This window comes from Scyliorhinus canicula, chromosome 2 (assembly GCF_902713615.1).
Source record: "Scyliorhinus canicula chromosome 2, sScyCan1.1, whole genome shotgun sequence".
Classification (NCBI taxonomy): domain Eukaryota; kingdom Metazoa; phylum Chordata; class Chondrichthyes; order Carcharhiniformes; family Scyliorhinidae; genus Scyliorhinus; species Scyliorhinus canicula.
Genome location: NC_052147.1, coordinates 56,742,856 through 56,887,034, shown reverse-complemented (window position 1 = coordinate 56,887,034; position 144,179 = coordinate 56,742,856). Strand labels below are relative to the sequence as shown.

Below are 144,179 nucleotides of genomic sequence, written 5' to 3'. Positions count from 1 at the left end.
TCTGCGATCCGGGGAAGGGGGTACGCATCAAGGTGCATGTACCAGTTTATGGTTTGGCTGTAATCTACAACCATCCAGTTCTTTTCCCCGGTCCTGACGACCACCACCTGAGCTCTCCAGGGGCTATTGCTGGCCTCGATGATCCCCTCCCGCAAGAGTCGCTGGACCTCGGACCTGATAAAAGTCCTGTCCTGAATGCTATACCGTCTGCTTCTGGTAGCGACTGGCTTACAGTTGGCGGTGAGATTTGCGAAGAGCGGGGGAGGGTCGAATTTTAGTGTTGCGAGGCTACATACGGTGAGTGGGGGGAGGGGCCCGCCGAATTTCAGAGTTAGGCTCTTGAGGTTAAACTGGAAATCCAGTCCCAACAGGAGAGGAGCGCAGAGGTCGATGAGTAAATATAACTTAAAATTGGCGTACTCGGCACCCTGTATTGCTAGGGTTGTGGTAGTGCACCCCCGGATCCGCACCGAGTGCGACCCAGAAGTGAGGGAGATGGTTTGGTGCGCCGGGAAGATTGGGAGCGAGCAGCATCTTACCATGTCTGGATGAATAAAGCTCTCCATGCTCCCGGAGTCGAACAGGCAAGGTGTTTCATGTCTATTTACCCGGACGGTCATCATGGATCTCCGGAGGTGTTTGGGTCGTGACTGGTCCAGGGTGACTGCGCTGAGTTGCGGGTAACCGGCGTGGTCGTAGGTGCTGGGGTGGTCCCAAGATGGCTGCCCCGTCAGTCTCACATGCCGGGCGGCGTTGCAGATGGCGGCCCCCATCGGTCGCACGTGTCGGGCGGCGAGGAAGATGGCGGCCTCCACGAGTCGCATGTGGCGGGCCGCGTGGGCGAGGGTAGCCAAGATTGCGGCCCCTGTGAGTTCCACCCGCTGTGCGGGCTTGGAGATGGCTGCCCCCATGGACAGCACGAGGCTGATGACGTATCCGGGGACGGAGCCGGCAGGCAAGCTGCTGCACTGCGGGATCTGCGGGCCTGTGAGTCCGAGGATCAGGCCTGCGATTTTGAGGGTTTGGACCTGGCCAGGCAAACCTTAGCAAAATGTCCTTTTTTCCCGCAGTCGCTGCAGTTCGCGTTCCGGGCCAGGCAGCGCAACCTGGGGTGCTGATGCTGGCCACAGAAATAGCAGGGTAGCCCCCTGTGTTGGGCGGGCAGCCACACGGCACAGGCCTGGGGTACTCTTTGATTGGGGGTCCACTAGGGGGTCGCGTGATCAGACAGGAACACGTTGAAACTTTGGAACTCTACTTCTAGGGAGGAGGCTGGCTTTACCGTCTCTTCCAGGTCTAGGGCACCCTTCTCGAGTAGGCGCCGTCTCACGTAGTCGGACCAGACTCCAGCACAGACTGCGAGGTCCATATGTTAAGCAGCCATAACGGCCTGGTAGTTGCAACTTCGTGCAAGGACTTTGAGGTCCCGTAGGTACTCCTCCAGCGATTCCTCGGGGCGTTGGCGGCGAGTAGTGAGGAGATGCCACGCGTACACCTCATTCACGGGTCTTACGTATAGGCGCTTCAGCATCGCGAGGGCGTCTGCGTAGGTGGATGCTCCCTCGAGTTGTACAGATTCAATGGCTCACCCGGGCGTGGAGGGGGCTCAGCTTCTGATCATCGGAGACGGAAGGCGAGGAGGAGGCGGCGAGGTAGGCCTCGAAACAGCGGAGCCAGTGCGAAAAAAATCCATTTGGCCTCCGCGGCTTGTGGGTCGAGTTCCAGTTGGTCAGGTTTGAGGACAGATTCCATAGTGGTGTTGTAGTCGATTAAATTGATGCGACCATCAAGTCACGCGAAACAGAGTGCAGATGTAAACTGTGGCTTTAATCGACTAGAACAGTGCCTGCCTGCGACTGCTCTGCTACTGAGAGCCGCCTACAGAGTTACTGCTCTTTATACCTCCCTTCAAGGGGAGGAGCCAGGGGCGGAGCCTACAAAGGCACCAATATGATACATCACAGGTAATACCTTACAATGGTCCATAGGTGGAGCCCTCATGGGCAACAGCGTGGTACAGTTACATACATGGTGAATGGCTACTGCAATACATTCACCACACCACACACCATCCCACACCACCCCTCCGCCCCATCCCACCTCCCCCACACCACCCCACCTTCCCCACACCACCCCAACACCATTCCACCTCCCCACACCATCCCATCTCCCCCACACCACCTCCCTCACACCAAGTGGCCTCCCCCACACCACCCCACCTCCCCCACACCACCCCGTCTCCCCCACCCCACGTCCCCCACACCACCCCACACCATACCATCTCCTCCACACCAACTGGCCTCCCCCACTCCACCCCGTCTCCCCCACACCACCCCAACACCACTCCACCTCCCCCACGCCACCTCACCTACCCCACGCCACCTCGCCTCCCCCACACCACCGCACCACACCCACACCACCTCCCTGTGGCGCATGTAATTCACACTGTATTGTATTGTATAGTATTGTGTCCTTGTGGGCTCTGCCCATAGGGGGAGATGAGGAGCTTGTACAGGGCTCCACCCTTGGCTCCGCCCATGGCCCCTCCCACTACCAGAAGTATAAAGTGCTGCAGCCGTGTGAGCCTTCCCTCAGTTCTTCTGGTCGCAGGCAGGCTCAGTTGTAAGACTATTAAAACCACAGTTTACTTCCAATCGTGTTCCGAGTGAATTGATGGTCACATCACTCCCCACATCAGCCCACCTCCACCACCCCACCTCCCCCACATCACCCCACCACTCCCACCCCCCCACATCCCCCTCACCATCCCACCTGCCCCACACCAGCCCACCTCCCCCACGCCACCCAGCCTCCCCCACCCCCAACACCTCCCCCACATCAGCCCCCTCCCCACCCCGCCTCCACCACACCAGCCTACCTCCCCCACGCCACCCAGCCTCCCGCACCCCACCCCCGCCTCCCCACACCACCCAGCCTCCCCCACCCCCTCCCCCTCACCACCCCGCCTCCCCCACGCCACCCAGCCTCCCCCACCCCACCTCCCCCCACCTCTCCCTCACCGCCCCGCCATTCAAACACCACCCCACCATTCCCGCACCATCCCATCTCCCCCACATTACCCCATCACCCACACCCCACTTCCCCCTCACCATCCCACCTCCCCCACGCCACCCTTGTCATCAGTTGTTCCTCCTGGCAGACGTGGAGCATCACAGGAGCCCCGGCGAATACTGGGATGGGCCCGATAATAATGTACCAATAGTGTTGACTGTATGTGCGGCATAGAACATATTCACGCCGCTGCCGAGGCACCGGAGCATGGCATTCCGTCGGGTGCCCGGTGTCGCCCTCGATCTTCGGCCGAAGCGCAATTCTCCGCCCGACTGAGCCTCTCGATTCTGGAACTGCTGGATGGAGAATCCCGCCCAAGATACAGGGGGTATGGCTCCCAAAATAGTAAAGGAGGTAGGGAGGAGTTTCCAGAGGGACTGCTCATGGTTTTCAAAATCTTTGGAACAGGAATTGTGCATAACAATGTCAAACAGCATATACACCAGAACATTGTAAATCAGTTGTTGTAGCCCAGTAGCTGATAAGCTTTTAGAGTCTGTGCTATAAGGGATTCATTGGTGAACACTGAAAAAAGCATGGGCAATTCAGAATCCAACATCCACAGTCTTTTGCTTATTATGTTTATGGATTTGTAAAGGTTTGCCTGTGATTGATGTATTTAATTAATAGAATTGAAGGAAATCATAGCATATGTGTAAAGAGAATGCAGTGGAGATTACATCTACAATATATTAAAAATCTTCAGTTGAGGGCCGGCACGGTGGGGCAGTGGGTTAGCACAGCTGCCTCACGGCGCCGAGGTCCCAGGTTCGATCCCGGCTCTGGGTCACTGTCCGTGTGGAGTTTGCAAATTCTCCCCGTGTTTGCGTGGGTTTCGCCTACTCAACCCAAAGATGTATAGGGTAGGTGGATTGGCCACGCTAAATTGCCCCTTAATTGAAAAAAATGTATTGGGTACACTAAATTTATTTTTTAAATATCTTCAGTTGGGGGCACGCCTGCATTTTGTGTCTACATGCAAAATGGCAGCTGTCCATGTAAACATGCCACAGTGTAATTACAGCCTCCTGCCAGTAGAGGCGCCAAAGCACAACCACCACAAGGATGCCACGATGACATGAACAATTCCCATTATAAATGTGGAACTAGAATTTTTTTTAAACATTTGTTCATGGGATATGGGCATCGCTGGCTGGGCCAGCATTTACTGCACGTCCTGGAGGGAAGTTAAGAGTCAACCACCTTGCTGTGGGTCCGAAGTCACATGTAGGCCAGACCAGGTAAAGACGGCATATTTCCTTCCCTAAAGTGCGTTTGTGAACCAGATGTGATTTTACAACAATGGCTTTATGGTCATCATTTAAAAAAAAAATTTAGAGTACCCAATTCATTTTTTCCAATTAAGGGACAATTTAGCGTGGCCAATCCACCTAACCTGCACATCTGTGGGTTGTGGGGGCGAAACCCATGCAAACACGGGGAGAATGTGCAAACTCTACATGGACGGTGACCCAGAGCCAGGATCAAACCTGGGGCCTCAGCACCGTGAGGCAGCAGTGCTAACCACTGCACCACCGTGCTGCCCCACGGTCATCATCAGACATCTAATTCCAGACTTTTATTGAATTCAAATTTCACCATCTGCTTTCTCCTGGATTTTCTGGACAGTGACAATACCACTATACCACTGCCTCCCCTAAATTTAAAGTATTGTTAAAAGTGGTGACTTATTTCCAACTGGACAGATTATTCATCATCCTCAAACACTCCTAAACTGAATGTTAGAGCCACGTCTGAAATCCACAGAATGAATAAACATATAGGACGGGATTCTCCGACCGGGTCTGCCCGGCGACCGGAGAATCCCGCCCAAGGTCAATGGACTTTTCCATTGTCTGCGTCTCGCCTGTGGAATTCTTGTGGTAGGCGGGGCGGAAGAATCCAGCCTATAGATTTTCAGAGGGGGTAACAGTGGCAACAACTCTGGGGATGGTTTAGCACACTGGGCTAAATCACTGGCTTTTAAAGCAGACCAAGGCAGGCCAGCAGCACGGTTCAATTCCCGTACCAGCCTTCCCGAACAGGAGCTGGAATGTGGCAATTAGGAGCTTTTCACAGTAACTTCATTGAAGCCTACTCGTGACAATAAGCGATTTTCATTTCATTTTCAACTTGCATTTATATGGTGCTTTTACTGTGGTAAATCATCCAAAACAGTTTCACTGGAGCATAATCAAACAAAATCCGACACCAGGCCACGTAAAGACATATTAGAACCAGTGTTGTAGAGGTAGGTTTGAAAGAGTGTTTTAAATGGGACAGAAGTAGAGAGGCAGAGAGTTTTAGTGTGGGAATTCAAGAACTGAGCATCCAGGCAGCTGATTGGCTTACCAACGGTGCGATGACGGAATTCAGGCCACAAATCTCAGAAAATGGTGGAGCTTGAGAAGGTTAAAAACAGAGGGAAGAATAAGGACATGCAGGGATTTGAAAACAAAGTTGGGAATCTTAAATTTGAGGCATTGCCAGATGTAGGTCAGTGAGCACAGGGTTAATGGTGAATGGGAACTTGCTGTGAATTATATGACAAGAGTAGCAGAGTTTCAGATGACCTCAGGTTTACAGAGGTTATCCTAATGACGGATGTGAGAATCAGGCCAAGAAGTATTAGAATAGTGAAATTGGATCCAGAATTGGCTGAGTGGCAGAAAGCAGAGGGTGATGGTCGAGGGGTGTTTTTCTGACTGGAAGCCTTTGTCCAGTGGGGTCATAGAACATAGAACATAGAACAGTACAGCACAGAACAGGCCCTTCGGCCCTCGATGTTGTGCCGAGCCATGATCACCCTACTCAAACCCACGTATCCACCCTATACCCGTAACCCAACAACCCCCCACTTAACCTTACTTTTTAGGACACTACGGGCAATTTAGCATGGCCAATCCACCTAACCCGCACATCTTTGGACTGTGGGAGGAAACCGGAGCACCCGGAGGAAACCCACGCAGACACGGGGAGGACGTGCAGACTCCACACAGACAGTGACCCAGCCGGGAATCAAACCTGGGACCCTGGAGCTGTGAAGCATTTATGCTAACCACCATGCTACCGTGCTGCCCGTTATGCAGTCCTGCAGGAATCTGTCTTGGGGACCTTGCTGTTTGTGGTTTATATAAATGATTCACTATTTTGGTAAATAGTGAGGAGATGATGGGATAATGTAGACGATCTGGTCAGATGGACTGATCAGCGCCAAATGGAATTCAATCTGGAAAAGTGTGATGTGATGCACTTGGGCAGGACAAACAAGGCAAGGGAATACATGATAAATGGCAGGATCATGGGAAGCACCGAGGATCAGAGGGACCTTGGTGTGCATGTACACTGGATTCTTAAGGTATAAGGGCAGGGAGATACGGTGGTTAAGAAGGCATATGGTATACTTGCCTTTATTAGCTGAGGCATAGAGTTTAAGAGCAGGGAGGTTTTGCTGGAACTGTATTAAACATTAGTTTGGTGACAGCTAGAGTATTGTGTGCAGTTCTGGAATCCACGATATTGGAGGGATGTGTTACCACTGGAAAGGGTGCAGAGGAGATTTACCAGGATGTTGCCTGGGCTGGAGAGTTTTAGTTATGAAGAGAGATTAAATAGATTGGGGTTGTTTTCCTTGGAGCAGAGGAGGCTGGGGTGGGGTTGGGGAGGGGGAGGGGGCGGTACACAAGATTGAGTTCTGTAAACTAATGAGGGACATAGATAGAGTAGGCAGGAAGACATTTTTCACCTTGGTGAAGGGATCAATGACGAGGGAGCATAGATTTAAAGTAAGATGCAGGAGGTTTAGGGGGGATGTGAGGGGAAACATTTTCACCCCGAGGATGGTGAGAGACTGGAACTCACTGCCTGAAAGGGTGGTGGAGGCAGAGGCCCTCATAATGTGGAAGAAGTATTTAAATGTGCTCTTGTCATGCCAAGGCATATAAGGCTATGGGCCAAGTGCTAGAAAATGGGATTGGAATACTTAGGTGGCTGTTTTTGACTGGTACAGATGCGATAGGTCAAAGGGCCTCTTCTGTGCTGTAGACATCCATGACTCTATGAAATCCGGAGGTAACAAAAGCTGAAGGGCTGAGGCAGAGATGGATAATGTTACAGAGATGGAAGATGGCAGCCTTGGCGATGGAAGACGAAATTTGAGTAGGAAGTGATGTGTTGGGTAAGCTGGGTCTGCGAGGACTGCGTTTACTGCAGGAGTGAGAGAGACAGGCTTCCAACACTTGAAGAAATGCAACTCGATTTTATTGAACACTTAACTATAATACATGCTTTAACTGTGGGTTGACACTATGCTGACTTGACTGGAGACCTGAGGCTAACCTGACCAGACTATCTTACTACCACATGGTGTTTGTTCTAGTTGCTGCTCACGAGCTCTGACTGTCTCAGAGGCTGGATCCCAAGAGAGCGGGAAAACTGGTGCCCTCTGGCTTTATAGTGGTCATGTCCTGTCTGGTGATTGGCTGCTGTGTTCTGTGTGTTCACTGGTCATCCTGTGTGTCAATCACTGCCTGTCTGCACTCCATCATATACCTGTGTGTATATTATGACAGGAAGCTCAAGTCAGGGTGAAATATGAGATCAAGTCTGGTTCAGACTCGGACAGTGATCAGTGTTATTAACATGAACAATGACTTTTTCGCTTTCTGATATTTAATTGGAAGAAACTTCATCCAATATTGGATGCTGGGCAAACATCAGGACAAATCAAAGATGCTAGACAGATTGAGGAAGGAGGAGTAAAGGTGGATGTTATGTTCTTCTGCACTGGCCGATAGGAATGATGCACTACAGAACATCTAGTCCTTGACTAGATAAATTAATTCATTATAAAACAAATGCGTGGCAAAGATAACTGTAATAAATATATTACAAACTACTGACACTAACTATCTTGAGCTACTGCAAAATATGTCTATCCACCAATACGACTCACTCCCAACTCCCCGAGGCACAGAGTCACATGGTGGGCTTATATTGACATCTACTGGTCGGAGGTCATGTACATGGGTCACTGTCTGTGCGGAGTCTGCACGCTCTCCCCGTGTCTGCATGGGTTTCCTCCGAGTGCTCCGGTTTCCTCCCACAGTCCAAAGATGTGCAGGTTAGGTGGATTGGCTATGCTAAATTGCCCTTCATGTGGGGTTACTGAGTTACAGGGATAGGGTGGAGGTGTAGGGCTTAAGTGGGGTGCTCTTTCCAAGGGCCGGTGCAGACTCAATGGGCCGAATGGCCTCCTTCTGCACTGTAAATTCTATGAAATTATCATATACAAGATTGCTTATGCATATCATCACAGTGGAATTAAGTGTCACTGGTATGCAGGACAGATTTAAGGTTTGGACAAGAGATCCAGATGGGATGTGAGGAAGAACGTTTTTACGCAGCAAGTAGTAACGATCTGAGACAGGTTGCTTACAAGGTTGATGGGAGAGGAAACAATCAATTATTACAAAAGAAAACTTGCAGGGTTAATAGAGTTGAGAATGGGCCTGACCGGATGGCTCTATGGAGACCCAGCACGGACTCATGAGTAGAATGGCCTCCTTCAATGCTGCAATGACGCTTTAATTTTGAGTAAATCTTAACATTTTGGATTTCAGATGATTGTCAGTCAGAGGCAGCAGGCAGGTGAGAGACAGGAAAGGGCCAAAGATAAGCATTTGGGTGGTTCCACAGGTAACTAGCAGCAGCAAAAAGAGAAGCCATTTGGGAGCGATTTCAAACAGATAGAAATTTACAGGCAGCCCTGTTTATTGTTAAGATAGTTTATGATTTATGTTGGCTGAATCAAAGGACCTACACCTGGTTTGACAAATTTTGACACCTAATGTGCTTGAAAAAATGTGCAGTAAGACATTGAAATGTTCAGTTATGAAAGGAAATATTCACTCCCGCTCTCTCTCGCGGGGAGAGTCCAGACGATCAAAATGAACGTACTGCCCAGGTTCCTCTTCCTGTTTAGATCCATTCCGATCTACATCCCCAAGGCCTTTTTCAAAGCGCTGGACAAACTTATCGTGGCGTTCGTATGGGGGGGGTAAAAATGCTAGGATCCCAAAGAAGGTCCTACAAAAAACAAAATCCAGGGGGGGCTAGCCCTCCCGAATCTACAATTCTACCACTGGGCGGCAACAGCCGAGCGAGTAAAGGGATGGATCCAGGAGCCAGAAGCAGAGTGGGTGCGTGCGGAGGAGGCCTCCTGCATGGGGACCTCCCTCCGGGCCCTCGCCACGGCACCACTCCCATCTCCACCCAAAAAACACTCCAGCAGCCCAGTGGTGACAGCCACCCTCCAATCCTGGAACCAACTGCGGCAGCAATTTGGCCTGACCAAAATGTCGGACAAGGCTCCCATCTGCAACAACCATAGGTTCACACCAGCACTGACTGACGCCACCTTCAAAAGGTGGAGGCAGGACGGGGGGACACTGACAGTCAGGGACCTATACACGGACGACAGGATCGCAACACTGGACGAAATGACAGAGAAATTTCAGCTAGCTGGGGGGAACGAGCTACAGTACCTGCAGGTCAAAAACTTCCTACGAAAGGAGACAAAGACGTACCCACAACCGCCACGACAGACACTACTGGAAGACCTACTGGACGCAAGTATCCTAGAGAAAGGGAACTGTAGCGACATGTATGACCGACTGGTAGAAAGGGACGACACCGTACTGGACGCAACAAGAAGGAAATGGGAGGACGACCTGGGGATGGAAAGAGGGTGGGGACTCTGGAGCGAAGCACTCCATAGGGTCAACTCCACCTCCACGTGCGCAAGGCTCAGCCTGACGCAACTAAAAGTGGTACATAGAGCCCACTTAACGAGAAACCGTATGAGTAGGTTCTTCCCGGAGGTGGAGGACAGATGTGAACGGTGCCAAAGATGCCCGGCCAACCACGCCCACATGTTCTGGTCTTGCCCCAGACTTGTGGAGTACTGGACAGCCTTCTTCGAGGCTATGTCAAAAGTGGTGGGGGTGAAGGTGGAGCCATGCCCGATTGTGGCAGTCTTCGGGGTTTCAGACCAGCCAGATCTATTCCTGGGGAGGAGGGCGGACGCCCTTGCTTTTGCCTCCCTGATCGCCCGCCGTAGAATCCTGTTTGGCTGGCGGTCAGCAGCACCGCCCAGAGCTGCAGACTGGCTGTCCGACCTCTCGGAATCTCTCCAAATGGAGAAAATCAAATTCGCCATCCGAGGGTCGGACGACGGCTTCCACAGAACGTGGGAGCCATTCATGCAACTGTTCCGGGACCTGTTTGTGGCCAACGAACAAGAGGAAGAATAGTCGGGCGGCCAAGAATCAGGGGGAAATGGACGGGAATCGGGGGAAGGTTGCCGGGGGGGGGGGGGGGGCTACGGGTCCATTATGGGGGTCTGATGGCTAGCTAAGGCCCAAAACCAAACTGTCAATAAATGCCAATAAACACGTGCCTCGGCCATATTGGGGAATGTAAAATATGTATGCCGGCTAAAGGGGGGAAGCCACAGTTTTATTACGAAGATGCTTACCTGTAAATATATATGTTAATTTTTGCGTGTTCTTTTTCTTTTCTCTCTCTCTCTAACAATTTGTAATTTGTTCAATATAAAACATGAAAACTGAATAAAAAACATTTATAAAAAAAAATGAAAGGAAATATTAAAGGAAATAAGACTGCATGCTTAGAAATACAACTGTCAGACATGAGGCCTGTGCAAATAATGTAAATGGATGCTTTTGGATTTGTAGGATTTAGTTAGTGCTGTGCACTTGGGATTTATTCTAGGACCTCTGTTCTTTTCTATTTAAATGGATTACTTTGCCACAGAAGCCAGCGGAACTCTATTGGAGCTTGTTACTATAGCAAATAGAGGAACATGGCAAACTATGAGGAAGAATGTAAATGGCTGCAGATAGGCATGGACTGGTTAGCAGGTTGGCGAATAGATGCAGTCAATGTGGAGAAGTGTTAAATACATTGTGGGTTATATAGATCTTCAAGGTTGTGTGCTGCTTGAAAAGGATATCAAAAAGAAAATTAAGGGCAGGTTAATAGGGTGGTGAAAAAGGCATATGGGACACTCGCTTTTATCAATCAGATTCCAAAAGCAGGGAGGTCATGTTGGAGTTGTATAGAACACAGGTGAGGCCACAGCTGGCAGCGCTGTGTGCAATTCTGGTCGTCACATTATAGGACCGATGTGATTGCGCTGGAGGGGGTGCAGAGGCATTTCATCAGGATGTTGCCTGGGATGGAACATTTAAGTTATGAAGATAGGTTGGTTAAGCTTGGGCTGTTTTCTCTGGAGCAGAGAAGACTGAGGGGTGACCTGATTGAGGTGTACAATATTATGTGGGGCATGGACAGGGTAGATAGGGAACAACAGTTGCCCCCAAGGTCAGTTACGAGGGGACGCAAGTTCAAAGTGAGGGGTGGGAGGTCAGGGGGATTTGAGGAAAACTTTTTTTTGCCTGGCGCAGTGACGGTCTGGAATGGACTACCTGGGAGGGTGGTAGAGGCGGGATGCCTCACATCATTTAGAAGTACCTAGATGAGTAGATGGCACGTGAAGTGCTGGCAAGTGGGGTTAGGTGGTCAAGGCTTTTCATGCGTCGGTGCAGACTCGATGGGCGGGAAGGGCCTCTTCTGCACTGTAGTATTCTGTGTGAAAATGCTGCTGAATTTCTGCTGCACATTGGTTAGGCCGCAGTGGATGGCACTTTTGAAAAAGGCATATGGGAAACTCGCTTTTATCAATCGGGGCATAGATTACAAAAGCAGGAAGGCATGATGGAGCTGTATAGGACTTTGGTGAGGCCACAGGTGGCAGCGCTGTGTGCAATTCTGGTCGCCGCATTGTAGGAAGAATGTAATTGCACTGGACAGGGTGCAGAGAAGATTCATTAGAATAAAAAGGGTATAGTTGAAGAAATTGGCTGTATTATTTGTAAAACAAAAGGAACTAATTGTTATGAGAAGACACATCCACATTTCATTGCTGCGCTGATAAGCACTGTATCAGTTGCCAGCCACATGCAGTGTTGCCAACTATGATCAAACATGTTGCTGGAGTTTCATCACATGACCCCCCCCCCCCCCCCCCCCCCCCCCCCCCCCACCCCCCCCCCCCCCCCCCCCCCCCCCCCCGCATGCTCCAGCCAATAGATGTACTGCCTTCCCACACCAACTGGAAGGTAAAAATACACATTCTCCAATTGGATAATGCTGGTTTGTCAGTCTTTCCCCCTCCCATTTGCAATATTTTAAAAATCTGGTATAAAAAATGTCCAAAGGAAATGACAAAAAAAATCTTTTTAATATAACAATGATTTTTCTCCAGGGTTGTATAAAGCAGTGTCCTGGAGATTAATCTTCAATTCCCGGAGACGCCACGCCAATCCTGGCAACCCTAACTACATGGAGAGCTGTAGGAAACACACTTGATGAACTTACAGCATTTTGAGTCTGAAGTATGATCATTTCTTTTTAGAGTGCCCAATTAATTTTTTCCAATTAAGGGGCAATTTAGCGTGGCCAATCCACCTACCGTGCACATCTTTTGGGTTGTTGGGGCGAAACCCACGCAACCACGGGAAGAATGTGCAAACGCCACACAGACAGTGACCCAGAGCCGGGCTCGAACCTGGGACCTTGGCGCCGTGAGGCAGCAGGGCCAAGGCACTGTACCACCGTGCTGCCCGTGATCATTTCTAACTTATGGCAACCAGAAGGCATAGCAATGTGAAAAAAAGGATTTTACTTCAGTGGAACAGAGAAGTGTGACCCAACGGAAGGTTAAAAAAAACAATGGAAGATGTTGCAAGGTTAAGTGGCGAAAGCTTGTTCCCGCTGTTTGCCAAATCTGCAACAAGGGAAATAATTACTGGATTATTAGAACAAGGGGGAAGTTAGAAAGAAATGTTTTCTTATGATTATTGGAATACGTAATGCCTTTTGGCAGTTGTACCTTCAACTGCCCCAGGTCCCACAATCTGGAATTCCTTGCCTTGGCAATTCCTTCCCCTTTGTCCTTCGTAAAATTCACCTGCTTATAATGTCGTCATCCCTTCAAGTAAAATCTTTGGACTGTTGTCCATTTGTTTCTGATTACATTGCTCAATGTTTGAAGAACTTCCCTATGTTAGAGGTATTTAGATCATTCTTTTTCCAATTAAGGGGCAATTTCGTGTGGCCAACCCACCTACCCTGCACATCTTTTTGAGTTTATAGGGGTGTGACCCACGCAGAAACGGGGAGAATGTGCAAACTCCACACGGACAGTGACCTGGGGCTGGGATCGAACCCAGGCCCTCAGCGCCGTGAGGCAGCAGTGCTAACCACTGTGCCACCGTGCCACCCTTTGGTTCTTAGATAAGTGCAAGTTTTGTTCAGTCGGATTAAGAGACAATGCAATAAATTTTGATTTTAGCTCAGTTCAAATTAAGCTGACAAACAGCAGATGCTTGTCTCTCGATGACGCCTGTTCATGATCAGCATTTCCAGATTAACATTAGTTAACACAGATAACGATCTGGGTCTTTTGCCATCCATTCGTCAGCAGAAATACGATTGAGCATTTTGCTAACTGCATTGGTTCAATCCTTTTTGTCAAAGATCCAGCTAATTGTAGGGTTCAGTCCAGTGCACAGAAATTGCTGCAAAGGAAGTTGTTTAAAATTATATTTATTCCATCAGCAAGGACCACGGCATGATTCATGACGAAGTCAAGTGGATTATTATACAGATGTCTTCATGACTAGTACACCATAATCAACAATTTCCTTTGTCATATTCTGTTTACATGATGCACATGGCCGGATTCATTAAAACCATTTTGAAAGGTTATTTTAGTCATAAAAGTCACTGATACTGTGGTCCAGAATTATTTCAGATACTGCTTGCTGGTGCTAAAAGCTAGTATATGAGTGTATTATTTTACAATAGACCTGGCAAGATATTATTGCATATACAAAAGGTATATTCCATGTTTCTCACATGTAAAATATCAGTTCATTTGTTCATTGTCTCTCCCAATATCTGCCATGACTATCCGACCTGCATTCCCTCTCCATCCAGTCCTATTGACGCTTTAGTTGCTGCTCTGGACTTAAGTTCCTTCCTCTTTTTCTCTTGGGTGTTCATGGACCCTCCCCGCCAGGCTATACTTTCCACTACCCGACCTGTCTAAACTCTCACAGTAGTAGATGTGGAAGCTTTGGAAAAGGTGCAAAGGAGATTTACCAGGATGTTTCCTGGAATGGAGAGTACGTCTTACGAGGAAAGGTTGAGGGTGCTAGGCCTTTTCTCATTAGAACGGAGAAGGATGAGGGGAGACTTTATAGAGGTTTATAAGATGATCAGGGGAGTAGATAAGAGTAGACAGTCAGAGATACTTTTTCCCCGGGTAGAATAAACCATTACAAGGGAACATCAATTTAAGGTGAATGGTGAAGATATAGGGGGGATGTCAGAGGTAGGTTTTTTACCCAGAGAGCAGTGGGGGCATGGAATGCACTGCCTGCAGAAATAGTTGTGTCGGATACATTAGGGACCTTCAAGCAGCTATTGGATAGGTACATGGATTACGGTAGAATGCAGGGGTGTAGATCAATTTGTTCTTAATCTAGGACAAAAGTTCGGCACAACATCGTGGGCCGAAGGGCCTGTTCTGTGCTGTACTTTCTATGTTCTATGATCTGACCCTAAACCCCAAATCTCACCTTGGTCTTTCCCACTACTCCTTTGGCACCTTCACTTCTTTCAAAAATTTAGTTCCACCTGTCTCGTGTCTCCTTTATAATCCTCACTGTCACTGATGCACGCCTCAAGTCGATCCCAGAATTTCTCACTCTCCCTCTTTTCCTCCCGCAACCTCTCTATCTCCGCTCCCTTTGCCCCAACGCATCTGAATTCATTGACCTCCTGCCCCTGTTAAACTTGCCCCTCCCATGTAATCTCTCTTACCCATATTTGCACCATTTCGTCTTGACATTGCCCCCTGCATTTATTCAACATTGTGAACACAATAAATGTCACAAAGCATTTCACAGAAGTATTATGAAACAAAATTTGACATTGAGCCACATAAAAGGATATGAGGGCAGGTGACCAAAAGCTTCGTCAAGGAGATGGATTTAAAGGAGAATCTTAAAAGAGGGCAACAAGGTAGAGAGGTGGTAAAGTGTCGGGGAGGAAAGTTCCAAGCATAGGGCATATGCAGCTGAGGCACAGCCTTCAACTGCAGAGTGATTAAAACAAGGGATGTGCAAATGGGGGAGGAGCACAGATCTCAAAGGATTTTAGGACTGTGAGGAAATAGAGAGCGGCAATGCCAAGGAGGGATTTGAAAGCTAGGATGAGAATTTTAAAAATTAAGAGATGTCGGACTGGGAACCAACTTAAGACTGAAGGGTGAAGAGAGGTTGGTGCTAGTTAGAATATGGTTAGCAGGTATTTGGATGAGCAGACATTTATGGTCGGTGAAAGATTGGACACTGGCCAGTAGAGTACAGGATTGAACAAGTACAGAGGGATCAAAACATGGATGAGCGGTGTCATGATATTCAAACATGCAACCAATGAACACTCAGAATAGGACACAACCAATGGGCAGTCAGGACACTCAGAGGTGGCATCACCACAAGGGGGCATGACATAAACACTATAAAAGGGATGAGGCACTCACACCCTGCCTCTTTCCACAGACAGACTTCTAGAGAGTTAGACAGGGTTGATCAGCAGCATCACATCCCAACACGTGTCTTAGAGCAAGCTGGTACAGTTAGACTGAGTTACTACAGTTAGATTAGCAGAGATTCGAACTCATTTGAGAACTGTGTCAATAGTTCAATAAACACGTTGAACTCATTTCAGAGTCTGGAGCATCCTTTAGTTAAGACTGCATCAAGTAGCAGCCTGTGTTATCCGTAGTAGCATAACGCAACATGATACCAGGAGTGACTGTTCAATCTATTTAGTTCAACTCAGCAAGATCCGTGACAACCAGCTACTGAATACAGGCACAATGGACAAGATTCAGGCTCCTCATCAGCTCAGGACCACCGGAAATCTTAGTGCCAACTGGCGATCATTCAAGCAGAAATTTCAACTATACGTGGAAGCATCCGACCTCAATGGCGCGACCGATATTCGGAAGTTAGCTCTTCTACTCACCACTGCGGGTGACCATGCGATAGAGATCTTCAACTCCTTTCACTTTTCCAAAGGGCAGGATAAAACAAAGTACCAAACCATCCTCGACAAATTCGACAGCCACTGCGAGGTGGACACCAACGAAATCTTCAAGCGCTGCATCACCAAGCAGAGGATGCAAGGTAAAGACGAATCCTTCAACTCCTACCTAACTAATCTTAGACTGCTAGCGCAATCCTGCAATTTTGGTGATATCACTGACTCCATGATCAGAGACCAAATCGTTTTTGGAGTCCACTCTGATCCTCTGCGAGAGCAATTGTTGAAAATCAAGCACATGACCCTGCCAGTCGTGACTGAAATGGGTACTGTGCATGAGCGCTTTAAAAATTGGTATTCACAGTACAAAACGGCAGAAAATGAAAAACAAGCCTCCCACGAGGTGTAGAGTGTTCAGGACATCTCCAGGATGCAGCGCCTCCACATTGACGAAAGCAGCCATTTTGCGTGCTCTTCCCGGGGCCCGACGCACGCGCAATGCGATCAGGAACACGAAGCAACCGAAAACTGCACTGCGCAGGTGCAGATGTCCGAAAACCGCACCGCGCATGCGCAACGATGCACTGAGCGTCATGACGCCGATGTCATGACATATGTGAACTGCGGCACTCCCATTTTTAAAAAAACTGCCCTGCAAGAGGCAAACGCTGTTTAAACTGTGGGAAACCAAACCACTATGCAGCCCTGTGCAGATCTGCACCACCAGTCAGGAGCCAGCGCTCCCAATTCCGACAGTGGCGCATCAGAAATGTGCAACACCGAATGCATGACTGTGATCCAGGCAGTGCGATGGATCCAGATTATGAATACCTGGACAACACTTAGCGAGTGGGCATTATTACGAAGTGCGAATACGCCACACGGACACATCGCAAGTCCAATCAATCCTGGCCGTGGATTCCGAGTAGGAATGGCATGCAGTGATGAAGGTCAACCACTGCCCCATCTATTTCAAACTGGAAACAGGTGCCTCTGCCAACCTGATTTCACAGGCGGACTTCAAGAGAATCAAGAAGCCCCCCACAATCCTTCCAACTGTCTGCAAACTCGTGGACTACAATGGAAACGCTATCAAGGCACTGGGGTCCTGCCATCTACAGGTGTCCAGCCGACACACACAAGCAATCTTACGCTTCAAGATTATTAAACCAGACAGGGCGTCCCTGCTAGGTGCGCACGCCTGCAGGCAACTGAACCTCATTCAAAGGGTCTACACCACGACGCCGTCCCAATCGGATCTTCAGGCCAGCATTGATGACATCCTAACCCAGTACCCAGATGTATTGACGAGTCCCTGCTCCACTGAGTGAGCGCCTGAAGGCAGAGCTCACAAGTCTACAACAAAAAGGCATCATCTCCAAGGTCATTGAACCAACCGACCACGTCAGCTCGATGGTGTGCATAAAGAAGTCTCCGGGGGACCTACACATCTGCATTGACCCCAAGGATCTAAACGAAAACATTATGTGAGAATATTACCCCATCCCGAAGAGGGAAGAAATCGTGAGTGAGATGGCACACGCGCGCTTCTTCACAAAATTGGATGCATCCCAAGGATTTTGACAAATCCAACTTGTAGAATCCAGCAGAAGGCTCTGTACCTTCAACACGCCTTTTGGCAGATTCTGCTACAACCGAATGCCATTTGGCACCATCGCGGCATCAGAGGTTTTCCATCGCATCATGGAACAGATGATGGAGGGAATAGAAGGGGTTTGTGTCTACGTTGACGATATCATAATCTGGTCCACAACCCCAGAGGAACATGTGTCGCGACTCAAGAAAGTATTCCGACGCATACATGAACATGGCCTCAAGCTAAACAGGTCCAAGTGCTGTTTCGGGATATCCACGCTTAAGTTCCTGGACAATCAGATTTCGCAACACGGTGTGTGCCCGGACACAGACAAAATTAAAGCCATCGAAGCAATGAAAGTCCCCGAGGACAAGAAGGAGGTACTGCGCTTCCTGGGAATGGTCAATTTCCTTGGCAAGTTCATCCCAAATTTGGCCACACACACAACGGCCCTACACAACCTGGAGAAAAAAATCAATCGCCTTTGAGTGGAAGGCGGAGCACCGAACAGAGTGGCTGGAGCTGAAAGCCAAGCTCACCACTGTACCCATCCTTGCAATCTTTGACCCAGACCCAGAGACCAAGATATCCACAGATACGAGTCAGGATGGCATTGGGGCGGTGTTGCTTCAAAGAGACGACATGTCATCCTGGGCACCAGTAGCATAGGCGTCACTGGCAATGACACACACTGAAACCAGATATGTGCAGATTGAGAAGGAGTGTTTAGGTCTTCTCACCGGCATCCTCAAATTCCATGATTATGTCTATGGCTTGCCAACATTTACTGTTGAGACAGATCATAGGCCTCTGGCCCACATCATCCAAAAGGACCAGAACGACATGCGCCTTGTTTGCAGAGAATTCTGCTCAAACTCCGGAGGTATGATTTCAATTTGGTGTACACACCTGGCAAGGAGCTCATCATTCCCGATGTATTGTCCCGCTACGTCAACTCACCCAGTGAACCACTGGAGGTCATCCAGCACATTGAATTGCAGGTACAACTGTGTGCGAGCACGCTCCCAGCAACAGATGAGAAGATCGTTCTCATCCGAGAAGAGACGGCCAACAATCTCCTGTTGCAGCGAGTCATCCACAACCTCAGCAATGGCTGGCAGAAAGGGCAATGCCTTCAATTCTACAACGTCAAGGACGACCTGACGGTGATTGACGGCATCCTGCTCAAGCTGGACAGGATAGTCATCCCGCTACATCTCCAGAGCATGGTGCTGTGGCAGATTCATGAGTGACACCTGGGCGTAGAAAAGTGCAGACACAGGGCACGGCAAGCTGTCTACTGGCCCGGCATCAACCAGGACATCACAGACATGGTCCTGAACTGCAAAACCTGTCAGAGGTTTCAACCAGCGCAGAGCAAGGAAATGCTCCAACCACATGACCTGGAGACCTCTCCGTGGTCCAAGGTTGGCATTGACCTATTCCACGCGAATGGTTGCGACTATATCTTAATCATCGATTACTTTTCGAACTATCCTGAGGTGCTGAAGCTGCCAGACCTCACTTCACGGACCGTCATCAAAGCGTGTAAAGAGACATTGTCACGGCATGGCATCCCAAATACCGTCATGAGCGACAATGGCCCATGCATCCACAGTTGAGAATGTTCCACGTTTGCCAAGAGCTACAATTTCAGGCATGTCACCTCCAGTCCGCACTATCCGCAGTCCAATGGCAAAGTCGAAAAAGGGATGCACATCATTAAGCAGCTCATCCGCAAGACCTCGGACTCCGCTTCCGACATACACCTTGCACTACTTGTGGACCGGGCGACTCCCTTGTCCACTGGCATGTCGCCAGCTCAACTGCTGATGAACAGGGACCTGCGGACGATGCTTCCAGCCATACACCTGCCCAACCTTGATCATCTCCCGGTGCTGCAGAAGATGCAGCAGCTTCGCGACAGCCAGAAGCAGGGCCATGACGCACATGCCACCAATCTGGACGTGCTATCCCCGACAGACACGGTCAGGATCATGATACTGGATGGTGGGTGGTCTACTCCGGCTGTCGTTGTTCGACAGGCCGCGCCCAGATCCTCTGTCATACGTATGGCTGATGGCTCCATTGTGCGAAGGAATTGAACGGCATTGCGAAAATTTGCTTGCCCACAACCACTTTCCCCTCCATTGCCACAAGTCGAATTGCCACCTCCAGACACCTCGAACCACGAGGCCACCAGTCGTGCCTCCCACTCGCCTGTCAAGACACCGTCATGCCCTCCGCCACCTCTCTGGCAGTCGATGAGGATCAGACGCAAGCCTCAGAGACTGGACTTATGAGTATTTGTTTTGTTTGTTCTGTTCTGTATTTCTCAGTCAGTCACATTAAACAGACACATTCACATGTATATACATCTACAAAAAAAAGGGGAGATGTCATGATATGCAAACATGGAATCAATGAACACTCAGAATAGGACACAACCAATGGGCAGTCAGGACACTCAGAGGTAGCATCACCATAAGGGGGATGACATGAACACTATAAAAGGGATGAGGCACGCACAACCTGCCTCCTTCCACAGACAGACATCTAGAGAGTTAGACAGGGTTGATCAGCAGCATCACACTCCAGCACGTGGCTTAGAGCAAGCTGGTACAGTTAGACTGAGTTACTACAGTTAGATTAGCAGAGAGTCGAACTCATTTGAGAACTGTGTTAATAGTTCAATAAACACGTTGAACTCATTTCAGAGTCTGGAGCATCCTTTAGTTAAGACTGCATCAAGTAGCAGCCTGTGTTATCTGAAGCAGCATAACACAACAGGCTGCAGTAGGGGCAGAGTCAGATGATGTTGCAAAGGTGGAAGTAGGCTATCTTGGAGCAGGCGTGTGGTTGGAAGTTCATCTCGGGGTCAAATAAACATTGTGAACTGTCTGGTTCAGCCACAGACGGTTGCCATGGAGGGGAATGAAATCACTGGCTATGAAATGGAGTTTGTGATGGTGTCGTCTAAATATTTAGCTGAGGGAAATTTCTGTCCATCTAGAATTGCATGTCGGACAGGCAGCATGGCTAATCAGAGACAGAAGTGGTGGTGAGGTACAACAGTGTTATCAACAGTGTACATGTTCCCAATGTTTTTTCACCAAAGGGGGGACTCCAGATGTAATGTTGTGATGGCGGGAAGCGAAGCTATTTCTCTGAGAAGATCATTCTCTGGCTACAATCAGATGGATAAGAATGGAACCAGACCAAAGCAGTCCCATCCAACTGGATGACAGAGGAGAGGGGTTGGTGGAGAATGATGTGAGCAACTATGTCAGAGGATGAGGAGATGGTTAACCAGAGCCACGGTCATTTGTAACTTTGATAAGGGCAGATTCAGTGCTGTGGCACTGAAACCTAATTGGGGAAATTTAAATATGATCTAACACGGCGCCGGCTGGAGCAGGGGGGACGATTCCGGCGGCAGCCTAGCCCCCTAGAAAGGTGAGAATTCCTCACCTTGGCGGGTCGTTGACGCCGGTTTTCCCACCAGCGTGGGGACATAGCCCCATTTTCAGAGAATCCCGCCCGTGGTGTTTGATTGATAACTGGGACAGTTCCTTCATAAAATGCTTTTGGTGCAGCCACATCTATAGTATTCTTTCCAGATTTGATCTTCTCACAGGCAGCAGCGTATTGAGGGGAGTATTGCTGCATCAGTGCAAGGTGAGACCGCACTGGGAATACTGTGTACAGCTTTAGTCTCCTTGTGTGAGGAGGGATGTACTTGCATTGGAGGCAGCTCAGAGGAGGTTCACTAGATTAATTCCAGAGATGAAAGGTAAAGTTGTTCTCGGGAAAATTGTGGCGCATTGTTAAATTAAAAAATAAACAAAGGGTGGGATTTTCCAGCCCCGCCCTTCAGCCTGTCAGAAGTCAATGGACTTTTCAACGGTTTGCTGTATTTCCCAGCCCTCCAGACACCCGCCCCCGGTGACGCAGGATTTGCGGAGGTCTACGACAGCAAAACTGCAGCCATGCCTGGACCAATTCAACGACCGTTAAGGGGCCGGCACCAGTTGGAACACAATCAATTCCATGAGAAACGGTGCGGGATTCGCTGGGCTTGGGATGGACACACAGGAGGCTGACAAGCTGCAGCTGCATATACTCACTTCACTCCCCTTGCACACCATCCCAGCCAACAAGATGGCAGCGAGGAGTGCACCACCCCATTTCACGGACGCCGAACTTGAGACCCTGCACGTCGCCATAGAGGGGAGGAGTGTGACCCTGTCCCCCAAGCTGTGAAGGAAGTTGCCAGCCACCGCCGTTCGCCGGGCCTGGATGCAGGTGACAGAGGTGGTTAACGCCATGGGCAACAACGTCCGGACCGGTCAGCAGTGCAGGAAAAAACTGCACGACCTCCTCAGAGCGGCAAGGGTGAGTAGGCACCAATCCCCTTCCCACCACATGCCAGCACCCACACTGGCTCCCATAGCTGGGCGCTCTGGCCACTGAAGCTACCCACCCCCAGGGCTGCATGTGTCGGACTGTGTGTCCTGTTCCCACACACACACACACCCCCCCCCCCCCCGCTCCCCAGGAGAAGGTCGCCCATGCCCACCGGGAGCAGAAGAAGACTGGAAGGGGACCGCCAGTCCTGTGGCCCCTCACCGCAGCAGAGCAGATGGCACTGGACGTAGTCGGCGGGCTGTCGCCAATGTGGCGGTCAGCATCGGGTGAGTGATGGGACGGATCCTTCTGTTGTCTCCCAACCCCAGCCACAGCCAGAACCCCAGGTGCCGACCAGCGACAAAGGCGATACCGACACGGGCGAGGCCATCGACCCAAACCCCAGGACACCCCGGAGCTCGGGTCTGGGATGACAGACTTCCTGTCACAGCTGTCTCCAACACGCTACACTATCCCAGAGACACTCACCTCGGTTGGGCATATTAGTTAAAAGGCTCCTGGGGCAGTATCTGGAGCGCACCACACACATGTCATGGTACAGCAGGTGGAGGTAGGTGTGGTGATATGCCTATGGGCTATTTCATAGTTGGAAGGTGTGCGACGTCAGGTGGTGGTACAGACACCCATACGGTCTCTAGACCATGGTCATGTGACCCGTGACTCCAATATAAGGGGAGACACATCTGGCCATCTTAAGAAGATTCTTTTAAAAAACATTTTATTAAGGCAATTGATGGAACCATCAATTCAGCGAACACGTGTAGTTGGATCTGAACAGAGGCTTTAATACACTTACAATAGAGCCAGCCTATTCGTCGTTGAACTTCAGGTGAACTGGCAGGCTTGCTCTAAGGCACTGATCTTTATACATCGGTCCCGGGGGAGGAGTCCTGGGCGGAGCCAAGGGAGGAGCCCAATACAAACTCTCGCGTACTCCCGGAGCGACTCCCCCTGGTGGTCGGATAGTGCAACTGCACTTACAACGGGTAGATAACGAACATATATACATGGAGTGATATTGGCAACTATATATAGTGTGAATCACATTCACCACAGCAATAATAAATTTTTAACAATTTCAAGAGAAAAAAATCAACAAAATAAATAACACCCACCCAGGTTCAATTCCCGCCTCGGGTGAATGTCTGTGTGGTGTTTGCACTTTCTCCCTGTGTCTGAGTGGGTTTCCTCCGGGTGCTCTGGTTACCTCCCACAGTCCAAAAATGTGCAGGTTAGGTAGATTGGTTATGCTAAATTGCCGCTTAGTGTCCAAAAGGTTCGGCGGGTTACTGGGTTACTGAGATAGGGTGGAGGCGTGAGCTTAAGTAGGGTACTCTTTCCAAGGGCCAGTGCAGACTCGATGGGCTGAATAGCCTCCTTCTGCACTGTAAATTCTGTGCTTCTATGAACTCAAAAGAATGAGATCTGTACAAAGGAAATGGACACTTTTTTAATCATAGAATTTACAGTGCAGAAGGAGGCCATTCGGCCCATCGAGATAGCACCGGCTCTTGGAATGAGCACCCTACCCGAGGTCAACACCTCCTCCCTATCCCCATAACCCAGTAACCCCACCCAACACTATGGGCAATTTTGGACACTAAGGGCAATTTATCATGGCCAATCCACCTAACCTGCACGTCTTTGGACTGTGGGAGGAAACCGGAGGACCCGGAGGAAACCCACGCACACACGGGGAGGATGGGCAGACTCCGCACAGACAGTGACCCAAGCCGGGAATCGAACCTGGGACCCTGGAGCTGTGAAGCATTTGTGCTATCCACAATGCTACCGTGCTGCCCCAATGCTACCGTGCTGCCCCGTCACTTGTCAGGCACAGCATATATAAGACCAAAAGACATAGGAGCAGAATTAGGCTCATTGAGTCTGCTCTGCCATTCAATCATGGCTGATATTTTTGTCATCCCCATTCTCCTGCCTTCTCCCCATAACCCTTGATCCCCTTATTAATCAAGAACCTATCTATTTCTGTCTTAAAGACACTCGGTGATTTGGCCTCCACAGCCTTCTGCGGCAAAGAGATCCACAGATTCACCACCCTCTGGCTGAAGAAATTCCTCCTCATCTCTGTTTTAAAGGATCATCCCTTTAGTCTGAGATAGATGGTTCTAGTTTTTCCCACAAGTAGAGATATCCTCTCCACATCCACTCTATCCAGGCCTCACAAGATCCTGTATGTTTCAATAAGATCCCCCCCCTCATCCTTCTAAACTCCAACGAGTACAGATCCAGAGCCCTCAACTGTTCCACATACGACAAGTTCTTCATTCCAGGGATCATTCTTGTGAACCTCCTCTGGACCCTTACCAAGGCAAGCACATCCTTCCTTAGATACGGGGCCCAAAACTGTTTACAAAACTCCAAATGGGGTCTGACCAGAGCCATCTACAGCCTCAGAAGTACATCCCTGGTCTTGTATTCTAGCCCTCTTGACATGAATGCTAACATTGCATTTGCCTTTCTAACTGCCAACTGAACCTGCACGTTAACCTTTTTAAAAATAAATTTAGAGTACCCAATTATTTTTTCCAATTAAGGGGCAATATAGCGTGGCCAATCCACCTACCCTGCACATCTTTTGGGTTGTGGGGGCGAAACCCACGCAGACACGGGGAGAATGTGCAAACTCCACACGGACAGTGACCCAGGGCCGGGATTCGAACCCGGGTCCTCAGCGCCGTAGGCAACAATGCTAACCATTGTGCCACCATGCTGCCCCATCCCTGCACGTTAACCTGAAGAGAATCGTGAACAAGGACTCCCAAGTCCCTTTGTGCTTCTGATTTCCTAAGCATTTCCCCATTTAGAAAATAGTCTGTGCCTCCATTCCTCCTTCCAAAAGGCATCACCTCACAGGTTTCCACATTGTATTTCATCTGCCACTTCTTTGCCCACTCTCCTAGCCTGTCCACATCCTTCTTCAGTCCCCTGCTTCCTCAATACTACCTGGCCCTCTACAGATCTTTGTATCATCTGCAAACTTAGCAACAATGCCTTCAGTTCCTTCTTCCAGATCATTGATGTATATTGTGAAAAGTTGTGGTCCTAGCACAGACCTCTGAGACACACCACTAGTCACCGGCTGCCATCCTGAAAAAGACTCATTTATCCCCACTTCAGGCCTTCTGTCAGTCAGCCAATCCTCTATCCCCATGCCAGGCTCATACCTTTAACACCATGGGCTCTTAACTTATTTAACAGTCTCCTATGCGACACCTTGTCATACGCCTCCTGGAAATCTAAATAAATCAGGTCCACTGGTTCTCCTTTGTCTAACTTCCTTGTTACCTCCTCAAAGAACTCTAACAGGTTTGTCAGACATGGCCTCCCTTTGACAAAGCCTTGCTGACTCAGTCCTATTTTATCATGCACGTCTAAGTACTCCTTGATCTCATCTTTAATAATGAACTCTAAAATCTTAGCAAAGACCGAAGTCAAGCTAACCGGACTATAATTTCTCATCTTCTGCCACCCTCCCTTCTTAAACAACGGTGTTACACTAGCCACTTTCCAGTCCTCTGGGACCCTTCCTGCATTCAGTGATTCCTAAAAGATCAATACCAATGCTTCCATATTCTCCTCAGTTATCTCTTGTAGAACCCTGGGGTGTAGTCCATCCGGTCCAGGTGATTTATCCACCTTCAAATCTTTCAGTTTCTCTAGAACCTTCTCCTTAATGATCGCCACTGCACTCACCTCTGATTTTCCTGGAGCTCTGACATCTCACTAGTGTCTTCCACCGTGAAGACTGATGCAAAGTAACTATTCAGTTCCTCTGCCATTTCTTTGTTTCCTATTATTACTGCTCCAGCCACATTTTCCAGTGGTCCAATGTCTATTTTTGCCTCTCTCTTACCTTTTATATATTTTTTAAAACTCTTCCTATCTTCTTGTATATTATTAGCTAGCTTGCACTCATATTTCATCTTCTCTCCCCTTATTGCTTTTTTAGTTGTCCTCTGCTCGCTTTTAAAGGCTTCCCAATCCTCTGGCTTCCCACCAATCCTCACCACTTTGTATGCTTTTTCTTTGGCTTTTATGATGTCCTTGACTGTCCTCATCAGCCATAGATGCCTTGTCCTCCCCTTAGCATGTTTCCTCCACCTTCAGAAGAATTTCTGTTGTGCCTCCCGAATAACCCCCAAAAACTGCTGCCATTGCTGTTCCACTGCCTTCCCTGCTGGGCTCCCTATCCAATCAACTCTGGCCAGCTCCTCCCTCATGTCTTTGTAGTTATCCTTATTTAATTGTAATACCGTTACATCTGATTCTAGCTTTTCCCTCTCAAACTGCAGTGTAAATTCTATCATATTGTGGCCACTGCTCCCTAAGGGATCCTTCACCTTAACTTCCCTAATCAAGACTGCCTCATTACACATCACCAAATCCAGAATTGTCTGTTCCCTAGTAGGCTGTCAAAAGCTGCTCCAAAAAAACATCTTAAATATTCAACAAATTCCTTTTCTTGGGATCCACTCCCAACCTGATTTTCCCAGTCTGCTTGCATATTGAAATCCCCCATAATTATTGTGATATTGCCTTTTTTATATGCCTTTTCTATCTCCTGATTTATTTTCTGCACCACACCCTGACTACTGCTAGAGGGCCTGTACATAACTCTCATCGGGGTCTCTTTAATCTCTTTATCTTTGTGATTCCTCAACTGTACCCACATAGATTCAATACCTTCTGATTTTCATAGAATTTACAGTGCAGAAGGAGGCCATTCAGCCCATCGAGTCTGCGTCGGCTCTTGGAAAGAGCACCCTACCCAAGCCCATACCTCATTGGAAATGGAGATGGGGAGGTCAAGGAAGGGACGTGCCAGAGATGGACCACGTGAAGGTGAGAGAGTGGTGGAAATTGGAAGGAAAAAGCAATGAAATTTTCCAGGTCAAGACGAGAGTATGAAGTGGCACCGATACAGTCATCAATATAACAGAAGAGAGTTGCAGGAGAGGGCCTGAGTAAGACTGGAACTAGGAGTGTTCCACATAACCCTAAAATAAAACAGGCAACAAAAAAAAAACTGGGACCTATGCAGGTCCCCATTATTTCCAGGAATGAAACAAGTTAAAGGAGAAATTGCTGATCCTATATTGCTCCTTGCTATCGACTTAACTTCATTCCTTACTAATAAAGCACCCCCCCCCCCCCCTTTGCCCATCTGCCTGTCCTTTCGATAGGACACATATCCTTGGATATTTAGATCCCAGCCCTGGTCCCCTTGCAGCCATGTCTCTGTGATGCCTACAACAACGTACCAGCCAATTTCAATGTGCGCAACCAGCTCATTTACCTTGTTCCGTATATGGCGCGCATTTAGGTACAACACCCTCAGTCCTGCATTAACCACCTCCCTTCTCACACTTGTCACCCTTTTTGCGCTGCCTGAGGGTGATGTTGTTCTCTTATTTTTGTTCTCTATTTCCCCTTCAGTTATTACCCCTTATAAGCTAACGCTCTGGTTCCCAGAAATCCGAAACCCTTGTGGTGAACCACTTGGTACACCTGTATTAGGGGATGTAACGTAGGACCTGTACTACAGGTTCACCGGTAGCCCCTGCTGGCTGGATCCGCCCATTAGGCGTGTCCTCCACTGATCTGCCATTTCGCCAGCTGCAGTAGGAGGCCACGCATCTGACTGCAATAAAGCCACAGTTGTACCCAATCTGAGTCTTTATGCAATTGACCGTGCATCAATTTATTGCAGTCAGATTTTCAACAAGATGGATGTCAGAATCAAACCAATTCGCCTGCAGCTGGATCCGCACTCACCCGATGCCAGAAAGGACTTTAATCACTGGCTAGCTTGTTTCGAGGCTTACATCAACGCAGCAACCCCCACACTGATGGAGGCTCGGTCTTGTATTCCAGGTTGAGCTCAAGTGTGTTCCCGTTGATCCAGGACACCCCGAATTACGCGGAAGTCATGGCACTCCTAAAAGAGAACTACACGCAGAAAGCGAGCACGCTCTTCGCCAGGCACGTACTCGCCACTTGCTCTCAACTCTCTGGTGAGTCCATCGAAGACTTCTGGCGGGCCCTAATCCTACTCGTCCGGGATTCCATCTCCTCCCCCTCAGTCCACGTGCGGCCCATGGGCGCTGCCATCTTGTGACTGTCAGGCCATTACGGCCACCGAACATTCTAATCTCATGCGCGATTATTGGGTCGGTCCCCATCCGACAACGACTGCTGGAAGGGAAAAACTTTAACGCTCTCCATGACGGTCGCATCCCGTAATGTTCAGGCTTAACCCCTCGCCGTGCGGCCCACCCCTCCTATCGCTCCTGGACTCTGCAAATGACCCCCCCAGCTGGGGTCCTGCCTAGCCAATATGCCTGCGCTGCACGCTAATCCGCGCACCCCGGGGATCCCCGCTGCTACTTCTGCGGCCAACAGAAGCACCCCCGCCAACGCTGCCCGGCCCGCACTGCCACTTGCAGGTCTTGTAGCAAAAAGGGCCACTTTGCAGCAGTGTGCCAGGCCCGCGCAGTCGCCGCTATCGCACCCTCCCCCCTGCCAAACACACAATGGGCACCGCCATCTTCTCCTCCCTGGGCCACGTGCGGCCAGTGTGCGCCACCATCTCCTCCCCCTCAGTCCACGTGCGGCCCATGGGCGCTGCCATCTTGTCCAGCGCCACCAACGTGCAGTCCATGGGCGCCGCCATCTTGTCCAGCGCCACCAACGGGCGTCCCATGGGCGCCGCCATCTTGTCCTGGCTCCGCAATGTGCGCCCCATGGGCGCCGCCATTTTGTTCCCCACAGGACCTCCGGATGCCGCCATCTTGTCTTCCCCACGGGGCAGGAACACCAACGACATCCCACGACCTGGGCCGCCGACGCTCTCCATCCGAAACCTCTGACGACCACCCGCAGCTCGCCTCGATGACAGTGGACCAGTCTCGTCCACACAACCTGGCCACTACTTCGACAACAGTGAAAATCAACGACCATGTGACCTCTTGCCTGCTGGACTCCGGGAGCACCGAAAGTTTCATACACCCGGATACGGTAAGGCACTGCTCCCTCCCGGTTCACCCCGCCAATCAAAGGATCTCCCTGGCCTCCGGATCCCATTCTGTCCCGATCCGAGGATTCTGTACGGTCACTCTCACAGTCCAGGGCATAGAATCTAGCGGTTTCCGTCTCTACGTCCTCCCCAACCTCTGCGATGCACTATTGCTGGGCCTGGATTTTCAGTGCAATCTCCAGAGCCTCACCCTCAAATTCGGCGGGCCCCTACCTCCACTCACCGTTTGCGGCCTCGCGACCCTCAAGGTTGACCCCCCCCCCCTCCCTCTTTGCCAATCTAACTTCGGATTGCAAACCCATTGCCACCAGGAGCAGACGGTACAGCGCCCAGGACAAGGCCTTCATCAGGTCCGAGGTCCAGCGGCTGCTTCGGGAGGGTATCATCGAGGCCAGCAACAGCAACAGCCCCTGGAGAGCCCAAGTGGTAGTAGTTAAAACTGGGGAGAAACACAGAATGGTCGTGTACTACAGCCAGACCATCAATCGGTACACGCAGCTCGACGCGTACCTCCTCCCATGCATATCTGATATGGTCAATCAGATTGCACAGTACCGGGTCTTCTCAACAATTGACCTGAAATCCGCCTACCACCAGCTCTCCATCCGTAAATCGGACTGTCCATACACTGCCTTTGAGGCGGACTGTCGTCTCTATCACTTCCTTAGGGTTCCCTTCGGCGTTACTAACAGGGTCTTGGTCTTCCAAAGGGAGATGGACCAAATGGTCGACTGGTACGGTTTGCGGGCCACGTTTCCGTACTTAGATAACGTCACCATCTGTGGCCATGATCAGCAGGACCACGATGCCAACCTCGCTAAATTCCTCTGCACCGCCACTCTTCTCAACCGTACGTATAATAAAGAGAAGTGTGTGTTCAGCATGACCCGCTTAGCCATCCTCGGCTATGTAGTCCAAAACGGACTTCTGGGGCCCGATCCCAACCACATGCGCCCCGTCATGGAGCTCCCCCTCCCCCACTGCCTCAACGCCCTCAAACACTGCCTGGGGTTCTTTTAGTACTACGCCCAGTGGGTCCCAAACTATGCAGACAAGGCCCGCCCACTCATACAGTCCACTCAATTTCCCCTCGTGGCCAAGGCACAACATGTCTTCGCCCGTATCAGAGCAGATGCACGCAGTAGACGAGACACTGCCCTTTCAAGTAGAAAGCGACGCTTCAGATGTCGCCCTTGCTGCCACTCTAAATCAGGCAGACAGACCCGTGGCATTCTTTTCCCGCACCCTTCATGCCTCTGAAATTCGGCACTCATCCGTCGAAAAAGAGGCCGAAGCCATCGTTGAAGCTGTGCGGCATTGGAGGCATTACCTGGCCGGCAGGAAATTCACTCTCCTCACCGACCAACGCTCGGTAGCCTTCATGTTCAATAACACACAGCTGGGCAAGATCAAAAACGATAAAATCTTGCGGTGGAGTATCGAGCTCTTCACCTATAATTACGAGATTTTGTATCGCCCCGGCAAGCTCAATGAGCCCCCCGACGCCCTCTCCCGAGGTACATGTGCCGGCGCACAAGTAGACCAACTCCGGGCCCTGCACGATAGCCTTTGTCACTCGGGGGTCACACGACTGTACCACCTCGTCAAGGCTCGCAACCTGCCCTACTCCGTCGAGGAAGTATGGGCAGTCACCAGAGACTGCCAGGTCTGTGCGGAGTGCAAGCCGCACTTCTACCGGCCGGACGGTGCGTGCCTGGTGAAGGCTTCCCGTCCCTTTGAACGCCTCAGCGTGGATTTCAAAGGGCCCCTCCCCTCCACCGACCTCAACACGTATATTCTCAGTGTGGTCGATGAGTACTCCAGATTCCCCTTCGCCATTCCATGCGCCGATATGACGTCTGCCACCGTTATCAAGGCCCTCAACACAATCTTCACCCTGTTCGGTTTCCCCACCTACATCCACAGTGACAGGGGATCCTCATTCATGAGTGATGAGCTGCGTCAGTTCCTGCTCAGCAGGGGTATCGCCTCCAGCAGGACGACCAGCTACAACCCCCCGGGAGAACGGGCAGGTAGAGGGAGAACGGGACGGTTTGGAGGGCCGTCCAGCTGGCACTACGGTCCAGGAACCTCCCAGCCTCTCACTGGCACGAGGTCCTCCCTGATGCACTACACTCCATCCGGTCACTACTGTGCACCGCTACAAATAACACACCCCATGAAAGTCTTTTTACCTTCCCCAGGAAGTCCACATCCGGGGTGTCTATCTCGAATTGGCTGGCAGCTCCAGGACCGGTCCTGCTCAGTAGGCATGTCCGACCCCACACGGCGGACCCCTTGGTGGACAGGGTACACTTGCTCCACGCCAACCCCCAGTATGCCTACGTGGAGTTCCCCGACGGCCGCCAAGATACTGTCTCCCTCAGGGACCTGGCACCGTCAGGTTCCAGCCACACACACTTCCCCACCCATGCGCCATCCTCACCTCCCCCGGCGCTCCCAACATTAACCCCACCAGGTCCATCCCTCCTTCCGCTGCCCATGCAAGAGGACGAAGAAGATTTTGGCACGCTCCCGGGGTCATCTGACTGCAGGCCAGCACCAGCACCGCCAGCATCAACATCGGTGACACCAGCACTGCCAGCACCGGCATCGCCGCCGCCATTACATCGCTCCCAGCGAGTCATCAAAGCACCGGATCGACTGAACCTCTGACGGGCACCGGACTGTCAAAGTGGACATTTTATTTTCCTTCCCCATTCATTTTCTAAGACACTGTACATAATTCTCAACACTGTATATAATTTCACACCACCCCCGCCGGACTCATTTTTAACAGGGGGTGAATGTGGTGAACCACTGTACACCTGTATTGGGGCCTCACGGTAGCATGGTGGTTAGCATCAATGCTTCACAGCTCCAGGGTCCCAGGTTCGATTCCCGGCTGGGTCACTGTCTGTGTGGAGTCTGCACGTCCTCCCCGTGTGTGTGTGGGTTTCCTCCGGGTGCTCCCGTTTCCTCCCACAGTCCAAAGATGTGCGGGTTAGGTGGATTGGCCATGCTAAATTGCCCGTAGTGTAAGGTTAATGGGGGGATTGTTGGGTTACGGGTATACGGGTTACGTGGGTTTAAGTAGCGTGATCATTGCTCGGCACAACAACGAGGGCCGAAGGGCCTGTTCTGTGCTGTACTGTTCTATGTTCTTTCGGGGATGTAAGGTGGGACCTGTACTACAGGTTCACCGGTAGCCCCTGCCGGCTGGCTCCGCTCACTAAGAGCTGTATAAAGATGCGTGTCCTCCACTGATCTGCCATTATGCCAGCTGCAGTTGGAGGCCACGCATCTGACTGCAATAAAGCCAGTTGTACCCAACCTGAGTCTTTGTGCAATTGATCGTTCATTAACCCTCTCTCCCTCCGACACCATTGATTTAGCTGCACTATCCTATTTCTGGACTCACCAGGCTCTGCCAGGCGCCTCCCTGCTCTGCCAGCCCTCTCCCCCCCCCCCCCCCCTCCCCATATCAGCCAGCCTCCTCCCTCTGCCCCGCCAGGCCACTCCCCCTGCCCGACTCCTCCCCCTGCCCCATGAGACCACGCCCCCTGCCCTGCCTGACGCCATCCCCTGCCCCACCAGGCGACGTCCTTTGCTCTGCCAGGCTCCTCCCCCTGCTCTGACGCCATCACGCCGCAGCGTGCTCCCTCGGTGCCACGTCACTGGTGGACGGTTAAACTCCTCCCGTGCGCCTCGAATCCGGAAACTAAAGCGGCAAAAAGACGGAGAGCTTCCCTCTGAGGTGAGTGGCTGCATGCCGGCTCTGTGCTCAATCTGATAGCCTCCTCGGCCCAATCCCGCTCTCCTGGCCGCCATTCTGCCCCAGTCACCGGTCTGAGCCCTGGGCGGGACCGGAGCCTCCTGTCAGCGCCCGGGAGGCAACAGGACCGCCGATTAATGGCCCGACTGTGGCCAGCGGGCAGTGCCCGGTCTCACTGAGTGACCAGCAGGCAGTGTCCGGTCTCACTGAGTGACCAGCAGGCAGTGTCCGGTCTCACTGAGTGACCAGCAGGCAGTGCCCGGTCTCACTGAGTGACCAGCAGGCAGTGCCCGGTCTCACTGAGTGACCAGCAGGCAGTGTCCGGTCTCACTGAGTGACCAGCGGGCAGTGCCCGGTCTCACTGAGTGACCAGCGGGCAGTGTCCGGTCTCACTGAGTGACCAGCAGGCAGTGCCCGGTCTCACTGAGTGACCAGCAGGCAGTGCCCGGTCTCACTGAGAGACCAGCGGGCAGTGCCCGGTCTCACTGAGAGACCAGCGGGCAGTGCCCGGTCTCACTGAGTGACCAGCAGGCAGTGCCCGGTCTCACTGAGTGACCAGCAGGCAGTGCCCGGTCTCACTGAGAGACCAGCAGGCAGTGCCCGGTCTCTGAGAGACCAGCAGGCAGTGCCCGGTCTCACTGAGAGACCAGCAGGCAGTGCCCGGTCTCACTGAGAGACCAGCGGACAGTGCCTGGTCTCACTGAGAGACCAGCAGGCAGTGTCCGGTCTGGCTGAGTGAGCAGCAGGCAGTGTCCGGTCTGGCTGAGTGACCAGCAGGCAGTGTCCGGTCTGGCTGAGTGACCAGCAGGCAGTGTCCGGTCTGGCTGAGCGCCAGTGACCAGCAGGCAGTGTCCGGTCTGGCTGAGCGCCAGTGACCAGCAGGCAGTGTCCGGTCTGGCTGAGCGCCAGTGACCAGCAGGCAGTGTCCGGTCTGGCTGGGTGACCAGCAGGCAGTGTCCGGTCTGGCTGAGTGACCGGTCTGGCTGAGTGACCAGCAGGCAGTGTCCGGTCTGGCTGAGTGACCAGCAGGCAGTGTCCGGTCTGGCTGAGTGACCAGCAGGCAGTGTCCGGTCTGGCTGAGTGACCAGCCGGCAGTGTCCGGTCTGGCTGAGCGCCAGTGACCAGCAGGCAGTGTCCGGGCTGGCTGAGTGCCAGTGACCAGCAGGCAGTGTCTGGTCTGAGTGCGTGACCAGCAGGCAGTACCTGGTCTGAGTGCTTGACCAACAGGCAGTGCCCGGTCTGAGTGTGACAAGCAGGCAGTGCCCGGTCTGGCTGAGTATGACCAGCAGGCAGTGCCCGGTCTGGCTGAGTGTGACCACCAGGCAGTGCCCGGTCAGGCTGAGTGTGACCACCAGGCAGTGCCCGGTCAGGCTGAGTGTGACCAACAGGCAGTGCCTGGTCTGGCTGAGTGAGTGACCAGTAGGCAGTGCCCGTTCTGAGTGCGTGACCAGCAGGCAGTGCCTGGTCTGGCTGAGTGTGACCAACAGGCAGTGCCTGGTCTAGCTGAGTGAGTGACCAGCAGGCAGTGCCCGGTCTAGGTGCTTGACCAGCAGGCAGTGCCTGGTCTGGCTGCGTGCTTGACCAGCAGGCAGTGCCCGATCTGAGTGCTTGACCAGCAGGCAGTGCCCGGTCTGAGTGCTTGACCAGCAGGCAGTGCCCGGTCTGAGTGCTTGACCAGCAGGCAGTGCCCGGTCTGGCTGAGTGTGACCAACAGGCAGTGCCTGATCTAGCTGAGTGAGTGACCAGCAGGCAGTGCCCGGTCTAGGTGCTTGACCAGCAGGCAGTGCCCGGTCTGAGTGCTTGACCAGCAGGCAGTGCCCGGTCTGAGTGCTTGACCAGCAGGCAGTGCCCGGTCTGAGTGCTTGACCAGCAGGCAGTGCCCGGTCTGAGTGCTTGACCAGCAGGCAGTGCCCGGTCTGAGTGCTTGACCAGCAGGCAGTGCCCGGTCTGAGTGCTTGACCAGCAGGCATTGCCTGGTCTGAGTGCATGACCAGCAGGCATTGCCCGGTCTGGCTGAGTGTGACTAGCAGGCAGTGCCTGGTCTGGCTGAGTGAGTGACCAGCAGGCAGTGCCCGGTCTGAGTGCGTGACCAGCAGGCAGTGCCCGGTCTGGCTGAGTGAGTGACCAGCAGGCAGTGCCTGGTCTGGCTGAGTGTGACTAGCAGGCAGTTTCTAGTCTGGCTGAGTGAGTGACCAGCAGGCAGTTTCTAGTCTGGCTGAGTGAGTGACCAGCAGGCAGTGCCTGAACTGGCTGAGTGAGTGACCAGCAGGCAGTGCCTGGACTGGCTGAGTGTGACTAGCAGGCAGTTTCTAGTCTGGCTGAGTGAGTGACCAGCAGGCAGTGCCTGGACTGGCTGAGTGAGTGACCAGCAGGCAGTGCCTGGTCTGGCTGAGTGAGTGACCAGCAGGCAGTGCCTGGTCTGGCTGAGTGAGTGACCAGCAGGCAGTGCCTGGTCTGGCTGAGTGAGTGACCAGCAGGCAGTGCCTGGTCTGGCTGAGTGAGTGACCAACAGGCAGTGCCTGGTCTGGCTGAGTGAGTGACCAGCAGGCAGTGCCCGGTCTGCTGAGTGCGAGTGGCCAGCAGGCAGTGCCTGGTCTGGCTGAGTGAGTGACCAGCAGGCAGTGCCCGGTCTGCTGAGTGCGAGTGGCCAGCAGGCAGTGCCTGGACTGGCTGAGTGTGACTAGCAGGCAGTTTCTAGTCTGGCTGAGTGAGTGACCAGCAGGCAGTTTCTAGTCTGGCTGAGTGAGTGACCAGCAGGCAGTGCCTGGACTGGCTGAGTGTGACTAGCAGGCAGTTTCTAGTCTGGCTGAGGGAGTGACCAGCAGGCAGTGCGTGGCCTGGCTGAGTGAGTGACCAGCAGGCAGTGCCTGGTCTGGCTGAGTGAGTGACCAGCAGGCAGTGCCTGGTCTGGCTGAGTGAGTGACCAGCAGGCAGTGCCCGGTCTGGCTGAGTGAGTGACCAGCAGGCAGTGCCCGGTCTGGCTGAGTGAGTGACCAGCAGGCTGTGCCTGGTCTGGCTGAGTGGGAGTTGATGGTTGATTATCTTACATTGTGAATCTTGCTCACTGCTCCTCCAGTATTGATATGAAACACCATTTGTCATTCGATTTCTTCACGTGCCATTTGATTTTAATTGGCATTGTGCACGGTAATAGAAATCTATCGCAAACAGGAAATCGGTATTTTTGCATTTTGAAGTAAATTATCATTAATAAAACAAGACAATTAGTATACCTAATGTACATTACCTTTGCATTTACACTGGAACTCAGCTTAATAGAATTTACAGAGGGGTGACTTAATGGCATCTAGTAAATTGTAATTTAATTTTGCTTACATATTTGTAATGGCACCTTTTAAAAAAAGGTCCGTATCACTTGATTAGTAATTAGATTTCGACAAGGTGCCATATAGAAGGTTGCTACACAAGATTGCAATTCGTGGTTTGGGTGTGATATATTATCATAGATAAGAGAATTGGCCAATTTACAGGAAACAATGTTGGGATAAATGGATCATTTTCAGGATGGCAAATTAGAATTAACGGGGTGCCACATCAGTGCAGGGGCCTCAACTGTTTGCAGTCTACATTAACGCATGAAGGCACTAAGTATTGTAGCCAAATTTGCTGGTGTATAAAGATAGATAGGAAAGCAAGTTATGAGGAGGGTACAAAAATCTGCAAAGTGATATAGATAGTTTAAATTAGTGACCAAAATCTGGCAGATGGAGTATAATGTTGGAAAGTGTGTAGTTGTCCACTCTGGAAAGAATAGAACAGTGGAATATTTAAATGTAGCGAGTGTAACAGGATCTGGGTGTCCTCATGCATGGACCACAAGTGGCTCCGGTGGTGTGATCGGTTAGCATGCAGTACTTAGTCATGAGTCACAAAAGGTAGCATGCAGATACAACAAGTGATGAGGCGAATGGAAGTGGTGTGGTGTATAAAAGTAGGGAAGTCTTGCAGTAACAGGGTGTTAGGGAGACTGCACTTACTCAGCTTTAGTCTCCTTATTTAAGGAGGGATATATTTGCATTGGAGACGGTTCAGAGGAGGTCCACTCTGTTAATTCCTAGGATAAAAGGGTTGTCTTTTTATGAGGAAATGTTGAGCAGTTTGGGCCTATACACTTTGAAGTTTAGACGTCTGAGAGGTGATCTTAGTCAAACAGAAGATTCTGAGGGGGCTTGACAGGTTAGATGCTGAGAGGATGCTCCTCACGGGGTAATCTAGAACGAGGGGTCACAGTTTCAAAATAAGGAGGAGATGCAAAGGAGTTTTTTGTCTCGGGTCATTCATCTTTAGAATTCTCTACGCCAGTGAGCAACGGAGGCTGGATCTTTGAATATATTCAATACTGAGAGAGATTTTTGATCTTCGAGGGAGTACATGGATATTGGGGCAAGAAGCGGAAGCCATGATCTTCCTTCAGGGACCAAATGGCCTACTTCTGCTCATTTTTCTCATGTTCTTTGTAATTCTGTCAAGACTATTAGAAATGGAGAATGGAAGCGATGCCAATTATACATAGTAGCCAACATACCAGGGCTTGGAAAGGGAAATATAAGCCAAAGTTCTCATTCCTGATCAAGTTCATTAACATCTAAAGTGCAGATATTGACATTGGGCTTGTTTGCACCTGTGGAATCAAAGTCTCCAATGAGTGAGAGCGAATGAGAGAGAGTGAAGAAAACTGGAAGAGGCAAAAACAATGTTGAAAATCAATCTTTGGTGGCTTTGTGTCTTTTGTTCATGTGTATGTGTGTGAGAGTATGAGTTGCGTGTTCTCATTTCTACCAAGTGAAATCGATATCCCGTAAATGGCATCATTAAGGTGTCAAGTAAATAAAACAAACTCCACTATGTTTATAACTGTAGTTGTTCCTTGGGATGGACCAAGAGCTGTCATTTAGACAACTTTGTGAACCAAATTTTAAAGATTTTTTATTGCACTTGATGTCAACGTCCAGCATTAATAAAGCAGATCAAATCAATTCCAAACCAAGCAAAAAATATATATAAAGTTGTGGTGATATTAGGGGCTGGTTTAGCACACTGGGCTAAATAGCTGATTTTTAAAGCAGACCCAGGCAGGCCAGTAGCACGGTTCAATTCCCGTACCAGCCTCGCTGAACAGGTGTTGGAATGTGGCGACTAGGGGCTTTTCATAGTAACTTCATTTGAAGCCTACTTGTGACAATAAGCGATTTGCATTTCATTTTCATTATAAACTTTTTATGCACAGAAAACATTAATCATTATCAAACTGTGAAGTAGATTCATTGACATGGTTCTGATGCAGGCATGCCCAGCGTGTACTGTAGGGCACCAGTTCCCAGCCTGGATAAAAAGGGAAGGTTGGTATCAGGAAGGTTATCCAGCTGTAAAACCACCCGCCAAAAAAAAAAACAACTGCTGGTTGATATGAAGGTGTAACATGGGAAAAGCTGAAAGAGGGAGGGCGAGGAGGAAATGTAGTTATGTGGTTCTTGTATTTGAGTTGTGAAATTAACTCTACATACTAGCTGCTGTGTACTTGGTATCCAAATTTCTATTTTCTCGTTTGTGACGAGCTAATAAATAACCCAAAGGAGGGTGGCATGTTTATACTGCACTAAGTAAACAAGTTTATCAAGCCCCAACAGGAGAAGCAAAGAGGAGCAATAGGAACATTTTTTTTAACCGTAGTTATTAAATTTTACTGGCTCCTCAAGTGGTTTGTAAATGGTTTAAGGTTGTTGTGCTGAATACTCTTGCGCAGTGACTCTTTTTCTCTCTCCTTATCTATAAAAACTTTCCAGCCTGACTTTAAATGTCAATTTGAACAAGTCTGGTCGATAAATAGCTTTGAAAAATGGCTACAGACAAACGGGTTCAAGCAACTGTTCAACTTTAAAGAAGTTTCCCAATCTAAAATATATTTGAATAAATCCCGCAAGATATTTTTTGAATCAAACTAGTTTTGCCGCAGTCTCATTCTAGGTACAAGCTAACTATTCACTTAATTGGATAAAATGGATGGATAACATTTATGGTTATCATGACAGAATTGAAGAAACCAGTACCATGTAGACCATGCCCTCATGTTCTATAAGGGCATTTTAAGTGGTCACTGGATAGACATATGGATGAAAATGGAATAGTGTAGGTCAGATAGGCTTCAGATGGTTTCACAGGTCGGCGCAACATCGAGGGCCGAAGGGCCCGTACTGCGTTGTAATGTTCTATATGTTAAATATTAAACAAAGAATGTTTTTGTCACTCTGGACCTTGATTGGAATACCAATACCCCTTGTACCAGTTGTAAAATTATGCTTTTTCTATTGCTACCTTGAGGTATAGTAATAGATTCTCTTCAGATGCCAGTCATTAATATGTACACAGCTGTAGATTTCAGCCATATACACACATGATCAATGCAATGCAATGGTAAATGACTACTTCCAATGTGTAAAGAGATACCAGTTTGCTACTGTCCTGTCTGACTGACTTTTTTAAAGAGTTATTTGAAAACAGGAGCTGTTAATTGACTTTTTGGTGTTACGTCCATATGTTTCTCTGAAGTGATCTTGTAAAGTTCTGCATCAAAAATCCTGTTCCTGAACACTATCTCAGTATCGCTTGTTTTTTAAAAATGTAAACCTTAGTGTACATTGGCCATGGTGTTAGTGCTCTTGTGTGATGTATGGAATAGGGGAATTTAGTGGTAAATGCACTGGAGCAGTTAGTTTCCTCCCCACAAGGGTGTAGCAAGTTGATGGAGGGCAGAAAAAGGGAAAGAATTCATCATTTTGCACACCACTAACTGGTTTAAAGTAACTGCGGCATTGGCCAGTGCCGGTGCTGACTAGCTTGCCTGTTCTTTCAATTAGGGAAAAGTATTGCTGGATGCCCTAAAGGCAAAGATTAAACATTTAATTAAATGCCAAAGCAAGAACAACCTGTGGATTTGAGAAACACTGGAAGAATTACAATTAATTTTGATCTTAGTATAGGTAGACTTCCTCCAGAATGAAGTCCATGTTAGAAACTTTGGAAAGATTTGAATGAAGGCCAACTCCATATCTAAATCATCTACAGAAACGTATAAAATGTAAATTTGAAATGGTGAAATGAGATGCAGATGTTCTAGCTTAGCTAAAGTGAACAGTTGATTTTTATTTGTAAAATGCTGCTTTTAAATAATGATTCAGAAAAGGCCAAGCTTCCAAGTATCATGCTGTTTGGCGGCTTTGTCCAATTAGCTCTAGCAGTAAGAATTATACCCCAGCACTATGAGAGAATTGGTTGCATGCAGAAAAATAGTAGTCAAAGGGAGTTCTCGAGTTAGGAGATTAGACAGGTGACAAATTCTCTGCTTTCTTTTCTGGCAACCTAGGATACATTCCATCTGGACCAGGTGACATATCAACTTTCAGTAATGCCAACCTTTTAGGATATTTTCTCTATTTATTAATGGACTACCAGAACTTACCACCCTTTTAGTATAGCCTTCGCATTATTTGTGAAGATCAATGCAGAAGATTAATTTAATACTTTAGCCATGTCCTCAAATGAAGACATTTCCCTTTGAGTCCTTACCACTCTTAACTTTTTCCTGAGTAACCGCTTACTCTTTTTATGCTTTAAGATTTAGTTTAATATTGCCTGCTAATCTTTCCCAGTCACTTTTCATTGCCCCCTGCGTCATCTTTTTTATAATCTTCCTGGTGATTAACTAACTAAATCAATTGTCATAAACCTGCTTTTCTTGTTTTCTTTTATTATTCATTTCTTTTGACATCCTGGCTGGATACTCTACCTATCCCCTTCAAAAGGAATATGCTTAGTTTGCACCTGAATGGTCTCTTCCCTGAATGTTCTCCATTGCTCTGTGACTGCTGTACCCTGCAACTGCCTTTGCCAATCTATCTGTGCTTTGTACCCCTTAAATCGCTGAAATGAACTCTTTCCAAATTGAGCAATTTTACTTTTGACATTTTTGGGTCTCTTCACATCATTACTTTTAAACTGAATTGCTACAGTACTATGTAATATGATTGACTGTGTAGTAATCCACGGGAGGCAGGAGTTCCGTCACCACACCAATATTTATTTACAATAACGATATTACAGGAGCAGCTACAAACAGTGCTGCTAGCAGTCCAGTCAATTTAAGACTGGCTCACAAAGCCTACACAGGTGATTATATGGGCCCCCTCAATGAGTTATCATTGAGGGAGCTCATACTCCAATTGGCCAACCAATAAAGCCAATTGGAGTTTATTACACCCCTCCCCTTCCCCCCAAGGTCCGAGAAATTCCTGCCAGCTGGCATTCCTCTGAGCTTCTTCCTGCTCCTCATGTCTGGGTCCGTCACCTCTGTGTCGTCCGCCGGGTCGTTCTCCGAAGTGGGCGGGGTGTACCTTATAGGTGCTTGTCTTTTCCTTGACGACCTCCTTGGAAGTTGTTCGTCGTCCTCCTCGGGGAGAGATGTCGCGGCGGCCTCGTCGAGTGTGTCCATCTCCGACTCTGATGACTGGATGATGGGGTCTGGAGAAATTGCTCGGGGCTGGGGTGTGGGTATCCTTTCCGTCTGGGCTATCCCAGCTTGAGGCGGCCCTGCTTCGCCTGCCTCCAGGTGTCGTTCCGCTGCCCTTATTTGGTCTAGGTGTTTCTTCAGCACCTTACCTCCTATTGAAACCTCATAGGATATGGGCCCTCTTTGGGACTCTACCGTGCCTTTGACCCACGTTGGTCCATTCCCATAATTCTTGACCCAAACCGGTTCTCCCACCTGGAAATGTCTCTGCTGCCGACTATTATCATGCCCCCTGCGTTGGGCCTCCTGTTGTTTCTCCACTTTCCCCGTTAAATTTGGGAAAAGGAGACTCGGCCTCGTTCGCAGCCGCCTTCCCATTAAGAGTTCAGCTGGCGGTATGCCCATTGTGCTATGCATGCGTGGGTTCAAATCCCATCCTCGTCGCCACTGTAGTAATCCACGGGAGGCAGGAGTTCCATCACCACACCAATATTTATTTACAATAACGATATTACAGGAGCAGCTACAAACAGTGCTGCTAGCAGTCCAGTCAACTTAAGACTGGCTCACAAAGCCTACACAGGTGATTATATGGGCCCCCTCAATGAGCTATCATTAGCTCATACTCCAATTGGCCAACCAATAAAGCCAATTGGAGTTCATTACAGACTGGTAACATGCTCACGTGCAGTAACCATTACTCCTCGAATGAGTATACTTGACTATTTTAAAGAATTTGTATTAATCTAAGTAAATAAAAATGAATCCTTGATTAGGGCTTTTAAAGTATTTTACATTTTTCTTAAAACAGTGTACATACAGACTGTGTGCTTCTCCTGCCATGATTCTTGATGACACACCCTTGTTTGATCCCATCATGTTAAGTGACCTGGACTGGAGCCAGAATGTAGTGAAATTCTCGCCTGAAATATCCCCATTGAACCCTGGGGATGGACTAGTTATGAGGCCTCTCTGTACTGCTGACTTCAACCGAGGTACTGTTTGAAATGTGATTTACATGTTATCAGCAGATATATGGCATTACTGACTTAAGTTGATGTAAAATGTTCAACTTTTAAACAAAGAGTCAATGAAAGAAATTAAAATTTAAAACTCCTTTTCACTCTAATTTTGCCTTTGAAGCATTTGCTTATTTGTGGAATATATTTATCCGGGTAAGTATTTTTTAAGTTAAACTTGTAAAAGTTCGGTTTATTTTGTCATTCTCATATTACTTTGCCTGGATTTATACTTTCATGTTTTTTTACTATTTGAATTGTGATACAATGTCTATGTAGTAATCAGAAGAAATTTACAGATAATTTGTCTTGGCTGGGCAGCACGGTGGCACAGTGTTAGCACTGCTGCCTCACGGGTTTGATCCTGGCCCCGGGTCATTGTCCATATAGAATTTGCATGTTCGCCCCGCAACCCAAAAAATGTGCAGAGTAGGTGGATTGCCCGCACTAAATTGCTACATTTATTTTTTTTAAATTCAAATTGTCTCGGCTAACTGCCAAATATTTTACACCGAAACATACATAGAAAATAGAAGCAGTAGGAGACCATTTGACCCTTCGAGCCTGCTCTGCCACTCATTATGATCATGGCTGATCATCAGGTACAATGCCCTGATCCTGCCTTCCCCCCACCCCATTATCCTTTGATCCCTTTAGCCCCAAGAGCTATATCAAATTCCTTCTTGAAATTACACAACATTTTGGCCTCAACTACTATCTGTGGTGGTGAATTCCACAGGTAATAATAATCTTTATTGTCACAAGTAAGCACACATTAACATTGGCCCCTAGTCGCCACATTCCGGTGCCTGTTCAGGTACACAGAGGGAAAATTCAGAATGTCCGAATTACCTAACGGCACATCTTTCGGGACTTGTGGGAGGAAACCTCCTCACCTTAGTCCTAAAAAGTTTACCCCTTATTCTCAAACTATGACCCCTGGTTCTGGACTCCCCCACCATTGGGAACATTCTTTCTGAGTTTACCCTGTTAGAATTTGAAAGTTTCTATGAGATCCCCTCTCACTCTTCTGAATTCCAATGAATATAGTCCTAACTGACTTAGTCTCTCCTCATATGACAGTCCCGCCATCCCAGGCATCAGCCTGGTAAACCTTCGCTGCACTCCCTCCACAGCAAGAACATCCTTCCTTGGATAAGGACGCCAAAACTGCACACAATACTTTGGGAGTGGCCTCACCAGTGCCCCATACAATTGCAGTAAAACATCTCTATTTCTATACTCAAATCCTCTCGCTATGAAGGCCAACATACTATTTGCCACCTTTACTACCTGCTGTACCTGCACACTTACTTTCAGCGACTGATGCACAAGGTCACCAAGGTCCCACTGAGTATCCAACTCTCAATTTACACCCATTCAAATAAGAATCTGCCTTCCTATGTTTGCTACCGAAGTGGATAACCTCACATTTATCCACATTATCCTGCATCTGCCATGCATATGCCCACTCACTCAGCCTGTCCAAAACCCGCTGAAGCATCTCTGCATCCTCCTCACAGCTCACCCTCCCACCCAACTTTGTATCATCCGCAAATTTGGAGATAATAGATTTATGCCCTCATTCAAATCATTAATATATAATGTGAAGAGTTGGGGTCCTAGCACAGATCCCTGCGATACCCCACTAGTCACTGCCTGCCAATCAGGAAAAAGACCCATTTATTCCAACTTTTTGCTTCCTATATGCTAACCAGCATTTTGTCCATCTCAAGACGTTATTCGTAATCCCATGTGTTTTAAATTTATATGATAATCTGCTATGTGAGACCTTGTCAGAAGCCTTCTGAAAGTCTAAATAAACCACGTCCACCGATTCTCCCTGGTCAACTCTACAAATTATAGCTTTGAAGAATTCTAGCAGATTTGTGAAGCATGATTTTCCTTTCGTAATTCCATGCTGATTTTGATTGCACTGATTTGATTTCCAAATGTTATGATATGAAATCCATGATAATGGACTCCAGCAACTTCCCTACTAATGTTGGTCTCACTGGTTTATAGTACCCTGTTTTCTCTCTACCTCCCTTTTTGAATATCTGGGTTATATTAGCTACCCTCCAATTTGTAGGAACCATTCTAGTGTCCAAAGAATTTTGTAAAATGACTACCAATGGCTCTATTATTGCTAGGGCCACTTCCTTAAGTACTCTGGATTGAAGATTATCAGGCCCTGGAGATTTGTCTGCCTTCAACCCCATTAATTTCCCCAAAATCATACTAATACTAATTTCCTTCAGCTCCTGATTAAACCTTGTGTTTATCAGAACTCCTGGTACACTATTCATGTCTTTCTTTGTAAAGACACAAGCAATGTACGAATTTAGCTCCTCAGCCATTTCTTTGCTCTCTCTTATGACTTCCCTCGTTTCTGACTAAGGGGCATCCATTAGTTTTTATCAATCTTTTTGTTTTATTTAGAGTACCCAATTCATTCTTTTCCAATTAAGGGGCAATTTAGCGTGGCCAATCCACCTACTCTGCACATCTTTGGGTTGCGGGGGTGAAACCCAGGCAAACACAGGGAGAATGTGCAAACTCTACACAGACAGTGACCCAAAGCCAGGATCGAACCTTGGACCTCAGCACCGTGAGTACTAACCACTTCGCCACCGTGCTGCTCCAGTTTTTAATCAATCTTTTTTTCCTAACATACCTATAGAAAATTTTAGAGTCAGTTTTATGTTCCCCGCTAGCTTACTTTAAAATTGTATTTTCTCCTTTTTAATCAATCCCTTGGTCTGCCATTGTTGAATTTTAAACTGTTCCCAATCCTCAGGTCGATTGCTTTTTCTTGCTAATTTGTATGCCTTTTCTTTGAACCTAATACTATCTCTAATGTCCTTTGTAAGCCATGGTTTGGCTCCAGTTCCCTTTCTACTCTTGCGCCACATAAACAACTTTTGGAGTTCACCTATTTGTTCCTTGAATGTCTGCCATTGCCTGTCCACTGTCCTTCTTTTCATTAATGTTTCCCAGTCCATCATAGCTAGCTCATGCCTCATACTGATATAGTTACCTTTATTGAGGTTCAGGACCCTGGTCTCAGAATCAACTAACTCACTATCCACCTTGATAAAGAATTCTATCATATTATGGTCACTCACCCCAAGGGTTCTCTCACAACTAGATTGCCAACTAATCCTTTCTCATTGCACAACACCCAGTCCAAGATGCCCTGTTCCTTTGTTGGTTCCTCAACATACTGTTCGAGAAACCATCCTGTATACAGTCAAGAAATTCCTCCTCTATTGTACTGTGACTAATTTGACTTATCCAATCTAAATGCAGATTAAAGTCACCCATAGTAACAGATGTTCCTTTACAACATGCATATCTGATGTCCTGTCTAATGCTATTCCCAACATTACCACTGCGGTTTGGCGGTCTGTACGTCATCCCTACGAATGTTTTTTGCCCCTTGATGTTTCGTTTCTCGACCCAGACAGATTCCACATCATCTACACTATTGGTTGCCTCAATATTGTATCAATATCTTCTTCAATCAACAATGCAACTCCAGCACCTTTTTCTTTTTGTCTGTCCTTCCTAAAAACCAAATAGCCCTCAATGTTTAGTTCCCATTCTTGGTCACCTTGAAGCTATGTCTCCGTATTCCCAACTATACCAAATCCTTTTACATCCATCTGCTGAACTAATTGATCCATTTTATTTTGAATGTTCTGTGCGTTCAGGTACAAAGCCTTAACGCTAGTCCTTTTAATGTTCCTTATTCCTCCCTACTATTTTTTATAGTGTCATTATCTGATACAGGTCCTTGATTACTCTGCCTATCACTTTTCTTATTCTCCTTGCTATCCTTTTCTTTTGGTCTTGATTCCCCCTGCTCTGAATCCTCAAATAGGTTCCCACCCCCTTGTCATATTAGTTAAACCTCCCCAACTGCTTTAGCAAGTACCCGCCCCCCCTCACCCCAAGGACATCTGTCCCAGTCCAGCCCAGGTGTAACCTGCCCAGTTTGTACAGGTCCCACCTCATCCAGAACCAGTACCAATGCCCCAGGAGTCTAAAACCCATCCCTTCAGTCACGCATATATCCAATACATGCTACTATTTCTACTCTGACTAGCATGTGGCACTGGTAGTAATCCCCAGATCACGACCTTTGTGGTCCAACTTCTTTACTTTCTATATTCTGCTTTCAGGACCTCATCTCATTTTTTTTTTACATATGTTGTTGGTACTGATGTGCATCACGACCACTGGCTGTTCACCCTCCCCTTCCAGAATGCCCTACAACCACTCTTGAGACATCCTTGCCCCTCGCGCCAGGGCATCCTGGAGTCTCGTTTGCAGCCACAGAAACGCCAATCAATTCCCCTTGCAATCAAATTCCCTGTAACTATTGCATTCCCATACTTTTTACTCCCCCCTCTGCAGCAGAACCAACCATGGTGCAATGAATTTGGCTGTTGCTGCTTTCCCCTGAGAGGTCATTCCCCTCAACAGTATCCAAAGCGGCATATTTGTTTGTAGGGGAATAGTCACAGGAGATTCCTGCACTACCTGCCTAGCTCTCTTGCTCTGCCTGGTGGTCACCCATTCCCTTCCTGCCTGTGGAGTCTGAGCCTGCGGTGTGACCACTTCTCTATACGTGCTATCCACGACACTCTCCCGCCTCGTGTGCTGCTTCACTTCAATTCCACATGGCCAATTCTAATATGGTGTATATAGTTCAGGAACATGCAGACAAGGGACTGGCTAGACCAGTGTTTCTGTATCTCCAGCACAGTTTCAGTTCTAATTCTTAGGTAAGAAAATTTCAAGATTATTGTTAGTTTTATCCTTCATCCATCTATATTTATTTTCTTGTACTTATTCCCAGCCACTCTTTATCTTGTGTGAAATATTCCACTTTGCAAACAAGTAGTCCTTACATCTTTCAATCAGATACAAAATTATGGGCAGTTTTCTGCTTTAGATATTGTAGGCATTTAAGACCCTCACAAAGAGGGTCTTGCACCCTTACATTCCTTCAGTCTTGGGTGACTGCATGTGCTGAGTTTGCACATTCTCCATCTGAGTGGATTTCCTCTGGGTGTCCCGGTTTACCCCCATACTCCAAAGATGTGCTTGTTGGTTTAACAGGCCAAGATCAATGCGTGGAGTTATTGGGAAAGGCTGGGAGAGTGGGCCTGGGTAGAGTGCTCTTTTGGAGGGCTGGTGCGGACTCAGTGGCCCAAATAGCCTCCTTCTGCACTGCTGGAATACTATGGAAAAGTAGTTCAAGGTTTAAGAAAAAGATTATTGTGACGTGAAAATGTATTCTTTAATTCAAAACTGACAATATAAAAATTGACTGGAGAAAATATATAAAAGTATTAATATTGACTCCTAAGTTATTAATATCTATATTTGCATGCGCATTAGCTGGTTGATAAATCCTTGCTGCATCTGAGATCTTACTGTCCCCAAAATGGCCGCCCCCTCAGGAGCACACCTATTGAAGCTGACCAAAGATTTATTTTGGTTTAGTTTATTGTTTGACAATCTGGAACAGTGCTGGTAAATTAAACATATATATTACGGATCAGTTATTGTTTGAGAATAAGAAACACCAGCACCAAGAAATCTTATCCAGGCTATCTAAGCTCTTCCACTGCATCTCTCCAATGAGAGATTGGATATCATGTTTAGTAAATGGAGTGTCTTAAATGGAACTTAATTACTAATAAACAGCGACAAGGTACTTTTCTCCTGCAGCACAATTAATAATTTTAAGTGGGGACACGTAAATAAATTAAACCCAGCCAAGCATTTTAAGGATATTGTAGATTTGGTGTGAGTCAGATTGGCATAGATCTTGACTTTGTATGATGGTGTATGACAGGTGATGGGCATCATCAATTTTGATTTCTATTGACTTCATTGGAAATAAAAGTCTGGGGAGAAATGAAATTGGCTGCCACTGTGCTATTGACCTGTTGTACACTATCCCACAAAAGTTGAGATCTACCAGCTTATGTCTAAAACTCACTTGTCCCAAAACCATTTGATTATGCTGATGTAACATATTTCATTCTAATTTTCAAACAGGTCTTTTTAAGGTACTCGCACAGTTAACAAAAGTAGACCCAGTTGCGCCTGAAGTATTTATAAGTAAGTGGACCAGCACCTTTAAAAATGATCATTTATTGAGTTATCCGGGCTGCATTGCTATTGACGTAATTTTCAGTGCTGTGGAAAGCTGTTTGTTTAATTTGTGAAGAGACTCTGGACTGCTTTCTGAATTGGCTCAATCATTAAGTTGAAGCAGACAATTATGACAAAGTAGAAGAAACAGCATGAGGACCAGAGCAATTCAAGAAAATGCTCACCACCATTTACAGAAGGGCATCCGGGATGGAGAAAACATGCAGACCTTGGTTAAAGAATAAAAACAAAGGGCGGCTCGGTGACGCGGTGGTTAGCATTGCTGCCTAACAACGCTGAGGGCCTGGGTTCGATCCCAGCCCTGGGTCACTTTCCGAGTGGAGTTTGCACATTCTCTCTGTGTCTGCGTGGGTCTCACCCCCACAACCTAAAAAGATATGCAGGTTAGGTAGATTGACCATGCTAATTTGCTGCTTAATTGGGAAAAAAAGAATTGGGTACTCTAAATGCAGCAGATAGTGTGGAGAGGGGAACATATGACAAACAAAATAATAATTTATTGCATTCTTCGCTCTCCTCTCAATCTTGTTGTCCCCCATTGCTGCTCTGCACCACTACCACCTTGCTCCTTGCACTCCCTCCTGTCCACGCACCCTTTCATTTGGGATGGACTCCACTTAAAATGGGCTGGGAACAACGTTTTAGTGAACTGTATGACTGGGCTGTAGATGGAGCTTTCAACAAAAATAGGAAAGAAGAAGTCAGGTAATGGGAAATTTAGAAATCTGAAGAGAAGAGTCTAGGCAACACAGCAATGTAGCAATTTGGGTAAATGTAAGTAGTATGGGAGGGACAAGGAGTTTAATGCTAATAATGCATCAGCAAATAAGTTCCATGCAAAGAATGGTTAAAATGTAAAGTCTCCTTATTTAAATGCATGAAACATTCATCAGGATTTTCCAGCCAGTAAGATTTTTGTTTCCGCTGAAGTCAGTGGACTTTGGTTGCAAACGCTGCGGAGTCACCCACCACAATGGGAAAATCCTTGTCATGGTTACAAAGCTGCCCAAGATTGGAAAATAAATATTGCAGGTGGGCAAAAAGACAGTCTGAATGGAAACCATGCAATAATTGTGGGGGGGGCTTTAATTTTCATATAGAAATTGGGCAAATTAAATTGACAAAGGTTATCTGGAAAATGTTCAACAAAAATATGTTTAATTCAAAAAGAAAATCTGAATGAAAAAGATGTATCCATAGTTTACTAGAACATTTGAAGATAGAACTAAATTAAAGGCAGAGGTGTATAAAGTTACAAAGAATAAGCTTTAAGATAGAAGAGTTTTAGAAACCAGCAAAGGGCCACCAAAACGTTGATTTTAAAAGGGGGGAATATAGAATTTAAGAGTACACTTGCCAGGAATAACGGTTGTAAGTAAGGCTTTTTATAGGGTATATAAAAAGAGGAATACCTAAAGTAAATGTTGATCTTTTAGGGGAAGGGGCAGGAAAAATTATCAAGGAATATGAGGAAATGGCAAAGACGATGAACAAATATTTTTTTGGCCAACTTCGCAATATAAGACACAATTTATATATCAGAAATAGGAGGGTCATCAAGCTGCTAATAAGAATGAGGAATTTTAAGTTATTAACATAAGTCGAGAAAAAGCATTGGAGAAACTTGAAGGATGAAAAGCTGACAAGTCCCCTGGATCTGATGGCCTACATCCTAGGGATCTTTAAGAGATAGTTGTAGAGAGAGTGGATGACTTGTTATGATTTTCCCAAAGTTTCTGGATTCTAGAAGGGTCTGAGCAAATTGAAGTAAGCAAATGTAACACTGCTTTTCAAGAAAGGCAAACAAAGAACTACAGGCTAGTTAGTCCGGCATCAGCCGTCAGGAAAATGACGGAAATTATCATTAAGAAAGTTTTAAGGAACTTAGAAAATGATTGCATGATTAGACAAACATGGTTTTACTGAAGGGAAATTGGATTTTCTTTAATATAATTTGGTGTACCCAATTCATTTTTTCCAATTAAGGGGCAATTTAGAGTGGCCAATTCACCTAGCCTGTACATCTTTGGGTTGTGGGGGCGAAACACACGCAAACACGGGGAGAATGTGCAAACTCCACACAGACAGTGACCCAGAGCCGGGATCGAACCTGGGACCTCGGCGCCGTGAGGCAGCAGGGCTAACCCACTGCACCACCGTGCTGCCCACTACTGAAGGGAAATTGTGATTGACAAATTTATTCACGATTTTTGAAAATGGAACACGTGGGGAGATAAAGGGGAGTCAGTAGATGTAGTATACTTGGATTTTTAAAAGACATTTGGTAATGTGTCACCCGAAAGGTTAGTACGTAAGATGAGGGCTCATAATTGGGGATAATATTTAGCAGAGATGGAGGATTGGTTAATGGACAAGAAGCCAAGAGTAGGCAGACATGGGGAATTGTCAGGCTGTAACAAATGGAAGGTGCTGAAGCCTCAGCTATTTACAATCTATATCTATGACTTGGATGAAGAAATCAAGAATAATGTATTCACGTTTGTTGATGATGGGAGGCAAGGTGGGAATGTAAGCAGTGGGGAGAACACAAAGAGGCTGCAAAGTGGCAGGTTAAGTGAGTGAGCAACAAGGTGGCAGAGAAATATAATGTGTGCAAGTGTGAGATTATTCACTTTGGTTATGAAATTAGATGAGCAAAATATTTTTTGAAGTGTATGAAACTTCCAACTGTTGATCAGAGAGACATGGGTATACTTGTAAAAGAAACAAAGTTAGTTTGCGGCAAGCAATTAGGAAGGCAAATGGCATGTTGACCTTTATTATAAGAGGACTATAGTACAAGAATAAGGGAGTCTTGCTATACGTATATAGGGCTTTCATCAAGGCTACGCTTGAGTACTGTGTGCAGTTTGGTCTCCAAATCTAAGGAAGAGTACATTACATTCAAAGTGGTGCAGCAAAAGTTCAGTAAATTTGTTACTGGGCTGAGAGGATCTTCCAACAATGAGAGTCTGAGTAAATCTGGACAATATTCTCTGGAGTTTAGAAGAATGAGAGCTAATCTCATTGAAACATTCAAGATTCTGAAGGGACTTGACAGAGTAAACGCTGAGAGGTTGTTGCCTCTAGCTGTGGAATCAAGCATACAGGGGTCCAATCTCAGTATGAGGAGTGTATCATTTCTTTAGATATGAGAGGAGAATATATTTCTTCATTCTCAGGATTATGAATCTTTACAATTTTCTACCCCTGATAGTTGTGGATGCCCCATCATATTCAAGGCAGGGATATACAGATGTTTGGTTTCTTGGAGAATCAAGAGATATGGTGAGTTGGTGGGAATGTGAAGTTGAGGCCAAAGATCAGCCAGAATCACATCGAATGGCAGAGCAGGCTCGAGTGACCATATCGTCCATTCCTGTTCCTATTTCTTATATTCCCCATGATATCCTCTCTGCTGCTGCTCTGCTCTTTATCCTCATCCACACTCTCTGTGTACTCCTCCTTGCTCACTATTCGGGCAGGATTGGATGGCCGCATCCACTCCATGGCCGGAATTTCCCGCCTGAGGTCAATGGACCTGTAACTGGTCCGTTCCGCGACTATATGATTCCTGTGACTGGCAGGACAGGAAAATCTACCCCTCGCCCCCATCTTCTACGCCTTCTCCATACTCCCCCTCATGCATTATTTCTTTCACCCCACCCTACCCACTTTTCATTTCCTTTCACTCTTGCCTTGTCAATTATTCCACTTTTGAGGACATATCAGTGATCTACCTGATGCAGGTTGTCTGTATACCATCATACTTCTGGATAATGTTGGAAGTCGTAACTGGGAAAGTAGGAGGGGAGAAAATAACAACATTTCTGTGGCGGATTGACATGTTTTAATGCTTTAGAGACAATTGCATAAATCCTTTCGGAATGAATAAATTATGATCAAAGGTAAAACCGAGAATAGCGTGTTTACTCGTGGAACATTTATTTTTTGATTATCACTCAGACAAGTTTGAGCACATGAAGCAAACTGGAGATTATTACACCATTGTTGTTGAAGACACTCAGCTTGGACAGGTCATTGCTACAGCAACACTAATAATTGAACATAAATTTATACACACTTGTGCAAAGGTAGGTCTTCAACTGATACTGTAAAATTCAAATGTTGTTTTTCTGTGAGTTCTGAATTTTCGATTGTTGATGACCAGATGAGAAGGGGCGAATTGTCTACCCTCCATTCAACATCCTCGGTTGATCACAACAAGGGTTTAAATTTCTTTTCACGAGGCTATGCCTTTTTCAGATCAGAATGTAATTAACTATTGAAGTGTCAGCAATAAGGGCCATTCAAACAAAGTCGTTTTGAGTCAAAGTACGAACAAATTTATTAACCGCTAAACCCGAGAAAAATATAAAAATGCAATGTCAAGCATTGAGCCCACACGCCGACAGATTCCAATAAAAAAAAAGTAAAGTATATACAGTTAAGTGTCCTTTGATTGTCCTTAAACACTGCAGCTGATTTAGATTAGCTGGTCTATTATCTGCAGTCAGATGTAGAAGGTGTTGCAAGATCTCAGTTCACTGATATGTTTCTAATCAAGTTAGCTTCTCGAACCAGGCAACGCACTTTTTCGACACTGCCTGAATCACTTGTGCAATCTCTCTCTCTCTCTCTCTCTCTCTCTCGAGCCTAGTAGCCTTGCTTTGAAATATTTTAGCCGTTGTGTATTTCCAAGAGGTTTTGAGTGGGTGTGTCTGTGACAGCCATTGTTTCCATATTCAGCACTTTGCATTTTTTCACTTTTCTTTAAACAGTTACGCGTTTTGATAGGCGTCTGGACATAGAAAACGTTTCTCTCTTCACACTCTCCTGATGGTCTCTCACCTTCAACTTGAACATGGCCTTGCATTATTAAACCATTGCTTTGTCTCCATTCAAATTTTTAAAATTTCCAGTCAGTTGAAAATTGAAAAATATTTTCAGCAATAAAGGATCATAGTCTCATGACACTATTCAGTTGTGGAACTGATTGCAGTCGCTAAAGCAATTGTGTTTAACCTGTTCTATTTGCCTAACAAGATATTTTGAATTTGGCAATGGGAATGAGTTTGTGGTAGAGAAAATGTTTATCAATGTTCTGAATGATTAATTTGTCTATATTTAACCGTTAAAATGTTACATTAAATGAAACCTTAATTTTTTAAAATTTTAGCGAGGAAGAATAGAAGACGTTGTCGTAAGTGATGAATGCAGAGGAAAAACAGCTTGGGAAACTGTAAGTTTGATTGTTTTGAAATCTTACTTCTGTATTTGGCATTGGAAGTGACCCCGATCAGTCTATCTGGGGGTTATTTATCCACTTTCAAGATTTCTTCCAACACTTTGTTCACAAGAGCCTCTACTTTTTTGGGGGCTTCTGTATCTTTCCAATCTTCATCAGTTTACTTTTTTTCTTTCTACATTTACCCCTATCCCCTGACTTTAGTTTAAATCTTCCCCAGTGCCTGTCTTTTTCATTCCACAAATGTCTTTGTATGAGTCCAATTCAAAGGGATTGCCCTTGTCTCTACAGCAGTGTTTTTTTTTTCAAACTTTTTTTTCAGCGATCTGGGCCAACCTTCGGGACTCGCCTTATTCCAAATGCTTCGTGCATGATGTTACAAAGCGTTCAGACTGGCCTTTTTCCCATTTTTAATCATCCTAACTTTTCATTGTACTGTGGCCCTCTTTGCCTCTCGTCCATGATTACCACGTCTACCGTTTTTGCATCCTACTGTTCTTTTAGTACCGTCGTTGTTAGGTTCCCAACCTGCTGCCATTCTAGAGTGAGGGTGGCACAGTAACACAGTGGTTAGCACTGTTGCTTCACAGAACCAAGTACCCCGCTTCTCACTTGGGTCCTGTCTGTGCGGAGTCTGCACTTTCTCCCAGTGTCTGCGTGGGCTTCCTCCAAGTGCTCCGGTTCCCCCACAAGTCCCGAAAGACGGGCTTGTTAGGTGAATTGGACATTCTGAATTCTCCCTCCGTGTACCCAAACAGGCGCCGGAATGTGGCTACTCAGGGATTTTCACAGTAACTTCATTGCAGTAGTAATGTAAGCCTACTTGTGACATTAAAGATTATTATTATTATATTTTAAAATACTGAACTCCCTGCCACAGACAACTGTTAAAGCCCGGGGTTAAGAGGGAATTTCCAAACTGAAATTGATAGCTTGGGTTTAGTAAATATTTAAGGATTATAAAACAATAGTGAGTAGATGGGAGTCCAAAGATGTGCGGGTTAGGTGGATTGGCCATGACAAATTGCCCTTAGTGTCCAAAATTGCCCTTTGTGTTGGGTGGGGTTACTGAGTTATGGGGATAGGGTGGAGGTGTTCACCTTGTGTAGTGGGTAGGGTGCTCTTTCCAAGAGCCGGTGCAGACTCGATGAGCCGAATGGCCTCCTCCTGCACTGTAAATTCTATGTAGCTATGTAAAATACAGACCCGTCATGATCTCATTAAGTGACAGAGTAGACATGAGGAAGAGTAGTTTATTTCTGTTCCTATGTTCCAATCTTCCTAACCTGGATTGTACAAATTTGCAAATTCTCTCACAATCTGTACATGTTGCACCCCCTCTTCATAAAGAGAAACTAAATCTGCAGGAAAGGAAACGAGGTGTCATCCTTTTGTTGAGCCCATTATTCTTTCACTAATGACGATCTCTGGCCCTGAAATAAGTCCACACACAACTCAGCTCTCAGTAAATTGCTGAGAATAGTTAAAATATCCTCTCAAAGCTGCAATTTCAGATAAATATCAGCCAGTGCTTGGGTGATAACCCCACAGCTCGTGTGTCTTCAGCACAGCACCATGGGATCACCTACGACAGAATGAGAGGGTGGATCTGTGACTGGATTCAAAAGCAAAATCCTGCCACAATTGCTTTTCTCATAAAGCTGTTGGCTGCATGAAAACCCAGCAGTTAAACCTCCTCCTTGACCATGAGGAAAGCTAGGGAGATGTTCACAAAACAAAATCCTTCAGCTAAAACTTTACCTTAAATTCTCTCTCGAGACCTGAGCAGGAGAGCAGCGTGATCCTATGACAGGTAACAAGAAGGACCCGGAAATCCGGCGCTGAGACCCGACACACAATCACCGCGACCCTTAGCTCCGCGACCCTTCTGATACCTGCCTGTGACCCACCCACAGGTTGCGACCCACACTTTGAAAAACGCTGCTCTACAGCATTCCTCATCCCAGAATGTGAAAGCCTCCCTTCTACCTTGTCCCTAAGCCATATGTTTAAAAAAAATAAAATTTAGAGTACCCAATTATTTTTTCTAATTAAGGGGCAATTTAGTGTGGCCAATCCACCTATCCTTCACATCTTTGGGTTGTGGGGGTGAAACCCACGCAGACACTGGGAGAACGTGCAAACCTCCACACGGAAAGTGACCCAGGGCCAGGATTCGAACCCGGGTCCTAGGCGCCGTAGGCAGCAATGCTAACCACTGTGCCACCATGCTGCCACAATATGTTGATGTGCATAATTCTTTCTTCTCTAGCCAGACCGGTATGTAACATTGCGAGTAATGGTGAGATACCACCCTTGCTGCTTCAGGTTTCAATCGAGAATCCAATGACTGAAACTGATCTTTAAAGGCCACTGTTGTACTCTCTCTTGCGGCATTTTGTTCTTAAATGAGTCATGATTTCTAGCTGCTCTCTGTTGTGTTCTTTGTATTGCTTATTTAGGATGGATTGCATAGTGTTCCACAAAACCACAGAATAGCTTTCACTTTTTTTAAAAAAAACTATGATTTTATTTACACTAAACTGAGTTTTGATACTTAGTCCTTTTAGAACAGAATTGATCAATACCACCTAACTGCACTCACCTACTGCTAATCTCACTAACTGTATAACTATAATCTAACCTTCTTGCACAACTGCTCGGATGACCTTCACTAGCTGTCTCCTGCTTACACTAAGGTCTCACAGCACTGCTTTATATAGTAGTATCTGCCCGCTTCCTCTAGTGGTTATTCTTGGTACTACATTAACCTATGTATGATGGATGGATATGATAATACCACATCCCCCTTCCTTGTGAAAGAAATTATTTTTACATGGTTGTAATATTTCTTTTAAACTCTGACCTAGTTGTATTACTATCAAAATAAACTAGCAACTATCACTATCTTATTATCGTACATACAGTATTGCTTGTCAATGATAGTTACATAACTTAGATGAGAATAGGTTAAATTACAGTCGCAAGTTCAGTCTCTCTGAAGGTCGTCTTCTTGTAGAACGTCTCAGTGGAATATTCAATGCGTTAGATTTCTCTAGTCCATCTCCTAGCTGTGTTCGTGCTAAACGTGGATCTGGTAAGGCAATATCCTTGAATATGTTGTCTTGTGGAACAACTTGTTCACGTTGAGCTTGAACCTTGTGCTTGACACGTAGGAATGCTAGTCTGTTTCTCCTGGACAGCGCTCTTCGGTCTATTTGCACTAGGTAGAACTTGTTTCAGAACTTTTGCAAGATTTGGCCAACCACCTTCTGGATCTTGAATCCTCACAAAGTCCCCTTCGTGGAGCTCAGCTAAAGGCTTGGTATATCTATTGTAGACTTCTTGTTGCTTCTTCTTTGTTCTTTGTGATTCTTTCACTTATCTTCTTGTTATCATTTCTGCACTGATGATGTGTGGTAAAGTGGTTCGTAGTCTTCTCCCCATCAACATTTGTGCAGGTGAGAGACCCGTCGATAACGGTGTTGCTTGGTAAGCTAACAGTGCTAATGACATGTCTTGGCCATCTTCACTTGCCTTTTGGAACATCTTCACTTGCCTCTTCATTATCCCAACTCCTGCTCTGCTTTCCCAATAGACTGTGGATAATGTGGGCTAGACGTCACATGGTTAAAATTATATTGCTCTGCAAACTGTCCTCTCCAACTCGAGAAACACGGACTATTGTCAAGAGACAACTTAAGCGGATACCATGGCATGCAAAAATCAATTTTGTTGCCCTTTATCACTAGATCTGGCAATCGAATCTTTTAACAACAGCACCTCTGGAAAGTTGGAGTAATAGTCTATGACTGTCAAGTTATAAAATGAAATAGATCAATGCCCACCTTGTTCCATGGACTGGTCACAATTTCCATCTGTTGCATAGTTTCCTTGCTCTGTGCAGGTTGATGCAGGTTGCTCTGTGCAAGTCCGGCATGCTTGCACATACTGATCGATCTCTCTGTTTATTCTTGGTCAATACACCTGGCTCGCCTACGACGTAAACTGGAGGTATCACTATCCTGTCTCCTTTTAGCAGGGCACCAGCAATTGTAGTCAGATCATCTCTTATGTCTTGAAAGGATGATTTGCATCCAGCAGGTCATCCTTCTCTGAGGTATTGTTTTACCTTCTGGAGCGTCAAGTCTTTTTCAGGTTCGGCTTTTATGGTCTTTAGTTAGCAGGAGGGGTTATTGGGTTACGGTGATAGGGTGGAAGTGAAGTGTGTCGGTGCAGACATCGTTGGGCCCAATGGCCCTCCACTGTATGTTCTATGATACTGGTAGTATTTTAGAAATTAAAGAAACTTGCGATTCCACTATTCGAATTAACTCGGGTTCTGATGTTTCAGCATCAGTAGTTGCCCTGTTTTCTGATGTTTTAGCATCAGTAGCAGCTATGTTTTCTGATGTTTCAGCATCAGTCAAAGCTATGTTTTCTGATGTTTCAGCATCAAAGCTCTGTTTTCTGATGTTTCAGCATTAGTCAAAGCTATGTTTTCTGATGTTTCAGCATCAGTCAAAGCTATGTTTTCTGATGTGCCATCATCAATATGAACTTTGAAAAGATCGTTCACATCACCTAGGTCTTCCCTAGATTCTTCATCTGTGTCATCTGAGGTAGCAGTTGAGTGAATCCTTTCCACTAGCTGCAATTTTTCCCAAGCAGCAACAACGCTGCAATCTTTCCCAAGCAGCAACACCATCAATTGAAGATTTCTGACCCTCTTCGACCTCAAAGTCAATGGGTATCTCTATTTTCCCATTCTTCACGACGAGACAGCATTATCCCCTGTAGCTATCGTGTTACCATTGTAATCTTTGAGCTCACATGTGGACTGCTTTATCAGAGGCTTTCTGATTGCTTGCTTTAAAGATTGCAACGTGATAATATTTGTGTGCACTCCTGTATCAATCTTCAATGGGATCAATTCACCATTTATTTCAAGTGAGACAGTCCACTCCTTTATTATCTTTGAGGGTGTTTATTGGTCTTTCTTCCCGATCCAATCTTGGGAATGGCTTCTTTCATGAAGATGGCTGACAATGCGGAAGGTGAGCGATCCTCTTTATCTTCTGTGATTTTTTGATTTTTTTTTCAACGCTTTGCACACTTTGGATCCTTCTGCCATCCCTATAATGGTGTTTAAATTTGGTTACTGGGACAATTGGTTCAAAACGCCACTATGCTGCAAAGTGATTCAGTCTGCCACAGTTGGAACAATGTTTCCCTCTTGCCAGACAATTTTTGTTACTGTGGGCGTATCCACAGCGAGTGCATATCATCACGCTCGTGACATCACAATTAAAATGGCCACCAGCTGTTGTCAGCCACATTTACCGATTTTGCGCTCTTTTCCTTAGCCACAAAATCAGCAAATTCGCTGGATGCCTGCTCGCTGGCTTTACACATTTATGGCACCTTCAATCGACAACACCAGTTTCCTCAACATTTTCTCGTGCAGCCGTTCATCATTAATCCCAAACACAACTTGGTCCCTTAACATAGACTCGGAGGCTGAGGCAAAATTACAGGACTGCGCTCGTAGCTTAAGAACAGTGACAAAGAAATCCACTGACTCTCTTCTAAGCTGCAGTCTTTTCCAAAACATGTAGCGCTCATAAGTCTCATTCACCTGTTTCTTACAGTGAATGTCAAGCTTTTGGACACCATGCTGTATTTATTTTTGTCCTCACCTGCATTGATTTCAAATGAGTTGAATAACTCCAATGCCTGCGGTCCAGCCAAATTTAGTAGGAGAGCTATCTGACGTTGGTTTGATGCATTTTCTAGCGTGCAGGCTGAATTAAAGACTTCAAACTCTTTCCTAAAGAAAGCCCAGTTCTGGCATAGTTTACCGTGTGTATGTATTGAAGTGGTCAGGCTTCTTGAGACCTTTCATCTTCTGATCAGTCTTTACTGTTCATTTTTTCGAGATGTAGCTTCTGGATTGCTTTTGTCAATCTCTAGTGCTAGTTTACACTAATCTAATTACTATTTCTTTCAAGGAATAGACTCCTGGTACCATGTGGTGTTCTGTGTTGCTTATTTAGGATGGATTGCGTAGTGTTCCACAAAGACCACAGTATAATTTTTACTTAAACAAAGCTATGATTTTATTTACACTAAATGGGTTTCGATACTTATTCCTTTTAGAATACAGAATTGATCAATTACATTTAACTACACTCACCTACTGCTGATCTTACTCACTGGTATAACTCTAATCTAACATCTCACACCAACTGCTCTGATGACCTTCACTCTGTCTCCTGCTTACGCTCCTCCCCTAAGGTCTAGCATCACTGCTTTGTATAGTTCCCTCTTGTGGCTATTCATAGTACTATATTAACCCTTCTAAGCTGATAGTTTTGATAATATCACACTCTTCTTCCCATCCCAAAACGTTTCCACTCACATTATGCCTCTTGGCCCTGGCACTAGAGAATAACACACAAATTGAGACCATCCAGTTGCAACCAGAACCAAAAATATGTCTTTATCCCCCTAATTGTGGAAACCCTCCAACTCCAATGAGTCAGTTTTTCTGGTTGCTCATTGGACGAGCAATGCCAGTTTTCCACAACACAGGCTATGCACTTTCCACTATGCTACTGCATTTTTTCACTTCATAGGTATCATGCACTGCATTCCTATTGAACAAATGATCACTCCTGCCTTCTTCACAGATGGCCACTAATTACTTGGCTTTCCTATTTCCCTGCAAGGTAAACACTTCTGGAAAGTAATGTCCCAATATTCATAGAATCATGGAATTTACAGTGCAGAAGGAGGCCATTTGGTCCATCGAGTCTGCACAGGCCCTTGGAAAGAGCACCCTTCTTAAGCCCTCACCTCCACCCTATCCCCATAACTCAGTAACCCCGCCTAACTTTTTTTGAACACTAAGGGTAATTTAGCATGGCCAATCCACCTAATCTGCCCATATTTGGACTGTGGGAGGAAACCGGAGCACCCGGAGGAAACCCACGCAGACACGGGGAGAACATGCAGATGCAGCACAGACAGGAATCAAACCTGGGATCTGGAGCTGTGAAGCAACTGTGCTAACCACTGTGCTGCCATGGTGCAGGAAAACACTGGTGCTCAGTGTTTTCCTGCAAAAGTAGCAGCACCTTATGATCCTGCCAGCTATCTGGTAATTCCTGCAAGCGCCACATTATGTATGCTGCGCATGTGCTGGCTTAGTATCTCCTGTGACGATCTCTATGCACCCCAGCTATTGCACATATGACAGCAATATTGGTTTCAATATGAATGGAAAGAAATGAGGGGAATGGAAATAGTTTATAGTCCCAGATGAACAAATTCAATTACTGAGTCAAATATTTAGACATACAACACAATTTAACATTTATCAGATTAAGATCTACAAGAAGGTGAAATGCTTATTTTATGACTTAGAGCTTTAGGTCAAGGGAGAGATTGCAGGGAGCAGGTGATTTTGTGATGCTACCTGGAAATTGGCAGGGCATGAAATCTATTGTTGGGAGTCGGTGGAGGGCTGATCAAAGGTTTTCTTGAGGGGAAGGGGGGGGGGGACACTCTTCCTTCTCCTTCTGACCTACGAACTGTGGTAGTTAAGCATGAACCTTTCATCGCCACCATTCATCTTTTTTATTCATCGATGGGATGTGAACATTGCTGGCAAAGCCAAGATTTGTTGCCAGTCCCTAATTGCCAAGTTTCCTGAGCTCTGGGAAAATAAAACATTATCTGCAGCTGTTATGTGTAAAAGTCTGTTAAAATCTGAGACATGCAGTATCATTAACATACTTAAATTACTGATGCACTTCTCTAGAGCCCACCCATCCAAGATGGTTAAACTGTGAAGTAGGAGCTACTTGTCCTGGGAGTATAAAATGTTTGTGTCCTCCCCAGCCTCTCTCCTTTGTAAAAGCTTCAAACATTAACCAAGTTGATGAGCTCTACTCCAGACTAACATCAATCTTCCTTACGACTGGAAATCCTCACCTTTCTCTTCTTCCTACAATCTATAGGCTTCTAAATCCCCAAATCTTCCGATGTGATTTGTCATTCATTTTAAACTTTGCACACCTGAGCGATAGCATGTAGTAGAGGAGCTGGCTCCTCCCCTTGATTTCTAAATTTAAAAAGTTAGCATCGTGTAAATAGCTAAGAACGATATTGGTTAAAAGCCCAAGCTGATGATTCCCCAACTTTGATTTGAGGACAACACCAACACCAGACCCTTCGAGTATTGCCCTCTGTAATTGTTTCTCCGACACCCAAATGTATATCTACCTCCCCAGTCTTCCCCCCCCCCCCCCTCCACACACACACACACACACACACACACACACACACACACACACACACACAAACAGATGCCTACTTATGTGTTAAAAATAATATTGCCAATTGTACAGAGTTGCTGCTGTTGAGCTGGTGCATAATACCCTACAAGTTACTTTTTTTTTGGTATGTTTGATGTGTGCTCTTCTCTTATACATATCTTATTCTGTGTACATAACAGTAAATATACTTTGTTTAAAAAGCATTTATATAAAAAAAACTTTGACTTGGGATCTTCAATCCTTAGTCTGCTTCACCACCACGAGTGTAGATTTAGATTTATTGTAACGTGTACCAAGATACAGTGAAAAGTATTGACTGCATACAGTCCACGCAGATCACTCCATACATGAAAACGTAGAACGTATGATAAATACATGACGATACATAAACATAGACAGTGGGTGAAGTATGCGGTATATAGTGCTACAACTGTAGAGAAGATGCGTAGAAAGAACAGTTCAGTCCATAAGAGGGTCGTTCAGGAGTCAGGAATGTAGTACATTTATTGGACTTTCTGACATTTGATGGAAATTTTCTGGTGGCAGAATAATAATGTGGTGACTGCCATTGACTTATTGGATGCAATTTAGTCTGAGAATTCTAAAGCAGCAAAGTCAGCATAATCTCTCCCAGGACTTTATTGCTTTATTTGAGGTGGTCAGATAGAAACTTCTGGCATTTTATTTTACCCAACCTGATCCACCCACAAGGCCCGCCGCCCCCACCTGATTTCTTTCCTCTCTCGGCAGATTATTTTACAGTCGGGATGAATGGGAAGGCTTTAATGGTGTGCTTAAGTTCCACCATGCCAGATGCTGCCAGAAGGTTAGGTGGGGTTACTGGGTTATAGGAATATGGTGCAGATGTGGGCTGCTCTTTCCAAGGGCCGATGCAGACTTGATGGGCCGAATGGCTCCTTCAATGTAGATTCTATGAAGGCAGTTTTGAAGCATTAGCTGGTCTCTTCCCACTCTTTTCTCCTAACCTCATAAGTTCTAACGGAAGGCAGGCATGAATCGCACAATTATTTTGTTTTATTCTATTAAATCCCACTTGTGCATAAAAATCCAGGTTGACACTCTTATCTGGTCATTATAGATATGGATGTGGAAAATGGTTGTATGTGAATTAGCTGCCCCGTTTCCTACAACATTGCTAATTAAGTAGTTTTGAAGTGTAGTTACTAAATACTTTAAGGCATTCAGTGGTCGTGAACTTTGCTATATAAATGGAAGACAGTTTTTTTTTTCTATTATGGTGCCATAATATGAAATTAAAATGAAATGAAATGAAAATCGCTTATTGTCACAAATAGGCTTCAAATGAAGTTACTGTGAAAAGCCCCTAGTCACCACATTCCGGCGCCTGTTCGGGGAGGCTGTTCCGGGAATCAACCGTGCTGCTGGCCTGCTTGGTCTGCTTTCAAAGCCAGTGATTTAGCCCTGTGCTAAACAGACCCATGGCTCAATCGTGAGTGCAAACAGCAGGGGCGGTTATAGGGGCTGTTTAGCTCACAGGGCTAATCGCTAGCTTTGAAAGCAGACCAAGGCAAGCCAGCAGCACGGTTCAATTCCCGTAACAGCCTCCCCGAACAGGCGCCAGAATGTGGCGACTAGGGGCTTTTCACAGTAACTTCATTTGAAGCCTACTCGTGACAATAAGCGATTTTCATTTCAGGGGGGCATAGGACATCCCTGCCTAATCCCACGGTGGAGAGAAAAGTATTCCGAACTGATGTTATTTGTGCAGACACTGGCCCTTGGCTCCTTATAGAATAGCTTTACCCAGTCCACAAATCTTCACTATCAAATAGTTAATGGGTTTTGAATAGTCTTGCAGTCATAATGTATCACAGTCCTATTATGCTTCACTTGCCCAACTTTGCGACATCTTTTTCTTGAGAGACCTGTTTTTCATAATATTCCTCTCTTATCATCCTTATCAATGGAGAAATCTTATTCCTATTTAGCAAACTCCAACTTTGCAGTATGATTTCTAACAAAAACATTTACCATGCTTTAACAGCAAATTAACTTTTCATTGTTTAGGGCAGCACAGTAGCATTGTGGAGAGCACAATCGCTTCACAGCTCCAGGTCCCAGGTTCGATTCCGGCTTGGGTCGCTGTCTGTGCGGAGTCTGCACATCCTCCCTGTGTGTGCGCGTGGGTTTCCTCCGGGTGCTCTGGTTTCCTCCCACAGTCCAAAGATGTGCAGGTTAGGTGGATTGGCCATGATAAATTGCCCTTAGTGTCCAAAATTGCCTTTAGTGTTGGGTGGGGTTACTGGGTTATGGGGATAGGGTGGAGGTGTTAACCTTGGGTAGGGCTCTTTCTAGGAGCCGGTGCAGACTCGATGGGCCGAATGGCCTCCTGCACTGTAAATTCTATAATTCTATATAATCCTAAGCATTTGCATTATGTTGAGATTTCTGTAAGGAGTTCAGTGTGAAAGTATTACCTCTGTATACAAGTAAAAATAAACAATATTTAATAAACTGCAGCTATGTTTTGTCCTTTTGACAGGTTAGTTGGAGCTCTCACACTTCTCAGCAAGAAACTCAACTGTTACAAAATTACATTAGAGTGCCTACCAAAGAATGAAGCCTTCTATCAAAAATTTGGATATATAACTGCAGAAGAACTGTACATGCAGTGCAGAGTTTTTTGACTGAAATGTGCTAAATGAGTTTGCATATTTTATTTCTAAAATGATGTTGGAGATTTGATTGTGAACTGCTATTCTGATATTCTGACCGATTACTCTAAAGGTTGCATTTAGTATATTCTGGTACGAATGGCAATTTTTCCTTTTTTTAGTGGTAATGAGATGTCGTTGAGATGTAGTTGAAATCTCAGATGTTTTATTCTCAGACTAGCCAAGCAGTCTTGTGGGTGATGGGAAATGTGCAGCATAGTTCACTTGAAATGTCTTAAACTTTAGCTTGAGGGTAATCTAAAGCACTACAATCTATGAAGGATATTGTTTTACTTAGAAACTGGAGATGGAGAGCATTTTACAACAGGATTTTTGCTGTGTTGACTCCAAAACCTTTGACTTGGATTTATCTCGAACTTGGAGCAGAAACATTTCTATGCATTAATTTCTAATTTTAAAGAAACTTAACTGGTAATTGTGCTGCAATGATGCATTGCCTGTTATAATGAAATAAGGATGCAATTCTATATCGGCACTTTTGTATTACTTGGAAGCAATTCCACTTTCATAAATACAAATTTTGCAGGAACTGTTGACAAGAGACCTCACCAGTCCGAAATAAGCATCAGCATCTTGGGTTAACTGTGCATGAACTTGATGGGCACTTTTCCAAGTTGAAGTGGCAATATTAAAATGCTTTGTGTGAATGTTCCCAATTGCATTTTTTAAAAGGTTGTTGCAGAGTCTTGTGCCTATGTGAAACCATGCCTTTGTGGACTTTGTCAGGACAGGAATATATATTCACAGCCTCGAACAGCCCACAAGGTTCACTATTGCTAGTCTGAGATAGCTTGCCGATGTGTAACTAGACCAAATGTGACTTTGCCAACATAATCAGGTTTAAATCATCCTGCAAATTAAATTTGATTATTCCAAAGTACACATTTTATCTAATTTACTGAATATCTTAATATGTTTCTTTAAATGTGTAAGTGAAGCTAAACTGCTAGCTAGCTCTGTATGCAAAAGAAGCTTACAACTAGGTGTTAACAAATGTTTTTCATTTTAAAGAATTTTAGTCTACATGGTTAACATTGCAGAACAAAAGCTAATTTCTCCCTTATGATATGAATCTGTTTTCAGCCAGTTTGTGGAAGTGACAACACAGTTGTCTGCTGTAAATAATGGGAGCTGTTTTGTTGTTGACAAATTTTTATTTTTGTCTGAGTTGTAACTAAATATTGCAATTAATCTATGACTTAGTAAAATTATTATTTGAGATGGCTTCATAAATTTAAATATAGTATCCCCTTTGGGATTTTGTCTAGAGGGGACAACGTTCGGGTAGTTTTTTTCTATATATATATTGTACAAATTCAAAATGGTTTGGGGAAGTGAACAGTCGTCACCTTTGTTTATTGTTGCGAGGACAAAATATAAATGTAACAAGTTATATGAAAATACTGAAGTAAAAATTGGAACAGGAGATTTTGGCTATATATTGTATATAGTTTTTAACTTGTCAGAGAAAGCACTATTTCCTATAGGAAAGGGTAAATTCTAGTGCAGAAGGGTGCAGTTATGGTAGCATTTAATATTCTAAATTAATTTGCTTTACAAAAGATTGTATTTTTCACCCTAAATTAAGAGTTTTGTCTAAAATATTAAGCTTTAGTTTTATACTACTGCATCAGAGCTAATATTTGTAGAAACTTGGGATTACTATTGATGTTGGCATGTTCAATCTACTATATATGGGGGTTTAGAAATGCTGTAAAGAATTGCAAATACTGATTTGTCGATTTGTAGTTTAGGCACTATTATTTATGGGACTCAGATGGCAATGGTCTACATTTAAGTTCAATGTTAAATGTCACCTGCAGTTTACAGTACTGTCTACTTTTTCACAAACTTCATATGCCATCTAGCTTTGGGTCCAACAGTTATACTTGTAGTATATGCTTTTTGAAAAGAAATTACATGAACCATACAAGAAAGCATGTGTTTTTTTTAGAATTATGGCTGCTTTTAGGTACAGTTTTTGGTCCAGAGATTATTTTTTCAGTAATATTATTTAGTAAGGAGTTAATGCATTTATGTATTTATTTATAAGGGTACCATTTTTGTGCAAAAGACAAAATAAAATATAAGTCTCTCGAAGTGTGTAGTTTTGAATACATTACAGCATGGCTCATAGAAGTGGCAACACTGAAAACCATTCCATTCCACGACATCATTTACCCTCAATATAAGCAAATAGTTCATTATATTTACCTATCTTGACTGTAGCTGCTATATGGGAAAAAGCAGCAAAATAGCTATTACATTGATAGCTAATTACATTGTGCTGGATAACTACATCTTAGATTAATTTCTGCAACATTTGTTTTTTAATATTTTTATTCTCCTTTTTCACATTTTCATCCAAATTTACACCTACCAACAAACCATCAATGGTAATCAATACAATGACAATCCCCTGGCCAACAATCCCTTCCTCCTACCAACCCCCAAACAACCCTCAACATTTTAAATACAAACATCAAAGAAATGGAATCAGGAATCCATCATTACCCTGTTCATAGTCACCAACAACATACACAGTTCAAACCCTAGTGTTCGATGTCATCCAACTCCTGGAAGTGCATAATAAACAAAGCCCATAAATTATAGAACCCTTCCATCCTTCCCCTCAACTCAAACTTCACTTTCTGAAGTGTTAAACAGATCTTCACCCCCCCAGCCAGGGCACAGGGTTGAGAAGTTGACCTCCACCCAAACAGGACCTGCCTTTGGGTGGTTAATGAGGTGAAGGCTAAAACATTTGCCTCTGCACCCGCTTCCAACCCCGGGTGATCCATTACCCCGAATATGGCTTCCAGGGGACCCGGTATGTACCACCTTCAAAATCACTCTGAAGACCTCCCTTCAGCTTTTGACAGGACTAAAACACATGAACATGATTTGGAGCCCTCCCGTCCAAGCAACGTTCACAAACATCCTCTACCCCCTGAGAGTCGGGTCATCCTCGCCTTTGTGAGGTGCACCACCTTCAGCTGTATCAGCCCCAACCTTGCACACAAAGTTGAAGCATTCGCCCTCCAGAACACCTCGCATTACAACCCCTCCTCCATGCCCTTTCCCAACTCTTCCTCCCACTTTGTCTTAATCCCCTCCAGCAATGTCTTCATGTCTCCCAGAATTGCCCATAAATTGCCAACACCACCCCCTTCTTCATTCCCTCTGTTGTCAACACCTCCTTCAACAGTGTGGAGTCCAGCGCCATTGGAAAGCTCTGTATCTCCTTCTTAGCAAAATCTCGGACCTGCATATACCTAAATATTTCCCCCTGCCCCAACCCATTTTTCGCCCCCAGTTCCTTCAGTCCTGCAAACTGCCCCCCCCCCCCCCCCGAGAAACAAATCCTTTAGTGCCCTGACTCCCATCTCCGAAAACTCCCATCCCACTTCCATGGCTCAAATCTATGATTCCCCCGAATCGGCATTTCTCTTGACCCCGCCCCCCCAGCCTAAAGTGTTGGCACAACTGCTTCCAGATTTTCAATGTCACTTCTAGCACCGGACTCCCCGAGTATTTTCCATCGGGAGCGGCGCTGTTACCAACGCCCTCAGACCCAACCCCCTGCCATGACCTGCCCAATCGCGGCTCCTATACCAAGTTCCAGTCTCCACCACTATCAATTTATGTTAAATCAATTCGAGGATGGCCCCACACACCTCTACAAACTACATCATCAAGGTTGGGACCATACACGCTTATCAGCGCCACCAGCCTCCCCTCCAATCCCCCTGTCACATACCTACCTCCCTGATCCACAACCACTTTCTCTTTTGCTACCAGTACCGCTACACCTTGAGCCCTGCCACCAAATTCCAAATGAAACACCTGGCTAATCCAGCCCTTCCTAAGCCTCACCTGGTCCTTCACCCTCAAGTGAGTCTCCTGCATCATTGCCACATCGGCCTTCAAACCTTTCAGATGCACCAGCACTCTTAATCTCTTGACTGTGCCTCTCAACCCCCTCACGTTCCATATAACTATCCTTACCGGGGATCTCTCGCCACCCCCCTTCCCTTCTTATCCACCATCATCATAACACCGGGCCCTGCCCCATGAACCTGACCCGCCCCTAACACTATAAGACATTGGAGCAGAATAAGGCCACTCGGCCCATTGAGTCTGCTCCGCCATTCAATCATGGCTGGTATTTTTCTCATCCCCATTCTCCCCACACCCCCTGATCCCCTTACTGATCAAAAACTTATCTATCTCTGTTTTAAAGACACAGTGATTTGGCCTCCACAGCCTTCTGTGGCAAAGAGTTCCACAGATTCACCACCCTCTGGCTGAAGAAATTCCTCCTCATCTCTGTTTTAAAGGCCATGATGTGGAGATGCCGGTGTTGGACTGGGGTGAGCACAGTAAGAAGTGTTACAACACCAGGCTAAAGTCCAACAGGTTTGTTTCAAACACTAGCTTTCGGAACACTGCTCCTTCCTCCGGAGAAGCCATCCCCTATGGACAAGCCCTCCGTATACACAGGATCTGCTCAGACGAGGCGGAGCGTAACAGACATCTACAGACGCTGAAAGATGCCCTCGTATGAACGGGATATGGTGATCGACTCATCGATCGACAGTTCCAACGTGCCACAGCAAAAAACTGCACCAACCTCCTCAGAAGACAAACAGGACAACCAACAGAGTACCCTTCGTCGTCCAGTACTTTCTCAGAGTGGAGAAACTAGACATCATCTTCGCAGCCTTCAACACATCATCGATGAAGATGAACATCTAGCCAACCCCCCACACCCCCACTACTTACCTTCAAACAACCGCACAACCTCAAAAAAACCATTGTTTGCAGCAAACTACCGAGCCTTCAGAACAGCGACTATGCCACCACACAACCCTGCTATGGCAATCTCTGCAAGACGTGCCAGATCAACGACATGGATACCGCCATTACACGGGAGAACACCACCCACCAGGTATGCGATATATACTCGTGCGCCTTGGCCAACGTTGTCTACCTCATACGCTGCAGGAAAGGATGTCCCGAAGCGTGGTACATTGGTGAGATCATGCAGACGGACATTGCGTGACAATCACCAGGCAGGAATGTTCACTTCCAGTTGGGGAACACTTCAGCAGTTTAGGGGAATCAGCCTCTGATCTCCGGGTAAGCGTTCTCCAAGGCTGCCTTCAGGATGCACGACAACGCAGAATCGCCGAGCAGAAACTTATAGCCAAGTTCCGCACACATGAGTGCGGCCTCAATCGGGATCTGGGATTCATGTCGCATTACATTCATCCCCCACCATCTGGCCTGGGCTTGCGAAATTCTATCAACTGTCCTGGCTTGAGACAATTCACACCTCTTTAACCTGGGGTTACCTATATCTCTGGATCTGTAAAGACTTGATTATCTGCAAATGCTCGCATTCTAAGCATTGTCTGGCATATTGAATTTGTCTATATATATGTTTCTGGAACATACCTCTTCATTCACCTGAGGAAGGAGCAGTGCTCCGAAAGCTAGTGTTTGAAACAAACCTGTTGGACTTTAACCTGGTGTTGTAAGACTTCTTACTGTTTTAAAGGATCATCCCTTTAGTCTGAGATTGTGTCCAGTGGAAACATTCTCTCCACGTCCACCCTATCCAGGCCACACAGTATCCTGTAAGTTTCAATAAGATCCCCCATCATCCTAAACTCCAACGAGTACAGACCCAGAGTCCTCAACCGTTCCTCATACGACAAGCTCTTCATTCCAGAGAGCATTCTTGTGAACCTCCTCTGGCCCCTTTCCAAGATCAGCACATCCTTCATTAGATACGGGGACCAAAACTGCTCACAATACTCCAAATAGGTTCTGACCAGAGCCTTATATAGCCTCAGAAGTACATCCCTGGTCTTGTACTCTAGCCCTCTCGACATTGCATTTGCCTTCCTAACTGCCGACTGAACCTGCACATTAACCTAAAGAGAATCATGAACAAGGACTCCCAAGTCCCTTTGTGCTTCTGATTTTCTGTGCAGCTTCCCATTTGGAAAATAGTCTATGCCTCCATTCCTCCTTCCAAAGTGCATAACCTCACACTTTTCCACATTGTATTCCATCTGCCACTTCTTTGCCCACTCTCCTAGCCTGTCCAAGTCCTTCTGAAGCCCGCCTGCCTCCTCAATGCTACCTGTCTCTCGACAGATTTTTGAATCATCTGCAAACTTAGCAACAGTGCCTTTAGTTCCTTCCTCCAGGTCATTAATGTGTATTGTGAAAAGTTGTGGTCCCTGCACCGACTCCTGAGGCACATCACTAGTCACCAGCTGCCATCCTGTAAAAGACCCCTTTATCTCCACTCTCTGCCTTCTGCTAGTCAGCCAATCCTCTATCCATGCCAGGATCTTACCCTCAACACCATGGGCTCTTAATCTATTCATTGTTAACATCGAACCCCCCACCCCCCCGACCCGCACTTCCTCTCGAGAAACCCTTATCCAGTATCTATTCTCTTTCCCTCCCCCCTTTTTTTTAGACACCTTTTAGACCCATCGAAACCTGCTCATCAGGCTCCAGTGTCAGGCAGACCCCCCCCCCCCCCCCCCCCCAACCTTACCTGCGATCACTAGCCGACTTAAATTAGCTAGCGCGGGGGGGGCCCCCACCCAAGGCTTTCCCTCCCCTTCCCTCCCACCCAGTCCCAGGAAAAACAATCAAACACAAACATCTCAAATAAAACCAGCGCAACAAAGAATAACAATCAAAAACATAACCTCTATAACACGTGAAGTACAAAAGAAAATTAACAATGTAGGTCAAAAAAAAGAAAACATTCATATGCTCTCCCAACTCCCCATTCACAGTCCACAACCCCTCTTCAGTTCAAATCTTCATTTAAATTACAAGCAGCTCTTTGATCCTTTTCCACCATTCATTAAGATCTCTGGCTGATCTGACTGTGGTCATAATTCTACTTGGTTTACTGCCCCCCCCCCCCCCCCCCCCATGACCCTCTACTCTATTGTCAATCGAAATCTGTAAATAAATTCTATGATCCAGCCTCCACTGCTTTCAAGGGAAGAGAATTTCACATACTGACTCTTTTAAGAGGTAATATTTCTCCTCACCTCAGTCTTAAAACAGCAACCCTCTGTGTCCTGTAGTTCTAGACTCTCCCACAAGTGGAACATCCTCCTCATCTCTATCCTATCAAGTCCCCTAGGATCTTTGGTTTCAAAAAGATCCCTCTCATTCTTCACTTCAATGGGTACAGGCTCAACCAGAAGATAAGTCCCCATCCCAGGAATGAATCCAGTGAATTTTCTCTAAACTGTCTGATTGCAATTAATCTTTCAAATGAAGAGACCAAAACTCCACAGTACTCCAGATGTGGTCTCACTCTGCAGCATCAGTAAAACGTTCCTACTTTTATATTGCAATCCACTTGCAATAAATGCCAACATGCCATTTGCCCTCCGAATCACTGACTGTGCCAAAGTGGACATGTTCATATTTTACAACATATGCCATTTTTGTGCCCATAGATCATAGAATTTAAAATGCAGGATGCCATTCGGCCCATCGAGTCTACACCGGCTCCTGGAAAGAGCACCCTACCCAAGGTCAACACTTCCACCCTATCCCCATAACCCAGTAACCCCACACAACACTAAGGGCAATTTTGGACACTAAGGGCAATTTATCATGTCCAATCCACCTAACTTGCACATCTTTGGACTGTGGGAGGAAACCGTAACACCCGAAGGAAACCCATGCAGACCAGCCCGTCTATATCCCTTTGCAGAGACTCTACCTCTTCTTCATAACTTCCTTTCCCACCTGTCATCCGAAAAGTTTGCTACCATATATTTTGTCCCTTCGTTCCAATCATTGATGTAGATTGTAAATAGTTGTGGCCCCAGCACTGATCCATGTGACACTCCCATTTGTTGCAGCTTGCGAACACCCCCCCCCCCCCCAAAAAATATTTATCCCTACTCTCCCCTTCCTGTAACATAACCAATCGATGGAATTCCTACAGTGCAGGACGCCAGTCAGCCCATCGAGTATGCATCAACCCTCTGAAAGAGCACCCTACCTAGGCCCACTCCCCCGCTCTATCCCAGTAACCCCACCTAACCTTTGGCCACTAGGGGCGATTTAACATAGCTAATCCACCTAACCTCCACATCTTTGGAATGTGGGAAGAAACCGTAACACCCAAAGGAAACCCATGCAGACAAGGGGAGAATGTGCAAATTCTAGTCACCCAAGGTTGGAATCAAACCTAGATCCCTGGCGATGAGGCAGTGCTCCACTGTGCGACCCCAACTGAAAGCTCTGTCGCTGTATGGACTTGCAGCACCCACCTTGCGATTAACAGCTGAATGTGCTGATTAATTGTGCCACAGAGACGGAGATTCCTTTATCCGTGCTAAAATGTTACCCCCTACATGAGGTCCCACATTTGCATATTTTTCTTACTCAAAGGGCCAGATGAGCAAATTAAAGATAGATCAGGTTTGGCACAAAAAACTGAATTTCAAAAAAAGGTTGTGTGTTTAAGGAAAGAAACAATGTGAACAAATGTAGAGAGATACCATAGCAATAAGTTAAAGTAATAAAAATGACCAAGTGTGTGTGAGAGGGGTCAATGTATTGTGAGTGGGTTTTGGTGTGTGGTGCAGAGAGTGAGTGAGAAACCAGAGACTGGGCATAAGGCAGAAACCTCCACCCACTCGCTCACATAGGTGTCTTTCAGTCCCAAATGCAAACATTCTCCAAGTCCCACATACTCTCCATGGCACCATCTCCTTTCTGGGCCCACCAAAGCTGTTCCCCGGGCTCCACGCACACCGTTACCTTGCTCCCGGGCTGCCATACCATTGCTTCCCTCAGCCCAGCAGCCCTCAGTACACTCACCAATGGCAGTGTTTGCTGCTCCTTCAATCAGGGACTGTTTGCCTCCCTTATTGGCTGCTGCTGGCGTCCCTAGTCAACCTTTGGCAGAGAAACGGCCTGTGATTAGAGGAACAGCTCCATGCAGAATCTTCCATTGAAACTCACCTCTTTTGACAAGAATTTTGAAAATTGGCTCTGGAGACTTTGCAAACATGTAATATTATCTGGCGTAGTAACCTTAAAATGTAAATGTTGCACAGTCCCCAGAGAACCATAGACTACTCTCCCTTTGAGAGCTGACTGATAGAGACTTAACCCAAAGGTCACCACACCTGAGGCAAGGGGCAAGGTTGATAAGACAGGACCTTCATGAATAACCTCAGCCAGTACAGGAATTGAGCCCGTGCTGTTGGGTGTCATCCCACATCACAAACGTTCAGCCAGCTGAGTTCATCAACCCCCCCCCCCCCCCCCCCCCGGCCCCCCCATGACAGCACAAGCCAACCCACACAGTTGACATGAAATTTCTGATTACTGTACTACTTTTGGACTTAATCTTGTCATAATTAGTTCTATCCTCTTCTGGCTAAATTCTAATGCAAAAGAAAAGTTTATATATTTTATTTCTTTAAAAAAACCTTTGATGTGGCACCTTACCAAATGCTTTCTGGAAATATAAATATAACAGAGCCACAGGTCTCCCTTTATCCAGCTTGCTTCTTACTTCCTCAAAAATTCTAATAAATACAATTTCCCAAATCCACATCCACTCTCTGATTTTCTAAGTATCCTGCTATAACCTCCTAAGTACTGGATTCCAGCAATTTCCCCAAGACAGATGTTAGGCTGGTAATTAAGTTATTAGGCTGCTTAAGCCCATTTTTGTACACTTATTGACAGGATGAATAAGGCATATCACATACCGGCCTGATCAGATTGAAGAATTATCTATTTGCCTGTTTAGCACAACGCTAAATTGCTGACTTTGAAAGCAGACCAAGCAGGCCAGCAGCACAGTTCGATTCCCGTAACAGCCTCCCCGAACAGGCGCCGGAATGTGGCGACTAGGGGCTTTTCACAGTAACTTCATTTGAAGCCTACTCGTGACAATAAGCGATTTTCTTTTTTCAAATATAGTTTTATACCATGGCACGAAAAAGGTGCAACATGCATGTACCCTTGAAATATTGTTTCATAAAATTATCTTAAATTATTGAAGGAGTTAGCCAAGACTTAAGTAAGCCTGATACTCCCAGTGGTTTGAACACATTCTGCTGATCTACAATCTGTATTTAACAAAACTGAATTAAATGAGGCACTACATCCATTAGCATTTAATAAGTGGATACATACAGGAAACAGAGTTCTCATTATTTAATCAGAAAACTTTTTTTATTAAAAGTTTTAATAAATTACACTCAAAAGATTAACACTTTGTAACAAATTGCATGTATGGGTTTGACACCAAGCACACAGTGCATTAATTCCCTATCAAACTCACATACAATCAAAATTCAAGTATCAAAAGTGCATCAATGTCTTAGCACATGCATACTTACTAACTGTCAAAACTGCAATTGGTAAAAACGTAAAATAATTAGCGTATGAAGACTTGAAAATCCATCAAAAATGTGTTGTGCTGTTCCTGGTCAGAATTAAATCAGTATAATATTTTCATAAAAGATTCTAGTGCTCCAGGTTGCATTCGTATGTAAGGACAAGTTCTCTGTTCACTTCCGCAGAAGTAGCAAGACAGAGTTAAGAAATGGAAAGAAAGTAAACTTTGCCATGTAAGTTTTTGTATTCATAATCTTAAATATCCAATAACTTTTCATCCTTTTATTCATTTTGCTTAATACAGTTCAGCAATCATGTCCATTATAAGTAATGGGATAGTTACAGGTTACCCATCCTGGGCTGCAGCCACCTGCATATTTGAAATATCATCATCATCTTCCAGCATTCTTTTCAAGGTTCCTAAGCAAAACAAAATGTGATTACTAAATCTTTGAACGGTAACAATAAATGCAGATCATAAAAAACAAGAGTAGTTCTGCATTAAATATCTTAACTATATAATATAAAGACAGAAAACGCTGGAAATACTCAGGTCAAGCAGCATCCCTGGAAAGAAACAGAATTAACATTTATGAATGATTTTGGCAGCCCTCTTGCTTTTTATCTCCCTCCAACACAGATGTTGCCTGACTTGCTCGGCATTTCCAGCATTCGGTTTTTATTTTAGCCTTGTCGTTTTTTAAAAATCCTGGCATGGTGAACCATATTTAACTGCAAGTGCTTTAAAATGATCCTTAACTTCGCAGAGTATATGGAGGCAGCACCACCGTTTCCCATGGTTCCAGCTGTTTGAAACCATTCTTAAATATGGGTCCTTGTGCTGAAGGTTTTCTTTTGTTGAATGGTCACATCTGAAGAGGCTCAACCAAGAAAGGGCAAAACTCTTTGAATCCATCTCTGTATGTTTTCTAAAGGCAGTCCATTCTAATGAAAGTAGCTGTTGCGTTCTGGTAGGATGGTCAGAAGGTGGCACGACAAATCTTCCAAATGGTGTATGGCCTCTGGAAACTCATTTTAATTAACACCGGCCAGGATTAAGTGATGTTCTCTCAGCTCCCATATAATGCCATCCATTAAAGATAACTCCTCAGCGTGTATAATCACAGTGGATCTGATATGGCAACAAGAGGCAATTGAATTCTTAGCTTTTTTCATTCCTAGAGTCCAGGTAGACAACTCTGATAACCAACATAAATGGCTTGAAGACCCACAAGACACAAGTCAGAAGTGTGATGGAATACTCTCAACTTATCTGGAAGAATCCAGCCCCAACAACACAAACTAGATATCATCCAGGCCAATACAAACCAACTGACTGGTACCTCCATTACTCTAAAAATTCACTCAACTCATGTAAACACATTTTATTCAAACTTGTATCAAAGTAGGTTACAGCAAATAAACACTCCGGGAAACATTCTTCCCAACAATCAACTATACCGTTTGTACAGATTTTTCTCCTTTTTCACCCCCCCTCCCCATCACCCACCGCCCCACCCCCTTGCGACGAACAGCTCCTCAAACACGGTCACAAACATCCCCCACCCTTTCTCAAACTCCCCTGCTGAGCCCATTAACTCATACTTTATCTTCTCTAACCGCAGGAAGTCATACAGGTCACCCAACCAAGCTGCTACCCCCGGTGGCGATGTCAACTGCCACTCCAGCACAATTCGTCGCTGTGCAATCAGAGAGGAGAAAGGCCAAGACATCGGCTTTTCCCCTCTCCATGAGCTCCGGCTTCTCTGAAACCCCAAATATCGCCACCAAAAGGTCCGGGTCCACTCCCTCCTCCACTATCCTGGCTAAGACCGCGAACACTCCCGTCCAGAATCTTCCCAACCCCAAAACACGTGCACATGATTCGCTGGCCCCCACCCACACCTCTCACACTCAACTGCTACCCCCTCAAAGAACCCACTCATTCTCGCCAGTGTCATATGCACCCTGTGCAGCACCTTAAACTGTATCAGGCCCATCCTTGCACAAGAGGTCCCGTTTACCCTTTGCAGTGCCTCACTCCATACTCCCCAATTGATCGCCATTCCCAACTTCGCTCCCCATTTCTCCTTGATATTCACCACCCGCTCGCCTCCCTGCTCCCCAGCCACTTATATATATCCCCAATTCTTCCCTCCCCTTTCAAATTCGGAAGCAGCAGTCGCTCCAGCAGGGTATAACACATCAATCTAGGGAACCCGTTCCAGACCTTTCGTGTAGATACTTGAACTCACTACCCCTCGGCAGCTCTACCCTCTCCCTTAGCTCCTCCAGACTGGCGAACCCTTCCTCCAAATACGTTGACCAGCCCCACTTCCCTCCACCTCCTGGACACACTATCCATCCCCCCCGGCTCAAACCCATGATTCTCACACAGCGGCGTTAGCATCGACATCCCTTCCTCCCTAAAATGGCTCCCTGAATACCTACTCGGAGCCATTGGCAATGCTGCCATCACCATAGCCCTCAAACTAGACCCCTTACAAGATTCCTCCTCCATCCTAACCCACTCTACCCTTTTTCCTTCCCACCACCGCTGCACCTTGTCCACATTCGCCGCCCAACAATAATGAAGTAAGTTTGGCAACACCAACCGCCCCTGCTGCCTCTGCCTCAGTAGCAGGGTCCTCCCCACCCTCGACACCTTCCCCATCCATACAAAGTCAGAGATGGCTGTGTCCACTTTCCGAAAAAAGGCCTTTGGTATAAAAATCGGGAGAGCCTGAAAGATAAACTTCGGCAGAATATTCATTTTCACCACTTGGATCCTCCCTGCCAATGTTAAGTGCAGTGTATCCCACCTCTTAAGGTCCTCCCTGGCCTCCTCCACCAGTTCCACTTATGGAGCCCCGTCCATTCCCTTGCTACCCGAATCCCCAAGTGCCTAAACCTATCCCTCGCTACCGTAAATGGCACCCCCCCTAAATTAGCCCGCTGTGCCAGCTCATTCACCGGGAATACCTCACTTTTCCCTACATTCAGCTTGTATCCTGAGAACCCTTCAAACCTCCTAACAGGCCCATAATACTTCCAATACTCTCCAACGGATCCGAAACATACAGCAAGAGGTCAGTGGCATAGAGCGACACCCCCAATGCTCCCTCTGTCCCCTCATTATCCCCTGCCACTCTGCCGACCCCGAGAGCCATCGCCAATGGCTCTGTGGCCAGCGCAAACAACAGCGGCGACAGCGGGCACCCCTGCCTCGTACCACTGTGCAAGTCAAAGCTTTGTGAGCTCATATAATTCGTCCTCACCCTTGCTTTTGGAGCCACATACAGCAACCGCACCCATGCCACAAATCTCGGCCCAAACCCAAACCTTCCCAAAACTTCGAACAAGTACCGCCATGCCATCCGATCAAATGCTTTCTCCGCGTCCATGGACACCACCACCTCCGGAACCAGAGCTCTTGACGGATTCCTCACCACATTCAACAGCCGTCTTATATTACTCACGAGCTGCCTGTCCTTCACAAAGCCTGTTTGATCTTCTGCAACCACTCCTGGGACACAATCCTCCATCCTCCCCGCCAACAACAGCCAATACTTCCACATCCGTGTTCAATAGTGATATGGGTCTACACGACCCACATTCCACCGGCTACTTCGCTTTTTTTGGGATTGTGATTACTGCCTGCTTCATCGTCTCCGGCAACTCCCCCTATTTCAGTGCTTCATTAAACGCCCCCAACAGATGTGGTGCCAGGTCCGCCGCAAATGCCTTATAAAATTCTGCCGGGTACCCATCCGGCCCATGGGCCTTCCCCGACTTCATACCCCTGATACTATCCAGCACCTCCCTCAGCCCCAGGGGCTCCTCCAACACCTGCCTCTTTGCTTCCTCCACCTGGGGAAATTCCAGCTCGTCCAGAAACCACCTCATGTCCCTCTCCTCTCCCCCTGGGTCTGCATCATAAAGTCCCTGGTAATACTCTCTAAATGCCTCATTTATCTTCCCTGGCTCTGACACCACGTCCCCAGACCCAGTCCGGATCTTCAATATTTCCCTGGATGCCTCCGCAGCTGGTGCGCCAGCATGCGGCTCGCCTTCTCCCCATACTCGAATTGCACCCCTCTTCCCTACCGCCCTCAGCCTGTCAAATTGCCCCAGCAACGTTTTCCTCCTCGCCAATCCCTCCACGGTGGGCACCCTCGAATATTCCCTGTCCACCTCCACTATCTCGCTCACTAGACGGTCATGTTCCGCCCTCCTTTCCTTATTCGCACGAACCGCAAATGAGATAATTTCTCTCCGGACCACTGCTTTCAGTGCTTCCCAAAAAATGCCCGCTGGCACCTCCCCATTCTGATAGAACTCCACATAATCCCTAATCGCCAACCGCACCTTATCACAAAAACCTCCATCAGCCAATAACCCCGAGTCAAACCGCCACCCCGGTCTCTGCTCTCGTCCCGTACTGAACCGAATATCCAGCCAGTGGGGTGCATGGTCCGAGATAACTATCCCCGCATACTCTGCCCCCTACACCCCAACCAAAATCTCCCAACTTGGCAGCACGGTGGCGCAGTGCGTTAGCCCTGCAGCCTCACGGCGCCAAGGTCCCAGGTTCGATCCCGGCTCTGGGTCATTGTCTGTGTGGAGTTTGCACATTCTCCCCGTGTTTGCGTGGGTTTCGCCCCCCCAACCCAAAGATGCGCAGGCTAGGTGGATTGACCATGCTAAATTGCCCCTTAATTGGAAAAATTAATTGGATACTCTAAATTTTTTTTATAAAAAATCTCCCAACTCACTACAAAGTAATCAATCCTCAAATACACCTTATAGACATGTGAAAAGAAGGAATACTCCCTACCCCGAGTTTGAAAGCGCCATGGATCCATCGTACCCATCCTCTATATACCCCTTCCTTAACCTAATCTGGTCCTACACATGGAGGTGTGTCTCCTGCAAAAAGACAACCCCCGCTTTCAAGCTCCCGAGGTGTGCAAACACCGGCGACCTATTAACCGGCCCATTCAGTCCCCGGACGATCCATGTTACCAACCTTACCGGATCGTCTGTCATCTTCCCCACTTAACTCCTGCCCCTTTAATTCCACTCTGTACCTACCCCATCCCAGATGCCCCCTTTCTTCGACAATGACCATGTCATCTCTCATCCCCTGCCGCGACGCAGAACACCCCCCTTCCACCCCGCCTTTCTTTCTCCCCCCCCCCCCCGGCCAATCCTCTCGGCCTTCTCCCCCACCACCTCACTTCCGTTCACCAGAATAACGAGCTAACATGGCTGCCCCTGCCCAAAGGCACATCCTAATGACCTCCCCATCCCTCTCCGCCCCCCATTCCTCAGCTCCAAGAAGAATGCCTCCTGCTGGCCTTACCCTCCCCCACCCAAACAAGGACTTCTCCTGAACTCCAGGTAGCCTTCTCCAAAAGCAAACAAACAGATGTTAAACACAAACAGTCCCATAAAACAGGAGGGGGATGGGAACATCCATCCCTTTTCATCCCTACAACTCTTTACAATCTCAACATTGAACAGAAACCTCACAAAAAAAGGTGAAAATTCCCCAATCCCTACACCCACTTCAAACAAGCTCTCGACCATTACATAGTGCCAATAGCCCGGTTCCCAAGCATTGTCCACTCAGTTCTCCCACAGTTTATACTCCTTAATGAAGTCTTCGGCCGCTTCTGAGGTCTCAAGGTAATTCTCCCGGCCTCCGAACGTCACCTATAATTTTGCCGGGTAGAGCACCCCAAACCTGATCTGTTGCCGGTACAGCACCGCCTTGGCCTTGTTGAAATCTGCTACCGTTTTGCCAACTCGGCTCCGATGTCCTGATAAATCTGGACGTTATTTCCCTCTCAGTCACTGCTACGCTTCTCCATAGAATTTTCTCTTTCTCCACAAATTTATGGAGTGTCACGATCATCGTCCGCAGCGGCTCCCCGGCTTTTGCCTCAGAGACCTATGCGCTCGGTCCACATCAGGTGCCTTATCTGCCATCCCTTCTGCCACCAGTCCCGCCAGCATCCTCGAGACGTACCTCGTGGCACTCACACCTTCCACTCCTTCAGGCAGGCCCACTATTCGCAGGTTCTGCCTTCTCGAGGCATTCTCCTGCTCCTCCACCTTTGCCCTCAGTGTTTTACAGAGGTCTCCTAGGAGCCCCACCTCCGCCTCCAGAGCCACTACACGATCGCTGTGGTCCGAGATCACTCCTTCAATCTCCCAAATCTGTGACCCCTGCACCTCCAAACACCTCTCCATCCGCTCCAAAGTACTCTTCAGGGGTGCCACAGCTTCTGCAATGGCCTTTGCATGATCCTCATGCATTTCTTTCCTCTGTTTATGGAATTCCTCCTTGATAAAAGTGTCTGTATCTGGGGCTTTATAGCTTGCCCCTCCCCCGCCTGTATGCTGGAAGAGAACGTCTGTGAAGCACAAGACTGTTTCAACTTTCCAGCCAAATCTCTCACTGTTTTCTGCCGGGGACCAGTGATCAGAAGACATACCATTCCAGGGGTAAACTACTCCTCTAACATTCACCTACGCCTTTTCATCAAAATTCCACACGGATCTGGGTAAAAAGAGCCCTTTTCTGTGACTTTGAACAGGAATAGTCCTCTATGTGACCAATCACTCCATGGTCACAAGCGGAAGTGCCCACTCAACTCTTTTAAAGGACGTCTGAATCTGCACCTTAAGTGCTGTAACTTGCGAGATGGGATCAGAATTGGTGGCGAGTGTTTTCTTTCCCCAGTGGGCAGCACAAGTGATTAGCACTGTGGCTTCACAGCGCCAGGGTCCCAGGTTCGATTCCCTGCTGGATCACTGTCTGTGCGGAGTCTGCATGTTCTCCCCGTGTCTGCGTGGCTTTCCTCTGGGTGCTCTGTTTTCCTCCCACAGTCCAAAGATGTGCAGATTAAGTGGATTGGCCATGATAAATTGCCCTTAGTGAGCAAAAAAGGTAAGGAGGGATAGGGTGGGTGAGGGTTTAAGTGGGTCGGTGCAGACTCGATGGTCCGAATGGCCTCCTTCTGCACTGTATGTTCTATGTTCCAGTCAACACTGAATAGCCTCTTTCTATGCCGCAACTTTTCTATGGTTCACTCTACTGCTAGCGCAATGTGGCTGCAGTGTGTAATGTTCACAAGATGCACTGTAGAAAGTTAAGACTTTTGATTTTAACTCACAAACCTGCAGCATCCACCATCTAGATGGACATGGTCCCGTCCAAGTCACACATCAAGGTGGCATGGAATTAGACCACCCTTCCTGCATCATCTTTGGATGTTCCTACCTAACAACACCATGGGAAAAGCTTCTCAACACAGACTGCAACAATTCATGGTGGCAGTGGCTCTCTAAAAACTCTTCAAGGAAAATTTGGAATGTGCAATAAATGTTGCCCTTGCCACAGAAGACCACATCACATGAAGGAGCGAAAAAGAGGTTAGTACTTGCCAGTGTCTACACACAAAGGAAGGCTTTCTTGAAGGATAATTGCCCGTTTTGTGTCATATTTTAAGGATAAATTTTAGTTGTGCATGTTGGCCAATACTTAGACCATCCATCTGCCTTGATCATTTGAGGCACTGACAGGAAAGCGGAGTCAAAATGGCATGTTCTTCAAAACAAAATCCATTTCGGTGTTAACTGTCTTCTAAATTGAATATTAATGTATTGCATCTGGCCTGTGTCTCACATCTGTACAAGGTGCAACCTAGTGCAATAGACACTCAGGAATACTTTGTACATTGATACATATTACACTGATAGGCACTAAAATCAAAAAGAACTGCTGTATCCCAAAGTGAAAGCCCAGTTGATTCCTTACAGGCTTTAGTTTTGACAAAATCAATGACATTGATCAAAAGCATAAGAATTATTGAAAACTTGAGCATTTTACCACATTACTAATTGCTTCACAGAAAGGGATAAGATGTACCCACTTAGAAAAGACAATACAGAAAGTTATTCGTATCGCTGCTGGAACATTAATTTAATATGTGGACACAGAGAATATCAAAATATTTTCCAGCTTGTAGGGTCATTTATAGGATCATGTACAAAGGGTGTTCAGATTGATAACAGGGGGCAGGATGTCATAAACAAGATTTTGATGTCTATGATCTCCAGATTTGCAAATATAATTTTTTTTCTGCCTTACAAAAAAGCATGTCCAGTAGGTTGAGACATCAACTTTTTGTCCCCTCTGGGGAAGCAGCAATTACGTAGAATCAAAGTTTCAGGGGTGCTGACTGGATGGGATCTTGATAGGGTGAATAATATAAGCATTCCAAGAAAGACTACCCTACAAGTAAATAAATCCACTTCATTACAGCATCGTCCATGTACCACAGATATCTGACTCAGCAGCGTCTTAAAAAAGGGGAAAATCTTAATGAGCTAGAATATCTACAGGGTCCTCCGAATCATCCGTTGTTTGAGCCACTTCTCTAGGGTTTCCACAGGTATCATGGTGGGCAGCTGGAAGAACCCCCACAAAAATTCCAGGTGATTGAGGCTAAACAAAATGCTTGCAGCCCTAACAGGCCTCAACTAAATACTCGGCTGGTTACCATGCATTATTACATGAATGCAAGGACAGAGACAAGAACTTTTACTGCAGGTAAAAGTTTTCCAGATATTATCTAGTATGATGCTACGGCAAGCAATGTCAATACAGCTAGTGATGTTTGCTGCCCTCGAATCATGTTAACCTAGAACGCATTCAAGCAAATATTTTACTCATCTTTCGTGTTGAGATGTCCATGTCAGATATACGTGGTCTGCAAAAAACAGCTACTGAGAACTAGGAAATTCCCTACCTAACACCATTGTGGGAACACCATCATCAGAAGGGCTGCAGCGGTTAAAGGAGAAGGCCCACCACCTTCTCAGGGCAACTAGGGATGGGTGATAAATGAGGCCTTTCCAATGTCGCCCAAATCCTGAGAACAACTAAAAAAGGAAAAGATTGTGTTGCATTTACACACAGATCGTATATCTATTACTAGAACAGTTCCAAAAACAGCTCAGTGATTGCACCACTAACAGCAACTGAGATACGTGGACGCTTCCAATAGAATCCGAGCTATCAGGAAAGTAGTTTACAATGATAAAATCTTGTAGAAGATTTAGCTCAAAGGCTGGATATGGAATGCCATATTTCAAGGAGGAAATTAAGCAAGACTTGATTTTTATATCCTTTTCACGAAATAGGATACAAGAGGATTTTCACCAAGACGCCAAAAAGGAAACATGGAGTACTGCAGTTGCTGTAAATGAACAATATTGGTGCTCTATTTCAAAAACCAAGCTTAGCAGAGGTAGTTCCCAGGATGAACTCCAAATGGTTAACAACTTGTATGTTGCACTGTATAAGCTTTAATCACCAAAGGCTTCCTGGAAATAAAAGTATTCACTACAGAAAGGATTTTTTGGGCTATTAAAGGAATACTGTAATGAAAGAAGAACTTAATCTACTAATAGAATAGCATGGCCATCCCAAAGAACAGCAAGGTGGGATTTGTACTATTCAACACAAGAATACTTTAGAACTAATAATTTCACAGTCATAATTTGACATTTAAAATCATACTTAAATTTGCTGCAATACTCTGGGAATTTGAGGGAATGTACAGAGGAACATTTGCTCCCAAGTACACTAAACAGTCCTGTCCTATGCACTCACAAAAAAGCTCAGAACTGAATGCTGCTTACTGATGCACAGGAAAGAAAAGATCATGAGCAACATTCTGACAATATATTAATTTCACTAAATTCTCTCCAATTTCCCCAATGTTAGCCTGCATTTTGCTCTGTGGTACATGGAAAATACTGAAAAGAAGAATGAATAAGAACTATTCTGGAAGGTCTTGCCATGGTTGCATGCCCTTTTCTATCTCAGGCTTCTCTCTGAATAGAACTACCACAATGTAATGCTGGTCCTTTATTTCAAACATGAAAAAAATTACCTTATTTATTTATTAGAGTTTCAGAACAAAATGTTATTTCTCCAATTACACTCCAGCACCTACACTCCTAGTTGCTTATTAATCAACAATGCCTCAAAAGGTTGGTACTAAGATGAGGTTTGCAGAATATTCCAGAACGCGGTATGAACCAAACATAATTTAATATCCACCGGTAGCATTACTTAACACAACATAAATCTTAATAAATATAACCAATTTTCAGCCATTACTAACCTTGTGCAGAAACTGATCTGCCCAGCTGAAGTGGTGACATCATCTTTATTGTCAATTTTGCTAAATAAATGGCTTCGTACTCCTGTTTATAGAACAGTGTGTGTTAGTTTCAAATGTTTAAATAAAGCATTTATCTACAGCATGCAGATATGGTCTAGAAATCACACAAAAGACTGTGAACAATGCAACATGTTATTAATATGCAGATCAGCCAGTAACTTGTAATTAGGAACAATTGGGTACTCCAATTCTTTTTTTAAATTGCCAATTACTGAATGAGTTGCACCACTTTGCCATTAGTATCTTGCCCTTACCATTCTTGAGTTTTGTGAAATTGTTGCATTTGTACATTGTCTATTAAACTAATCACACAAAGTATTTTTAAGCAAAGTGGCACAGTGGTTTGCACTGCTGCCTCACGGTGTAAGGGACCAGAGTTCCATTCGGCCATGGGTGACTGTGTGGAGTTTGCACGTTCTTCCTGTGTCTGTGTGGGTTTTCTCCAGGTGCTCCGGTTTCCTCCCATGGTCCAAAGATGTGCAGGTACATTCTATGGAGTGACCATGCTAAACTGCTTCTTAAGTGTCCAAAGATATGCAGGTTAGGTGGATTGGCTATGATCAATGTGTGGGTTCTGGGGATAGGATAGGGTGTGGGCCTAGGTGGAGTGCTCTTTCAGAGGGTTGGTACAGAGTCAAAGGGCCGAATGGGCTCCTTCAGCATTATAAGGATTCTATGATAATTGTTAATAACTGCCAATTAACCTCTCTTACTCAAAGTGACCTTCCTTCAGGATAGGAAATATAGTATGAAGATTTTTAATTGTACAATGTTACTACTTGTTCTTTACCATTCTGTCTCTGTTCTCGTTTGATCCAATTTTCCCTTTTCTAATTTTATTTCTCTTTCTGTACCTCATTCATCACTGAAGGCATTCTTTCTAATTTACCTGCCTTCATTGTCCTTTCTCTGTTTATTTCTCTAGTCACTTGCTGGGCTTCAGTCTCAATGTTGGGGGGGGGGGGGGGGGGGGGGGGGGGGGGGGGGGGGGGGGGTTGTCTACATCCCCAAACGGTTCACAAACAGACAATTCAGTGTTCAAATTAGCTACCCTTTGCCGTTTTCATCCTGTGTCTTGCTGATCTTGACAGAGGAGGAAACAGTCACTGCCTGCAGACCCAACACCCTTCTTTTCCACTTTTTGTTCACTCCCACTTTCAAGACTGCCTCAGTGGGACCATGAAGATTCACCTATTGCTTCTATGTAATTTCCCTGAACAAGTTGTCTGTGCCTGTTTTCATGCTGTAAACATCTAACTCTGTAAAGGAAAGTCACTTTTTTAGTAGAGAATGGTTGTTGATGTAACTAAGTCTTGAGTACTTTTAAGTGGAAATGTGCATAAAAAGTAAGAAGTACATCAATACATGTGTAAAAAGTGTTGGAGAAACCTAAGGGACTAAAATATCCAGGACCTGATAACATATTTCCTAAAAGAGATGCCTGCACAGATAATGGATCCACTAGTTATGATTTTCCAAAATTCCCTAGATTCCTTGAGTGGTCTCACAGCATTGGAAGTTAGCAAACGTAACACCACTATTTAAGGAAGGAGGGAAGGAGAAAACAGGGAACTATAGACTAGTTAAGCCTGAACTCAAGGAAGGAGGGAGGGAGAAAACAGGAAACCATAGACTAGTTAAGCCTGGTGTCAGTCATCAAGAAAATGGTGGAATCTATTGAGGAAGATTTAACAATCCACTTAGAAAATCGTAGCGTGATTGGACAAAGTCTACACCGTTTAAGGGAAATTGTAGGTGACAAATTAGAGTTTTTTGAGGAAGTGGTTAAATGGAAATCAGCAAAAAGGAATTTGATAAGTTGCAACACAATAGGATATTAGCATGGGTGGGGACAAAATCTTTAGATGTTTAGGGGGCAAGATATTAGTATGGATAGAGGACTGGTTAACAAACAAGCAAAGAGTAGATGTAAATAAGGCATTTTCAAGTTGCCAGGCTGTGACTACAAGAGTGCCTGCCACAAGGATCAGTGCTGAGGGCTCACTTATTTTTTTTAAATTCAGTTTTACAGTATGTGGGCGTCGCTGGTTAGGCCAGCATTTATTGCCCATTCCTAGTTGCCCTTCAGAAGGTGGTGGTGAGTTGCCTTCTTGAACCGTTGCAGTCCTTGAGGTGTAGGTACACCCACTGTGCTGTTAGGCAAGGAGTTCCAGAATTTTGCCCCAGCGACAGTGAAGGAGCGCCGATATATTTCCAAGAGTGGCGAGTGACTTGGAGGTGAACCTCCAGGTGGTGTGGTTCCCAGGTATCTGCTGCCCTTGCCCGTCTAGATGGTAGTGGTCATGGGGTTGGACAGTGTTGTCTAAGGAACCTTGGTGAGTTACTGCAGTGCATCTTGTAGATGAACACAGGCTGCCACTGTTCATTGGTGGTGGAGGGTTTTGAGTGTTTGTGGAAAGGGGAGCAATAAAGCGGGCTGCTTTAGAACATACAGTCCAGAAGGAGGCCATTCGGCCCATCGAGTCTGCACCGACCCACTATAAGCCCTCACTTCCACCCTATCCCTGTAACCCAATAACCCCTCCTAACCTTTTTGGACACCAAGGGCAATTTAGCATGACCAATCCACCTAACCTGCACTTTTTGGACTGTGGGAGGAAACCGGAGCACCCGGAGAAAACCTACGCAGACACTGGGAAAACATGCAGACTCCACACAGACAGTGACCGAGCGGGGAATCGAACTTGGGACCCTGGCGCTGTGAACCCACAGTGCTAACCACTTGTGCTACCGTGCTGCCCTTTGTCCTGGATGGTGTCAAGCTTCTTGAGTGTTGTTGGAGCTGTACTCATCCAGGCAAGTGGAGAGTAATCCATGATACTCCTGACTTGTGCCTTGCATATAATGGACAAGAGCTTTGGGAGGTCAGGAGGTGAGTTACTCGCCGTAGGATTCCTAGTCTTTGACCTGCCCTGGTAGCCACAGTATTGATGTGGCTAGTCCAGTTGAGTTTCTGATCAATGGTGATCCCCCAGAATGTTGATTGTGGGGGATTCAGCAATGGTAATGCCATTGAATGTCATAGGGTGGTGGTTAGATCCTCTCTTCTAGGAGATAGTCATTGCCTGGCACTTTTGTGGCGTGAATGTAACTTGCCATTTGTCAGCCCAAATCTGGATATTGTCCAGGTCTTGCTGCATTTGTTCATGGATTGCTTCAATATTTGAGGAGTCATGAATGGTGCTGAACATTGTGCAGTCATCCGCAAACATCCCCACTTCTGACCTTTTGATGGAAGAAAGGTGATTGATGAAGCAGCTGGGCCCAGGACACTACCCTGAGGAACTCCTGCAGTGATGTCCTGGAGATGAGATGAGTGACCTCCAACCACCCCAACCATCTTCCTTTGTGCCAAGTATGGCTCCAACCAGCAGAGAGTTTACCCAGATTCCCATTGACTACAGTTTAGCTAGGGCTCCTTGATGCCATTCTCAGTCAAATGCTGCCTTGATGTCAACGGCAGTCACTCTCACCTCCACAGTGAGGTGGAGGGGGAAAGGTGGCAGATAGAGTACTGGATTATAATGTGGGGAACAGAGAGGTTATTCACTTTGGCCATAACTATAGTAAAGAAGAATATTTTCAAAAGGCATGAAATTTGTAAATGCTGATGCTGAGATACTTTGGTGTACTCATACAAGGAACACAAAGTTAGCATGCAAATGAAGCAAGCAATTAGGAAGACAAATTGACTTTGCAAGGGAATTGGAGCACAAGAATATGGAAATCCTGATGTATGTCTACAAGACTTTGGCACATAGCCAGCCCCCCCCACCCCCCCGCCTTTTCCGGGGGGAGAACTGTGCTTTTGGTCTCCATATCAAAGGATCCCCTACCACAACAACCCTGTTACTTTTTGCACCTATCCAAGGTGAAGGATAGGTTGGCTTCTGGGGTGTGGGGGTTGTCCAATGATGAGATGCTGAGTAAATTGGGCCTAGGCTCTCTGAAGTTTAGAAGAATGAGGGGTGATCTCAGTGAAACACAAGATTCTGAAGGGGCTTAACAGAGTTGACAGTGAGAGACTATTTATCCTTGCTGGGGAATCCAGAACACAGAGGGCACAGTCTCAAGGTAGGGGTTGCTTATTTAGGACTGAGGATGAGGAAAATTTTCATCACTCAAAGGGTTGTGAATTGTTGGAATTTTCTAGCACAGAAGGGTCAGGATGCTTCATCACTGAACATATTTGAGATAGAGATAGAGTAGTCGACGGGCTATGGCTAGTCGACGGTGGAGGGGGGCGGAACGCCCTCTGATTCGGTTGGTCACCTGGAATGCGAGAGGATTGAATGGGCCGGTGAAGCGGTCGAGGGTACTTGCTCATCTGAAGGGGCTAAAGGCAGATGTGGCAATGCTTCAGGAGACCCACCTGAAGGTGGCGGACCAGGTCCGTCTGAGGAAGGGATGGGTGGGGCAGGTTTTCCACTCTGGGTTGGACGGGACGGACTTCAATACGGTGTTGGATCCTTCACTGGATCGGTCCAGCTCTAGGACGGGTAGGAGGCCGGCGGCGGCCAAGGTACTGAGAGGGTTTATGGACCAGATGGGTGGGGTGGATCCATGGAGGTTTGTGAGGCCGAGGGCACGGGAGTACTCTTTCTTCTCCCACGTACATAGGGTCTACTCTCGGATAGACTTCTTCGTGGTGAGTAGGGGACTGATTCGGCGAGTGGAGGAGGCCGAGTATTCGGCCATTGCAATCTCCGACCACGCTCCGCATTAGATAGATGGGGGAGGTGCGGGACCAGCACACGTTGTGGCGGTTGGATGTGGGGTTGTTGGCGGAGGAGGTGGTGTGTAGGAGGGTCCGGGCAAGTATTGAGGGGTACCTCGAGGTGAATGATACGGGGGAGGTTCAGGTGGGGTGGTCTGGGAAGCCCTGAAGGAAGTGATTCGTGGGGAGCTGATATCCATCCGGGCACACAGAGAGAGGAGCGAGAGGAATAGACTGGTGGGAGAGATGCTGGAGGTAGACAGGACGTACGCAGAGGCACCAGAGGAGGGACTGTTGGGGGAGAGGCGCAGCCTGCAGGCTAAATTTGATTTGCTGACCACTAGAAAGGCGGAGGCACAGTGGAGGAAGGCACAAGGGGCAGTGTACGAACATGGTGAAAAGGCGAGTAGGATGCTGGCTCATCAGCTCCGCAAGCGAGATGCGGCTAAGGAAATTGCTGGAGTGAGAGACAAGAGTGGGAATGTGGTGCGGAAGGGGGTAGAGGTGATTGAGGTCTTCAAGGACTTTTACGGGGAACTGTACCGGTCGGAGCCAACGGGGGAGAGGAGGGGAATGGAGAGGTTCCTCGACGGGCTTTCTTTCCCGAAGGTGCAGGAGGAGCAGGTGGAGGGGTTGGGTGCGCCGATTGAGCTGGAGGAGCTAGTTAAGGGGATCGGGCAGATGCAGTCAGGGAAGGCACCGGGGCCGGATGGGTTCCCGGTGGAATTTTATAAAAAGTTTGTGGACCTCGTGGGCCCCTTGCTGGTGCGGACACTGAATGAAGCGTGGGAAGGGGGGACTCTGCCCCCGACGATGTCGCGGGCGCTGATCTCGTTAATTTTAAAGAGGGACAAGGACCCCCAGCAGTGTGGTTCATACAGGCCCATATCTCTCCTCAACGTAGATACCACGGTGCTGGCAAAAATCCTGGCCACCAGGATAGAGGACTGTGTGCCAGGGGTTGTACACGAGGACCAGACAGGTTTTGTGAAGGGAAGGCAGCTGAACACGAATGTGCGGAGATTGTTGAATGTCATCATGATGCCAGCGATTGAGGGGGAGGCAGAGATAGTGGTGGCGCTGGATGCGGAGAAGGCCTTCGATAGAGTGGAGTGGGGGTACTTATGGGAGGTGTTGGGGAGGTTTGGATTTGGTGAAGGGTTTATTAGATGGGTGATGCTGCTATATGAGGCCCCGATGGCGTGCGTGGCCACGAATGGGAGGAGGTCGGAGTACTTCCGGCTTTACCGAGGGACCAGGCAGGCTTGCCCCCTGTCCCCCTTGTTGTTTGCAATCGAGCCGCTGGCGATGGCGTTGAGGGACTCAGAGAGGTGGAGGGGTTTGGTGCGAGGTGGGGAGGAACATAGGGTGTCGTTGTATGCCGATGACCTGTTACTGTATGTGGCGGACCCGGTGGGAGGGATGCCGGGGTGATGGAGCTGCTAGCTGAGTTTGGGACCTTTTCAGATTATAAACTAAAGTTTGGCAAGAGTGAGGTGTTTGTGGTGCACCCTGGAGACCAGGAGGAAGGAATTGGTAGGCTCCTGCTTAGGCGGGCAGGGGAGAGCTTTAGGTACCTGGGGGTGCAGGTGGCCAGGGACTGGGGGACTCTTCACAAACATAATTTCACCAGACTTGTAGATCAGATGGAGGAGGAGTTCAAGAGGTGGGACATGCTGCCATTGTCGTTGGCGGGGAGGGTGCAGTCCGTCAAAATGACGGCGCTTCCGAGGTTCTTGTTCCTCTTTCAGTGCCTGCCCATCTTTATCCCCCAGGGCCTTCTTTAAGAGAGTGACTAGCAGTATCTTGAGCTTTGTGTGGCCACATGGGACTCCGAGAGTGAAGAGGGTGTTCCTGGGGCGAGGGAGGGATAGAGGCGGGATGGCGCTGCCCAACCTTTTGGGGTACTATTGGGCGGCCAATGTGTCAATGGTACATAAATGGGTGGTGGAGGGGGGAGGGGCGGCGTGGAAAAGAATGGAGATGGCGTCATGTAGAGGTACGAGCCTGGATGCCATGGTAACGGCGCCGTTGCCGATCTCCCCCAAGAGGTTTACCACGAGCCCGGTGGTGGCGGCGACCCTAAGAATCTGGGGACAGTGGAGACGGCATAGGGGGGAAACAGGGGGCTCGATGGAGGCTCCATTGGGTGGCAATCATCGGTTCATCCCAGGGAACAGGGATTTAGGGGGTGGCAAAGGGTGGGCATCAGTAAATTGAGGGACCTGTTTATTGGCAGGAGGTTTGCGGGCCTGGGGGAACTGGAAGATAAATTTGGGCTTCCCCAAGGGAACATGTTCAGATACTTACAGGTAAAGGCGTTTGCTAGGCGACAGGTAGAGGGATTCCCTTTGCTGCCCTCGCGGGGGACGATGGACAGAGTGCTTTCGGGGGTGTGGGTCGGAGAGGGGAAGGTGTCTGACATCTATAAGGTAATGCAGGAGGTGGAGGAGTCGTCAGTGGAGGAGCTGAAGGCTAAATGGGAGGAGGAACTCGGGGAGCAGATAGAGGACGGGACTTGGGCGGAGGCCTTGGAGAGAGTCAACTCTTCCTCCTCATGTGCGAGGCTTAGTCTCATCCAATTTAAGGTGCTGCACCGGGCCCACATGTCCGGGACTAGGATGAGTAGGTTCTTTGGGGATGAGGACAGGTGCACCAGATGTTCGGGGAGTCCAGTGAACCACGCCCATATGTTCTGGGCATGCCCAGCGCTGGAAGAATTCTGGAAGGGGGTGGCGGGGACGGTGTCGAGGGTGGTTGGATCCAGGGTCAAACCAGGGTGGGGACTCGCGATTTTTGGAGTTGCGGTAGAGCCGGGAGTGCAGGAGGCGAAAGAGGCCGGTGTCCTGGCCTTTGCGTCCCTAGTAGCCCGACGAAGGATCTTGCTGCAGTGGAAGGATGCGAGGTCCCCCAAGTGTGGAGACCTGGATCAGTGACATGGCGGGATTTATAAAATTGGAACGGGTAAAATTTGCCCTGAGAGGATCAATACAAGGGTTCTATAAACGATGGCAGCCTTTTCTGGACTTCCTTGCTCAAAGATAGGTATCTTGGTTAATGGCAGCAGCAACCCGGGGGGGGTTCCTTATTGTAGTTTCTATTATGTAACTTAATATTGTGTTAATTTGCGTTGGTGTTAATATGCTGCGTTGTTCATGGAGGTGGGGCGAATGTTTATGATTGCTATTATTATTGCTAATTTTGGTATTTTATTATGGTTCGTTGTTGTTGTATAAATTCAAAATCTTTCAATAAAATTTTTAAAAAAAGATAGAGATAGAGTTTTGGTCAGGAAGTCAAGGGATTATGGGGAGTGGGCAGGACAGTGGAGTTAAGACAAAAAATTAAATGTCAGAGCAGGTTTAAAGGGCCATTCCTGCTCCAATTTCTTATGTTCTTAATGGAGTGTTTCATTTGCCAACTATTTCTCACAGGGCAAGTCCTGATCAGAAGCACAAACAAAGCATTGAACAGAGGCTAAATAAGGAATAGTCTTTAGTTACATCTTTTTTGGGTGCAGAGTGAGAGGAGGTGATTTTTCTCTTTTTGCTTTGTTTTCTTTCTCCTTGCTTTGTTAGAGTTAGTCTGCAGGGAGAGATCCAGAGAGTATCTTGGGAAGGTAAGTGATATAAAGACCTACCTCGGGTATCTGCAGTAATAGTGACGGTAAGAGTTTAATACATTTTCTTAAAAAATTTAATTGGTGATAGAATTGTTGATCAGTGGGTTTAAGTGCTGCACTTATGATATGTGGGAGATCCATTATGCTTCCAGTGTCTGCAGCAGGTGCACCCAATTGCAGTTCCTCACGGACCGCATGGATAGGTTGGAGCAGATGAGGTTTACTGGGATGATGTCTGGTCTGGAGGGCGTCCGCTATGTGGAGAGGCTAAATAGACTCGGGACTGTTTTCATTAGAACGACGGAGGTTGAGAGGTGACCTGATAGAGGTCTACATTATGAGAGGCATGGATGGAGTGGATAAGCAGGCACTCTTTCCCAGGGTGTATGGGTCAGTCAGTAAGGGGCATAGATGAATTTTCCCTAAGGGGGTCAGTGCAGGGGTTCTTCAAGAGGTGGCAACTATTCCTAGATTTCCTGGCAGAGCGGTAGTAAAAGGCCAGCAGCAGCAGCAACCCGGTGGGGGGGGAGGGGGGAATGTTTTCTTTGTTTTGGGCTGAAGGGACGTGTATATTTGTTCATTGCTAATGACGGGCGTTAATTTATTTTTTATATACATGGGGGGGGGGGGGTTTGTTCTTTCTTTTCTTGGTATTTTTTGTTATTGATATTTTGGGAAAATTTGAATAAAAATTATTTTTAAAAAAAAAAGTAGGGGGCATAGATGTAAGGTCCGTGAGGGAAAGTTTACAGGAGATGTACGAGGCAGGTTTTTTTTACATAGATGGCGGTGAGTGCCTGGAACGCGCTGCAAGGGAAGGTTGTGGAAGCAGATTCACGAACAGCATTCAAAAGGCATCTTGACAAACACATGAATAGGATGGGTATAGAGGCAATTGGCACGAGGAAGCGCTGAGGGTTTTGGCCAACGGTGGTATCATGACTGCTACAGGCTTGGAGGGCCGTAGGGCCTATTCCTGTGCTGTATTGTTCTTTGTTCTGGTTACTTGATTTAGTGGGATAGAGTCCCGCTCGAATTCAACAACTTCAGATGATTAGTTCTACCCCACCTCGACCCATTTGTTTTCATCCCATTTCATTTTAACTATTTTTTACCATTTCTTTCTTTATATATATTCCCCCCCCAAATCTGATCCACCTGTCCTTACCCTTTCTCCCCTTTTCCTCCTCCCCAACATTTACATCTGTCACAGTTTACTCTCTGATGTTAGTTTCTCTGCTGTTTGGCCTTTCACACCTTTTGTCCTCTCTGGGGATTATCATTAGCACTCTTTCCCCTTGGTTTCTGTGGCTATTAGCACCCCGTTTCCCTGAGTTTCTGTGGCTATGACTCATCTTTCATTCTCACTCCACAATATAAATATATAGAACATAGAACAGTACAGCACAGAACAGGCCCTTCGGCCCTCGATGTTGTGCCGAGCAATGATCACCCTACTTAAACCCACGTAACCCGTATACCCGTAACCCAACAATCCCCCCATTAACCTTACACTACGGGCAATTTAGCATGGCCAATCCACCTAACCCACACATCTTTGGACTGTGGGAGGAAACCGGAGCACCCGGAGGAAACCCACGCACACACGGGGAGGTAGTGCAGACTCCACACAGACAGATAAATATCTCCCACTTTCTGTCTTTTAGCTTTGACAAAGGGTCATCTGGACTCGACATGTTAGCTCTTTTCTCTCCCTACAAAGTTTGTTTTGTGGTTTGCAAGGTATCCTTTAAAATGAAATAAAGCCTAAACTGCATAAAATAATTGATCACCATTCTCTTTAAAGCACATCCAATATGAAACTTTTGTCAAAAGCAATTAAAAATACATGTTACATTAACATAAATGAGTATTTTATGATAATTAATAAAAAAGATGAGCCAATTACCTGTAACTGGTGAACAAATCCAGCATTTGGATTAATACAAAATCTCCTTTCTTGAACATATGTAAAAGCATCTCTAAGAAAAAAGGAGGTAAACCATGAATATATTTTTTAAATGTATTATACTTCTTCAAAACACCAACCATTATATGTTATTTTCCCGTTTTCCTGCTTCCTTTGCAAACCATTCCTCAGATAAGTGAAAGTCACCATAGTCCCCAAGGACTATATAAGCTGCTCTCCTTTTTGAGAGATATGTGACTGGTGGTGATTTAAACTGAGGGTCACCACACCTCAGGTGAGGGCCAAGATTGAGACGGCTGGGCATACTACTTCATGGACATCCTCAGTCAGCATGGGAATTGAACCCAGACTGTTGGCGTCGCTCCACATCATGGACTAGCTTCCCAGCCAACTGAGCTAACTGATCCCATTCAGATAAAAGATTAGACAGGTGAACTGCTCCGTGGCATTGGTGATTTTGTAAGTGATCGTTAGGAAATGGAAAAGTGATTCACTCAACAACTTTCTTGTTCACCGTGGAGAAATATAATGTTTGATAACTATTATTGATTGCACGGCTGTTAGGTCATTTGGACATTCTGAATTCTCCCTCCGTTTACCCGAACAGGCGGCGGAATGTGGCGACTCGGGGTTATTCGCAGTAACTTCATTGCAGTGTTAATGTACGCCTACATGTGACAATAAAGATTATTATTATTAGCTCAGAGTGCGAGAATTACACACTCAAATCACTTTTCCTGTAACCAATAATATTTAAAAGTTCTGTTTATTAAAGTTAATCGAATTCTAAAGAAGTGTTCTAGTGGATAGAAATGGAAAACCAACAGATACGATGCATATGGATTGTCAGAAAGCATTAAAATAGATGTCCCCACAGGTTTGTCTAAAAATTCAGACATACTGTAGAAAGTTGGCTGACTGACAGGAAAGTTAGGTCAATTGCTCAGACAATTCTAAAGGGAGTGCAGGAGCAGATGGACCTGGTGTAAATGTGCATCAGTCATTGAAGGTGACAAGACAGGTTCAGAGAGCAGTTAAGTAAAGCCCATAGCATCCTAGGCTTTATTAATAGGGACACAAGAGTCCAAAAGCAAGAAAGTTATATCAAATTTGTAGAGAACATTGGTTCTCAACTGGAGTATTGTTTCCTGTTCTGGGTACCACACTTTAGGAAGAATGTGAAGATATTGTAGAGAGTGAAGAAAAGATTTATGAGAATGGTTCCGGGGATGGGGAACTTCAGTTATGTGGATAAGATTGGAGACGCCGGGACAGTTTTCTTTAAAGAAAAGGTTGAGTGGAGATTTTAAAGAGGTATTCAAAATCATGAGAGGTCTAGCTAGAGTAAGTAGGGAAAAACTGTTCAGATTGATGGAATGATTGAGAACAAGGGGGCACAGATTTAAGGTAATTGGCAAAAGAAGCGATGTTGACATGAGGAAAGTATTTTCATGCTGCGAGTTGTTAGGATCTGAATGGACTGCTCGAGAGTGTGATGGAGACTGTTTTTTTTAAAAATAATTTTTATTGGAATTTTTTACAGAAAATATAACAATGAAAAGCAACAATAAAACACCATAATAACTGTAACACCCCTAAGACCGTATCAACGCATGTATCACACCACCCCCACCCCCCCAAACCCAGTAAACAACAAGAAAACTTAAAAATAAATTTAAATTAAATAAGCAAACATAGTCAACGCCCCCCCCCCCCCCCCCCCCCCCCCCGGGTTGCTGCTGCTGCTGACCCAGTACCCTATCGTTGAGCCGGAAAGTCGAGGAAAGGTTGCCACCGCCTAAAGAACCCTTGTACCGATCCTCTCAGGGCGAATTTGACCTTCTCTAGCTTAATAAAATCCGCCATGTTATTGATCCAGGTCTCCACGCTTGGGGGTCTCGCATCCTTCCACTGTAGCAAGATCCTCCGCCGGGCTACTAGGGACGCAAAGGCCAGCACACCGGCCTCTTTCGCCTCCTGCACTCCCGGCTCCACCCCAACCCCAAAAATCGCGAGTCCCCAGCCTGGCTTGACCCTGGATCCCACCACCCTCGACACCGTGCTCGCCACCCCCTTCCAGAACTCCTCCAGTGCCGGGCATGCCCAGAATATATGGGCATGGTTCGCTGGACTCCCCAAACACCTGACACACTTGTCTTCGCCCCCAAAGAACTTACTCATCCGAGACCCGGACATGTGGGCCCGGTGCAGCACCTTGACTTGGATGAGGCTAAGCCGCGCACATGAGGAGGAAGAGTTAACACTCTCCAGGGCATCAGCTCATGTCCCATCTTCGATCTGTTCCCCCAGTTCCACCTCCCACCTAGCTTTCAGCTCCTCTACTGACGCCTCCTCCACCTCCTGCATTACCTTGTAGATATCAGATATCTTCCCCTCCCCGACCCAGACCCCCGAAAGCACCCTGTCACTCACCCCCCTCGCGGGAAGCGAAGGGAATCCCTCCACCTGCCGCCTAGCAAACGCCTTTACCTGCAGATACCTGAACATGTTCCCAGGGGGAGCCCAAGTTTCTCCTCCAACTCCCCCAGGCTCGCAAACCTCCCATCAATGAACAGGTCCCTCAGCTGTCTGATGTCCGCTCTGTGCCAACCCTGGAACCCCCCATCAATGTTCCCCGGGACGAACCAATGGTTCCCCCTTAACAGAGCCTCCATTGAGCCCCCTACTTCCCCCCTATGTCGCCCCCACTGCCCCCAAATCTTGAGGGTAGCCGCCACCACCGGACTCGTGGTATACCTCGTGGGAGGGAGCGGCCACGGCGCCGTTACCAGGGTCCCCAGGCTTGTATCTCCACAGGACGCCCTCTCCATCCGTTTCCATGCTGCCCCCTCCCCCTCCATTACCCACTTGCGCACCATCGACGCATTGGCCGCCCAATAATACCCCGAGAGATTGGGTAACGCCAGCCCCCCACCATCTCTACCCGCTCCAAGAAGACCCTCTTCACCCTCGGGGTCCCATGCACCCAAACAAAGCTCATGATGCTGCTAGTCACCCTCCTAAAAAAGGCCCTAGGGATAAAGATGGGCAAACACTGAAAGAGGAACAAGAACCTCGGGAGAACCGTTATTTTGATGGACTACACTCTACCCGCCAGCGATAGCGGCACCATGTCCCACCTTTTAAATTCCTCTTCCATCTGCTCCACAAGCCTGGTAAGATTAAGCTTATGGAGAGTCCCCCAACTCCTGGCCACCTGCACCCCCAGGTATCTGAAACTCTTCACTGCCCTCTTAAACGGGAGCCTCCAAATTCCCCATTTGATGAACCCCTCCCCGAATCCGAACCGCTCCAGCACCTCCCACAGGTACCCACACTCAACTCTATCAAACGCCTTCTCTGCATCCAGCGCCACCACAATCTCCGCCTCCCCCTCCACCGCCGGCATCATAATAACATTTAACAATCTCCGCACATTCGTGTTGAGCGGCCGTCCCTTGACAAATCCTGTCTGATCCTCGTGTATCACCCCTGGCACACAGTCCTCTATCCAGGTGGCCAGGATCTTCGCCAGCAACTTAGTGTCAACATTGAGGAGCGAGATTGGCCTGTATGATCCACACTGCAAGGGGTCCTTATCCCGCTTCAGGATCAGAGAGATCAGCGCCCGTGACATCGTCGGGGGCAAAGCCCCCCCCCCTCCCATGCCTCACTGAAGGCTCGCACCAACAGGGGGCCCACCAGATCCGCATACGTTTTATAAAATTCCACCGGGAACCCATCCGGCCCCGGCGCCTTACCTGACTGCATTTGACCAATCCCCCTGACTAGCTCCTCCAACTCTATCTGCGCCCCCAGCCCCTCCACCAGCTCCTCTTGAACCTTTGGGAAACGTAGCCTGTTCATGAAGCTCTCCACCAACCCCCCCCCCCCCCCCCCCCAAATCGGTGGCTCCGTCCAGTACAGTTCCTCGTAGAAGTCCCTAAAGACCCCGTTCATCTCTGCCCCCTTCTGCACCACATTCCCACCCTTATCCGTCACTCCACCAATTTCCCTAGCCGCATCTCGCCTACGGAGCTGATGCGCCAACATCCTGCTCACCTTCTCCCCATACTCATATACCGCGCCCTGCGCCCTCCTCCACTGTGTCTCCGCCTTTCTAGTGGTCAGCAAGTCGAACTACGCCGTTCCCCCAGCAACCCCTCCTCCGGTGCCTCCGCGTACCTCCTATCCACATCCAGGAGCTCCCCCACCAGTCTCTCCCTCTCCCTCCTTTCCCTATGGGCCCGGATGGAAATTAGCTCCCCCCGGATCACTGCTTTCAGAGCCTCCCAGACCATCCCCACCCGGACCTCCCCCGTGTCGTTGGTCTCAAGATACCCCTCAATACTTCCCCGGACCCTCCTACACACCTCCTCATCAGCCAGCATCCCCACATCCAGGCGCCAGTGCGGGCGCTGGTCCCGCGCCTCCCCCATCTCCAGATCGACCAGTGCGGAGCATGGTCTGAAATTGCTATGGCCGAATACAGTACTCGGCATCCTGCACCTTCGGGATCAATCCCCTGCTCAGGACGAAGAAATCTATTCGGGAGTAAACCCTATGGACATGGGAGAAAAAGGAATACTCCCGCGCCCTCGGCCTCCCAAACCTCCAGGGATCCACCCCTCCCATCTGGTCCATAAAACCCCTCAGCACCTTGGCCGCCGCCGGTCTCCTACCCGTCCTTGAACTGGACCGGTCCAGTGGGGGATCCAGCACTGTGTTAAAGTCTCCCCCCATGATCAGGCCTCCTGCCTCCAGGTCCGGAATGCGGCCCAACATGCGCCTCATAAAGCCAGCATCATCCCAATTCGGGGCATATACATTAACCAGCACCACCTTCTCTCCCTGCAGCCTACCCTTCACCATAATATATCTGCCCTCCTTGTCCGACACCACCTCAGACGCCTCGAACGCCACCCTCTTCCCCACCAGAATCGCCACCCCCCTGGTTCTTCGCGTCTAATCCTGAGTGGAAAACCTGCCCCACCCACCCCTTCCTCAGACGAACCTGGTCCGCCACCTTCAAGTGGGTCTCCTGGAGCATAGCCACGTCCGCCTTCAGCCCCTTCAGATGAGAAAATACCCTAGTTCTCTTAACCGGCCCATTCAGCCCCCTCACGTTCCAGGTGATCAGCTGGATCAGAGGGCACCCCGCCCCCATCCCCCGCCGGCTAGCCATAGCTCATCGACTGCTCGCCCCAGGCCAACACACCCCGCCCGACCCGTTCCCCATGACGATAACGCCTCTCCTCTACCCCCCCCCCCCCCCCCCCCGGCAGCAACCCGGTATCCCCCCCCCCACAGGCTAGGACCCCTCCTAGCCGCGACGCACCAACCATGGTACTTCCGTGAGTCAGCTGACTTCTGCTGACCTCGGCAACTCCCGCCAAAACCCGGCCCCTCCCGACATGGGGTCATCCCCCCTCCTGCCACACCTCCTTGGCACCGCTTCAGCGCGAGATAAAACCAGTAGAGGCCACGCCCCCACTGCCAGCTCCACCCCCCCTGCCCCGCAGCGCGGGAAACCAGAGGAAAGCCCGCGCTTTCACACTGCCCCACTCCACCCTTCTGTCACAGCTCCCCAAATTCCAGCTCCACCCCATCCCCGTACAGAAGAGAAAATTAAAAAAAACAAATTCCCCACATAACCCAAAACCATACCCACCAGACCCACCCGGAAACAGAGCAAAAACACCAGCATAAAAAACCTGTCAAAAGTTACAAAAACAGTAACAGCAAAAACAGCAACGACCATAGTGCACCGGATCCCGCAGCCCCCAGACCCTAGTTCGAGTCCAGCTTCTCCGCCTGTACAAAGGCCCACGCCTCCTCCGGGGACTCGAAGTAGTGGTGCCGGTCCTTATATGGCACCCACAAACGCGCAGGCTGCAGCATTCCAAATTTGACCTGCTTGGCATGCAGCACCGCCTTCGTCCGGTTAAACCCGGCCCGCCGCTTAGCCACCTCCGCACTCCAGTCCTGGTAGATTCGCACTACCGAATTCTCCCACTTGCTGCTCCTCTCTTTCTTGGCCCAGCGCAGCACACACTCCCGGTCGCTGAATCGATGGAACCGCACCAGCACCGCCCGCAGGGGTTCATTTGCCTTGGGCCTCCTGGCCAGCACTCTGTGGGCTCCCTCAAGCTCCAGGGGCAAATGGAAGGACCCCGCTCCCATCAACGAGCTCAGGATCGTGGTCACATAAGACGGAAGATCCGACCCCTCCAGCCCCTCCGCCAGGCCCAGGATCCTTAAATTCTTTCGCCTCGTGTGAACGTCCAGCTCCTCCAAGCAGTCTTGCCACTTTTTGTGAAGTGCCTCGTGCAACTCCACTTTCCCCACGAGGGCCACGGCCTCCTCCTCCCGCTCAGCGGCCTGCTGCTGCAACTCCCGAATGGCCACCCCCTGGGCCGTCTGGGTCTCAAGCAGCTTGTTGGTAGTCGCATTCAGGGAGTCCAGCAACTCAGCCTTCAGCTCCGCAAAACAGCGCAGAAGAGCAGCTTGCTGCTCCTGCGCCCACTTCCACCAGTCCTCGGGTGCTCCGCCGGCCGCCATTTTGTCCTCCTTCCCCTGCTTTTCCTGGGGAGCTGCTGCAGCCTTTTCCTTTGCCCCACTCCGGGTAAGCACCATAAATTTTGGGGAATGTTCCTCCAAACACCTTCCCCCACCGGGAATCGTCGAAACAGCGCCGTTTGGGGCCCTAAAATAGGCCCGAAAGTCCTTTAATAGGGGGAGCTGCCGAACGTGCGGCTTAGCTCCGCATCGCCGCAACCAGAAGTCGATGGAGACTGGTTTAATTAAAACATTTAAGAGGGAATTGGATTACTATCTGAAAAGGAAGATCCAAGAGCTGTGGGGAGGAGGCTGGGGAGTGGCACAAGGTGAACTACCAGCAGATATGATGGTCTGAATGACCTCCTCCTGTGCTGTAGTAATTCTGTGAATCCATTAAAAGGGGTAAAAATAGTACTCCACTCCAAGGGGCATGCTGGGGTCTACCTTTCTACCTACTGTGTAAAAATTAGTTAGCCTTAATTATAGGAAACAAAATCTCAAAATTTGTTGATGACCAAAGCAGGCATGACGGTTGGTGGACTGGAGGAGGAGAACTATAAAAAGACTTCAGAATGGGCAAAAAATGCCGGATGTATTATTGTTACGAAGGCTAGGGGGTGGGCTGTGGGGTCGGGGTGGCCAGGCACGGACTGCCATTGCTGCAGCCTGCAAGGCAGCCATGCGTCTGCACATGCCGCCGACCGCCCAGGCCACCCCCCTAGGTACCCTCTGGCCCCAGCCGACCCATCCACAGGATGGGCATGCTCCAGCGCAAGCAGTGCCATCATCTTGGCTGGGATGAGGGCCGTCATGCATTGTATTTGGGCGAGTTTTATGTGGCGCCGCTACTAACCCATTAACAGGACCTGAATCGCTCCGGGACTAGCATCGCTTTCGTCCATGGAAAACACTTGCGGTTCAGTCCCGGTGTCCGCACTTAGTCTCTCAAATGGAAAATTCACCCCCACATCACCAATCTTCATTACCTTAATCAAATGTCCATGGTAACATTGCAAAGATGGGTTAGGCCATTGGACCCATATTAGTTCATCTTACAGAAAGATCCTAAAGCCCTGATTGCAGTATGCAACTGATTTTCTAAATGGCTGAAAGGGATTTCCACCTCCAGTACTCCTACCAAAATTCTAATTTATGTTAACAATCCCCTCGACAATGATAACTTTCAAAAATTAATTTTAATTCCCTGTGACCAATTTAAAGGAATTGCATGACAAGATTTCAAGTCAAGACTATTACTGCCAAACTACCAAAAAGAACCATTTAAGATTTAAGCAACCACAAATCTCCCTCTTGGATATCCTTTACTCTGTCTTTTAAGCAAACTATACTGGCACAGCTGCCTCACGGCACTGAGGTCCCATGTTCGATCCCGGCTCTGGGTCACTGTCCGTGTGGAGTTTGGCCATTCTCCCCGTGTCTGCGTGGGTTTCGCCCCCACAGCCCAAAAATGTGCAGAGTAGGTGGATTAGCCATGTTAAATTGCCCCTTAATTGGAAAAAGTAATTGGGTAATCTAAATTTATACAAAAAATAACCCAAAAAAAACTATACTTACGGAAATCAGTCCAAAATGATTCTTAGCTCTGAGGCTTGCTTCACGTTTTCCATTTCCAGTCAGATAACTTCTAATCCCCAAACTAGCTTTTATGGCGAGGGTTATCCTGGAGATTCCTTTCTCTAATCAAAGTTAGGTTAATCTTCCTGATTTTTAAAAATTCTACACAAACTCAGCCTCTTCAACTTGAGAATGAGCTTCAATCTGCATTATTGCTCAGTGAACCATAGAGACTTACTGCCTCTATTGTTTGTCTCTCTCTCTCTTGGATTCTTGCAGACTAATCTGCATGGGAGAGTCAGGAATATTTTTAGAACCTTGCAATTTAGTCCTGCAGCGGCTTCCTACACACTCTTCCCTTTCAAAGCATATCGCATGGTAACTTGAACCACATGGGCCTCTTATCACAGTACAAATGCTGATTAGTCGTCCTCTGGACCCTAACTCTATTGCAACTTGCAAATAAATACAGTTTACAACCCAAGTATCAACTGTCATCACAGCTGCTTTAATCACGGTTTACAGGTATGAGCATCTTGCACCTCCTTCCCAGTAAAACAAACTGGGCAATATTTGACACCAAGCTACCATGTCAGCAGAATTCTGAACAGGTCGCATAACCCCCTTCATCTCTCCATTTTACCCCCAAATCAAAGAAACATAACCATCTTTAAAACCTCATATCTACACCAATGTATTGACCACTGGGTGAGTAAAAACTTATTGACCTCAGTTGTAAATAGCCATTTACTAGTTTGAACTAGCTGAATCAAACTCCAGGGGGCACTTCCTTCCTGACAGCAATGTCAGTGTACCTACACAAAATGAACTGCAGCGGTTCAAGAAGGCAACTCACCACCACCTCTCAATCTTAATTAGGCATGGGCAACAAATGCTGGCGTTACGAATGATGTTCACACTCCATGAAAGAATAAGAAGTATTCACTTCTCCTGTTCTTCCAATTTAATTCAAAGTTTTTTTTTACATTTAATTTTTTAATGTCTTTTGTCATCTACATCGTTATTATAACTTAAACGTCAATCTTGAATTGGGCTTAAAAATAGTCCAATCAATATCGTAAACTTTCCTATTTCTTTTCATTGCTTACCTATACTTAACACCAAATGTTTCCATAATATACGCTATCACCAAGGCTGCACTGGAGAAGGGATAAAAAACAAAGTCAGTAAGTTTTCTCTGAAAAGGGAAAGAAAAATAAATTAGAACTCCAAAACAATTCAATTCTTACCTTCGAGAAATACCTGCATTTCCATGTAAAAGAACCTTTCCTGAAAAGCAAAACAGACAGCATAGATCACCGTGGCTATATTTCTGCAAAATATTATGAAAAGAAAACAAATCTATATCAGATCGTTACCTCCATTTTCCAAGCATCCATCGATGAACTCCTTAGTCTGAAAAAGTGACATAAAAATAGTTATAGTATTTACTCTCACGCATAATTCTAGTGCCATTACAGTTACTTTAAGAGAATTAGCAATCGCTAAAGTAGGTAAAAATGTCACTGTCTATACAGGTAAAAGTATAAAATAAACGCTGAGATAATGTACCACGCAGTGGGCACTGACCCATTCTGACCAATATGTTTCAGGTTTGAGCCCCTGGTCAGTGTCAAATTAGGGGAGAAAACTGGCAACAAAAAAGTGTTGCAAATACTCAACCTCCTCAGGAGAGCAATTCTATATTTAGGTGACTCAATAGCAGACACCATGGCTCTATCACCTACTGGATTTCAGAAGAACAGGAAGCAGGCAAAGTGCAAAAACACATTTATAAGCCTAGGTTTGATGTCCAGAATTTGTTAACTCTCAAGTCTCTCAATTACTCACGTGGAATAATTGGAAGGCAACAGTTGCCCGGTGAACAGAAATGGAAGTTGTCCAATCAGCACAAAGGCTGGCTTTCCAGCAAGTAGGAAAATGGCAGTAAGGGAGTCTTGAGGAAATAGAATCAACAATTTCCACTCGTCTTGGAGGCCTCTCCATCCTCCTGACAGATAGCAAGCTTATTTTAACAGGTGGGGAAGCTGTGGCAGCTTCCCTGCCCAGGTCAGGGTGAAATTGCAATTGGGAGTCCTGATGATGTAATGGTGCTCCACCTATTCAGGTGGTCCCCTCAAGACCTGTAACTGCAAAGTCCTGTTAAAAAGGGAAGTAGAGGGATAAGGCTGAATGTTCCTCTTTAAAAGGCCCTGTTTGTCCAAAATTTAAGGTAATTCATTTTTGCACTTTTCTCCCTTTGTTTTAATGTGCTGATGCACAAAATATTTACAATACTGAAGCTAGTTTATTTTTGACACATGTAGCACATTGTATCCCACTCTCCTCTTGTTATAGGACAGTTCCAAAATCTCCAGTAACTTTGAAACAACCCAGGAAATTATAGATCTGTTAATATAAATCAAAGCACATGCATCTGAATATTTTTGGAAAATGAACATCAGATCTTTTCCAGCTTAGGAGCAGTTTAAGTTTTGTTTTGGAGACTGCTGTAAAGTATTTGATATTGCTGTTTCATTTATTTAGTTTTGTATACAAATGTGTAAAAGACGCCTGGTGATAATTGACGCACCTTAGCAACTTCTTAAATCATGTGCATAAAGGATTTTAATAGGCAAACTTATTTTGCTATTTTATATATTTCTCTTCAGAGCAAATACTATGCAATAACCAGCAATTAGAAATATAAAAGTTCCTAAAACTGCAATTATAAACTCACATTCTGCCACTGCTTTTCTTGATATACATATGTGAATGCATATTGAGCACAAGTTTTAAATTTGCAAATGGCACAAAACCTGGAAGTATAGAGAACTGTGAGGAAGATAGTGATACACTTCAAGAAGATATCAGACAGGCTAGTGGAATGGTTGGACACATGGCAGGTGAAATTTGACACAATAAGTGTAAGGGACACATTTTGGTAGATATTAAAAAAGGATACAATTTTAAATGGGTCGAGGGGGCTGGTTTAACTCAGTTGGCTGGACAGCTGGTTTGTGATGCAGAACAAGACCATTAGCGCAGGTTCAATTCCTGTACCAGCTCAGGCCATTCATGAAGGCCCCACCTTCTCACCCTTGCCCCTCGCCTGAAGTGTGGTGATTCTCAGGTTAATCACTCCAGTCAGCTCTCCCCCTCAAAGGGTCATTTGAGACTATGGCGACTTTACTTACTTTACATGTGCGTGAATCGTTGAAGATGGCATGAGAAGAGAAAGTGATTAAAAGTTATCTGGGATCCTGGACTTTACAGAGGCAGAGCACAAAGCAAGAAGGTTATGCCTCGTGGGATACTGTGTCAAAGTTTAGTCACCACACTTAAGGAAGGACGTGATGCCTTTAGAAAGGGTGCAGAAGAAATTATGAGAAAGATCTCCAAGGATGAGGGACTTCAATTATGTGGACAGATTGGAGTGTTAGGGTTGTTATCCTTCATAGGGGATTTGACATGTGTAGACATGATCAAAGTAAAATAATGATAAATAAATAAATAACCTTTATTGTCACAAGTAGGCTTCATTAACTCTGCAATGAAGTAACTGTGAAAAGCCCCTATTCACCACATTCAGGCGCCTGCGAGTTTAGACAGTGGAAAGAGAAAAGCTGTCATCATTGCCAAACAGTCATGAACAGAGGTGTCAAATTTAAAGCCATTTGCAAACCGCCAATGGCGAAATGAGGAAAAACCTTTTCTTTTGCAGCAAGTGGTTTTGATCTGAAATGGACTGCCTGAAAGGGTGGTGGAGGCTTTCACACAAAAGGGGTACATTTGCAGGGCCATGGAGAAAATGCAGGGGAATGTGAATTGCCCTTGCAAAGGGCTGGTGGGCTGAGTGGCATCCTTCTGTGTTGTAACCATTTTCTGATTCTAAACTTTGCTGACTCTGCCACTGTTATGATCATTTCTCCATTAAATGTGATTGGATGCCTTGAAGGCCAGGAAGACCCTTGTTGAAGTGCAGCTCCAGCTATTCACTCCATTGTCTACTGTTTCGGCTTGAGACATTGAGAAGAAGCAGTCTGAAAACATTTGGAAGGTATCAAAAATGCTCTAATTCAGTGCCAATACCCATGTTTTTTAAAAAATAAATTTAGAGTATCCAATTTTTTTTTTCCAATTAAGTGGCAATTTAGCATGGTCAATCCACCTATCCTGCACATCTTTGGGTTGTGGGGGGTGAAACACACGCAGACAATGTGCAAACTCCACACAGACAGTAACTCAGGGCCGGGATCGAACCCAGGTCCTCAATACTGTGATGCAGCAATGCTAACCACTGCACCATCGTGTTGCCCCGCCATTACACATGTTAATGAACAGGCCAATCATCAGGAAAGGAAACTCAGGCTAACGTTTCCATCTCCTATGCTGGAGAATGGAGTTATGTGCTATGTTCAGCTATCCCAGCCAGGATTAGCTAACTCAGTACAAACTATAAATTGTACCTGAGGCTTTCTGGTCTGTATCATTTGGTATTAGAACAGGTGATGTCAATGCAAATAATTTGGGGGTATCAATAATCAAAAGATAGTGGGTTTCTGGAAAACTAATTTGTATCCTTTTATTTTAAAGTTGCACAAAAAGTGTTTAATTAAAAAAACGAAAGAAAACCATCCATCTTTTGAATTGATTCCCCCCTCAACTGGTTGCTGGAAGCTTAAAGCATAAACAACTAGTTTCTGAAAACAAAGTTATTCTGACAAGAAAACAAAAAGGACAGTCACAAAACTTACAATGATGAAATTACACCAAAGGTATTTAAAACGTAGAATAATTGTAGTATTGCCTTTTTAAGAACTATTGCCTGTTTGGGGATGATGTTAGAAAATATGTTCTGAAAAAAAAGTGATGTATTGTGGAAGTAAGAAACACATGGTCTTTCAATATTTATGTGCAGAAATTACCTACCATGGAGTGGAGCTTTCGAGTATGAGGGTGCTGGAGGAAAAGTTTGGGTTGGCAAGGGGAAACAAATTCAGGTATCTGCAGGTGCGGGACTTCCTTCGTAAACAGGTGTCAACCTTCCTGCTCCTACCGCTAAGAGGGATTCAGGACAGGATAGTTTCCAGAGGGTGGGTAGAAGGGAGCGTCTCGGACATTTATAAGGAGCTTATTGGATTGGATTTGTTTATTGTCACGTGTACCGAGGTACAGTGAAAAGTATTTTTCTGCAAGCAGCTCAACAGATCATTCAGTACATGGAAGAAAAGGGAATTAAACAAAATTCAAGAAAATACATGAGAATACATAATAGGGCAACACAAGATATACAATGTAACTACATAAGCATTGGCATCGGTTGAAGCATACAGGGTGTAGTGTTAATGAGGTAAGTCAATAAGAGGATCATTTAGGAGTCTGGTGACAGTGGGGAAGAAGCTGTTTTTGAGTCTGTTCGTGCTTGTTCTCAGACTTCTGAATCTCCTGCCCGATGGAAGAAGTTGGAAAAGTGAGTAAGCCGGGTGGGAGGGATCCTTGATTATGCTGCCTGCTTTCCCCCGGCAGCGGGAGGTGTAGATGGAATCAATGGATGGGAGGCAGGTTTGTGTGATGGACTGGGCGGTATTCACGACTCTCTGAAGTTCCTTGCGGTCCTGGGCCGAGCAGTTGCCATACCAGGCTGTGATGCAGCCCGATAGGATGCTTTCTATAGTGCATCTGTAAAAGTTGGTACGGGTTAATGTGGACATGCCGAATTTCCTTAGTTTCCTGAGGAAGTATAGGCGCTGTTGTGCTTTCTTGGTGATAGCGTCGACGTGAGTGGACCAGGATAGAATATGGGGTTGGAGGAGATGCAGACCGAGGAACTGAAGCGCAAGTGGGAGGAAGAGCTGGGAGGTGAGATAGAGGATGGTCTATGAGCAGACGCGTTGAGTAGAGTCAACAAGTCTCCAACATGTGCCAGGCTCAGCCTGACACAATTTAAGGTTGTTCACCAGGCTCACATGACAGTGGCCCGGATGAGCAGATTCTTTGGGGTGGAGGACAGGTGCGCAAAATGTGCGGGAGGACCGGCGAACCACATCCACATGTTTTGGACACGTCCAAAGCTTAGATTTTGGCAGGGATTTGCGGACGTCATGTCCTACGGCGTTAAAAACAAGGGTGGCACTGAGTCCAGAGGTGACAATTTTCAGGGTGTCAGAAGATCCGGGAATCCAGGAGGAGAAAGAGGGAGACGTTCTGGCCTTTGCTTCCCTGGTAGCCCGTAGACCGATTAGAGGGTCAATAAGGGAGGGACCTGTATGAGAGGTAAATGGCTTTTGCACTATGTTTATGGTTTCATGCATATTGTTTATTTAGATGTTGTTACTATACCAAAAAAACCTCAATAAAATGTTTATTAAAAAAAAAATTACCTACCACAGGGAAATATCGTATTATATTCTCCACTGGATTATCAGCAATATCCAAAACTAAATACCTGTAAGCAGATCAAAGATAACTTCAATTACAGGACACATGGAGTCTTTTTAGCATAGCGTTCACCACTGTAAGTCCATAGAATCCCTCGCGTGCAGAAGGCGGCCATTCGGCCCATTGAGTTGGCACCAACCCTCCAAAACAGCACTCTACCTAAGCCCACCCCCACGACCTATCCCCATAACCCTGCGCCAATCCACCTAACTCGCACATCTTTGGACACTAAGGGGCAATTTAGGATCGCCAATCCACTCAACTTGTAAAAAATGTATTTATTCCAAACTTATTTAGCTGGTTACAACGTCTGGAGAACATACTCCCCAATACAGGTTGTACAAATTTTCCCCATTTTCACCCCTGCCTCCTTCTTCCCCCGCTCGATGAACAGCTCCTCAAAAATGGTCATGAACATCCCCCACCTTGCTTCAAAGCCCCCCCCACTGAACCCCTCAATTCGTATTTGATCTTTTCCAGATGGAGAAAGCCGTATAAGTCTCCCAGGAAGGCCACCACTCCCGGTGGCATTGCCGACCACCATTACAGTAAGATCCTTCGCCAGGCAACCAGAGAGGCAAAGACCACAACATCGATCTTCCTCCCCTCCATCAGCTCCGGCTTCTCAGATAACCCAAATATCGGCACCACAGGGCCCAATCCAATTTCCTCCCCCACTGTCCTCGATAGTGCCGCGAACGCTCCCGCCCAGAATCTCTCTAGCTTCTCGCAGCCCCAGAACATATGTGCGTGGTTTGCTGGTTCCCGCCCACATTTCTCACACTCATCTGCCACACCCCGGAAGAACCCACCCATTCTTGAATGAGTCATATGCACCCTATACCTTGGATTGTATGAGGCTCATCCTCGCGCACGAGGAAGTCGCACTTATCCTGTGTAGCGCCTCATTCCACACCCCCCAGTTTATCTCCCCTCCCACTTCTCCTTAATCTTCACCATCTGCCCGTCTCCCTGCTCTCCCAGCCACCCACATTTGTCTTCGATCCTGCCCTCCCCTTCCACATCCAGAAGCAGCAGTCGCTCCAGCAGGGCATACTTTGGTTACTTGGAGAACTCTTTCCAAACCTTCCGCACAAAGTCCCTTACCTGCAAGTATCTAAACTCATTTCCTCGCGGGAGCTCTACCCTCTCTCTCAGTTCCTCTATACTGGCAAACCTCTGTTTCAGACAGATCCCTCACCCTAACCAGCCCCATGACTCTCCACTCCCGATACACACAGTGTCTCCCCCCCCCGCATGAATCCTTGGCTTTCGCACAGCAGCATTACCACCAACACCTCCTCTATCCTAGAGTGACTCAACTGGTTCCAGAACTTCACTGTGGATTGCACCACTGGACTCTGCATATAATTCCATGGCGCCAGTGGCAACGCCGTCATCACCACAGCCCGCAGGCTAGACCCCCTACAGGATTCTTCCTCCATCCTAACTTATTCTGCCCCTTCTCCTTCCCACCACTGCCTCACCTTCTCCACATGCACCGCCCAATAATAATGCAGCAGGTTTAGCAAAGCCATCCCCACCTTCTGCCTCTGTAACAGGGTCCTCTTGGCCCTTGGTACCTTCCCTGCCCACACAAACTCTGCGATAATCGTGTCCATCTTCCGGAAAAGGAATTTGGTACAAGAATCGGAAGAGTCTGGAATATGAATAGAAAACTTGGCAGGATGTTCACCGTCACCACTCAAATGCAGCATTCCTACCTCTTTAGATCCTCCCCAACCTCATCCACCTGCCTTGTGAAATTCCATTTATGCAGCATCACCCACTCTCTCATTACCTGAATCCTCAGATATCTAAACCTTTCTTTGGCTACTTTAAATGGTCACCCCCCCCCCCCCCCCCCTCCCCCCCCGTTGGGTCTCCGACCTAGCTCATTCACCGGGAACACTTCACTGTTCCCTACTTTCAACTTGTATCCTGCGAACACCCTTAACTTCCCCAGTAGGCTCATAATCCTCCCCATACTCTACAGCAGATCCAACACATACAGTAACAGGTCGTCCGCGTATAGCAACACCCGACGCTCCCTACTTCCCCTCATAATCCCTTGCCATTCTGCTGACCCCTTCAGGGCCATTGCCAGAGGCTCTATAGATAGCACGAATAGCAGCGCGACAGCGGGCACCCCTGCCTTGCTCCTCTCTGTAACCCAAAGTTTTGTGAGCCCATATCATTGGTCTGTACACTCGCCACCGGTGCCACATATACGGGCGGCACGGTAGCACAGTGCTTCACAACAGAGTCCCAGGTTCAATTCCCGGCTTGGGTCACTGTCTTTGGGGCACGCTTGCCCCATGTCTGCGTGGGTTTCCTCTGGGTGCTCCGGTTTCCTCCCACAAGTCCCGAAAGACATGCTTGTTTGGTGAATTGGACATTCTGAATTCTCCCAGTGTATCGAAAAAGGTGTAGCAACTAGGGGATTTTCACAGTAACTTCATTGCAGTGTTAATGTCAGCCTACTTGTGACAATAATAAAGATTATCGTTATTATAACAGTCGCACCCATGCCACTAACTTCAGCCCAAACCCGAACCTTCCCAGGACCTCAAACAAATACCACCACTCCACCCGGTCAAATGCCTTCTCTGCATCCATAGCCACCACTACCTCCAACCTCTCGACAGTGTCATGATCATATTTAACAGCCTCCTTATATTACTAGAGAGCTGCCTTCCCGTTACAAAGCCGGTCAGGTCCTCTGCAACCACCCCCGGGTCACAACCTCCCACCCTCCACGCCACCAGTTTAGCCAGTACTTTTACATTTGTGTTTAACAACAGATCCTTCCCCTTCTTTGGTATCCCCTTGTGTGTCATTGTCTCTGGCAGCAACCTCTTCTCTAACGCCTCACTAAACGCCCCCAACAGATTCAGTGCCAATTCCGTCGCAAACTCCTTGTAAAGTTCCGCCGGGTAACCATCGGGCCCTGGGGCCTTTCCCGACTTCATACCCCTTGCACTGTCCAATACTTCCCTCAGCCCCAAAGACTCCTCTAGCGCCTGCCTCTTCTCTTCCTTCAACTGTGGAAACTCCAGCCCATCCAAAGTCCCCATCTTTACCCCCTGGGTCTGCCCTGTAGAGCTCCTTATAGTATACCCTAAACATCTCATTTATACTCCCCCGCTCCGTCACCACCTCTCCTGTCTTTGTCCGTACACTCAATATTTTCCTGAACGCAGCCTGCCTCCGTAGTTGCTGTACTAGCATTCAACTTGCCTTCTTCCTGTACTTGTACTGCACCACCGCCCTCCCCGTCGTCAATCTATCAAATTGCCCCTGCAACTTTTTCCTTCTCGCCAATCCCTCCGTGGTGGATGCTCTCGAATACTCCCTATCTCCTTCTATGTCGCTATTGAGGGCGGCACAATAGCACAATGGTTAGCACCGTTGTTTCACAGCGACAGGGTCCCAGGTTCGATTCCAGGCTCAGGTCACTGTGCGGAGTCTGACGTTCTCCCTGTGTCTGTGTGCGTTTCCTCCAGGTTCTCCGGTGTTTCCTCCCACAAGTCCCCAAAAATGTGCTTGTTAGGTCAATTGGACATTCTGAATTCTCCCTCTGTGAACCCAAACAAGCGCTGGATTGTGGCGACTGGGGGATTTTCACAGTAACTTCATTGCAGTGTTAATGTGAGCCTATTTGTGACAATAATAAAGATTATTATTATACTCCTCCCTCCTTTTCCTATGCTCATGTGCCTTGAACGAGATAATCTCCCCTTGGACCACCGCCTTCAGTGCCTCCCAAAATGTGGCCTATACCTCGGTTCTGGCTCAACTCTACAGTCTTTACTCACTGACTGCACCTTATCACAGAACCCTCTGTCTGCCAACAACCCGAAACGAGCCTCCATCCCGGCCAATGTAAGCCGAATCTCCAGCCAGTGGGACACATGATCTTAAGTTACTATTCCCATGTACTCTGTCCCCTCCACTTCTACCAACATCTACAGCTCACCACCAAAAAGTTGATTCTGGAGTACACTCTGCAAACATGTAAGAAAAGGAGTACTCCCTTCCCCCTGGGTTCTTAAAGTGCCACCATACCCATCTTTTGCATGAACCCTCCCAGCTCCTTTGCCATTTGTACCCTTCCCATTGACCTGGAGTTCGACATATCCACCCTCGGCTCTAGAGCACAATTATAATCTTCTCCCATTGTCAACTCGTGCTAGGCCAAGTCCGGGATCGTTGCCAGCAGCTTCCTCATGAACCCTACACCGTCCCAATTTGGTGCATATACATTCACCAACACTACCGGCATCCCTTCCAATACACTGCTCACCATCACATATCCCCCACCCGGATCCCTCACTTCCTTCACACTCACAAACCGCGTCTTCTTGCTCATCAACATGGCTACCCCCATGACTTTGAGTCAAACCCCAAGTTGAATATCTGACGCATCCATTTCTTTTTCAATCTAACCTGGTCCTTCACGCGAAGGTGCATCATCTGCAGAAAGACTACCTCCGGCTTTAAACTCCTGAGGTGCGCGAAAACCCAAAACCCAAGATAGCAGCACGGTAGCATGGTGGTTAGCATAAATGCTTCACAGCTCCAGGGTCCCAGGTTCGATTCCCGGCTGGGTCACTGTCTGTGCGGAGTCTGCACGTCCTCCCCGTGTGTGCGTGGGTTTCCTCCGGGTGCTCCGGTTTCCTCCCACAGTCCAAAGATGTGCGGGTTAGGTGGATTGGCCATGCTAAATTGCCCGTAGTGTCCTAAAAGTAAGGTTAAGCGGGGAGTTGTTGGGTTACGGGTATAGGGTGGATACGTGGGTTTGAGTAGGGTGATCATTGCTCGGCACAACATCGAGGGCCGAAGGGCCTGTTCTGTGCTGTACTGTTCTATGTTCTATCTTTTCCCTGGTCCATTGAGCCCTCACATGTTCCATATTATAAGCCTTACCGAGGGCTTACACCTCCATTCCCCTCTACCATCCGCCATCCTCCCATTTTGGCTCTGCCACTTCTAATTTCATCCTGTACCAGGCCCATCCAAGATGGCCCCCTTCTCCTCCCCCGACCACGCTTCTTCTCCAAACCTGCCACGTCGCATCTCCCTCCCTTCCGTGCCCCTCCCCCTTCCCTCCTCTGCCATTTCTCGCGGCCATCTCCCCTACCTCACTTCTGTTCACCATTACCTGCCAGCGTGGCAACTCCTGATCAAAGGTTCCACCTGCTGAACTCCCCTCACCATCATCTCTTTGTTCTGTGCAGAAGGCTCCCCGTAGACCTAGCCCTCCTTCCCCCCAAACAAAAACACATCTCAGACCACAGTTTGCCTCCCCCAAAGACAAACACAGTATAAAAACACTGCCACAGGCAGGAGTAGGGTTGGGACGGCCGTCCCCATACAAACGTTTCACCCTTGCTATCCACTGTCAACCCAACAGAAAAAAAAACCCTCCACCTGTGAGGGAAAAAAAAACCTCTCTCCAATCCCCACTCTACCCGTATCTTCTATTACTCCAAAGGGCCAGCATCTTCGTCTCCCAATAAAGTTCAGTTCTCCCCCAGTTTGTGCTCCTTGATAACGTCATTGGCAGCTTCTGGGGTCTCAAAATATTCCCAGCCTTCATAAGTCACCCACAGTTTTGTCGGGTAGAGCACCCCAAACCTATCTGCCATCGATACAGCACCACTTTGGCCCTGTTGAACCCAGCACGCCATTTTGCCAGTTCAGCTCCAATGTATATTCGGACCTTGTTCCCCTCCCATTCACAGTTCCGCTTCTCCCTGGCCCACTGCAGGATCTTCTCTTTTTCACAAACTTGTGGAGTCTTACGATCACCTCCCGTGGCAGCACCCCAGCTCTTGGTTTCTGCCTCAGAGACCTGTGCTCTCAATCCACCTCAGGTGCATTGTCCAGCCCAGCCTGCATCCTTGATAATTATCTCCTGGCACTAGTGCCTTCCACTCCTTCAGGTAGACCGACGATGCGCAAGTTCTGCCTTCTTGACCTATTCTCCCGCGCTTCCACTTTTACTCTCAGCGTCTTGCAAAGGTCTCCCAAGAGCCCCACATTCACTGCCACCACCCAATCACTGTAGTCCGACAACCTCTCCATCTCTCGGATCTGCGACACCTGTGCTTCCTCTTTGACCCTTTGCATCGAGCCCTTTCAGGGGTGCCACAGCCCCTCCGATGACCTTCGATCTGTCCTCCTTCATCTCTTTCCTTTGACTGAACTCTTCCCTGATGAAAACTATCAATTGTTCCATCTGGGGCCTTCCAACTTGCACTGACCCTTCCCCCTCCACCATCTTTCCAAAAGCTGCTGTGCCACTAGTCTCTTCCAACTCCACGGCCAGGTCTTTCACCTTCTTCTATCGGGTTTGGTAAACAGCAGACATGCCACACCCGGAGGAGAACGTCTCCTCCACCCTTCAGCTACACCTTTCTGTTGAAATTACTCCAGTTTTCGGGTTAAAAGAGCTCTTTTCTATGCCTTCAAGCAGGAGCTGCCTTGTGTGCAACCACTCACACCACGGCGGTGGTAGAAGTCCCCAATCCACCTAACCTACACATCGTTGGATTGTAGGAGGAAACTGGAGCACCTGGAGGAAGCCCGCGCAGTCAGGGGGAGAATGTGCAAACTACACACAGACAGTCATCCAAAGTCAGAATTAAACCCAGATCCCTGACACCGTGAGGTAGCAGTGCTAGCAGTGCTAATCACTGTGCCACCCTAGGAGTGCATATTGCTATGGACACTCTAGTCTAGATATTTTCTTAGCTCTCCTGTCAAGAATCACCAATGTGGTAAAAGTGACATGACCAACTTTCCTCCCCTCTCACAAATGACTCAACTGAGATTAGAAAAAAAGGTAAAAGCAAATTACTGCTGATGCTGGAATCTGAAAGAAAAAGAAAATACTGGACAATCTCAGCAGGTCTGACAGCATCTGTGGAGAGATGACTCTCCAGTATTTTCTGTTTTAGAAAAAAGATGCCAGCTGTAAAGACAGGTTAATTAAGATTACGCTTGGAGGGCAACAATCTGTATTGTAGCACCCATGGAATCACTACAGCAGCTTTTGCTTCTAATCTGACTCACTTCTATGGATAAACATCAGATGCATTCCCGCAGATGTGGCGAGAAGAATGAAAAGAATGGAGAGTTATCATGAAGGTGACTTTAAACCTCCTGCTGAAGTTGTAGCTGATGGTCATTGGTGGAATCAAGAATTTTGTTTGATACGGGGGAAAAAACTACACATCATAAACAATAAAACACATGGTTTACATATGACTATTTGCTAACCAGCATAACGCAAACAAAATTTACCTAAATTTATCTTGGAAATTTGCCTTGATGAAGTTTGCCTCGATATCTTGCCGTACACATATTATGTGCGTTATCCCATTTTCTTCAAGAATAGGAAGCTACCAAAGAAAAACATTTCCTTTTTAGATCCTTTGATCTGTAACCCCTTATCAAATGAATTGCAAACAATGTGAAGATGGAAAAGATGATTTTTGAAAATGCAGGTTGTAACTTCTGATTGTAGTTTGCCAATCAGCAGTCTGGTACATGGTTACATGCTGAAATTGTATTCATGGCAGCAGATTTAAATTTATCAACTTTTGCTATGTTTTTAATAAGAATTTTCAATCAAATCCAGGTATCTTAAAACAATTATCTTTTCAAAGTTCACCCTTTAATGGTGCTGGCAAGGCCATGCAAGCAAACTGATTAACTATCTTTCACTGATGTGACTAGCTTTAAGAACTCATAGCTGAATGGCAAGATTCCTCTAAAGACTAAGAAGATTTTAGTCAGCAGCTCCGGTATTAAGATTTGAAAACTGTCATACATATTACACTAAGTAATCACAACAACATGCACTGCCGTTAATGTAATAAGACATCCTAAGGCATTTCACAGAGGGATTCTCAAACAAATTTGACATCAAGTCACATATGGCAGTGCCGAGGTCCCAGATTTGATCCCGGCTTTGGGTCACTGCCTGTGTGGAATTTACACATTCGCCCCGTGTTTGCATGGGTTTCGCCCCCACAACCCAAAGATGTGCAGGGTAGGTGGATTGGCCAGGCTAAATTGCCCCTTAATTAGAAAAAATGATTTGGGTACTCTAAATTTATTTTTAAGAAGAGGTGAGTTTAAGGGGCATCTTAAAGGAAAGAGAGGTTGAAAGGTTTGACAGGAAGTTAGAGATAGGGAGGTACAAAGCAATAGAGGAATTTGAAAACAAGGATGAGGATTCTAAAACTGAGACATTGCTAGACCAGGAAGCAATGTAGGTCAGCAAGCACAGATATGATGGGCGACAGAACATCATGCAAGTTAAGGTATGGGCAGCAGAGCTTTGGATAACTTCAAGTCCCAAACCGATTTGTTTCAAACCGTCAGGATAAATAACTTCAATAATACTGATGCTTACACAGACACTGCTAATTTTATCACTTGTGTGTAATTTTACCATAGTACCAGTTCTGAGATTAGCTGAGAGAATTCCACAGGGACTAAAGTATTGCGCTTTCTTTTTGAGTAAAAGAACAAGACCCAGGTTTAGATAGATAGGGTACTGTCATGGCTGCTGTTATGCAAACAAAGTTGGAAAGTTGGTTATGTTTTGGAATGGTCTCTTTAATTTGAAATCAAATGGAGAAATGTGACATGCTTTGAATTCTGCATGGCTTGGTTGCTCAAGGGGGTGGTCCCCAAGTTGACTTACTGGGAAGGAGCTGCAAGGTGTTCACACCAGTAGTAGACAGTGGTAAAAGCACTTGTTCTGACAATGGGCGAGTGTTAGTTTTCAAACCTAATAGGGAGGCGTTAGGGTTGTCAGGCATTATATACTGTAAACTGTTTAATTCCAAGATAGAATGAAGATGGGGGAGAGGTTCAAGAAAATAGCTAAGTCACATTGCTACCTCAATACAATGCCCACGTGATTCACAACGACATTGAGATGAACTTTGGGAAGGAGAAAGTCAATCGGAAGTCATTGTGATAAAGCTTTACAGTTTTTCTAAGATTCCTTCGAAACACTCAAACACAAGTCTGTAACAGAGCATGAGATAGAAGCCACCAGCCTACACCTGAAACAGAGAAAATGCTGACTCTATTGTTCACCAAGCAGACTGCAGGTGAGAGCTCATGTTCAGATTGAGGCCCTGTTTGGGAGGAGTGAGAGTAGACTGGATGTTTTGGGGGCTGGATGAAATGGATCTCCGGTATAACAGTGAATATAAATTCCAGGCCTAGACATTGCTGGCAGGGAAAGGAAAAGAAAGGAAGCAAGACATTGGGAGCTGAAAATAACTGTTCCTGGAGACTGAAGAGTTCATTTAAGGGACAGTGTTACGTAAAAATGTGGCAAGAGAATTCTGGTCACATTAAATGTTAGGTGGGCATTTATTTTCTGTAGTTTAGAGTACAAGTTGCCTGCAAAAATAGTGTTTTGTGCTTTTACTATAAAAGCTTGAGCAGTGATCTTGAAATTCAAATGTATATATTTTTTTTAATTATTGTTCTCTATGGGGATCATAAAGAGTGCTTTTACTGAGCGAGAGGCAAAGACCAAGGTTTGGATCGATACACTTGCAACATCTTTCTTTTCGAACTACCAAGATTTCAGTAGTATGATCACTGACCTCAACAGATCTTCTACCATTGTGCAAAAAAGGTAAAGTAAATACTAGGCTCAAATAATCATTCAACAACCACTGTTGTCTATTCAACATGTAACGTATGCAGCAGAGTGGGTCATGTGTTAAATCAGCCTCATCTTATAAGAACAGCACTGAAATCTTGCATAGACCAGCTTTCGAGAATTACGGGTTTTTAAAAGAAAAAAAGCTCAACACAAAAGGGTGCCACATTCCTTGGGAGCATCTTCAGCAGTTAACAGGAATAAACATTCAAGCTATACACAGGAAACCCCCAATGTTGGTCCCTAAATAGTGTATATTTACTGAAGACATGAGCACCTACAAGACTTCCGTCCTCTGTCACTCCAGACACAATTATCAATTTGTATTAACAAATCTCATATACTTCAGCTCAGCCTCCCAATCTACAAATATGCTCAATTATTAGTGTCTCAGATTGTTTTGATTTCCACAGTAAGTGAACTGTATTTTGTAAAATCTTGCAATTCTTGACTGGCCCATTACATTATTATAGAAGTAAAGACACCCTAGTTTAAAAACAAAGATAATGATTAATATCATTAAGCTGCCATTGCAAGTTCTGACATTCCAACTTGACCAAACAGGGTGTTCAAAGAAATGTCTTACACTCCCAGAAAGGCATCAGTAAAATATTACCATTTCAAAAAACTAAAATGGTAACTTTCATTTCATTTCACCAAGGGCAATGCTGCTATTTATTCTTGAAGTTCATACCTTACTTTTCATTGCAGCAGAATACGGCCCCAAATACAAACCAGGTAGTATCTCCTATGAAGGAAAGATAATTGACACAGTTAAACAAAATTAAGTATATGGCACTTACTAATGGAATAAAATGATAAATATTGATAAATTCCATAATGAAAAGCCACTGAAGTACTACTGCTGATTGTTTTTTACTGAGTATAAAATCTAGCTCTTAATTTACATTTAAGGAATTGATCTGCAATTGAAATGTCTTAAAATAAAATTTTTTGACCTGGTGCCAGCCCGTTTTGATTTATTTCTTGTTCATTGAAGATGTGTTTAAAGTCTGCATTTTGCTCCTTTCTAAATGCTTCAAATCTACTTTCATTATTCATCTAAATTACACAAAACTTTACAGTTCAATTGCATTTCACCTCAAAAATCCTACAATTAAAATGTACCAAAAGAAATTCTACATAACCTACCAAGACCACAGTCCAAAGATGTGCGGGTTAGGTGGATTGGCCATGCTAAATTGCCCGTAGTGTAAGGTTAATGGGGGGATTGTTGGGTTACGGGTATACGGGTTACGTGGGGTTAAGTAGGGTGATCACTGCTCGGCACAACATCGAGGGCCGAAGGGCCTGTTCTGTGCTGTACTGTTCTATGTTCTATCCAATCACATTCAAGCAAGAAAACTTTGGAGAGATAAAGCCATCAAGCCTTGTAATTATAAAACCCGAAAAATAAAAATTGACACATAATACATAATGAGTTGCAGTTGCAGTCTTTGCCTCCCACTGCCTGCTCACCCCAAATACTTGCAAAAGCCTGTCAACTCATCTGCATTCCAACCATGACTGAGGACTACACTTCCCAGGAGCACTCTCCAAAGAGAACTGTTAGAGTGCACTGCATACAAGAAGACCCTTCGGCCCAATTGGTATATGCCAGCATTTCTACTCATGAGCCAAACGGAGCCATACCAAACTGGTTTCTCCATGTTTTACTGGTCCAAACACCCCCAATTTTGAGGATCAGCCAGTGCCTGCACCAAAATCACTCTCCAAGCAACAAATGATAGATGCATTAAGGTGGGAGGGGTAAAAGTGGCGTTGAAGCAGAGTCAAAACAAAAGCAATAAAAAAGTGAAAAGAATTAGCAAAAAGGAGAAATGAATGAAATGAAATGAAAATTGCTTATTTTTAAAAAAAATAATTTTTATTAAAATTTTTCAACAACAAATTTTCTCCCAACAGTTAAAGTAGACAAGGTGTAAAACTAAACAGAAACAGAAATCCCCCCCAATACAAAGTAATAAATTAATAATTAATAATATAAGAAAGAAAAAAAAAAGCAAACACACCGTCTCAAAAACAAACCCCCCCCCCCCCCCGGGTTGCTGCTGAGACTGACCACCCTCTACCTCTCCGCCAGGAAATTGAGGAAAGGCTGCCACCGCCGGAAGAACCCTTGTACCGACCCCCTCAGGGCAAACTTAATCTTTTCCAGCTTGATGAACCCGGCCATGTCATTGATCCAGGCCTCCGGGCTCGGTGGCTTCGCTGAAAATCGCTTATTGTTACAAGTAGGCTTCAAATGAAGTTACTATGAAAAGCCCCTAGTCGCCACATTCCAGCGCCTGTTCGGGGAGGCTGGTACGGGAATTGAACCGTGCTGCTGGCCTGCCTTGGTCTGCTTTAAAAGCCAGCTATTTAGCCCAGTGTGCTAAACCAGCCCCGAAAGAAAAAAATAGCTGAAGGAAAGCAGCATGCACACATTAATTAATCTGTCTCCAATTAACTCATTTATAAGTTTATTTTACCAAAGTCACTGCGCAGAGTTCTGAGAGAATAATTAGATAGATGCCATGTGGGGGAATTAAAATTTTGAAAAGGAGTGCATAAAGAGAGGTGTTTACACAGACAGGAGATCATAGAATCCCTAAAGTGCAGAAGGAGGCCATTCGGCCCATCAAGACTGCACCGACCCTCCAAAAGAGCATTCTACCTAGGTCCACTCCTCCGACCATCGCACTCTATCCCCCATAACCCCCCTAACCTGCATATCTTTGGACACTAAGGGACAATTTAGCATAGACAATACACCTAATCTGCGTATCTTTGGACTGTGGGAGGAAACCAAAGCACCCAGAGGTAACCCACGCAGACACGGGGAGGACATGCAAACTCCACACAGTTATCCAAGGCCGGAATTGAACCTGGGTGCCTGACGCTGCGAGAGCGGTGCTAAAAGGAGAATGGAATATAATCCTTCAAGTATAATTAGACTTATAGTATACTACAGTTAGTCATCTGTTGCAAATGCACAACACACGCAGGTAAAATATAACCATAACTTAAAAGTGATTTCGTCAGGCTCCACTTACAAATGAATCATCATGACAGGGAAAAAGGCTGAATATAATCCTAAGCAGCAACATGTTAATGTTGGTGGCAAGAGATTCTCCCACACTTTCTGTACATACATCTTTTTGCAAAACAATCAAATTGATTCACAATAAAAGAGCAACCCAGATTTTCAAATAAGCAAATAATATAATTTAAGATTACCTGCATAGCCCGCCTCATCGGATACATCCAATCCTAAAAGACAAAACAAAATGGTGTAAGACACCACAACATGAATACTTGCTCATAAACGTGACTGACAACATTAATTTCTCTAACTTGGAACTAAGCTTAAACTGCTTTACCATCTGTTAAAATTCCAGCACTTGTTTCCAAACCCCAATTATATTTTGTAGAACCATTATTTCAAATTCTGAATTTCGCCCAGAAATAGTCAACATAAGCCTGATTAATTTTTGCCAGTTCTATTTAAAACATTTTCCATAATTAATCTGATTTCACTCACCCACTTTATTGCCACATTGCCTTGAAAACTAATTCTGAATAAAGCAGGCTACAAAATTATCCTATTTATACTAAGTTAAACATTTTAAGGGGAGTATGGTTATAGTAGAGGGAAACTAATATTTCTATTTTTAAATAAAGTTTCTCAAGTGTATTCTGTAGTGATAATGTAGCTAGAAATGTCTGTTATTTCACACTTAAGGTAAATAATAAACTACAAGTAAATTGCATAACAGCTTATTTCAGCATCTACACAGTAATTAGAACGGAACATCTAATTTTTTTAAATTTCAGTCAAGCTGAACCAGAACAACAACTATTTTTAAGATTCTAATGCAAGAGAATCAGTTGGGAAACTAAAGAAAACGTCTATTCTAAGTTATTTCTGTACATATTAGTCCTCCTTTTTCATTCTGATGATTGCTTTTACAGGCGCCATTGGGATATTTACAACAGCTTAAATACTGCAATCAAAAAATGCCAGATACTATTAACTAGAGTAAAAAGTCTTACAACACCAGGTTAAAGTCCAACAGGTTTGTTTCGAATCACTAGCTTTCGAAGCAGTGCTGGCATCTCCACATCATGACTATTAAATAGAACTGAGAAGTTTCAGGACAATTAATTCTTCACAGGTGCTGACTGACCCGAGTATTTCTAACATTTCTACATTTAAATTTAGGTTTCTAATAATAGATCAGCCATGATCTTATTAAATGGCAGAGCAGGTTCGAAGGGTTGAATGGTCTACTCCTGCTCCTTATTCATATGTACTGAGTTCACTTCACCATTACCATTTAATACTTTATACACAAAAACTGAAAATGTTTACAGTACAGTAGGCTATTCAGCCCACCATGTCCAAGAAAAGTTACCGGACTAATACTTCAGGGCGATAACGTTTCTCCTCAACTCCCCTCTATTCCAGGCAATTACATAAAATCTATGCGCCTGATTATTAAACTCTCTGGAAGGGAAATGAGTCTCTCCTGCCCATTCCATCAAGGCCTGTCAAAGTGCAGCTGCAACATACTCAAAATGTTTGACAACATGCAGAAAAGCATGGACTGTTAAGTGGCAAATAATATTCAGTGGCCAGGCAAGGCCCATTACCATCAAGCGTGAATCAAACTATCTCCCCTTGATGTTCAACAGTATCATCATCACTGAATCCCCGGGGAGTGACCATTGACCAGAAATATAACTGGACCAGCAAATAAATATTGTGGTCATAAGAGCAAGTCAAAGTTTGTGTATTATGTGACAATACCTCACCTCCTGGCTCGCCAAAGCCTGTTCACCATCTACACAGCCCAAATCAGGAGTGTGATGGAAAGCTCTCCACTTGCCTGGATGAGTGCAGCTTCGACAATATTCAAGAAGCTCAAAACCATCCAGGTAAAGCAAGTGGTTTGATCAGTGGCAACAGTGCGTACCATCTCTAAGACGTACTGCAGCAAATAACCAAGCTTCAACCGTACTTTTGAAACCCACAACCTAGAGCACCTAGGACAAAGGGCAGCAGCTGCTTGGAAACACCACATCTACAAGTTCTCCACGCCACACATCATCTGACTTGGAACTACATCACTGTTCCTTCATGAGATCTTCCTTCATGACACTGTGGGTGTATTTACAGCACATGGACTGCATCAGTTCCAGGTGGCTGTCAGGGCGATTGGCAACAAATTCTGGCCTCACCCGCAGCATTTCCATTCCATGAACAAGAGAAGAAGATATTATGTATGCCTTTTCAACCACCATATCTATGTGCAGGGATCGCAGACAAGCATTCCAAGATTCCTCCAATCTTTGAAATACCCGTTACTGTCTAATGAATTCCATTTGCCACTTTTCTGCCCATTTGATTATTCTATTAATATTTTCCTGCAGTAGACAAGCTTTAGTCGTCATTATCAATCAACAGCCAATTTTCTATTATCTGCAAACTTGTTAATCACGTCCCTTTCATTCAAGTCTAAATCATTGATGTATGCCGCAAGAAGCAAGTAACATCGTACTGATCGCTGTGGAACCCCCCCTGGAAACTGCCTTCCAGTCACAAAAATACCTGTCGACCATTAACCTTTGCTCTCTGCCAGGCGAGGCAATTTACCTTGAACCCCATGAACTTTTTACTTTCCTCACAAATCTTCCAGGCAGGAAAAATTCAGAAATGCAAGTACACCCTTGCTTTGCTCCAAGTTAATTGAAAATGATCGTGCCGGTGCAAGGCTGTATGTACAGACAACAAGAGTATCTGTTCGGGGGCGTATTCTTGGGGCAATCCGACACAAAGGCACAGTCAGACAGGCAAACTCGCGGTGGGAAGGAGGGACATTGACACACTTTCGACCCGTTTCCCTTGCTCAGTCTCCAGCCGAGGCTAAGCGCCAGAAGGCCTTGGGGCCACCGTGTCTCGACCAGGAAGAAGGATCGCAAATTACGCAATCGCCAAACTTCTCTCTCTCTCTCGCTCAGTTCGGCTCAGGTCGGGCCGAGTGACATTCCCCCCACAAAGAAACGGCCAATAACTGATTTTAACCGACTTGCTTTTGTGCCGTGCCTCAAACCCCACGTGTTGCTGACCACTTGTCAGTTAGCCGGTGAACACGACCGCCATATAAACATACATATATATGTATACATAGAATATATATTTGTTTTTAACGCCACAAATTGCCAAGCTGCCCCAAACAAATTCCCGGAATAGTTTCACGGGGGGGGGGGGGAACAAACTTGAGGGCGATCCCCGGCTGTAAACTGGGGAAAGCTGTCAGCGCGATCACCGACCCTCCAGGAGGGAGGCCGGCCGGGGCCCGCTCGCTCGCAGCCACGCACGGCCGCCCGCCGATCACCTTCTCCGCCCGCTCCCCGCACAGCTAGAGCCCGGCTTTTGTCCACAACTTTTAGGCCGGTCTCGGCGGCGGTTTACATTGACCCACCCCTGCGTCCTCCCTGGATGACGGTAAGGCCGGGAAATCCAGGTGTACACCATCCATCTCGCGGCCTCTCCCGCACGGTAATGGTCGTTAATCCAGCCACACGGACTCGGATCCCCCTCCCACCCTCCCCCCCCAAACCCCCCTCAGGAAATTTTCGTTGTTTCTGTTACGTCTGCAGAAGCTCACGCGCCGCCATGCTGCTGAGGACCAACATCAACACGACGTCATCACGCGGCACACACGTAACGTCACCACCCGCACGTACACAAACAATCACCTGGTTCCAGACAGCGCAGACCCACCAAGAAGGTGACCCCTGACACAACCCTCATTGACCTCCTGACACCCCCCCTACTGACCCCAGAATGCAACCCCACTGACCCCCAGAATGTAACCCCACTGACCCCAGAATGTAACCCACTGACACACCCCCTACTGACCCCCAGAATGTAACCCCACTGACCCCAGAATGTAACCCCCTGACACACCCCCTACTGACCCCCAGAATGTAACCCCACTGACCCCTAACACACCCCCTACTAATCCCCAGATGGTAACTCCACTGACCCCCTGACACCCCCCCCGACTGACCCCCAGAATGTAACCCCACTGTCCCCTGACACACCCTGCTGAACCCAGAATGTAACCCCCTGACACACACCCTACTGATCCCCAGAATGTAACCCCACTGACCCCAGAATGTAACCCCCTGACATACCCCCTACTGACCCCAGAATGTAACCCCACTGACACCGTGACACACCCTCTACTGACCCCCGGAATGTAACCCCACTGACACCAGAATGTAACCCGCTGACACACCCCCTACTGACCCCCAGAATGTAACCCCACTGACCCCATGACACACCCCCTACTGACCCCCAGATTGTAACCCCCTGACACACCCCCTACTGACCCCCAGAATGTAACCCCACTGACCTCCTGACACACCCCCTACTGACCCCCAGAATGTAACCCCACTGACCCAGAATGTAACCCCCTGACACCCCCCCTACTGACCCCCAGAATGTAACCCCCTGACACACCCCTACTGACCCCCAGAATGTAACCCCACTGACCCCCAGAATATAACCCCACTGACCCCAGAATGTAACCCCCTGACACACCCCCTACTGATGCCCATAATGTAACCCCACTGACCCCAGAATGTAACCCGCTGACCCACACCCTACTGATCCCCAGAATGTAACCTCATTGACCCCCTGACACACCCCCTACTGACCCCCAGAATGTAACCCCATTGACCCCCTGACACACCCCCTACTGATCCCCAGAATGTAACCCCACTGACCCCCTGACACAACTCTACTGACCCCCAGAATGTAACCCCACTGAACTCAGAATGTAACCCCCTGACACACCCCCTACTGACCCCCAGAATATAACCCCACAGACCCCCTGACACAACTCTACTGACCCCCAGAATGTAACCCCACTGAACTCAGAATGTAACCCCCTGACACACCACCTACTGACCCCCAGAATATAACCCCACTGACCCCAGAATGTAACCACCTGACACACCCCCCACTGATCCCAGAATGTAACCCCACTGACCCCAGAATGTAACCCCACTGACCCCAGAATGTAACCCCCTGACACACCCCCTTCTGACCCCCAGAACATAACCCCACTGACCCCAGAATGTAACCCGCTGACCCCCTGATACACATCCAACTGACCCCCAGAATGTAACCCCCTGACCCACACCCTACTGACCTCCAGAATATAACCCCATTGACCCCAGAATGTAACCCCCTGACACACCCCCACTGACCCCAGAATGTAACGCAACTGACCCCAGAATGTAACCCCCTGACACATCCCCGACTGACCCCAGAATGTAACCCCACTGACCCCCTGACACACCCCCTGCTGCCCCCAGAATGTAACCCCACTGACCCCAGAATGTAACCCCCTGACACACCCCCTACTGACCCCCAGAATGTAACCACACTGAGCACAGAATGTAACCCCCTGACACACCCCCTACTGACCCCCAGAATGTAACCACACTGAGCACAGAATGTAACCCCCTGACACACCCCCTTCTGACCCCCAGAACATAACCCCCTGACACACCCCCTACTGACCCCCAAAATGTAACCCCCTGACAGACCCTCTACTGACCCCCAGAACGTAACCCCACTGACCCCCTGACACACCCCCTACTGACCCCCAGAATGTAACCCCCTGACACACATCCTACTGACCCCCAGAATGTAACACCACTGACCCCAGAATGTAACCCCTTACCCCAGAATGTAACCCCCTAACACACCCCCTACTGACCCCAGAATGTAACCCCCTGACAGATCCTCTACTGACCCCCAGAATGTAACGGCACTGACCCCTGACACACCCCCTACTGACCCCCAGAATGTAACCCCACTGACCGCAGAATGTAACCCCGACACACCCCCTACTGACCCCCAGATTTTAACCCCACTCACCCCCTTACCCCCCCCCCCCCACTAATCCCAGAATGTAACCCCCTGACACATCCCCGACTGACCCCCCGAATGTAACCCCCATCACCCCAGAATGTAACCCCGGCACACCCCCTACTGACCATAGAATCTAACCCCACGGACCCCAGAATGTAACCCCCTGACACACACCCTTCTGACCCCCAGAACGTAACCCCCTGACACACCCCTTACTGACCCCCAGAATGTAACCCCACTGACCACAGAATGTAATCCGCTGACCCCGATACACATCCAACTGACCCCCAGAATGTAACTCCACTGACTCCCCGACACACCCACTACTAACCCCCAGAATGTAACCCCACTGACCCCCTGACACACCCCCTACTGACCCCCGGAATGTAACCCCCTGACACACATCCTACTGACCCCCAGAATGTAACCCCACTGACCCCCTGACACACCCCCTACTGACCACCAGAATATAACCCCACTGACCCCAGAATGTAACCCCCTGACACACCCTCTACTGACCCCAGAAGGTACCGCAACTGACCCAAGAATGTAACCCCCTGACACATCCCCGGCTGACCCCAGAATGTAACCCCACTGACCCCCTGACACACCTCCTACTGACCCCCAGAATGTAATCCCACTGACCCCCTGACACACCCGTACTCACCCCCAGAATATGACCCCACTGACCCCAGAATGTAACCCCCTGACACACCCCCTAATGACCCACAGAATGTAACCACACTGACCACAGAATGTAACCCCCTGACACACCCCCTTCTGACCCCCAGAATGTAACCCCCTGACACAGCCCCTACTGACGCCCAGAATGCAACCCCACTGACCCCAGAATGTAACCCCCAGACACACCCCCTGGCCCCCAGAATGTAACTCCACTGACCTCACAATGTAACCCCCTGACACATCCCCTACTGACCTCCAAAATGTAACCACACTGACCCCAGAATGTAACCCCCTGACACACCCCCTACATACCCCAGAATGTAACCCCACTGACCCCAGAATGTAACCCCCTGACACACCCCCTTCTGACCCCCGGAACGTAACCCCCTGACACACCCCCTACTGACCCCCAGAATGTAACCCCACTGACCCCAGAATGTAACCCCGACACACCCCCTACTGACCCCAGAATGTAACCACACTGACCACAGAATGTAACCCCCTGACACACCCGATTCTCCCACCCGGCATGGGAGGGTGAGAATACCGCCCTATGTATTTTATTATCATGTACGGAATTATCTGTCTGAGCTGCACGCAGAACAATAATGTTCACTGTACCTCGGCACACGTGCTAATAAACAAATCCAATCCACTTCCCGCAGAATGTAACCCAATTGACCCCCAGAATGTAACCCAACTTACCGCAGAATGTAACCCCCTGACACACCCCCTACTGACCCGCAGAATGTAACCCCACTGACCCCAGAATGTAACCCCGACACACCCCCTACTGACCCCCAGAACGTAACCCCCTGACACGACCCCTACTGACCCCCAGAATGCAACCCCACTGACCCCAGAATGTAACCCGCTGACCCCCTGATACACATCCAACTGGCCCCCAGAATGTAACCCCCTGACCCACACCCTACTGACCCCCAGAATGTAACCCCACTGACCCCCTGACACACCCACTACTGACCCCCAGAATGTAACCCCACTGACCCCCTGACACACCCCCTACTGACCCCCAGAATATAACCCCACTGACCCCAGAATGTAACCCCCTGACACACCCCCTACTGACCCCAGAAGGTACCGCAACTGACCCGAGAATGTAACCCCCTGACACATCCCCGGCTGACCCCAGAATGTAACCCCACTGACCCCCTGACACACCCCCTACTGACCCCCAGACTGTAATCCCACTGACCCCCTGACACACCCCCTACTGACCCCCAGAATGTAACCCCACTGACCCCAGAATGTAACCCCCTGACACACCCCCTACTGACCCCCAGAATGTAACCACACTGACCACAGAATGTAACCCCCTGACGCACCCCCTTCTGACCCCCAGAACGTAACCCCCTGACACACCCCCTACTGACGCCCAGAATGCAACCCCACTGACCCCAGAATGTAACCCGCTGACCCCCTGATACACATCCAACTGACCCCCAGAATGTAACCACCCTCACCCCAGAATGTAACCCCCAGACACACCCCCTGACCCCCAGAATGTAACTCCACTGACCTCACAATGTAACCCCCTGACACACCCCCTTCTGACCCCCGGAACGTAACCCCCTGACACACCCCCTACTGACCCCCAGAATGTAACCACACTGACCCCCTGACACACCCCCTACTGACCCCCAGAATGTAACCGCACTGACCCCAGAATGTAACCCCGAAACACCCCCTACTGACCCCAGAATGTAACCCCACTGACCCCAGAATGTAACCCCCTGACACACCCCCTACTGACCCCCAGAATGTAACCCCACTGACCCCAGAATGTAACCCCGAAACACCCCCTACTGACCCCAGATTTTAACCCCACTAACACCCTGACACCCCCCACTTATCCCAGAAAGTAACCCCCTGACACATCCCCTACTGACCCCCCGAATGTAACCCCCCTCACCCCAGAATATAACCCCGGCACACCCCCTACTGACCCCAGAATGTAACCCCACTGACCCCAGAATGTAACCCCCTGACACACCCCCTTCTGACCCCCACAACGTAACCCACTGACACACCCCTTACTGACCCCCAGAATGTAACCCCACTGACCACAGAATGTAATCCGCTGACCCCGATACACATCCAACTGACCCCCAGAATGTAACCCCCTGTCGCACACCCTACTGACCCCCAGAATGTAACCCCACTGACCCCCTGACACACCCCCTACTGACCCCCAGAATGTAACCCCACTGACCCCCTGACACACCCCCTACTGACCCCAGAATGTAACCCAACTGACCCCAGAATGTAACCCCCTGACACACCCCCTACTGACCCCAGAATGTAACCCAACTGACCCCAGAATGTAACCCCCTGACACACCCCCTACTGACCCGCAGAATGTAACCCCACTGACCCCCCTGACACACCCCCTACTGACCCCCAGAATGTAACCCCACTGACCCCCTGATACACCCCCTACTGACCCCCAGAATGTAACCCCACTGACCCCAGAATGTAACCCCGGCACACCCCCTACTGACCCCAGAATGTAAACCCCTGACACACATCCTACTGACCCCCAGAATGTAACCCCACTGACCCCAGAATGTAACCCAACTTACCCCAGAATGTAACTCCCTGACACACCCCCTACTGACCCGCAGAATGTAACCCCACTGACCCCCTGACACACCCCCTACTTCCCCCAGAATGTAACCCCACTGACCCCAGAATGTAATCCCGACACACCCCCTACTGACCCCCAGAACGTAACCCCACTGACCCCTTGACACACCTCCTACTGACGCCCAGAATGTAACCCCACTGACCCCAGAATGTAACCCGCTGACGCCCTGATACACATCCAACTGACCCCAAAATGTAACCCCCTGACCCAAACCCTACTGATCCCCAGAATGTAACCCCACTGACCCGCTGACACACCCCCTACTGACCCCCAGAATGTAACCACGTTGACCCCCTGACACACCCCCTACTGATCCACAGAATATAACCCCACTGACCCCAGAATGTAACCCCCTCACACACCCCCTACTGATGCCCAGAATGTAACCCCACTGACCCCAGAATGTAACCCCGACACACCCCATGTACTTGACCCCAGAAGTAACCCCACACACTGCCCAGAAGTCCCCATTGGCAAAACCCCACTGACCTGAACGCCCCAGAACCCAGAAAACCCCACTGACCCCAGAATGTAACCCCACTGACCCCAGAATGTAACCCGCTAACGCCCTGATACACATCCAACTGACCCCAGAATGTAACCCCATTGATCCCCCTGACCCACACCCTACTGATCCCCAGAATGTAACCCCATTGACCCCCTGACACACCCCCCACTGATCCCCAGAATGTAACCCCACTGACCCCCTGATACACCCCCTACTGACCCCCAGAATGTAACCCCACTGACCCCCTGATACACCCCCTACTGACCCCCAGAATGTAACCCCACTGACCCCAGAATGTAAACCCGACACACCCCCTACTGACCCCCAGAACGTAACCCCCCTGACCCCTTGACACACCCCCTACTGACGCCCAGAATGTAACCACACTGACCCCAGAATGTAACCAGCTGACGCCCTGATACACATCCAACTGACCCCAGAATGTAACCCCCTGACCCACACCCCTACTGATCCCCAGAATGTAACCCCACTGACGCCAGAATGTAACCCCTTACCCCAGAATGTAACCCCCTGACCCACCCCCTACTGACCCCAGAATGTAACCCCCTGACAGATCCTCTACTGACCCCCAGAATGTAACCCCACTGACCCCCTGACACACCCCCTACTGACCCCCAGAATGTAACCCCACTGACCCCAGAATGTAACCCCCTGACACATCCCCTACTGACCCCCCGAATGTAACCCCCCTCACCCCAGAATGTAACCCCGGCACACCCCCTACTGACCATAGAATCTAACCCCACGGACCCCAGAATGTAACTCCCTGACACACACCCTTCTGACCCCCAGAACGTAACCCCCTGACACACCCCTTACTGACCCCCAGAATGTAACCCCACTGACCGCAGAATGTAACCCCCTGACACACCCGATTCTCCCACCCAGCATGGGAGGGGGAGAATACCGCCCTATGTATTTTATTTTCATGTACGGAATGATCTGTCTGAGCTGCACGCAGAACAATAATTTTCACTGTACCTCGGCACACGTTCTAATAAACAAATCCAATCCACTGCCCGCAGAATGTAACCCAATTGACCCCCAGAATGAAACCCAACTTACCGCAGAATGTAACTCCCTGACACACCCCCTACTGACCCGCAGAATGTAACCCCACTGACCTCAGAATGTAACCCCCTGACACACCCCCCACTGACCCCCAGAATGTAACCCCCTGACACACCCCCTACTGACCCCCAGAATGTAACCCCACTGACCCCCTGACACACCCCCTACTGACCTCCAGAATGTAACCCCACTGACCCCAGAATGTAACCCCGACACACCCCCTACTGACCCCAGAATGTAACCCAACTGACCCCAGAATGTAACCCCGACACACTCCCTACTGACCCCCAGAATCTAACCCCACTGACCACAGAATGTAACCCCACTGACCCCCTGACACATCCCATACTGACCCCCAGAATCTAACCCCACTAACCCCTTGACTCACCCCCTACTGACGCCCAGAATGTAACCCCACTGACCCCAGAATGTAACCCGCTGACCCCCTGATACACATCCAACTGACCCCAGAATGTAACCCCCTGACACATCCCCGACTGACCCCAGAATGTAACCCCACTGACCCCCTGACACACCCCCTGCTGCCCCCCAGAATGTAACCCCACTGACCACAGAATGTAACCCCCTGACACACCCCCTTCTGACCCCCAGAACATAACCCCCTGACACACCCACTACTGACCCCCAAAATGTAACCCCCTGACAGACCCTCTACTGACCCCCAGAACGTAACCCCACTGACCCCCTGACACACCCCCTACTGACCCCCAGAATGTAACCCCCTGACACACATCCTACTGACCCCCAGAATGTAACACCACTGACCCCAGAATGTAACCCCTTACCCCAGAATGTAACCCCCTGACCCACCCCCTACTGACCCCAGAATGTAACCCCCGACAGATCCTCGACTGACCCCCAGAATGTAACCCCACTGACCCCCTGACACACCCCCTACTGACCCCCAGAATGTAACCCCACTGACCCCAGAATGTAACCCTGACACACCCCCTACTGACCCCCAGATTTTAACCCCACTCACCCCCTGACACCCCCCCCACTTATCCCAGAATGTAACCCCCTGACACATCCCCTACTGACCCCCGGAATGTAACCCCCCTCACCCCAGAATGTAACCCCGGCACACCCCCTACTGACCATAGAATCTAACCCCACTGACCCCAGAATGTAACCCCCTGACACACACCCTTCTGATCCCCAGAATGTAACCCCACTGACCCCAGAATGTAACCCGCGCTCCCCCTGATACACATCCAACTGGCCCCCAGAATGTAACCCCCTGACCCACACCCTACTGACCCCCAGAATGTAACCCCACTGACCCCCTGACACACCCACTACTGACCCCCAGAATGTAACCCCACTGACCCCCTGACACACCTCCTACTGACCCCCAGAATATAACCCCACTGACCCCAGAATGTAACCCCCTGACACACCCCCTACTGCCCCCAGAAGGTAACGCAACTGACCCGAGAATGTAACCCCCTGACACATCCCCGGCTGACCCCAGAATGTAACCCCACTGACTCCCTGACATACCCCCTACTGACCCCCAGAATGTAATCCCACTGACCCCCTGACACAACCCCTACTGACCCCCAGAATGTAACCCCACTGACCCCAGAATGTAACCCCCTGACACACCCCCTTCTGAACCCCAGAACGTAACCCCCTGACACACCCCCTACTGACGCCCAGAATGCAACCCCACTGACCCCAAAATGTAACCCCCAGACACACCCCCTGATACACATCCAACTGACCCCCAGAATGTAACCACCCTCACCCCAGAATGTAACCCCCTGACACACCCCCTTCTGACCCCCAGAACGTTATCCCCTGACACGACCCCTACTGACCCCCAGAATGTAACCCCACTGACCCCAGAATGTAACCCGCGCTGCCCCTGATACACATCCAACTGGCCCCCAGAATGTAACCACCCTCACCCCAGAATGTAACCCCCTGACACACCCCCTTCTGACCCCCAGAACGTTATCCCCTGACACGACCCCTACTGACCCCCAGAATGTAACCCCACTGACCCCAGAATGTAACCCGCGCTCCCCCTGATACACATCCAACTGGCCCCCAGAATGTAACCCCCTGACCCACACCCTACTGACCCCCAGACTGTAATCCCACTGACCCCCTGACACACCCCCTACTGACCCCCAGAATGTAACTCCACTGACCTCACGAAGTAACCCCCTGACACATCCACGACTGACCCCAGAATGTAACCCCACTGACCCCAGAATGTAACCCCCTGACACACCCCCTTCTGACCCCCGGAACGTAACCCCCTGACACACCCCCTACTGACCCCCAGAATGTAACCACACTGACCCCATGACACCCCCCCTACTGACCCCCAGAATGTAACCCCACTGACCCCAGAATGTAACCCCGACACACCCCCTACTGACCCCAGAATGTAACCCCCTGACACACCCCCTTCTGACCCCCGGAACGTAACCCCCAGACACACCCCCTACTGACCCCAGAATGTAACCACACTGACCACAGAATGTAACCCCCTGACACACCCGATTCTCCCACCCAGCATGGGAGGGGGAGAATACCGCCCTATGTATTTTATTTTCATGTACGGAATTATCTGTCTGAGCTGCAGAACAATAATGTTCACTGTACCTCGGCACACGTTCTAATAAACAAATCCAATCCACTGCCCGCAGAATGTAACCTAATTGACCCCCAGAATGTATCCCCACTGACCCCCTGACACTCCCCCTACTGACCCCCAGAATGTAACCCAATTGACCTCCAGAATGTAACCCAACTTACCGCAGAATGTAACCCCCTGACACACCCCCTACTGACCCGCAGATTGTAACCCCACTGACCCCCTGACACACCCCCTACTTCCCCCAGAATGTAACCCCACTGACCGCAGAATGTAACCCACTGACACACCCGATTCTCCCACCCAGCATGGGAGGGGGAGAATACCGCCCTATGTATTTTCACTGTACCTCGGCACACGTGCTAATAAACAAATCCAATCCACTGTCCGCAGAATGTAACTCAATTGACCCCCAGAATGTATCCCACTGACCCCCTGACACACCCCATACTGACCCCCAGAATGTAACCGCACTGACCTCAGAATGTAACCCGCTGACACACCCCTACTGACCCCCAGAATGTAACCCCTTATCCCAGAATGTAACCCCCTGACACACCCCTACTGACCCCCAGAATGTAACCCCCTGACAGCCCCTCTACTGACCCCAAGAACGTAACCCCACTGACCCCCTGACACACCCCCTACTGACCCCCAGAATGTAACCCCTGACACACATCCTACTGACCCCCAGAATGTAACACCACTGACCCCAGAATGTAACCCCTTACCCCAGAATGTAACCTCCCTGACACACCCCCTACTGACCCCCAGAATGTAACCCCCTGACAGACCCTCTACTGACCCCCAGAATGTAACCCCACTGACCCCCTGACACACCCCCTACTGTCCCCCAGAATGTAACCGCACTGACCCCAGAATGTAACCCCCTGACACACCCCCTACTGACCCCAGAATGTAACCCCCTGACACACCCCCTACTGACCCCAGAATGTAACCCCACTGACCCCTGACACACCCCCTACTGACCACCAGAATGTAACCGCACTGACCCCAGAATGTAACCCCCTGACACACCCCCTACTGACCCCAGAATGTAACCCCACTGACCCCAGAATGTAACCTCGAAACACCCCCTACTGACCCCAGATTTTAACTCCACTAACCCCCTGACACCCCCCCCCCCCACTTATCCCAGAATGTAACCCCCTTACACATCCCCTACTGACCCCCCGAATGTAACCCCCCTCACCCCAGAATATAACCCCGGCACCCCCCCACTGACCCCAGAATGTAACCCACTGACCCCAGAATGTAACCCCCTGACACACCCCTTCTGACCCCCAGAACGTAACCCCCCTGACACACCCCTTACTGACCCCCAGAATGTAACCCCACTGACCACAGAATGTAATCCACTGACCCCGATACACATCAACTGGCCCCCAGAATGTAACCCCCTGTCGCACACCCTGCTGAACCCCAGAATGTAACCCCACTGACCCCCTGACACACCCACTACTGACCCCCAGAAAGTGACCCCACTGACCCCCTGACACACCCCCTACTGACCCCCAGAATATAACCCCACTGACCCCAGAATGTAAACCCCTGACACACCCCCTACTGACCCCAGAATGTAACCCAACTGACCCCAGAATGTAACCCCCTGACACACCCCCTACTGACCCGCAGAATGTAACCTCACTGACCCCCTGACACACCCCCTACTGACCCCCAGAATGTAACCCCACTGACCCCCTGATACACCCCCTACTGACCCCCAGAATGTAACCCCACTGACCCCCTGACACACCCCCTACTGCCCCCCAGAATGTAACCCCACTGACCCCAGAATGTAACCCCGACACACCCCCTACTGACCCCCAGAATGTAACCCCACTGACCCCAGAATGTAACCCAACTTACCCCAGAATGTAACTCCCTGACACACCCCCTACTGACCCGCAGAATGTAACCCCACTGACCCCCTGACACACCCCCTACTTCCCCCAGAATGTAACCGCACTGACCCCAGAATGTAACCCCGACACACCCCCTACTGACCCCCAGAACGTAACCCCACTGACCCCAGAATGTAACCCGCTGACGCCCTGATACACATCCAACTGACCCCAGAATGTAACCCCCTGACCCACACCCTACTGATCCCCAGAATGTAACCCCACTGACCCCCTGACACACCCCCTACTGACCCCCAGAATGTAACCCCATTGACCCCCTGACACACCCCCTACTGACCCCCAGAATATAACCCCACTGACCCCAGAATGTAACCCCCTCACACACCCCCTCCTGATCCCCAGAATGTAACCCCACTGACCCCCTGACACACCCCCTACTGACCCCCAGAATGTAACCCCACTGACCCCAGAATGTAACCCCGACACACCCCCTACTGACCCCAGAATGTAACCACACTGACCGCAGAACTTAACCCCCGACACACCGCCTACTGACCCCCAGAATGTAACCCCCTGACAGACCCTCTACTGACCCCCAGAATGTAACCCCACTGACCCCCTGACACACCCCCTACTGACTCCCAGAATGTAACCTCACTGACCCCAGAATGTAACCCGACACGCCCCCTACTGAACCCCAGAATTTAACCCCACTAACCCCCTGACACCCCCCCCCACTTATCCCAGAATGTAACCTCCTGACACATCCCCTACTGACCCCCCGAATGTAACCCCACTGACTCCCTGACACACCCCCTACTTCCCCCAGAATGTAACCGCACTGACCCCAGAATGTAACCCCGACACACCCCCTACTGACCCCCAGAACGTAACCCCACTGACCCCAGAATGTAACCCGCTGATGCCCTGATACACATCCAACTGACCCCAGAATGTAACCCCCTGACCCACACCCTACTGATCCCCAGAATGTAACCCCACTGACCCCCTGACACACCCCCTACTGACCCCCAGAATGTAACCCCATTGACCCCCTGACACACCCCCTACTGACCCCCAGAATATAACCCCACTGACCCCAGAATGTAACCCCCTCACACACCCCCTCCTGATCCCCAGAATGTAACCCCACTGACCCCCTGACACACCCCCTACTGACCCCCAGAATGTAACCCCACTGACCCCAGAATGTAACCCCGACACACCCCCTACTGACCCCAGAATGTAACCACACTGACCGCAGAACTTAACCCCCGACACACCGCCTACTGACCCCCAGAATGTAACCCCCTGACAGACCCTCTACTGACCCCCAGAATGTAACCCCACTGACCCCCTGACACACCCCCTACTGACTCCCAGAATGTAACCTCACTGACCCCAGAATGTAACCCGACACGCCCCCTACTGAACCCCAGAATTTAACCCCACTAACCCCCTGACACCCCCCCCCACTTATCCCAGAATGTAACCTCCTGACACATCCCCTACTGACCCCCCGAATGTAACCCCACTGACTCCCTGACACACCACCTACTGACCCCCAGAATGTAACCCCACTGACCCCCCGACACACCCCCTACTGACCCCCAGAATATAACCCCACTGACCCCAGAATGTAACCCCCCGACAGACCCTCTACTGACCCCCAGAATGTAACCCCACTGACCCCCTGACACACCCCCTACTGACCCCCAGAATATAACCCCACTGACCCCAGAATGTAACCCCCCGACAGACCCTCTACTGACCCCCAGAATGTAACCCCACTGACCCCCTGACACACCCCCTACTGACCTCCAGAATGTAACCCCACTGACCCCAGAATGTAACCCCGGCACACCCCCTACTGACCCCAGAATGTAATCCCACTGACCCCCTGACACACCCCTACTGACCCCCAGAATGTAATCCCACTGACCCCAGAATGTAACCCCACTGACCCCCTGACACACCCCCGACTGACCCCCAGAATGTAATCCCACTGACCCCAGAATGTAACCCTCTGACACACCCCTTACTGACCCCCAGAATGTAATCCCACTGACCCCAGAATGTAACCCTCTGACACACCCCCTTACTGACCTCCAGAATGTAACCCCACTGACCACAGAATGTAATCCGCTGACCCCGATACACATCCAACTGGCCCCCAGAATGTAACTCCACTGACTCCCCGACACACCCACTACTTACCCCCAGAATGTAACCCCACTGACCCCCTGACACACCCCCTACTGACCCCCGGAATGTAACCCCACTGACCCCAGAATGTAACCCCCTGTCGCACACCCTACTGACCCCCAGAATGTAACCCCACTGACCCCCTGACGCACCACCTACTGACCCCCAGAATATAACCCCACTGGCCCCAGAATGTAACCCCCTGACACACCCCCTACTGACCCCAGAATGTAACCCAACTGACCCCAGAATGTAACCCCCTGACACACCCCCTACTGACCCGCAGAATGTAACCCCACTGACCCCCTGACACACCCCCTACTGACCCCCAGAATGTAACCCCACTGACCCCAGAATGTTACTCCGACACACCCCCTACTGACCCCCAGAATGTAACCCCACTGACCCCCAGAATGTAACCCCCTGACACACCCCCTACTGACCCCCAGAATGTAACCCCACTGACCCCCTGACACACGACACCGAGGCAAGGCTAGCAACCTATATGGGGAACCTCTAGTCATAGCAGGTACGACAATGACCCCAGTTACTTATGGGCAGTAGTCCGTTCGGCTGACATTAATAATGAAGGCCCCGGACCGAGTCTGCCAGGCTGTGACTGGCTACAATGCCTCTGATTGAATGAGCAAGATCTTCTGGACGGGCACTGGAGGACTTTACGAAATCTTGGGCAAGTACCCAGAGGTCTTCCAGGAGGGCCTGGGCAAAATTAAGGGGGACATGGCCGAGATATATGTGGATCCTGAGGCCCAGCCTCAGTACTTCCGGGCCATCCCGATCCCCTATGTGCTGCTGGTGAAGGTCGAGGACAAACTCAGCCAACTGAGGGCAGCACAGTGGTATACTGGTTGGCACTGCTGCCCCGCAGTTCCAAGGACCCGGGTTTGATCCTGACCACGGGTCACTGTCCGTATGGAGTTTGCACATTATCCTCGTGTCTGCGTGGGTCTCATCCCCACAACCCAAAGATGTGCTGGCTAGGTGGATTGGCCACACTAAATTGCCCCTTAATTGGAATTTGTTTTTTAAAATGCAAGACTTCTGTAATTTTCCAGCACATTATGGAAAACATCTTGAGAGGGCTACTGCATATGGCAGTCTATTTGGACAACAATATGGACACTGGAGACACAGCAAGTGAGCACCTGAGCAATCTGGAGGAAATCGTCTGCCAGTTTTCCGAGAAAAAATAGAAATGTGGATATTTTCCATTAAATAAGGAGACTGTAGTGGCTAATCTCAACAGCCCACTCGCAGTAGTGTGGAGTCATTCATGATTTAGCATTTCTGAGATACTATACTCCAGCACGTCATTAATGACCTTATAAGATTGAAATTATCATTTTAATTGGGAACTATGATCAGGCTAAAATAAACCAATTAGCTGTTGTGTATAAACCAAGTAATGATTCCTTTTGAAATGTTAGCAGCTAACAAAATGTGATCATCTGAAGAGTCATATGGACTCGAAACATTAACTGTTTCCCTCTCCACAGATGTTGCCAGACCTGCTGAGTTTTCCCAGCATCTTCTGGTTTTAATTTATACTATAAATGTGATAATGTGTTTTTGTACAAGTAAAATTTTCCCTTAAATCATATGGCAGGGGCTGGTTTAGCTCAGTTGGCTGAACAGCTGGTTCATTATGCAGAGCGAGGCCAACAGCGTGGGTTCAATTCCTGTTATGGCTGAGGTTATTCATGAAGTCACACCTTTGCAACATTGTCCCTCGTCTGAGGTGTGGTAATCCTCAGGTTAAATCACCACCAGTCAGCTCTCTCCAGTGGCGGACTGGGTCTAAAAATAATGGTTGCCAGGAGACAAAGGGGGCCCACCCACAACTACAATGCTATCATTTAATTTTCATAACGAATAAATAAAATTTTCAAAAAATACATGTGGAAAAAAGGGTACAATTAAAATTTTTGTGGAAAAAATGTGTATTTCTTAGTAATTACAGTGTACATGTACTGTACATATTACTGGCAGTAGATACCAAATGTAAATACAGAATGTTATAATTGAATTTTTAAAAATTTTTTTAAATTTTAAGTAATTGGTTGATATTTTTAAATAGTTTACTGCACAATTTACACATTAACAGATAGTTCAAAAGCACAATAGAGCATTGCATGCAGTCCACTATATTAAGAGCAATCGTTTGTGTTCGCTAGATGATTGTGCGAATCTGCCAATAATTGCTTCTAACAATAATTCATCTAACAATTCCTTTTCAATGGATAGCAACATGTATGATTCCAAATTCTCCTCAGACAGCGAATTTCTTAACCTTGTCTTTATGATCTTTAGCTTTGAAAATGTCCTCTCACATTGGACTTGAGTAACTGATAGTGTGCAGATGACTTTATAAAGTTCATAAAGGTTATCATATGCCTTGTCATGAAGTCTGTTGGATGCCAGAATTTTGAGTACACACAATGGGCAAGTGCTGCAAATTTTACAATTGTTGCAACTGGAATCCATATTCCCACCATCATTAAGCAATAGCTTTAATACATCAAAGTTTGAAGCAAAAGAAAACAATTCCAATATTACTTGATCTTTGCTGATTTGTGGAAACAGCTTAATAATACCTTCCAATGCTTCATCTTCAAGGCCCTTCTCTGCAATAGTTTTAAACTTTGCTGGGTCCTAGCAGGACAAATCTTTGTACAACTGTTTGTGTTGTACAAAGCGTGATTCTAGTGACTGGACAATGCGATCCATTATTAGGTTAAACACATTTACTCGAAAATCAGCTGGAGAATCTGAGGAATTTCTTTCATCATCAATAAGCTCATCTGCCATTCTTTTCTTCTTCCTCTGCCTCTTAACTGGCAATGCTGTTTCCAACGCATCAATTTCCAATGTTTGATTTTCATCCATATTCATCTGTGAAATCCTGTCATTACATTTATTTACAAATTCCAAAGCCTTGCTGTGAACATTATCAAATGTTCTTGTCTGTTCCTTCAACTTTGTTGTAGCTGAATCTACCAAACTCCATGCAGTAAACATATCTAAACCACTTGTCTGTAGATAACTTTTTTTTTTAAAATTTAGATTACCCAATTATTTTTTCCAATTAAGGGG

General features: G+C 47.4%; 2 protein-coding genes across 5 annotated transcripts; one reads left to right on the top strand and one right to left on the bottom strand.

The window, feature by feature from the left end:
• The first annotated feature begins 32,977 nt into the window (after positions 1-32,977).
• On the top strand, positions 32,978-67,277 carry gnpnat1 (glucosamine-phosphate N-acetyltransferase 1). Its single transcript, XM_038778985.1, is given in 7 exon segments — positions 32,978-33,114; positions 42,468-42,651; positions 48,754-48,816; positions 52,837-52,964; positions 54,050-54,094; positions 54,096-54,112; positions 64,985-67,277. Coding segments are annotated over 6 exon segments (552 nt in total). The 5' UTR covers positions 32,978-33,114; positions 42,468-42,497; the 3' UTR covers positions 65,130-67,277.
• Positions 67,278-75,406: 8,129 nt separating this feature from the next.
• On the bottom strand, positions 75,407-127,186 carry styx (serine/threonine/tyrosine interacting protein). 4 transcript variants are annotated; one of them, XM_038778972.1, is made up of 12 exons: positions 127,093-127,186; positions 123,675-123,707; positions 121,129-121,182; positions 118,043-118,140; positions 110,678-110,738; positions 105,670-105,706; positions 105,541-105,580; positions 105,400-105,450; positions 96,134-96,206; positions 85,805-85,886; positions 84,422-84,554; positions 75,407-76,019 (listed from the first exon to the last, which is right to left on the bottom strand). In XM_038778972.1, the coding sequence occupies exons 2-11, from the start codon at positions 123,699-123,701 to the stop codon at positions 84,466-84,468; spliced, it is 612 nt and encodes a 203-aa protein (XP_038634900.1). In that variant the 5' UTR covers positions 123,702-123,707; positions 127,093-127,186; the 3' UTR covers positions 75,407-76,019; positions 84,422-84,465. The 4 variants fall into 4 exon arrangements, with proteins under 4 accessions (XP_038634900.1, XP_038634872.1, XP_038634892.1 ...); XM_038778944.1 differs by lacking the exon at positions 127,093-127,186 and adding an exon at positions 126,923-127,066; XM_038778964.1 differs by lacking the exon at positions 127,093-127,186 and adding an exon at positions 126,094-126,613.
• Positions 127,187-144,179: the final 16,993 nt, after the last annotated feature.

Bases quoted from the DNA above. Each gene is read 5' to 3' on its own strand.
- styx (XM_038778944.1), bottom strand. From the start codon at position 126,979: ATGGATGGTGTACACCTGGATTTCCCGGCCTTACCGTCATCCAGGGAG. The intron at 121,183-123,674 runs GTAATCTTAAAT...TTTCCTTCATAG, and splicing joins CGATGAGGCGGGCTATGCAG to GAGATACTACCTGGTTTGTA. The intron at 105,451-105,540 runs GTAAGAATTGAA...TCCCTTCTCCAG, and splicing joins AATGCAGGTATTTCTCGAAG to TGCAGCCTTGGTGATAGCGT.